The 144,179-nt window shown below is 39.0% G+C and overlaps 6 protein-coding genes across 11 annotated transcripts; 3 read left to right on the top strand and 3 right to left on the bottom strand.

Annotated features, from left to right (window-relative positions):
• Positions 1-70,443: 70,443 nt before the first annotated feature.
• On the bottom strand, positions 70,444-83,244 carry ccdc125 (coiled-coil domain containing 125). 2 transcript variants are annotated; one of them, XM_067522081.1, is made up of 12 exons: positions 83,189-83,244; positions 81,684-81,931; positions 80,865-80,923; positions 80,696-80,782; positions 79,287-79,364; positions 77,408-77,493; positions 77,239-77,321; positions 76,893-77,005; positions 75,978-76,082; positions 75,259-75,409; positions 72,485-72,603; positions 70,444-71,506 (listed from the first exon to the last, which is right to left on the bottom strand). In XM_067522081.1, coding segments are annotated over exons 1-12 (1,614 nt in total). In that variant the 5' UTR covers positions 83,191-83,244; the 3' UTR covers positions 70,444-71,023. The 2 variants fall into 2 exon arrangements, with proteins under 2 accessions (XP_067378182.1, XP_067378183.1); XM_067522082.1 differs by having other exon boundaries at positions 83,050-83,242.
• A 256-nt stretch (positions 83,245-83,500) lies between these two features.
• Positions 83,501-92,227, bottom strand: rad17 (RAD17 checkpoint clamp loader component). Of its 3 annotated transcripts, none has more exons than XM_067520199.1 (17): positions 92,067-92,227; positions 91,635-91,760; positions 90,950-91,180; positions 90,696-90,770; positions 90,397-90,535; positions 89,996-90,135; positions 88,908-88,960; positions 88,673-88,798; positions 87,007-87,076; positions 86,810-86,921; positions 86,456-86,650; positions 85,873-85,973; positions 85,634-85,780; positions 85,363-85,491; positions 84,862-84,982; positions 84,578-84,635; positions 83,501-84,426 (listed from the first exon to the last, which is right to left on the bottom strand). In XM_067520199.1, the coding sequence occupies exons 2-17, from the start codon at positions 91,674-91,676 to the stop codon at positions 84,234-84,236; spliced, it is 1,932 nt and encodes a 643-aa protein (XP_067376300.1). In that variant the 5' UTR covers positions 91,677-91,760; positions 92,067-92,227; the 3' UTR covers positions 83,501-84,233. The 3 variants fall into 3 exon arrangements, with proteins under 3 accessions (XP_067376300.1, XP_067376303.1, XP_067376302.1); XM_067520202.1 differs by having other exon boundaries at positions 91,635-91,730; positions 92,067-92,226; XM_067520201.1 differs by having other exon boundaries at positions 91,635-91,707; positions 92,067-92,226.
• A 2-nt stretch (positions 92,228-92,229) lies between these two features.
• On the top strand, positions 92,230-95,788 carry ak6 (adenylate kinase 6). Its single transcript, XM_067520205.1, has 6 exons — positions 92,230-92,365; positions 92,453-92,527; positions 93,155-93,247; positions 93,460-93,518; positions 93,832-93,977; positions 94,854-95,788. Exons 2-6 carry the CDS (start codon positions 92,491-92,493, stop codon positions 95,041-95,043), a joined length of 525 nt encoding a protein of 174 aa, XP_067376306.1. The 5' UTR covers positions 92,230-92,365; positions 92,453-92,490; the 3' UTR covers positions 95,044-95,788.
• Positions 95,789-96,801: 1,013 nt separating this feature from the next.
• Positions 96,802-111,296, top strand: ydjc (YdjC chitooligosaccharide deacetylase homolog). 2 transcript variants are annotated; one of them, XM_067520204.1, is made up of 6 exons: positions 96,802-96,908; positions 98,626-98,801; positions 101,880-102,039; positions 103,089-103,188; positions 107,742-107,919; positions 109,543-111,296. In XM_067520204.1, exons 2-6 carry the CDS (start codon positions 98,638-98,640, stop codon positions 109,871-109,873), a joined length of 933 nt encoding a protein of 310 aa, XP_067376305.1. In that variant the 5' UTR covers positions 96,802-96,908; positions 98,626-98,637; the 3' UTR covers positions 109,874-111,296. The 2 variants fall into 2 exon arrangements, with proteins under 2 accessions (XP_067376305.1, XP_067376304.1); XM_067520203.1 differs by lacking the exon at positions 96,802-96,908 and adding an exon at positions 97,317-97,478.
• Positions 111,297-112,022: 726 nt separating this feature from the next.
• Positions 112,023-117,976, bottom strand: LOC137135723 (ubiquitin-conjugating enzyme E2 L3). Its single transcript, XM_067520206.1, has 4 exons — positions 117,868-117,976; positions 115,499-115,594; positions 115,240-115,426; positions 112,023-113,540 (listed from the first exon to the last, which is right to left on the bottom strand). The coding sequence occupies exons 1-4, from the start codon at positions 117,892-117,894 to the stop codon at positions 113,386-113,388; spliced, it is 465 nt and encodes a 154-aa protein (XP_067376307.1). The 5' UTR covers positions 117,895-117,976; the 3' UTR covers positions 112,023-113,385.
• Positions 117,977-122,524: 4,548 nt separating this feature from the next.
• pias2 (protein inhibitor of activated STAT, 2) lies at positions 122,525-138,520 on the top strand. Of its 2 annotated transcripts, none has more exons than XM_067521454.1 (14): positions 122,525-122,679; positions 124,304-124,491; positions 125,314-125,401; positions 125,499-125,549; positions 126,812-126,902; positions 127,001-127,135; positions 127,260-127,365; positions 127,614-127,687; positions 131,091-131,251; positions 132,827-132,960; positions 133,317-133,497; positions 133,664-133,797; positions 133,887-133,924; positions 135,412-138,520. In XM_067521454.1, the coding sequence occupies exons 1-14, from the start codon at positions 122,639-122,641 to the stop codon at positions 135,628-135,630; spliced, it is 1,641 nt and encodes a 546-aa protein (XP_067377555.1). In that variant the 5' UTR covers positions 122,525-122,638; the 3' UTR covers positions 135,631-138,520. The 2 variants fall into 2 exon arrangements, with proteins under 2 accessions (XP_067377555.1, XP_067377556.1); XM_067521455.1 differs by having other exon boundaries at positions 122,528-122,679; positions 124,307-124,491.
• The last annotated feature ends 5,659 nt before the right edge of the window (positions 138,521-144,179 follow it).

Raw genomic sequence — 144,179 nt, 5'->3', positions numbered from 1 at the left:
TCTGGCTTTGACATTTGCTGAGGTCAGCAGAGCGCATTTCCGTAGCTGTGTCCATTTTTTTGGAAATATTCTTTAAACTTGTTGAAATCCTAAAAGCCGAGGGCAGCCAGACAGGGGCTGTATAAGTGTGTATATATGTGGCCTTCTATGTTTTTCTGGGTTAATTTTAGTTCAAATGCACTGTTGTGTAAGGATGAACCACAACTTTGTGTAAGGTTAACACCTAGGTTTAGGTTAAGCTGATGCATTATGTCAATGAGTGTCCTCACAAATCAATGTATGTGTGTGTGTGTGTGTGTGAGTGTGTGTGAGTGTTTGGGGCTGTTATCAGTAAAACTGAGAGTAGCCAGAGGTGACTTATGCAAGTTCAAGGACTTTATTGATCGGTGAGGTGGTCTTAATCAAAGCTGGTTTTCCCCAGCACTCCTGGTGATTAAATAAAAAGGAGATAGCTGAGACAAGTACGGGGCCTTTTTTCAATCGGCTTTGTCCAGCCTGTCGTGTTCTGTAGAAAATTCAAAGGGGTTTTTGTTTTAAGACAAAAATGTGCATATTTAATTGTAAATTATAAACCGGAAATAGCTTGTCTAATAAAATATGTCTAATGAACAGACTTGAAAGCTGATCCTAATGGCTTTTTTTGTGTTGATACATGAAAGCAGCTTAGAACCACCAAGCTTGTATTTGTCTGGCTCACTTTGAATGTGCCTGTTTGGGGTTTTTTTGGGGTGATTCACCACAGGCCCCAGTCAGAGATGAGATGTGACCGCCTTTGCCAATCCAGCTGCATACTGCAACCTTGGTGCAGTGTATAAATGTGGGATCAGATGATCAGTTGCTCTGTGCAGGTCAGCTCATTTTGATCCCTGCATTTGGTGAAGGAAGACACACATACAATTCTCTAAAGATTTGAGATTTCTTTTATCCACTTTTACAAAGAGCCCCTCTGTCCTTCGGCACCAGTTTAAGAAATTATTAACATAGAATTTGCAGTATTCATGGCTCTCTAATCTGTAGGCTGTGGGCCTCTATGTTTATCCCCAGCCAATAGGAACATGACCTAAATGGTAAATAGTCTGCTTATATAGCACTTTTATCCAAAGGCCTTTACAATGTTACTCCTCATTTACCCTTGCTTCTCATGTCGTGCCCAAGGACACTTCGACACGTAGCCGGGACTAGGGATCAAGCGAATGACCCTGTGGTCCGTGGACAATCCTTTACCAACTGAGCTGCAGCCGCACTATAATTGTGGCTTATTGATGCATAATGTGTTATGTTGACTCCAGTTAAGTTATGATGGTGACATAAACTAGAAAACTAGTAAACTATTAAACTAGTGTCTGATTCTGAATGTTAGTGGGGAAGAACCTGCAGCTGCTAGAATGACATTTCAGCAGGATTTTTCAGAACCTATAATCACTGAGTGTGAAATCACAACAGGTGCTGTTCCAATACTGCTTGGAACTCACTGCAGAGACAGGCATTAGCTCTTTAAAATAAAATTACACCTGGAGAGAATGAAAAAGTTACCTTAATACTACAACTTAACATATCAAGACATGGATTGTATTAGGATTTGATGTTTTTTAATCTAGTGCCAAGAATTATGTTATATGCTCACCTACATCAGAGATTGGGAATTTATTCTGTGTCTTAGACTCAAGTCGCACTCAGCGTGCATCCAGAAATTATTCCCAGTGCTTAACTTTTTCCACATCTTGTTATCTTACTGCCCTATTTCAAAATTGATTAAATTCTTTTTTTTTTTCTCAAAGTTGTTCTGGAAGGTTCTCCTCTCTCCACAGAGAAACGCTGTAGCTCATTCAGAGTGACCATCGGGTTCTGAAATAATGAAAATAATTACAAGTTACAGTTAGATTTTTAAAAAAAAGGGAGCTGCACTTTAGACAACTATCACAGTAAAATCCTGTTTTCACATGAATGGACAAGTAATAACAATGTAATAATTTGTGTAATGTGCACTGCAGGTGTACTGAGTACTTTTTATTTTTGTGTGTGTATTTATTTTTAAATTTAATAGCAATTCAGAACATTCAGATTCATTCTATTTTAAAAACAACTAATAATTATAACAACATAATCATAACAACGTAAGAGATTTAAGCCTTGACTTGGGCTCGCAAAAAGCGACTTGTGAACATCTCCGTTCTACTCTAGTGAACCTTAAATATCTCTTCCCTGCTTTTGCTTCCTTTTTTTTAACTTGGCGAATGCTGATCACCTGATCGAGAGCTGGAAGAATGGAAGAATGGAGGAGGGGAACACAAAGTAAATAGGTATCTTGCAGCTTTTGACTGACTGAACACACCTGATCTGGATGATAAACAGTGGATGGGGAAGGGAAAGTGGCTCACACAAGCAGAGCAGGGGACCAGGATTAACAGCTAGTGTTCATCATAACTATGCTTAAGGTTTGGATCACAGTTGTGAGCTATACAGTAATACTTTTATTGATGTATGGTTAAGTTAAGGCAAGTTAAGTTTTATCATTGCAGCATTCCCAAAATAGGTTATCACATCAATTTGAATAAATCTTTCAGTTTTCTGAAAATGATTTACATGTGCTGTATACATACTGTATTACCTCACACCTTAAATACTGTATCTACATTTAGTAAGTCACTACAGAACACACCCACCCACACACACAAGCACGCATGTCTCTAGCCTCAGTCTCCCTGTCTCTCCTTCTCCTCTTTGTTCTGGCGGTGAATCCAATCTCAACGCAATCAGCACAAGTGCTGGTGTTCCCTTCTCCCCGCTGCACTCTGTGCACAGATGTTAAGCAAGAAATAAAGGTCATGCAAGCATTCAAGTGTTACTGATCTGTTTCTCCTTTTCATGCAGTTATGGAGGCTGATTGAGGAAGGAGTTATCAGATAATTTGAGAGCTGATAACGCGGGGCCTGAGGTGTGGGCCACAGCATGGTTGGATCTGATTAGATGGCCAACAGGTGAAACATTGGGGGGGTATTTTCACAACACCACCATCAGGTCTGCTTTGAAACTTGAGCAGTGATCTCTGAAGCAAGGGAGTGGCATGCCAGCTCTCCAGATCTGAATCTGTGACAGTGTCCTCCTGTCAGATAGTCATCACAGATTTTTAACATTTGTAAAGACACACTGCCCTGATAGAAGGATCAAGCAGAGAAAAGTTGATATGTGTGAAGTGTGTATCGATGTCAGTTTCATGAGGGTACACACTACCCCCATGTTTATATAGAAGATTCACACCATGCTGATAGGAATGTTGTTGTAGGACTCATGCAGACTTTCCCAATCGAATCTGGGTCTTAAACGTTCATTTAGGTTCCCAGAATCTTCATGACCCCCATGTTCAGGAAGTGCAGTCTTCAGGTTTCTGTGGTATTATGATGGAAGCTCAGAACTGACAATCTTGCGATTGTACATTTACTTTTACATTTAGTCATTTAGCAGATGCTTTTATCCAAAGCGACTTACAAGTGAGGTACAAGGCAGCAAGAATCTAAGTCAAGGAGAAAACATCAAAGCAAACAACCCATCAGAAAAGCATAAGAATGCATAAGAAGATGCAGAAGAATTAAACAGAACCTTCTCAGCACTGCATCTGATAGACTGGAAAAATCAGCATAGCAGAAGGAAATATTGATTTGTGCTGTCATAATCTTAACTTAGAAAGGCTGCATTATCAGGTCGCTTTATTATTGATGTACCAGACTTTGCAGATATTTGTTCTCAGTATTAGTTCCCTCCCACCAGTAATGAATACTTTGTAATTTGTGTATCCTGTACTGATACCTAGAACAATATTCATATAAAAAGATGATTCAGATGTTATTGTTTTACAATTGTTAAATGTTGTCGTGCTTAACACTTGCAAAACAAGTCTAAGACCAAAACAAGTCATAGTGCAACCCCATTTACAGGAAAGCGGAGATATTGTGGAAAATGAAAATATGCTCTTCCTCTTGCACCAAAAATACAACAGTGTTTACTGACAATGGTTTTCAGAGGCGTTTCTGAGCCACGCAGAGATTTCCACCACTGAAATCACGTCTGTTTTTAATGCAGTGCTGACTGACAACCAGTAGATCATGACCATTCTGTATTGGCCCTGTCCTCTGCAAACATCCACTTCTCCAGATTCTCTAAATGCTTTAATGATGTCTTTGCAATTTTACATGTGTTTTTTGTTAAGCAACACAAACCTTTTCCACTCTTTTGTTCTCCTCGTTCCAGCATTTTAAATGTGTTGCTGTTAGCAAATTCAAAATTGATTTTTCAAATGACAAAAACAGCAATACAATGACTCAACCAAATTATTTAGCTGTGTATATTTGACGAACAACAGATTACATCTGAAGGCTGGTGTCTGATCCAATCATCAGCTACTTGTTGCTTGCATGGGTGTCTTTGTACACGCTGGAGCACATTCACCGACTGCTTCTGCCCAGCAACTATCAGACTGGTTACAGAGGAAATTAAGGCGGCTGTGAAGTACTGCTACCCCCTCTCTCTGTAACAGACTGATATCTATCAATCACACTCCATCTACAACACAGACAAACTATAGCTGGACTGCTACAACATACAATGACAATCTAATCTAATGTAATGTTACCTAATTTGTATTCCTGTGCAATAACCTACACTGTGAAATTAGATACTGTATAGTAGTAGTTCCTAGGGCCCAATAAAGTCGGCACCACAAAACCAAAATTCTGCTCTTATTTAAAACACACAATGACAAGCAGTAAGTTGTGAAATAAATACCCTGCAGGGTCCAAACAGGAAAATACATATCACTGTTACATTGCTGCGTAACTGTAAAGGACCAAAGGAAAAGTTTTGTGTCCATGTGGGAAATTAAACAATCTTACCAGAGAGCAAACAGGAGAAGGCTGGCGTTCTCAGATGATTTTAGACGTCAGAGTTGATAACGCGGCTTCAAAATATGCCGCATTGAACAAGCACTATCTTTTCTGCTTCATAAGTAAGTATTTGTGCTTCTGATAGGTGTGTAAATGCTATCTTTTGGATACAGTGTATATGCGGCTTTGCAAACACTATAATCACTGCAGCGTCTAAAGAAATTCTCCTGATAAGGCTTTCCATTGTTTGTGATAGCTACATTATGACCCAACTATCCAGTGGGATGCTGATATGGAACGAAAAAAAACAAAGAGCTGTTTTCAGTTGTTAATCGGGCAGCTCTTCTTTTTTGGATTTCCAATGCAGTGAAAGACAAGCTGAGCAAAGATGTACGTGTGATCTGTACGTGCTTTCCTTATAATGGCTGCAAGGTCAGCCTTAGCATGACAAAGAGCCGGGATCTAATGAGGTAATACAAAGAGAGAGAAGATGCAGCACAAAATAAGATAAAGTGCGTTTGAGAGATGGTCCAGCCTATCTCAGATCACTTAACAGCGATATATGAACTACTCAAGGTCTACCACCTAAACAACATATTACTGGATTCTGTTGCATCGTCCGCTCTATTACTGGATTGCTTTTCCAGAGCAAGAATCTACTTTACAAGTTGCATCCAACATTGTGATATCTATCTGAAGTAAGACAAGCATAGGTGGACGGTAAAACAGATTAGATAGTTTCATTATTGATTCACCACAATATTCTTAAGTTACTTTTAGTGCTCCTTAGCTGCGTCTGCTAGGCTAAATGATTGCACAATGTCATTATGCTCTGATTTCACCGGCCTTTTTAGGTCCATCTGTATTATTTCTGAGAATGTGCTGGAAAATAGATCAAAATAATGCATTCATGACTGCAAAGTGGATCGGGAGACGGATACATTTGTCAGCATCAATGCCATGTATGGCCTCCGCACACGTTATTGAACATAAACAATGCGAGGGGCACCAAAAACCTTTCGGTGTACTAATCTGTGTGTGATGGCTGTGGTAAATGCAAGGCATGCAGCATTTAGCTTGGTGATAGCCTGGTTGTAGGATGTTAAGTAACGTCGTGCCAATGCAGACCAGCAACTGTCATTGAACCATGTCCTCCAACACCTGGTCTCTAATTCACTAGTAGTAACTGCTGCAGGTATTAGTTCTGACATGCTTTGTTTCAGTTACCATTGCTAGTAGGGGCGACTGTGGTGCAAGAGGTAGAGCAGTCGTTCACGCATCCCACAGTTGTTGGTTCGATCCCCGGCTTCTCCTGTCACATGTCAAAGTGTCCTTGAGCAAGACATCGAACCCTTACTTAGTTGCTCCTGGTGAGTGTTGGCCAGCTGCATAGCAGCTCCCCCATCGGTGTGTGAGTGAGTGTGTGATTGTGACTGCGAATGGGTGAAAGAGAAGCAGTAAAAAGCAAGGTACATATCAGAACTGCATACTTACCCACTGGGAGCAACTGGCAATTCAGTGTCTTGCACAAGGACACTTTGTCTTCTGCAGGAGGAGACAGAGATCAAACCACCGTCCTACGATTAGTCGATAACCAGCATTGCAAAGGTGCACACTGTCAAAGCGTGAGAAACTGTGCAAAAACATCAGATAGTTGGAATAATTACAGTTTCTGTTGTAAATCACAAATAAAAGACATAAAACTCCCCCTCTACATAAACTCACTGTGGACCATCAGCTCTTACTTTTCTATCCCCAGTAGCAGGAACATCCACATATCATTTTACCAAGTAGAATACAAGTGGTAGGCTACAGCCAGTCATTACATTACAGTCACAGTATGAAGATTAAACCCTTTTATTCGCAGGTTAAAATGTAAGATTTTTAAATGTGACTTGTTACGTATGCATACACATATACACATATAAACTGAAAAAGAATCATAACTGAAATTGTTCCAGACATCCAGATGGTGTGTGCGGCTTCTTGTAAGTTTATAAAAATATGGCGCTACGTTTTTGTCCTAAACAGTCAAAAATGCTGGATTACAATTTTGCTAATGTAGTGGCTTGTTTGGGTTTAGCCACTAAATAAACAGGCTAAAATTTTGTTAAAATGTCTCGTATTTGTTTAAATTCATTATTTTATCACCTGATGTTCATCAGATGACCATATGTCATGTAACTAGTTACAATAGGCAATAAATAGCTGTTTCACATTAGACTTAAACTCAGTGAAACTCAAACGATCTTCTGTGGGAAAATCCTCTGTGTTGTTTTTGTGTCGAGGAAGCAGTGTTGTGTTCGCTACAGCCACTACACGTAATACATTTATGTTTGTTATGTTTGCCTAACCAAGCAAACTACAGAGTTGTTTATTACTGATTTTTTTATTTTATTTTGACGGACAGCTGACAGATGAATGTATGAAATGCAACTGTCCACGCTGGATGTATAATCATAACATCGCAGATGGGAGGCTGACCACGAAAATAGCAAACCTTCATTTTGGTCATGGTCCTGTCATGTCATGTCATTCCACAAAAACTATATATCTAAATCTTCCAAATGGTGAGTTCTGATTCTTTGTTGTTGTCCAATGGCCATTTGGTTCCTGTAGATCATTCAGCCTAAAGAAGCAAGTTATTTTAGGTTACAATAGAAACATACATATATGCATCTAAAATAGTCTTTTGCATGATATAGTTGATTACTGGATAGCAGTGGAGTTACTATCCTGCTTAATGTGTCAGCACCAATTTGTGTCATTTGGATCAGTTTAATGACATGGAAGCATGTGTGTGTTTGGGTGTGGTAGAGTAGACTTTTAGCGATGTTGACAAAGACTCTAACCTTGATATTGTGTTCATAAGGCCTCATTCGTAGGCCATGCAGGCCCAGTTTGTGGTAGATGGCTTGTATTGTCAGACCCATCTACTCTCACTGTTCTGGAGATAAAGCTATTCCTCCTTTAATGGATTCTGCTGGTTTTTGTGTTGCTATTCAACCCGAGTGAAAAGCCAGTGCCTGCTGAGGAACAATTCAGAGAAGAATGTGACATATCCAAATACCAGTTGCTTTTTGAGTGGCCAAACAACATGTGCTTTACACGCTCAGTATTCAGCTGCCCCATTTACAAAGCTTTCACCAGCAGTGAGATACAGTAGATTCGCACGTGTACTTTTTTCACCCACTACTCGCCAGTTTCGACTGTCGGATGCAGCATGTGCATGTGCCTTTCCTCAGAGCGAGATGAAAATTTGCAGAATTACTGACATATTGCTCACAAATCTTGCAACATGAAACGCTGTACATTATCTTACAGTGTATTTTTGTGTAGGTGCATAATATCTGATGGGGACGCATAGTGGAAGTGGTTGTTATCTCTAGAATTCAACAATGCTGTCCACATTTCAATGCCTTTGTTGGAGTGGATGTCTTCTCTTTCTGCTTGATCCATTGCAGGTACTGTTACTAAAATAGCTAGCTACCATCATCAAAATATCCACAAGCTGAGGCACAATGGTCAGAATACAGCTTGAATACTTAAGTTGGGGGTGGAGGGGCAGGAAAGGGAGGAGAGGATGCACTTCAGTATCCATTCAAGCCCATCTCTGACATATTCCATGGCCTTGAAGTCTCTGTAGAGCGTGGCGGTGCTCTCTGGGCTTTGTTTACGGATCACGGCTTGTTTACTATGAAGCCCAGGACCAACCCTGAAGAGATGTGGGCCCAAGATGTTTTATCTCTTGTCAGGGCTTGCTTCAATTAAATTAATGGAATCCATTCAGCTCTCCTCTTTCCCTTTCCCAAAGGGAAAGAGGAGAAGAATACATTAAAAAGATCTTAGAGCTTTAAGATGGTACATCATGGTATAAGCCTCAGTCCGACATTTTCCTCGCAGATTTAAGGCTTTTTCTTTCCCTTGCCAGATGAAATAATCAATTCAGCTCCCCCGGTGGATGTAGTCTGTATTTTTTTATCTTGGAAGTAACATTGTGAAGATATTTAAATTCTGTCAAAAAATATGTTTTCTTTTATATAAGGCTTATCTTAGCTACCAGTAGCTTTAATACGTGTCTTAAAAAGTCGTTCCATTCAAAGTAAAAAGCACAATGTGAGGATCAAAGCAATAGCTGTGTGTGCCCCATAGCTTTAAGGGGGATGGAGGTGGGCTATGTGAAAGTTAGACCACGTGGCAGAGATTATTGTTGGTAACAAGGTGATCTAAAGACGTTTGTCACTAAAGAAGATTTGGAAATGAACTTGCCTGTGATAACCATCATTATATTTATCATTCTTTATAGAAACAGTCTTTGAGACTGAGTTGAATCTTTAATTAGTCATTAAATACATTGCATTTGCAAATAAAGACAAACTGTCCTGTCCAGAGATTTTTCACAGCGCGCCAACCCAAATATTTGTTCTCAAACTGGAATAGGTGTTATTGTGTAATGAAGCCATTCTTACAACGTATAATACTTTATCATACATAACTTAAACTTGTGACACAAAAATAATAATATAGCAAAATTCCATTCAGTGTTTCATAAGGAAAAACAGGCTCAATGAGGACAAGTAGAATTGTTGTTTGGACTGGGCTTTAATAGTTTCACAAGCGTTTGCTGAGTAATGCTACTTTTTTTTTTTTTTTTGCCTGTGCAAACAGCAGGTTGTCTGGGTACAAATGCCCTTATCTCAGCTCCTATCATGCATATGTTTGCTGGAATGTTATCACTAAGAGCTGAATAAAGGCCTGTCTTGTTGGTTTATACCATTTATAATCACCTTACATTTCAATTCTCACGTTAATGGGAATCAAATCACAGGTATAACCACTAAGAATGTGAAAAACACCACACATTGATTGGCGTGAAAAGATAAGAACAGTTTTGTTTTGCTTTCCCTCCATTGCTAGAGTGTGAAAATGAAAAGGGGATCTCAACTCGCTGAAGTGTGTGTGACATCCTGTTGCTGTTGGTTAATCATTAGACATGGTTTCCTTTCTTGTTTAACTCTCCTTGCAGACAGTACTTTCATCAAATATCCTGTATTAACACACAGCCCAACAGTTGAATGCAAAATAGAGGAGGTGATGAATAAAGCCATAAGAATTCCATAAACATGTGGAATAATCTTTCAGCTATCAGCAGTCAAATGTGTACTTACAGGAAGTTTTACATTTTGCTGAAACAATGCATGAAAAATACGCCCTGACTGCCTGAATGTCATTCAGTGGCCTTGACGCTGTTTTGTTTTCCAATTTCCTTCTCAAATTTTTGACTCATTTGGATTTTTAAATTATACTTATTTTAGTACAGACCAAAAAGAAAAAACAAAAAAACAATGAAAGTTTAGTTTTTGGACTGGAATTCTCAACTAAAGATTGATACTACATTGCAGTTAATTTGCCAAAGCAAATACTATATCAATATACTCTCATAAACCCCAGTACAACTACTTTAGCACCCCAGTGGTAGGTGTCAACCATCTCTTGGTGTTGGGTGTTGGTGTTGGGAAACCCCTGTACCTCTGTAGAAGCAGGCATCTCTTGAAATACTAAATTCATTGTAGCTGGAATACTGGAGCTTTCGAGTCAGAGAAACCATCCTAACACCCCTGTACATTTGTGGAACCATCAATGTTTGGATTCACTGAAGAACCGAAACACTTTTGTTGCATATCTAATTAGGATTAAGCCCAAAGTGAAGTTCACGATAAAGTTTCTCTGGTGTCGGCCTCTGCTCTCTGTCCCTGGCTGGTGGCAGGCTAAAGCTCTTCCACACACAAACACACACACACACACACAGATTTGTAGTGTAGTGTAGTTAAAGCTGAACTTACTGTATGTATAGCATGTATTGGACATTTAGAGACAAGCATAGATACCGTCAGTGCCTCATCTCACTTGTATACCCTTTCTTGTCCTAGAGCTGTCTGGTCTCTTTGGAGGAGCTGAGCCCCGCCCTCAGCCACACAGACACATAGCAGAGAGAAAGAGAGAACAGACCACAATAACCCCACAGTTAGCCTATAGGTCTGCTAATCTCACTCACAGCTTTCTTTAGGTCCAAATAAAATGCTGAGAATCAGTCAGTGAACCCAAACTGTTTTTGTTTTGTTTGTTTTTTTGTTTTTTTTACAATTGCAGGTTTTCATTTTTAATTACGTATGTGAAAGGCTCTCTCACTGTCATCACAAGCTTAGGTAGTGAAACTTTGTACAAGGCATTTTACAATACTTCATAGGTGTCGAAGCAATTTGTCAGTATCAAAGTTCAGTACTCAGCTTTATTCCTTTAATATTAAGTTGTTATATTTTCATCCTTAAAGCTACTAAACAGTTGTGGCTAAAAAACAAGAAAGGTGAGGTGCTTTACTTTTCATTGTTCACTCAATTTCAATCACATTTTTAGATTAGTTTTCGCCATTTTTCATGTTTATTTCAATACAATATTAAACAGTAGCCTTTTCTAACTGCTCTGAGGAATAAAGGACAAGGTTCTATATGTTTTGCACGTATGCAAACAGATGTGAGAACCTACATTAAAGTGTCTACCATATGTACAGTGTCTGCTGTACAAAAAGTAAAGATAATAATTTGGTGCTGACTCAGCAAATAGAAGCATGATGTCAAAATAATTGTATTTATATCTTAGAACAGTAATAAAATCTTACTGTATAACATAATTAGAAAAGCCATATTTCTTTAGGGTGCCTCTGTGACAGTCAGTGGTTAAAGACAAGCAAATGGATTTGAGGACTGAGGACAGAAAAGCAGGTATTACCATAGTCCTTATCCTTCACTGTCCTAATCGTAGCTCTGTTCCACCTCTGAATGGACATGAAAATTACTTCTCAGCTGTCAGGGGGAAATTACTGGTGAAGAATGCATTACAGCTCTCGTATTCTTCTCGCCTACAACCATGTTGATATTACACCCTTCTGCTGAGTAAATGCCCACAACAAGCCAAGATGCTGCACACATTGAAATTAGGGATTATTATGCTGGAGGGAAAGTGAGGCAGGATTGGGAAGTGGTTTTCCGTTGAAACATGACAACATAAATACTTTGATAGTTCTGACTGAGCCTAGTATCGGCACAAACAACTGACATGCGATATACTTGGGTGCCTGATAAGACTGTCAGACATGTAATTCCTCTGTCATCATTATCAGAGTCATCTCTGATTCAACAGCATCAATTTGACTTACAGGGTGCTGGAGGGATTAATAAATACTAAACAAACATCAAATCCCCATATTTGTGGATATCATATTCAGTGTGTCAGAGTCTGACAGCTCAGTGCAGCCTCTTCATGTTTTACAGACTGGTGAATCCATGCATCACTGATGATTAAAATACATACTGCACTTCATTAAAAACAAGCTACTCACCTGGATATTTCACAGTGAATGACAGTCGTGTTAGAACATACCATGCTTCTATATCTTGTATATCGTTTTCAGCCGGAACCTAAGGTTTTTAATACACTAAGCATGACTAAATTTTGGCTAACAAATTTTGTACGGTTTTGTACAAATACACTAGTACACTTTTGGAAGCTTATCGGGATTCGATGATAAGAACAAGGAAGGTCCTGCCTCTGCTCCATCATTTCTTCCAATCACTGCTTAAAATTAGACATTTTATTGAGACTCTTCTCATTTATAAACATTCCTTCTTGCTTGTCTCGCATGAACCCAATACAACTCCACCTACAACCATAGGGCTTAAAAGTCCTCACTGGGGCACATGCCTTCGTATACTATGAACACAGTCACATGTGGTTCAGGGGTATGGTCCTCATGGAGCACCAGACCAGCTGATTTGACTGGTATCAAGCCTTTGAATAGGTGTTATCAGTCATCATCATGCCCACAATCATGGTTCAGTAGGGTGACTACTACCTACTAGTAGGCCTGTAGATAAAATATGAAAGAGTGTGGTAATTTGGTGACATGAGCAGCTGTAGTAGAGTAAATATACTGTAACAGGTGCAAGAGTGACAATTAGTGATGAAATTTAAAAGAGACAGGCCGAATAGACAGGAGGAGGCCAGGAATACGTAAAAATTCACATGTTTGTTTTCACTTTCAAACTTCTAGTCAGTATAACTTTATTTTTAGTAAAGCCACAATCTTTTTCCTCCTAACTCCTAACTCTGTAACTTTTTTCTGGCTAAACAAGTGGCAGATGATATTGCATTATAATAAGCTATTACTAGTTATTAACTGGTGGGGACAACAAGGGATAGCAGCCACTGAATGGAGTGGTAAAAAGCAGATGACCAAAATTGTTGAAGGTCCTAACATTGTTTACATTATGCAGGCTGTGTACTTCAAGTACTCATAGTCTTGACAAATTAAAAAAAAAATAAAAATCAATATTTCAGCATGAACGTGGAATTTATTTCTCAATAACAGGGAAAAAAAAAACGTTTTGAACTTTTTTACATTAACCATAATATTGGTAACATGAATTCATTGGACAACTATAATGCACAGCAAGGCATAAGGTGCAGTCTGTGGTACTTGTACATTAAATGATCTATACTAAAACCTATCGATGATACAGATTGTACCACTCGTTGCTGTTGTGAGCAGATATATTTATGGACCCGAAGCCAAACCAAGCTTGTGCCAGCTCTGCAATCAACCTAAAAATGTGTGGGAAGCGGGATGAGAATCACAGTGTCTAGTGTGTTTCAACCAACATTATTACATATGTGGGAGAAAAAACTGTATTTCTGATTACATGGTACAGCTGAAACTGTAAAAAAAAAAAAAAAAGTTGGCTTCAAGTAAAATTACGCAAAATGAAAAGAAGAACTTTACAAATAGGTTTCTATCTGATATTTAAGGGTTTTACTGTTCTACTGTGTTTTTGGTTCATTTGTTTTACAGTGTAAAAGTTACTATTTGCATAAAAAGCAGAAATATGAATGGGGAAAAGACATAAAGCAGTGGAAGCTGGAGGAAAGCTAAACCTGGACAAAGAGCTAAAATTACTAATTGGTTTACTGATCAGTTGTACTTTGTTCGATTGATTTGCAATTAATTCTGGTTTGCGGTGCATAAAAGACAGAGGCTGGCGCCAACCTTGGAGCTTGTGGATACCTTATACTCACTTAGAGGGTGAAGGGGGGGAGAACATCAATACGTTGTTGTGAGTCTGGCTCGGGACTCACACTGATACTGTCTTTTTCATTTGTTGAGGCTATGAGGCAGAGTGTATGGAACAATACATTTTCTGTCCATTTTAAAAGGGAAGTGATGGATGATTTATCCTCTTAAGTGCAGGTAGGTGGTGTGTAACCCTGATCTGCCAGTGCCATTAGTGTGATCTTATGCTTTGGGATACGCATCACAGAATTAATGTTTTATACTCCGTAGGGATGCATTATACAGAGCTGTGCAGTAAATATAGCTGCTCTTCCAATAATATGGCATATCACTGTATAAATTTGTTGGTAGCCAATAAAGATCCTCTCTAGTGAGCACAAGGTGATTTTAGAAAGTTCCCAGATATTTTATTATGCTACAGCTGAATACAATTTTATATTTGCACAACCACACAAATAAACAATTTAAACTAGTTGCTTTATTATTGTTGTTGCTCTTTTAAGTTCAGGTACTCGTTTCAGTTTGGTGGCTTTTTTCTATATATGAAAAGTTGGATTATGCTAAAATGAAAAATCTCTAGAACAGAAAACCCGTTGACATTCTTAGTGTGCTTACGTGAACTTAAATAACTAGGTTACAGTCGGCTTTGTCGGGAAAACTTGTAAGTCTTGTATCACGTAAACGGGAGAGCTGGTTTCTGAAATCGGGGTGGAGGATTAGTGATACCTGGTTTCCCCATGTAGATCTCTGTCAGTGAACGCTGATTTCTTTGCCATGTATATGTGTAACCAGGTTTCTCCAACTGTGAGTGCGTAACAAAAGGCTGCGGGCAGGAACACACAGCTGGGTGAAAGAATGAATGAAAGGAGAGAGCATTCATGGGCCTAATTTTTCAAACGAAGTCTGTCAGTAGTTAAGCAGAAAGTTTAACTAACACCAAGTGACTTGTAAGAGTAGAAATAAGTCACTTTCCCCTTTCAGATTGTTTAAATTTGGACAGTTCCCAACAATGGTGCCCCAGAAAAATTACTGCCCACCCTAATGGCCCCCTGGAGAAGCTTCCCCCTTTATTACATCATATTCAGTTCATACAAACTATACAGTCATCTTCAATCAAGACATACATGCAAAACCAATAATCGCTAAATAAACATGAGTAAAAAATAAATCATGAGTAAAATCAGTATACACCACTACTGTGCACTGATTTCAACTGACTGAGACACTGGCTCCATGAGGATCGGCAATTCCGACCTCCACCTGTAAGAGTGTTAATGTGCCGAAAGGTGTGCGGTTTTCAGAAAAGCCAGACGAAGAAGCAGAAGATTAGCTATTTGGCTGAACCGAATCTGAGTTGAGGACCAATTTGGTCCTAAGATTTTCACTGGCCCTATTTTGGCCACCCCGATGGAAATGTTCTGGAGGTGCACTCTGCTGCCACATGAACACACACAAAAAGAGAAGAAGTGAGAAAGCAGCATTTTATGTCACTAAAATGTGTGAGCCAGGCTTCTAATCAAGTTCATCCAGCAACCAGGTTACAGCATATAAACACTGTTTACATCAGAAAGCTGATTAATACACTCAATGTTACGATATTACTAGTGTGTACCAATGCACAACAAAATATTTTATTCCTAGAGAGATATATTTTCATTATTATAATTTTTTTTTTTCTAGGACAATTTTATTGTTGTGACTTTTAGTTTAAAATGATTTTGCGTGGTAGAAACCAGCTTTGTGACCTTTGCGACCTTTGAGTCAGTTGACATTGAATGGCATCTATAATGGATGAACAGGGTTATGCTGTGTTCTTCTTTTTTTTTTTTCTACAGCCTCTTGCATTTAATCTGACCACACCTAACATTCTGTTTTTCATTCTAATCTTTGGATCTTTACTGAAGTTAATTAAAGTCATTAGTGAAATTGACGACATAACACTGATCGATGTTCCCTGAAAGATGTATCACCGCTGCTATTCATTTTGTTAAAAAAGACATCAAACACATCATGTTTCCTGCTTCTTTTGTTTTATTGTTTCCTACAGTGCAACGGTTTCAATGAAAAGACAACCATTATAACACATCTAACAAGTTTTCACTCTCTACCTACACACAACTGTTTTATATAAGCCCTGCGCAGAAGTAGTCATGTGTTGCGCACTGGGCTAAAAGGACTTTACTTTTTTAAAGCAAGTGACTATTAAACAGTGAATAAATGTTTCTGAATAAGGATAAGTTTTCATTACTAGTGCAACTGATCAAGCTACGGAGTTGTGTTTTCATAGGATATCCATTTCTCATAATACATCATTTCTTACCTTTTAAAAAAGCTATATCGTGGCACTAAAAATCCTAAAAAAGTCTTACATTTCTATACAATTAAACTCCAACAAACACAATTACATTTCCAGAGAAATTTCAGCCACATTACATTTCCTGTGTAATATAATAAGAATAAGTTGATATTAAACTTAACAAAATGTTACCAGACAACATATTTCTCTATGTCAATAGATCCAATTTTGCAGCAAAATATTATTATAAATGAATATTATTATATAATAAGAAGTTTTGTTTTCTGCCTTAATATGCAATACTGCAGTACAATTTCCACTGAATACAGTTTTATTAAAGCATCTTATGGTTGTGATCAGCCAGGTACAGGAGCCAGTTAGGGTCAGAGGAAGATCGAGGGCTGATGTTAATACAGAAAACTATAACAGTCATTTTACACAAAATGTGTTTTATCACTTTTAAACACTTTCACAATCTTTCTCTAACCCTAAAGTCAGTGGTCTTCTTGACTGAACCTAACCAGACTTTGCATGGTACATCCATCACCCTCCTCAACCACCTCGTGTAAGCTCCCTTTCTTTTAATAAAGGTCGTCTTTCATTCATTCAAAAAATATGCTGTGTTGAAACATAATGATTGAGTCAGATGTTCACTACAAAAACCTAATTCTGTTTGCAGCTTAGGTGCTTAGGAACGTAATTTTTAGGAGACAGCGTTGCTCTGTGAGACACTGGTGACTTGTCCAAGGTGTTTCCCCCTATTAGCCTAATAAAAGCTGAGATCAGCTGTAGTATCCCAGTGAACCCTAGATGATGCCTTCACTGAATTTGAACTTTCTTTTGATTCTAGTGTGGTTAGTACATTATATCTCTCTACTTCTAGCTAAAAAAGAAGGGGGGTGGGGGTGGGGGGGGGGTAAATTCAATAAAAGCACTAATTCCATCCTCATAACAGCCACACTACACTGCTGCTCCCTTTTTCTTAACATAAATACTGTTTCTGATATTGTATAAATATTCACATCAATGATGTTAATGTAACATTATTTTAAAGCACCTAAAAATATGTTGAATATACTGAGCATTTTGAACAAGCAGACATTGCAAATTATTAATGTATGTATGTTATTTTTGACAATTGCTTTACTCTATAAATAGAGATGGACAAGATGAACCTACTAGAAAAGTTCCTGATCATGTTATATCCTAACATGGAGACTGGTTACCTGAAGGTGTGGATGTAAAGTAACCTCGAGATGAGAACAAGCATTTTCTTTAATCATTTAGTTTTTTTTTTTTCCTTCTCCCTGCTCTGCTCATCCTAATACCCTCGTACCAGAGGAAGCAGAGATAAGGAAGTGAAAGAAAGGGAAGAGAGAAAGTCTTGACCACAGATGCTTTCTGAGTGCAGACTGTTAGCTTTTTAGCGCTGGGTGTGTAGTGATCTGGTTACCCAATGTGCCAGCACCACGTTCACAGACACACTAGAAGCTTCCCTGGAGACGGTGGAGAGCAGCTCCTCTGTCTCCAGCATGGCTGCGAGAAAGATCTGTCTTGGACGTCACTGTGTCTGACACCCCCTCCCCCCCTCCACCGCACACACATGGCATAAAAGGTTCTGCTGTTTCGACCACAGCTGACAACTCACACACACCAGCATACCTGCTCATGAAGGCAGCGAGTGACAAAGGTGCAAGTGCATCACAGCCTGTGTGTGAAAACACATGGTGCGCAAAGCAGCTCTAAAGGAGACCTGGGTGTCCTGTCATATCTAGACCAGCTATTTGTGAGTTCAAAAGCTGATTTGGTGAATTAAAGGTTTAACAGTGCTGCAAGAAGGCTGCCTCTGAGGTTTTACAATGTCTTGGTGATATCGTTCATAAAGTTTTTAATCGTCCTCTGACTTGTCCACAGACGGTGAAAAAACACTCTTACAAAGTGACCAGTGTCTTGCTCAAAGATACTTCCAGGAGGAAGTGAAGGAACTGAACCACTAACCCTGCGGTTCTTGGTAAACTGCTTTAGCAACTTAGCCACAGCCATCCTGTCCTCATCACAGGGCCCCACACACAACCCTCATCGTCACAGTTGCAATAATAAACTTGTGGTCAGCATTGTGGAGTGCTCATTAAAACACACTATCCATCCCTTACCTCATGTCAGAACTCTATGTTCTATACATCCATTACCCGTAACCACTTTTTATTTTATTTTTTTTCAGGTCACACCAGGGGGCTGGAGCCTGTCCCATCTGTCATTGGGCAAAAAGTTGCCAGTCTCAGGGCCAACACAGAGCATCATACACAGACAGAAAACCATCCGCACTCACAATTTAGAGTCACCAATTAACATAACATGCATGTCTTTGGACTGTTGGAAGAAACCAGAGCACCTGGAGGAAACCCACACAAGAACAGGCAAACTTCACACAGAAAGGCTGCAGCCAGCTGGTGGATTAAACTGGGAACCTTCTAGCGCTGAGGCAGCAGCACTAACTACTCCACCACTATATGTATGGGCAGTTCCTCAATAATGTATGAACTTGCTGGAAAAAAATAACATAACGAACTCACTTGGTATAAACTACAATCTGAAACTGAATTCTGGCGTATAATTTGGTCTGTGTAGGGTTCTTCTAGAAAACTCTTGAATATGTTTTATGAACGATGGGACATTAGCATACACTGGCTCCCATGGGCGAAAAATTCGACTGTGATGTCAGAGCATTTTCAATTAGACAAAACAAAATCCATGGCAGCATTATTGTGACATTTACTGTTTATAGCCTGTGTGACCCGTCCTCTGACCCCTGTCATGGAAGTCAAATACTTTTCTGTCTTTTTCAATGCGTTTCTTAAATAAAGCCTGTTCCACCTGCTATTGATAGTTGTATTGATTTGTGTGTGTCAAATGACTCCAAAGCTGAAGAGGCTAATCTAAAATCCACAACTGACAGGATACGCTCATCAGCCAAGCAAATCTACTGAGCCTTTATGTGAAGCTTTTTAGTCTGTACTTGGCTGTTAAGGCAGTTTATCCACAGTGATGTTGCTACACATCTGCAATCCTTACCAATGTAACAGCAACTTGGGAGGGAATTCAAAGGTGTTGATTTGATTTGAGAAAGAACGTGTGTTTATGCATGTTGTCCAGTCCATATATTAAGGTGTATAGTGTGAGTTTGGTCTCACTGGAAGGTTTGCATTGTCTAACAGAGAGTCTATTTCCCCCTGTCCAAGGGAAACGTCATTTTTGTTTTCTTTTCTGAACATTGTCAAAACGGAGGATGTGTATTTGCAAATTCATGCTGGTTTAAGCCCACATAGCTATAAATTGTGACACAGATTCCAGAGACATACCACTGATTCTGTACATGATGAGAGACTTTCAAGTCATTAAAAACAAAAGTCAGCAGTAAACCCACAAGAGATTTGGTTAATTTTCTTTTCCTTTTTATGCATCAGTCCTGGCAGACACCAGCTTATTACAACTGATTTATCTGCTTTTGTGAAAGCCATTATGAAATGCTGCTCTATAAATAACAAAGCAGCAATCCATAGGCAGCTTTCACATGGCCTCAGAGTGTATGTAGCCCATACAAAAGAGCGGCTGGTTGCTAGGAGCACAAAAGCACCACAGCCATTAGGGGACTGATAGAGTTTTGCCTCCTGCCATCAGGACAAAACTATAATTAGACATTAATTGGGAACTCTATTAAGGCCCTTCAGTTTGCGTGTGTGTGTTTGCGTGCGTGCACACACGCAGGCTCGAGCGTGTGTTGCGGCCCACATTATTGAGGAACTACCTAATACTATCTCAATTTGAATGCGTGCAGTTTGTGTGTATTCACAAAATGAAGGCTGTCTTTGAATTTTACTTAAGATAAACCAATATTGTCTGATAATTTGGCCTAAGAAGGAAAAGTGCTTCAGTTTTTAGTGTATGTAGCTGCAGATCAAAGCTAAAGTAATGCTGTTGCTTGTCCTCACTGCTAGATGACCATTGTTGCACAATTGTCTGACCTGGACTTATAAATGCTAGACTCTCCTTCAAATGCAGAATATGGAAAAGAAACGCAGAAAAAAAAGATCAGATTTTTCATTCGGGGGCTGTGTCAGAAAAATATGTCTTTGTTGGTAAAATGGCATTATTTTGTGCCAATGCACCTCATCCAATGGCATCTTGTATCCCTTTGAAGGAACACGAGCTTCAGATGCAGGAAAATGGAAAAATTGCAATACTTTTCTGTCATTTTGTCTGGCTATTTTGAGTCAAATTAGATCAAGGGGTGTTGCATCTGTCTTGTGTAACACAATGAGAGACATTGGTTTGTTGGGAATAGCGGAGGCACCTCTCTAGAAGATCAAAAAGCCTTGCGATAAAGCCGTGTTCTGCTGTCATTTATCAAGACATATCAGTATTTCTGATGAAATTATGCCAAGCTAAAGCAGCCTCTCAAAATGGAATGAATATGAGAGATACAGGTTCAGTTTATTTCATTTAGCTGCTAGTTCGCTAGTTAGGTAGTTTTGGGTTTTACTGTGTATTATTGTTCAGTTCTCTACAAATACTATGCACAGTGGTTTGTACATTACAAGAGTAATACTAAGTGTTTGTTATCTACATAACAAGCAGATGTATAAAGAACAATTCTCTCATCCAGAGGGAAAATCTTGACTGTTTTATTGCTGTATAATCAAATCTTTATTTCATCAAACTGGTGTTTTTTCCGAAGGGCCTGACCCTAAGGAACAAATTTGATGAATGTGAAGCATGGATCACACAAAACGCATTGTTGCTTGTGTCATTCTGGTGGTCCCAGATAGCATAGGTAAGAATCTGCATTTTGACAACTGCATTATGCAGAAAGACTGCCATCCTAAATAGATCAGCAATGTGAGCAGGTCGTTGCTCAACTAAACCATGTGATAGTAAATGGTCTGCACTTATGTAGCACTTTTCTACTTTATTAGTACCCAAAGCACATTACACTGCTTCTCACTCGGACGCCAATGGGGGAGCTACTATCCAGCTTGCCTACACTCACTAAACTAAGCTCAACGACACGTTGGCATGTGACCGGAGAACCCGGGGATCAAACCAACAACCCTGGAGCTGGACGACGGCTGCTTTACCTCCGGAGACATAGTCTAGTAGGAAGAAAAGATGTTGATTGGTGTTACTAGATGAACACACAGGAAATTAAAATCTTCATACGTTAGAAACAATGGATGTTCAACATCTTCTTGCAATCTTTCCGACAGTAGCTAAGACACTTTTAGTCTCAACAACTCCAGGAGAGATGTTCAGTAGTCAGCCAGAAAATTTATCCAAAATTAAGCAAAATTGTAAAAGCAAGTTGACCTTTAGATGTAACACCTAACCTCTCTTCCATCCCTCAATAGAAGCAGAATTTTAAGTCTGCAGATTGCACAGCACCTTTCTTTTCACATAAACAGTAGAACCTTGAATCTTGTGATTGTTATTTTTATTCTATTTCTAATTCTTTGTACTGATTATTCAGCGGTGAGTTCCTTGACCAGCAATGTGTTGAAACTGTTCTAACAAATAACATCTAAAATTCCATCCTAAATTTAGATCCATCAGATACTCGGTATTGAAGGTGTTCTCCCAGTCATTACACACATAACAATGTTGTTTGGCTAATAAAGTTGCTGTTCAGGTCAAGAGGTAAGTCACTGAGATAAGAATAATACAAATTTATTACTTAGGTAACGTGCATCTCTATGCAGATGATATGCAACTCTATTTATAAAGACACTTAAATTATGGGTCATCTCAACTATAATTATAATTATAGTACTATACTATACTTAATACTTATTATATATATATATATATATATATATATACACACTATAATTATAGTCAACTCAACCCAAATTTGTGACTTGCTCAATAACCTTCACTCTTTTATTGACAGGAACTTTTAAATTGAAATTTCACTGACAACATTTTCTTTTCATAGCCATCTTTAATACAATACTCTAAAAAATCCAAGGCTGTATATCATGATAATTTTGTATCTAATAAGTGTTACTAAAGTGGGAGGCATCCACCCATCCTCCTCTCTTGTGACCGGGTAAAGCGATGCTCTATATACTTTTATTTAACTGATTTTTTTCTGTTTTGTTAAGGTTTGACATACACAATGCATGGTGTGTTGCTGAATCAATCTGCTGCCTAATGCGTATTTTAGCATTTAATACTTTAAATCTATTTCTGGGGATAATAACTCATACTCTTATTTTAAGATTTAATTTACCTCTGCATTTACCTCTGACTTGATTTGGAAAATAGTTTGCTGATACTTTGGGAGGAATTTCAGTCCAATATTTTCTGTGTATATAAATCTGGTCTAATTAGTTCCTAAATGTTGTTGTCCTATAAAAATGTCATATCTGTTCTTCTTCTGCTTTTGGACACTGCTAATGTCATTTTGTCAAACCACATATTCATGTCTCAACATAAATATGTGTTATACAGCATGATAGAAAACACTTTTTCTCAGGGCCATTTTCTTTTAGTCATCCCCATATTATCATCACACTAGTAAAATATTCTCTCCAGTGCCAGCAGCAGTAACTGCTCCGTCATAAAAGCCTGATAGTGAGCTGTACATGCTGCAGGACTGATATGGTTCTCTGTAATGGTAACAAACAGGCTTTGTTTAAACAATGGGATCTTAAAAAATATGAAGTTATCTACATTCTATATCAGTAGTACTGTAGTTTCACTAAAGAGTCCAGTGGAGCATTTCTTAACCATTAGATGTAACAACTGCAACAACAGCAACCTTCAAAAACACTTTTAACATCCAACTGATTTATCTTTATAAACCACCAGATTACAAACATTTTTTTCAGTCCTCATGTCAAATCAAAGTTTTCTCTGATAATCCTTCAGAAAACACTCCAACCAATTTGAATGAACCACAAACTGTGGTTCACAAGACAATGGAGACAGGCCTGTACGACTCAGTCAGGGCTAGACTACAAACACCAGGTGAGAGGCAGCTGCTGGGTAAAGTTGGCGTAAGACTGCCCTCTGCTGTAGCCAAACCATCTGACTGACACTGACACGCAGGATGGGGGGAAACGTTGGTGGCGAGTGAACATCATGTCTTAGAACATGCAGCACCTGCATTTATTTATGAGCACTGATGGGTAAAACTCACTGATGAAGATCATCATTTAAAAAACTAAATACTCTAAGCTATATATAAAATACCCCTAAGTTAATTGTAACTTACTAAAACACACCTTAGGTCCATTAACTCATCAGTGGGGCATTTATACCTGTTAACCACTTATTTCAACTATACACAGATAAGAAATAAAGTTTGAAGATACATTTAGTAACACTCCTCTCACACTTTTAAAAACAATAAGCGTACATAAGTAGGTAAATATGGTACGATTTGATGCAGTAATGTCTGGTTTTATTTAAATGATACAATGTGGAGGTAATGAATATTGTAAAATTGACACAAGACATTAATTTCAATAGGCATAAGTAAATCAGTTCAATTTCAGTGACATTAGTACAGTTAGTATAAGTAACACAAGATTCAATTTGGAGGTTTGCTTTGTCAGGCTGTTGTAAATCATGTAAATGTAAATAATGCAAATGCTTTATTGCTAAAATATATATCTCTTTGGTCAAAGAGACGGATAATTGACCAACCAGCTAATTGATATTCAGCACAGAAGCCTCATAGGCAGTGACTGACATTCAGTCTCTGCTGCCTAAGAACCAGCACAGAGCCAACAAAGCCACTGTGAGGAAGCTATATTGCTGACAAGGTGGGTGAATAGTCCTGTGTCCCGTACACTCTGATTTTCTTTTTCTTTTTTTCCCTACAAAGAAGATCCGAGAGAGCACCTGCATTTGATTTCTGGGCCCACAATTTCCCTCATTAGCTGTATATTCAATTAGGCTGCACGTCCCCTGTATTGTATGGCTAAGATGCGGGTCAAACACTCAGGTCACTTTGAAGAGCTTGAGTACTCTATCCCCAGCCTCATGTTTGATACCAGACAACTGGCTCAAGATTACCATCAAACACTTGTGACTGATCTTGAGCTAAATGAGTGACAATGACTTTCTGATTAAATGTTCCTCATCCTACAGTCTACTGACCTCAACAACTCACCCACATTATACAAGTCTGACAAGCATGACATACAGAGTACACAGAATGATCCTGCTTGTGTGCTTGATCATTGTTGCTCAAGATATAAGCAATATAAGTGGTAAAAGGAGGAACATCAAACTGAGGAGATCAGGGAGTTCAAGATATCTTCATTAGAATCTAAAGGCTGAAGAGTCTTTGCAGAATAGGAACAAAATCAAAAGAATGAGCAAGGAAAGCTTGATGAAAGCAGGTCAGAAGATTACAGAGAGATCAAAAGAGACTATGTTTCTTTAACCGGGAATGTCCTTACTTTTTATGCTGGCGCAAAATGAATATGGACAATGGGTGTAAAGTACCCTTCTGCAGCAAGACATACAGTATCTCATTTTTATATATATACTACTCTTGTGACTTAGTAGAGTGTGTTCAAACCATTTCTTTTTACTTTCTTATAATTCGAGTACATAATAAAGAAAGTGAAATATATGAATTGTTTTGATAAAGTGTCTCTTGAAAGTTATTACATCAACATTTGCAAATGAGGTGCACAATTTTATAGTTTTTTAAAAGCCACATAAGCAAGGGTCTTTCTTTCAATAGTAGGTTTGACCACCTACTATTATTTGTTTTTATCAGCAATGTAGGACAGTAAGTCCCTGGTCCACATGCCAGTAGGCTCAGTAGGTTGTTATCATGCACCAGACTTTCGTTTTCATGGTTGTAATAAAAAAAAAAAATGTGCCAGAACACCAATAAACAAGATCATTATTTGGGTTCCAAATAAACACTGACTAAGAGTTTATCACAGAAAATATGTTCTCATGTCTCAAGTGTTTAGTCTCCCACTCGAACCTTCTCTCTACGCTGACTTTATGGCTCTTTAAAGGAAATTATTTCTTTCTTTAATCTGCTTTATTTCACCTAAAACTGCATATGGTAACTCTATAGCCGGGGCTAATTATGCTATTAATGCCTTCAATATACAGATGTAGGGAAACCATTTCTAACATTTCCAGCCCAATATACATCCTGGGCAACCTGAGCTGACCTGATCACTCAGTCATATCCTTCTGCCATAATTTCTATATCTTGTCAGGGCCAGAAATGTAGCAGTTATTATAGTGGGAATTCACATTTATAGCAATTCTTAACAATGTCAGCACATTTTACACACTTTCTCACCATCTATCTACAAGGCTAAAGTGCCTGTGCTCTTACAGTGTCAATCTCTAACATATGCAGTTAGGTTACAATGATTTGAAAAAAAAAAAACTTACAAAGGTTTTAGCGCAAAGAGCAGTGATAGTGATGCAAACATTAACAACGTTACTACTCAAGATCCTACTTTAGCTGTAAATAAAGTGATGCCACCTGGTGATGCAGTTCAGCTAAAAAGGAGGAGGATTCTTCTTTCTCATCCACAGATGAAAAGACAAGTTTCGGCCTGTGTGTGAGTTTGCATCACACAGTGCTAATTGATCAGAATCACATCAGGTCAGACCGACTGTTGCTAATTAACAATAATTCCATGAGTGAGTCTTTGTGTAGCTGCAGCTCAATCAAGTGAGACATCTTATCTTATGAACCCATCAGCTGGTATCACATCTGTTTTACCACTTAAAGTTTCATTCTTATAATTTCCATGAATCAAACAGAATTAAAAAAAACAAATTTAAATCAAATGCTAAGACTCTTTTAGGATACACTGACACCCTGTCGACTATTAGAGAAACCTACAATGCATCACCATAATTTGTACTTTGCAACTGAATGTAGTAAAAAAATAGAGCCTCATGATTTCTAAGTAGATTTCTAAATATCCGAGTAGTGCTGAGATTACTGTTAAAAGAAACCTTCACTGATTTTGAACCTGCTTCTTTTGGTTGTAGTTTGGGTAGTATAGGTACATAAATGCCATTAAACCTCCCTCTGAATTCTCTGTATCAAAATATTCCTCTGCTTCTAACTGAAAAATGCCTCCAGATTACATCGCTCATACCATGGAGATTATAATCATGGTCAACCTGCTTTTCCAGAGCTTGACCAGATGACATCATCGGAACTCCTAATGATGAAAAACTCCTCCAGGTGATGTCAACTGAAAGATTGATTTAGCCAGAAGCAGTGGAATATGTTAAAATATTAAAGTCAGAGGAAAGCAAGTTAAAACTTGTTGAAATCCCCATTTATAAGCTGATATTACGTTTTAATGACGGGACAAAAATTATTTGTAGAACCTGTATTTAGAGTGGTGGAGAGACTGCATGGATTCAGATGTATGTATCGGGGGTGAGACTCATTATCCAATTGTTTTTTGTTGTTTGTTTTTTTATTCTAGGCCTTGATACAGTCCATCTGTCTCAAACTGAAGCATTAAAAATATTTTGACCATATTCTCTGTTTTACTCGACGCTCCTTGATACTCTGCACAACCTTTCAGATATGAGTACTTGTGAAAAAAAAAAAGTTTTACTTTAATTTAATGTACATAAGAAGCTGCGAAACTAAATAATTAACCAGATATAATGGATGTCTCTGCACTGCTGCCAGTACTGCTCAAAGAGTCTGACTTCATGTGAAGAGGTGCTGTGGTTAAGCTGTGAAACATATTTCTAGTAAAACCTATTCAAAAAATGTTTCAACTGCCACTCTTGCTACTGTCATATTTGCTATACAGTAGCTGCTAGATCACCATAATGTCAATGATAACCACCTACTGGTAAGTAATAGGTGGCCAACCAAACCATAAATAATAATCACCGTTCAGTAGCATTCTAACACTCAGATCAGTGGATTTCTCATACTGAATCTTCAGAATGGAAACAGCAACTTGTCCTGATGGTATAGTGTTGTTTCTCATACTTTTTTAATAAGTCAGTTTGAGTAAAACATACATGGTTGTTCAAAATTAGCCCACATCAGAATTTAGACCCGTAATAATAATATGACGATTTCCAGTTATCCTTCATTATTACAAGTGTAAATTAGAACAGCAATACTTGAAAGGGAGAAAGTGACGGAGACAGAGAAGGAGAAAGACAACTACGGGAGAAAGAACACACAAAGTTAATGTCATATGACAATTACGGGGTGAGAGGTGAGGAGAAAGGGACGAGAAAAGGACAGCAGCTCAGTGCATCGGGGGGTGGGTCCCCCAGCAGTCTAACCCTATAGCATCTTAACTATAACTAACTATAAGCTTTATCAAAGAGGAAGGTTTTAAGAATAGACTTAAAAGCAGAGAGGGTGTCTGCTTCCATAATCTGAACTGGGAGCTGGTTCCACAGGAGAGGAGCTTGATAGCTAAAGGCGCTGCCTCCAATTCTACCTTAGCCAGGAGCACTGACCCTGTGGTACATGGTCAACTGCCTTACCGACTGAGCTACAGCCACCCATACTATGTTACAAGTATACAAGTTATGCCATCCAGAGTAATGATATGGTTGGACAGCATATTTCTGGGCCCAAATACTATGACTTCAGTTTAGAAGTAAGAAATTGTGGGACATCCAGGCCTTTATGTCTTGTAGGCTTGAAGCTTGATCAACTGATTTTTATCATCTCGTTCCATAGATAGATATAGCGGGGTAACTTCAGCATAGTAATGGAAATTTATAGTGTTTTCTAATAATGTTGCCTGAAGGAGACATATATAAAGTAAAAAGTATTGGTCCTAACACGGAGCCTTGTGGAACTCCATAGCTAACATTTGTGTGCATGGAGGATTCATCATTAACATGAACAAATTGAAGTCTATCAGACAGATAGGATTTAAACCAACCTAGTGCAGTTCCTTTAATCCAAATTTCATGTTCCAGTCTGGAAACAAATGCAGGACTAAGATCTAACAGTATAGAGACTAGCCCATTATCTGCGGCCAAGAGCAGATCGTTGGTGACTTTTGCCAGTGCTCTTTCTGTACAATGATGAGCTCTAAATCAAAAACAACAATAGTAACAGCTAAAAAAAATAGCAACCAAGCACTACATGCTTTCATTTGTGGTAAATACAATATAAACTGTTCCCTGGGACCATGTAAGCCTCAGCCATGATATATTGTCACAGCCGTTTACAGAAGAAAATGAGGAAAGAAAGAAACAGAATTTAAAAAAGAATATAGCCATGTGTGTATGGAATGGTGCATGTGAGTACATACACATGGTTGGAGTGTATAGATGTGGCGTTGTCCGATATGTCACACAGGAGACCAGGGGTCTGACCTGGAACCCTCGCTCTTTGTTGTTCTGTCTTGACCTGTCATCTTGTCCTCTTTGTGTTGGTGTTTAAGTGAATTTATTCTATCATTGGTCATCTACATGTTCATATGTATGTCCGTTCTGCAATGTAACTGTTTTGCAATATTACGTATAAGTTACATCATATTTGTCTTGCAGTTTGTGTAAATAAAAAAGAATAATAATAAAAGAATAATAACATAAATAAAATAATTTGATAAGCAAATAATACACATGTGCAAAGACAGTTAAATTAGTTCAGTATCATTCAGGGCCAATTCTACTTGGTAGATATATATAAATATACAGAGAAAAACAACAAGAAACCTAATTTTTGGATCAAAAACTTTAGGACCCCAAAAATGGTTTGGGTAAACATAAATTTAAAGATAATTATGAAATTGGTTGTACCAGTTCAGGACTGTTATATTATTTTGAGATATTAGATTCTTCTTTTTTTTTTTTCTTCAGAAATCAAGGATTATTAACAACATTGGAAAAAAAGTGCATGCCAAGCTCCCTGGCAGCCTTCATACACCCACTTAAAGAAAATCAGATTTAAAAATATAAAAAAAAAAAAAACACTTGTTGATAGCTGGTACCCTTTTATGGTTTTTAAAAAGCTGTAGTTAATACATTACAAAATATCATTTGTTAGAATAAACTTTTGTAAGTTTTTTTTCAATATAATTTAGTCTTAATAGCAAGCATTAGGGGGAAATTGTGAAAAACACACTATGTAAAAAAAAATTCAAATATTTCAAAGAGTACATAACAAGACAGTGGTCTGTACTCCCCAACAACGTGTGCATAATTTGTGCAACCTCTGTGTTCACACAAGAGAATAAAGCCAAGCTCATGTGGAGATACACTTATTTGCAACACTATATTGGTGAAATGAACCTTTATTAAATAGCAATATTCTCCATATACCACCTGCTAGTCTCATAATGAGAAAGGATTCAAATTAGGGAGAGGCGCTCTTTTCTTCAATGGCAGCCTGTTTCTTTTCATCAGTGAGCGCTTCATTAGAATAAAATGATGGAGCTGAGAAAGAGTGAAGAAAAGAGGGGAAAAAATGTAAGACACAAAGCAGTCATTATTCCCAGTGTCAGGTCTTAACAAGGTGGAATTTTCTAAAGCAATAACCATATTAAATACAAGAAGAGGTCTGTTTTGAAAAGAAAACTGAGGGACACAGGTAGACCAGGGGACAAAGTCAAAGGCTATTTAAGGCGGCAAAAGGATTGGATGGACCTGACACAGACTGCTCAATATGCTGCATCTAGGCTGGTTTGTCTGTGTGGGGTAGCTGTTTGAAACAGTAATGGCACATTAATGCTCAAGTAACGCTTATGAAAAATGAGGAAAAGGTAAAAATGTGTCATAATATAACTGAAATGTGCGAAGAAGAAAGCTCCACCCTAGCGCTGAAGTCAGGGAGATTTAATAGCAACGTAGCGAAAGAGCCTGCCGAGCTCAGCGAAACCAATTCCTGAAGTGAAAGCCATCTTCATATTAACAAACTGCAGGAAGTGAAATCCAGCATTCTTTTCTCTTTTTTTGATTTTAGGTGGTGGGGGTCCTATAATACCTACTGTACAAGCAAGGTATATGGTAAGTGGTCACAATCATTTTAATCAAGTGCATGATGAAAGCTTTTAGTATATGAAACAGCAATCTGACAGAGTGAAGCGCCTCCCAATACCCCAAATCATTAAGATACGAGCAAACAATCTCTGCTCAGTTCAGGAAGGCCTTTAATTTTGAAGGATTCTCTCACTCCGTGTGTCATTTATGGACTGCAGTGCAATAATAAATGTTTACGTCAACCTGTCCAGAACTAGCTGCATGGAAAATGAATCTGCCGTGCAAACAGGCAGCGACTCTTAAAGTAACAATAACACATTTGTTCTCTGCATATTCTTCTCAAACAGCAGAATAATCCACATCCTCCACAAACCATGTGGACACAACGCATTCCAGCGGGGCAGGAAGTCTCCAGACCCAATATGGACTTGTTAGAGGAGCTGCCATTGCATTAGCTCCTGGTCAAGTCAGGTAACAGTAGCAGCAGCAGATAGAAAATAATAGGAATTAAAATGTATTTATTGTGCAACAGAAGTGTGACAACGGTTTACACACCAACACACATACACACTAAACATGTGCACACTCACTACGTGTTTCTTACATAGTGCTACAGAATGCAGTTTTTTATCATTATTATTTTAGCATGCACTATTGCCATGACGTTTCATTTCTAAGTAATTGTTATTCCCTTTTACACACCCTTTCCTTATGCAGCTTCTCCCCTCCCCCAACCTCTTTCCACTGGCATCCCTCCATCTCACTAATCCTTCCATTCCTGTCATGTCAGATCTTAGTGGACGCCACGGGTCAGTGCCTCACTTTCTTGAAGAGACTCCAGCATTCGTAGGGGAGCAGAGTGGGAATTTACATCTCGTGGCAGAGTTTCCCCTCCATTTGTTCTAATGTCAGGTCACTGCACTGCTCGGCTAGCAGAGAGGGAAAGATAATGGCTTCAGCACACTCCCTCCCGATTTATTACACACTCACTGGCTCTGACCTTGTCTGCAGCTTGGGATTAATTCAGATTTTTTGTCAGCCCGCACTACTTTAACTTGCCAGTTAGCTGGCTGGCTAACTGTGATGCAGATCCTGGCTGGTTTCTAGAGTCGAGGATGTCTTCATCATCCTGTGGCACTGCCCTGATTTGAATTTAACTTTGTCAGTATTATTCCAGGTGGGCGTAATAGTAGTGGATGTTATGGTTATTATACACATCACCTTTAGTTTAGAGAGGGTCCCTGCAGATCTGTTTTGGTTTAGTAAATTTAAACAAAGTTTTTTCGGTTCCGTTTAGATCAAATCCGGATTCACACTGGGGTACGCTAACCATCTGTTGGGGCTCTATTCTGCATACAATGCAGATCAGTGTTAAACTTATAAACGCCTTACTTTTTAATCCACCCTACAATAATTTGCTCTGCTGCCCTGGTTTAAAACCGGAGATTGAGTCATTGTAAAAGATTCAGTATCATCCCACGAAATTCAAACGTTTGAAATAGAGCCTTTTTTTAAAACTCCATTAAAGCTCCTTCAAAGCTTCCTGACATTAGCAGACAGATGTTGCAAACTAAATAACATACATGCAGTGAACCTTTCTATTTCGAATGAATGAGGAGGCCAAAACATCCGATCAACCTCTTCACTCCAGTACAATGCCAACCCCCACTATGATCTCAATTTTAAACAGAGAGTAAAATTATTACCTTTCTGAGGGTTTCAATTTAAAAACAGAGAAATTATATCATTGTAAAAGTAGAACCCATAGCAGAGTCTCTGTATTGAATTTTATTATATTGTACAGTGGCCCGTAAATGTAAATCTGAAACTAGTTCCCTTTCATTCTACCTGCTAGTAGGCAGAGTAGATGGTTATCAATACTAAATGTGGAACTGCAATTATGTTACATTTGGAAACAAAAACTACAAGGTTAAAGTTTGGAAACAAAACGATTTAGTTAGGTTTTGCGAAAAGGTTGTGGCTTAAGATAACACTAGAGTAACATTGTCTGTAACAGGAAGCAGCAGATAGTTTCTGTGCATTTTGTTAATGACCTATTCCCATTTCAGACTTTCTATAAACTATGTTCGCTAGATGTCACCAAGAAATAACCACATGTTTCTGAAATAATAAACCTACTGGCCTACTAGTAGGTAGTAGATTACTATAGGTATGATAGATGACCATTTAATAACCTGATAATAGTTGATAGTAGTAGTCTGCTAACAACTACAAGACACTAAAGGGAAAAAATGTTTTAGTGGCTAATGGGGAAAAAAATCCAACCAGAGGCTCTATGAGTATCTTACAGGTTCTCCCGTGAAGACAGGGTGTTTGATTCCATTAGGGAAAGCAGCGGCTAAATGATTCAGTCTCTTTGAATGCAGTCTATCCCCTATGTCTGCTTTCTTTCTCCTAAATGATGTGCAAGTGCTGTGCGGAGGTAGACAGGCCTCCCTCTGAGAGGGTCCGTGTGATTAATGACCTGTAAATGCCTTATCTTTTCATCTGATTAAATAAAATTGAATGGATTTTTACATTCTATAATAAAGTGACTCCACAGGGCTAAGATGACATTGTGACTGCTCAAGAAGCTCTGGTGCGTGTGGGTGTGTGTGTGTGTGTGTGGGTGGGTGGGTGTGTGTGCATTTTCGTGTGATTGTCCATGCATAGTATACCCATGTGTGCATGAATGACTGCCTGTATTCTCATGTCTGTGTGAAGCGTGTGCACATGTGTGTGTTTGTGTGTGTTTGCTATTTGATAAAAGTCTGAAAGTGCTCCAGGCTGCTGGTGTTGTGAAGCAGAAAACAACAGTTTGTCACCATCCAGTGACACTACCTGCCACAAACATGTGAAAGCCAAACAAGGCCTGCTGGCAAAGTTTCTTTTCAATTTCCTCAGCGTCTAATTGGGCACTGGAGCATTCGTGTGTGACACTCCATCTTCGCATTGTGTGTGTGTGTGTGTGTGTGTGTGTGTGTGTGTGATTACATAAGGGTGTCCGATCATTGTGTTTATTATATACTATGCCCGATGAGGTGACAAACACAGTGCTTTTGTTCACACAGTAGTAAAATAAAAAATCTGACTTCTCTCAAAGTTCATTATAGCAAAGTCTTTGTCTTGTTCAGAACTGTGCTGAGGGCATCACTGAAAGGACGGCGAGAGCTGCAGTGTGTGTCTTTGCAACTATGGCTACAAAGTGGCAACACAATTTAAAGAATTTAATTATCAAAACCTGTGTCATCACATGAACCTCAGAGTGCAGATAGTTACTTTTCCCATCATTATGAAGAAAAGATAACGTAATGGTTGTTTGAAATAGATGGTAAATTACTGGTGTTGCAGTTAGAAAAGTATTTCTGTTCAAAAAGCATTTATTTCATCCTATATAATTAATTCTCTAAAACTATTGCAATGAGGCATTAATAAAGTGACATAAGTGACCAGGATACAAGGAACAGTGTTTACATGCACATAAGTAACCAGGTTAGTCAGAGAAATCCGCTTTCTCCATTAATCAGGGAACAGCGTTTACATGCACTTCAAAACCTGGTTACTGGAAAACCACATGCAGCAGCAGAGAAGCCCAATTTCTCCTCCACCTGTGACTTATTTTGGAAGCCTGGCGCACACATTTCATAATTGTACAGTGACAAAAATTGCTGCTTTCTGACTTCTTTGTGACTGTGTGTGTGTGTGTGTGTGTGTGTGTGTGTTCGTGTTGAAGCAGAGTGACAGCACAGGGGGAGTTAAGGAAACACAAGCGTAGACACATTCAGCTGATCCACAACTGGAACTATCTGAATTAAACTTGATTGAAATTTAGACTTCTACGAGGCACTTTTTACATTTTCTGTTGGTCTTCAGCACAGCCAAACATTTACAGCTCTAATATCTTTTGATTTACAGTCAGAGCGGTTGAATAATGAATCAAAATGAGAAGTTTAATGTGTACATGAGCATCAACATGTGATCAATAGAGCTGCTGTGTGTACTTGTGCATCACACCTGGATGGATGGAACCATCCAGGAACCATCCAGGTTCAGATGTGGACCACAGCACTGAAGAGATCAGAACTGCAGCAATTGTTGCAATGTAAAGAGTAAAACTCACAACAATGAGCCTTTAAATAAAGTGGATATTAGGCAACCCGCCACACATTTATTGTAAATGAAATTCGTTATTGGTATTAAAACAATAACCACAATGCCATAGCAGTTCCTAACAAAACTGCAAAAATCTTTGCCTTCATCTTCTTTCCATAGGCTTCATCTCTCTTGCTGCTTTCCATGTTTATTTTCACCTGGGATCAGAAAAGTGACATTACTAATTATGATTTCATCCACTGGAGAGCAATGAGCAAGCAGGAGATGAGATATGAAGCACGCGTAGGACCACGTACAGAAGCAGATGACATAGAATATAAAAGAATCTTGGTTTATTAATGAGAACATTTGGTAGTAAGTAATTTGGAGAATAAAACAAGTGACTCAGGAAAACTCAGGAAAGCACAAGAACATTTCACCACTGAGCGATGTGCACTACAATAGTAAAGTAAATCTTTTTTATTATTTTTTAATCACATAAATTCTTGGTTTCATATTGCATATAAACTCCATACTTCTTAAATCCAACAAGTGTTTTTCCTGTGAATAAAGTTTAGGACTAGAAAATTCTAAGTACAAGCGAACTGTTACATTCCACAAAATCTCCTAAATCTCTTGTATTTGTTACTTAGTGTGTGCTCAGTGACAATAAAGATTGTTGTTGTTCTTCTTCTCCCTAAGATGAATCAGTTCATTCAGCTGCTTCTCACATGAGGTCCATTGTGAGTTGGTACAACATAACATGCTGCTGAACAGTAGTCACTCTATTGATTTACCCAATTTACCTGATTTCTCCGAATCTTCCATATTTGCAGCCTTAGAATTTAGTTTTAAAGTAGCAAATCAAAGCTGATATGTTCTAGAACCAAAGGTCCAGCACGTGTATCCCTGCCTACAGCTTTCACGTATTGATTATCTGCTGCACTAGCTGCTGGAGTGGAAAAATGGAGCACAGAAGACAACTTAGTTTTCTGTCTTTGTGGAAGAGGAGGATTCCACCTTTTCCACCTCTTCCAGTGTTGGAGTAACTACTAACCTTCCTGGCAGCATCGATCAAACACTGTGCATCACTGCACTTTGTAAAGAAAGTCTCTCTTCATCAACATCAAACCCATTTGAGCAGAAAAACTGCAGTCTCCAAATGATGTTTACACTTCTGCTCTGATGTCCCTACTTAGTGATATAGCTGCTCTAGCCGCCGTATTTCCCTCAGCCAGCATGCACAGGAAAGATTAATGATCCTGTGCTGCCAGAGCCCAATAACATTATGTGACATTTACAGAAGGCTAAAAAGCAAAGGCTTAAACACAGCAATTTTCAAAGGTCAGCCATTTGTGAATTTAGAGGGAATACAGCTCAGTGAGAAATAGGAAAAAAAAAGTCCATTTTCAGAGAGCTTAGCATTGTCTCCATTTTTCAGTGGTGTGATAAAGAAACAAGCTCTACGTCCTGTGATAGGCATTTCAGTCAGCTCATATTTGTTAGTCACTGGGTGCTGTAGTTAATTCTGATCTTATACTGACTGCATCTCGTGCCAAAACTAATGCTATATTTAAGGGGAATCAAAGGGTACTTTATAGCGGCATGTGTGACCCTTGGCAGAAGCGGACTGCAGTATGCAGTATGGTCTCATCGCAGAATCATTTGATTTCTAGAGATATTTGGTTAATTAAAGAGAAATTAGCAGATTTTTTTTTAGCCAAAGTCTGTAGTGGCAAATTTGGGGATTACTGTCTTGCCCAGGGGCACGTCAACATGTAGATAGGTGGACCAGAGTTGAACCAGTGACCCTGATGTTTGTGGATAACTGCTGTGCTAACTGAGCTCTAGCCACCTAACACTGAGTTATTATTTTATATCACTGTATACTTTATACTTTTGTAAACAGAAATATAATAACTGCTAGAAAACAAACTAAAATGAAATCAAATCTAGTTGTTATTGCTCTGTTTATTGTTCCATTCTCTGCCCTCACCACAGCTGTGGAAGGTTCTGTGTAGCTTTTACCGATTTGCTTAGAGCTTGATGGGGACATAGCGCTACAGGATCGGGGAGACAACATGGGACACCTGTGTGGGAATATTTCCAATCATCTGTGAAAATCAGATGGCCACAAACCACAGGGTCAGCGGCTTGTCTCCTGGTTCCTCCTGGCTACAGATCAAAATTTTCTTTGGGGAAGTCATAGAACCTCAGTGGGTCAGACAAACCCTTGTTTTATTGGTATTTGAGTGTGTTTAAATAGAGAAAAGTTGATTGTTATGGTCAAAGGGCCTCAAAGGGAACGTTGTTTATGAGAAAAGACACAGAGAAAGAGTAGTGAGGGAAAAGTCAGCAGCAAACATCAGCGATGAGCAGCTTCATCGATACTGGGAAACACATCATCAATATGACTGTTGAGACTGGTGAGATGAGCCAACTAGGTTATGTGACACAGACGAATGGCACTGAAATATACAGAGAGCAAGACAGAGTGTTAGTTCATTTTTTAAATTTTTTGTTTGCTTGATTATTTTTTGTCCTTTTGGCTTATCCTGTGAGTTCAGGGTCGCCACAGTGGATCAGTTGTCCGCACGTAGATTTGGCACAGTTTTTATGCCCTTGTTGAGTCAACCCTCCCCAAGTTCTACTGGTCTTGGGACCGGCACTGCACGGCTGGGGATGGGGACGGGCTGTTGGGGGTTAAGTGTGTTGCCCAGGGACACTTCAACATGTGGGCGGAAAGAGTGGGGCCCAAACCTCCTATGGTCGATAGGCGGCCACTCTACCAACTGAGCCACTGCCTGTTATTGATGCTTTTAGTAAAACACACAGAAAACGTCATATTACAGATGCCATTTCATAACGTGGCCTAAATTGTTCAAATATTCCATCACTGAGTTTTAAGATTTAAGATTTGAGATTTTTCAGTCTCAAACTAATGTATGGGAGCTTTTATGTTAATGAACTGTGGTGTTAAAATTTAGAATCTTCCTGATCGGTAGATAATTGTTTACAAATTTTTTCAGCCAAAATTTATTTCTTTTAACTGAAACAAAAATATTCTAAAACACTAGAATCTCAAAGAAAATAGGAACGAGTCCACGAAATAAAAACTAATCAAGCCGCTGGTGAAACTAACAAGAAAGTCACACATCACGACTGTGGCGCAGGAAGGTAAAGCAGTTGTCCACCAATCTCACAGTTGTTGGTTCAATCCCTGGCTCCTCCAGTCCCCCTTATTAACCATTATGAAGTTTGAACCAAAACTGTATCAAACCAGTGCTAGACCTGGTTTAGAGCTGGTTCAACATGCAAACTTATTAGGAACAGATTTGATCAATGCCATTGAATAGGTCATCGCTGCCACAGCTTTGCACAACAACATGTACATTACTACAATGCCTCTTTGTAAATGTTGCCCAGGCTTTGTGAGACTACAACTTGTGAGACTTTGTGTAATGATCATCAGAGAGTCGAACCCTGGTCTTCTATGGAAAAGTCCTGTGTCTTGTTGTACCATCCACCACCCAGTTCACCTCCCTATGATACTTTTTCACTTCATACTCATCATCATTGCTTTTTGTCAACAAGTGTCAAATATTGAAGAATCGTCGCTTTCTACTTAACTAAACTGAAGCGTCAGCATGTAACGCAGAAGGGACTGGACAAAGGGAATAGGACTGTGCTAACAATTATGTTCGATATTCAAGGCCTTTGTTAGGATTAAACTTTAGGTATCTACCATCAACTACATTTATCATTTATCAACTACATCAACTACATTTATCGTATCATTTACGATGCTGTATACAAATCTAATAAATGTAATGCAGGATACATCGATACATCTTTACAACCAAGCTTTAGTTGGTCTTGTCAGTCACAAAAACAAAAGCAGTTCTTGGTTCTAGACCATCAAAGAGTTGGTGCTATATAATATTATGTAGACACTGGCTCTGAACCAGCTCTGAAACTGGTTCATAGAAAAAACTGTATTTGTGTGGAGCCAGCATTTACCAGTCCATTCCCAGTTATAACGTTATTAGTGATGAGGCGAACAGCAGCAGAGCAGCAGAGCAGCAGCTTTGGTTCTCTGTGTTTGTCTAAACTGGAGACAGTCGGGCAAAATACTGAGTACCGTCAGAACTCAGTGCACAATCACGATGTGAACAAACTTTTCAAATTAGCACGGCTGCAATCACAATAATAAATTCGGAATTATGGAAACATTGCAACATGTATCATAATTTGTTTAGAAAATCTGCCACAAAATCAGGCATTTAAAGGCCCAACAATCAGAAAAGTGAGCAGAATGCTGGAGGGACTGGTTAGAATACCACCAACAAAAGTGTTTGCTGTGGAAAAATCCCCACATCGTGCGTTTTACACATTAGGTAATGTCACATGCTACTTGGTGGCCACAACAACAAGAGAAAGTTCTGACTATTTTCTGTGAGAACAAGTCCTCGGCCTTTAAAGCAAAGTTGTTGTTGGTCGTTTTTACTAGCTGGCGGGGGGGGGGGGGGGTGGTCAGATGGTCACCTTAAAAAAAACACACCGTCAGTGTAGACATGGTGAGACCGACTATCTGTGCACACAGGGTCCTATTGGCCAGGGTCCTGTGGGCTTTGTAGTGTTCAGCATGCTGTTTGCTGACACTCTGCTTTTGGATGCCACTGGTGCATATCTCTTGACATGTTTTATACATTTTTGTCATATTTGCACAAGTAATGGCTGAGCTGTGGTGCAAAGTGAAGCATTTAGTCAAAGGTGCTATGCAACCTGCTGGCTTAATGGCATCCTGACAAACAGCTGCTCGTCCTCTGTCAAATATTTGCTCACTCTCGCTATCTGTCCCCATGTCCCCGTATCATTATTCAAACAGCTTATATAAACACCTTTAGCATGACCCACATGGTGGCCAGGCCACTGAGAATGAGCTTAATGGGGCCAGGAGATTGAACTCCATGTGTGCAGGTCAGGTAGCGCCATGACTCCACAACTGCTGCACATGTCGCCCTCAATGAGCTCTAATTAATTTACGCCTAGAGGGAGAATGGAAAGAAAAGGATCTGTGAACTCTCTAATTGTAATGAGATAAACAATATGCAGTGTATAATTATTTCGATAATTAATTGTTTCTCTAATTTTAAAATTGTGTGTCTTTCAATATTTAAAGACACATTGATGACAATTTGTCTTTTTTTGTCTCTTCATATGACCAACTATCCCGCCGATGAATTGGAAAACATCCACGGTGAGCTGGGAGGACATTTCCTTGCACGTTTCACCAAATATGAACAAATAACAAACTATACAGTAACAAACATGCAGATAGTTTGAAATGGCAAAGTGATAAAAGCAAAAAAGACTTTTTTCATTACCATATTTAATGCTCATTTAACTAACACAAATGTTTCCCTATCAGAAATTATTATGCAGGTAATTTTTAAATAATTTATCAAGGGGGATGCAAACTTTTGCACTAAAATCTTCATTTTTTTACTTTTTTTTTTTTCATAAACTCCTTGAGCATTTTTTATACTTCTGATGATGTTGTTTTAGCTGAAGGTGCATTATTATTATTTTAGGCATAGGGTTAAGTTTACCTATATACCTTTATTTTATTTATTTGGCAATAATAAACCAAGGGGATGCAAACTTTTGCACCCAACTGTCAGTCCGGATGCATCAGGTCATGTTCAATGACTGAATCATCTAAATGCATCTGTTTTTCTGTCAGTTCAACACTTTAGTCCACAGCAATTGTTCTAGACACCCGCTGGGTAGATTGACATGTAATATGGACTGGATATTCATGGTCTTTAGATATTCATGGTGCAGCATACCAAGGACACTGGACACATTACATTATACCACAGGGTTAGGACCAGCTCAGTGTCCCTCAAGATGTGTATGTACTGTAGCTAGGGGCGGGGGAACCTAGTACTTTGCATAGCTCTCTGGATGGCTAGATGGATGGATGACTGGCTGGCTGGATATGGATGGATGGATCAATGGATGAATTAGTTAAACCTCTTTCCTCTAATAAACAAATAAACAATAAACAAATATTCTTCACAGACAAACTACCATTCACACTCACATTCACGCCTACGGGGTATTAACTCTGTTTTAGGTCTAAAAAAGTACTTGTAGACATTTATGTTATTCTTGTCTTTGTCGCCAGTGAGTCAGAAGACATTCTAGGTAATTTCTCATACCCTTTGGCAGTCTGCATGTGGAAAACCCTCAGTTTGAAGGGCTACACTATGTAGACTTTGGAGACTGTCCTCCTATAAACTACAGCCGAACAAAATAACCAACAGAAACATGTCACTTTTAAGGGAAGTTTAATGGCTACACTCTCAGAAAACAATTGTACCTTTAGGGGTAACATGGCCATAAATGGTAAATAGTCTGCACTTATATTGCGCTTTTCAACCTATTGGCACTCAAAGCACTTTACACTGCTTGTTATTCACCCATTCACACTCACAATCACACACACACTCATACTAATTTGGGGTTCAGTGTCTTGCTCAAGGACACTTCGACATGTGATCAGAGGAGCCAGGGATTGAACCAACAACTGCGAGATTGGGGGACAACCGCCACTTCATTGCATATATGAAATCACTTTTCATGTAACTTAGTCAAAGATAATTGCATTATTGACTTGATATGTATCACAAATCTACTTAAAAAAACAGACTGTCCCCTGAAATTGTATCCTAACTGAATAAATGATACATATACTGTATGTACCTTTTACTGCTTAGTAATACATGTGTCCTTTTTTTTTTGGTCCTCTAAAAGTACACATGGTAATCTTGATGCCTAGTAATTAGCCCTAGGGGGTAATGGACTCCTACTGTCCACCTGTTTCTGAGAGTGTATGCTGAACATGTCATAGTCAGGTAGGACATACAAAACAGAGGACTTTTGCACAGAGAGACTGGAGATCATGTCCGAGGTGAAACAACTTCTCAATTAATGTGAAACAGGGATATGGCATTTGTGGCGCTACATACACAACACTACAGACGTTGCAAAAAAATTAAAAAGTGGTGATTTTATACCGAAAACAGAACGTTTTCCCGTTACCCAACCATGTGCCCAAATCCAACCGACTCACTCGCTTGGCACAGTTGTAATCCAGCATTGTTGTGCAGGAGAATTATGTTACACAAGTCACTATTATGATGTCACCGGAAAAGATGACAAGCACCATTCAGGGGGGCAATTTCAAGAGATGCCTGCTGCTGCCATGGAGGCACTTTTCGGTGGGTCATATGAGATGGCTAGGACAAACCATGTATATTAGTGCTTAGGTTGAAGGACTTGGATTCTGTCAAGCAGAATTAGGACCCATAGGTCTAAATATGCCTTATAGGAGCAAGAAGGAGAATTGGGAGTGGATCAAAGAGAGACAAATGCTGAGGGGAGAAAATTCTTTGTTCCTCCCTTTATGCCCAGAATATAATGAAGACATCCTCAAGTCAAACATCTTTAACTCCTCTGAGGCTCAGAGACTAAACACTATATATAATATGTACAATCTGTATCAGCAGTAGTGATTTTGTCTCATTTTGTGGGGCAGTGGATCTTTTGTCCTGACCTTTTTACACCAAACGTGCACTATGAAAAAGTTCACCTCGTTAAAATCAGTTTAGCTTTAATCCTGTATCATTTACACTGCAGAGCTCTGCATTTAGGAGAGCAGCCATCTGTTCCAAAGAAATCTGACCTGAACAAGCTGACCTGCTACCCTAGTCCCCGAGGTCATGGCTCAAAGCTTTCTCTATATGCTAAGGCTAATTTATAAAAACAATGAAACTGTTGCCCTGCTAATATGTTGAGGAACCACTAGAATGAAAAGTATATTAGTTTGACATGCAGTAATTGTCAAAAAATATTGATTTATCCCTCACATTAAAATACAGACTGAAAGCTATATATATATATATATATATATATATATATTACTGAGAGTGACTTCATTGTTTTAAGGAGAAGCATAATAACAAGAGACTTAAAGCCATATGTTCCAAATTTAAACTTAGTGTTAATTGAAGTTCAGCTTTTAACAAGCATCAGCAGACAGTACCCTCTCTTCCAAGACAGTTGTCTTTCTCCTTCTCTGTCTCCCTCTCGCTGTCCCTTTCTGCAGGTGTCCCCGGCTTTGAAGCCGTGCGTCTTCCATGCTACTGGTTTGTTGCTCGTTTTCTTTTCTCTCTTCACTTTCCACTCACCCCAACCGGTCAAGGCAGATGGCCGTCCACCCCGAGCCTGGTTCTGCTGGAGGTTTTCTACCGTTTAAGGGGGTTTTCCGTCCCCACCATTGCCTGGGGCTTGCTCAAGGGGGATTTGTTGGGTTTTCTCTTTACATCTTCATAGTCTTGACTTTATTCTGTAAAGTGCCTTGAGATGACTTTTTTGTGAGTGGGGGCTATATAAATAAAATTGAATTGAATAGAAAAAAAGTTCAGCTGATTATGTAACATGACAATGGTGGATAATTTACATTTGTTTTTGCAAAAACCAATGTAGCACCACTGTCAGGTTAAGCATTTAGCAGGTCATTTCAATGATGACTAGATGATGGCATACAGTAAATTATAATTTTTATTATAAGATCTCATTTATTGAGCTTAGGGTACCCTAACTCTGTTCTCATATAATCAGTTGTTTTGTTCCCTACCAATAAATACTGCAGATCTTCCAGTGTAAACCTTAAAACCAAGCTTTGCTGTGCTCCTGATCTCTCCCACTGTAACCTGCACATCTTCCATCCATCAGCAACAGATGTTGCTCCACTGTCAAATGGCCTACAAAGCAAACTGCACTACTTTAATCCTATGTGTAGCCAGCATTAAAAATTGGATTGAGACAGATAAGATTAGATTATGCCTGCAGGATTTAAAAAAAAAATGTAAAAGCCTCATTTAGGCTTTAACATAATCTCCTTTCACTCCCGGCGAGCATCAAGCCTCCCAGCAGATGCCAGATACACTTGTATAGATGTTGTCTTGTTTTATCTCCTGTTCTTTTTGGATTTGGTCCTTTTTTATTATGTATATTGTAAGTTTTCCTTTTATAGAGATTGTGTGCAGTCTCATATTGGGAAAAGCTTTGGGGTGCAAACATTTCCAGATATTTGACCTCTACAGAGCAGGTTCATTGGCTGAAGCTGGTAGCTTTTACACTGATTTCTGTTTCTTCACAACTAGAAATCTGACTCATAGCCTGGTTACATCAAGTGCTTTTAGGAAATTGCCTTTTTCTCCATCAGAAATCAGTCCACACTGTTGGGTACTATGTCTTACTATATCATTATCTTCATTTTCAAGTAGGTCTGCTAAGATCCACATTGTTTTAAAGCATATACGTAAATCATTGAACTTAATTTTCATTAATTAAATAAATATGTAAAGGATGAAAAGGTTAAAGATCTGAAATTGATATGTTTGTCTGTTTATAAGTCAGTTTAGTCTGGTTAATAAAATGTATACATAATTCTTACATTCAATTTATAAAATTCTGATATTGAATAAGTAGTAATAAAAATATTATTAGATCAGTTTGAAAAAACTGATGAAGATATGCCATCTTACAGAGCTTTTCTTTAGGTGTGTAATTAATTAATTTATATATTTATTTTATGATTTAATTTTATATTGCATATTTATAATATTTTCCACATCTTGTTAAAATAAGATTTGCATTATTGATAAATCCTTACTGTGATTGGCTATGGGTAAACGTGGAGACCACACCTCCAGCCAATCAGACCCAGTGACCTAATGAATAAGGCATATCCATTGTATATTGAAGAGTTTCTTTGCAGTAACAGCTTTTTTGCAAACATGGATGGAGGCAGCTAGCATAGCTTTAGCACAAAGATTCTTTATTTGTTCAAGAAGTACTCGCAGTACTTGCCTCAAGTCACACCCCTAATCCTCAGATCATGCCTTAAATCAAAATGGGCTAATCAAAGACCATGAAGTTGCTACTGGATACAGAAAAAACACCACAGGAGACATTACCCAAACTGAGATAGTTAAATTGTTTTTTGGTTAGTTAGATGTTTTTAAAGTGGAATTAGATCAAATACTTAATAATGGATGACTGACGGTAGTAGATGGTACTCAGCACACCTAAGTTATAAAATCACTTAATTTGTAGGCTTATTTAGAACCTTGCACCCCTTCATCTTGCCATGGGAAACCACTTTTCAATGAGGAAGTGAAATCATTAGACTCCTTTGCTAAAACTGGGTATTGTGTGTGCAGAGTTGGTACAAGTACACATACATGTTACAATGAAACAGGCAGTCCCCAGGGAGCTAGTACTGAGTGTGAGGTTTAAAGAGTACTGGAGAACAGGTATGGAAATAAAACCACAATTGCTATGGAAATAGCAGAAGAACTGGAAATCAACCCAGGAAGGTAATCGATCTAATCCAGACTGTGAAGAAGGCTCTGACAGACCTCGTAGATCTTTGAAACATTAGTGTCATCACAAATACACCGGTAAACAAATCCTTAGAGATACTTGACTTTATTTTGTAAAGTGCTTTGAGATGACTTTGTTGTGAATTGGCGCTAAATCTAAATCAGATGCAGCAGACAGACGAGAAAAGGAACACACAAAACACAACACAAAATGTGCTTCCACCAGAGCCACAAATTAAGACAACAGGGATCACATGTGCATTGCATGCGGAGATGACAAGCACGAAGACAGGATTTTCTTCTGTAAGAAATTCAGAGGGCCACCACTTTCTGGCAAGGAATCTGCTGTTAAGCAACTGGGTGCATGCAGGCAATGTCTTGGATGTCACAAAGGTAGAGATGAGTGTAAAAATAACTACTTGTGCAAGAATAAAGACTGCAAGAAGGCAGGATGCCTGAACCATCATTTCTTTCTCTGACCAAGAAGAGAATACAAGAAAGGCTATAGTGAGAGACTACAGAGAGGTGGTAGACAGTGAAACAACTTAACTGATGAGCGGGTTAAGTTCTTAAGTGAGCTGTCTGCAAAGCTGGCAGAAAGTTGCCGTCCCCAATAATACTACAGTGGTAAAAGGCAGTGCTGGTGACCAGTTAGGACTCATGGAGGAGAATGACATTTCTGAGCCTTCTGTTATTATGATGCTAATGGAGGACTATGCTAATGCAGGGCAGCAAATTGGAAAATTGGAAATTGGTGGAATGACAACTAGAGTATGCACAAGAACATCTGTGCACCTGTGGCGCAGGAAGGTAGAGCAGTTGTCCTCCAATGCATCACAGTTGTTGGTTCAATCCCCACTTCCTCCAGTCACATGTTGAAGTGTCCTTGAGCAAGACACTGAATCCCAACTTAGCGCTATATAAGTGCCATGAACTTGTTTGCTATGGTCTTAAAGAGATAGCTAAAATACGTTGTGTAGTCAGACCTGAACAGCTAAAGAGATTCTTCCCAGAGGTTAACTGGAGGAATTAAGGTGACCATAAGAAATTGATCTTCTCATCAGTCATTGAGAAAGAAGGCTTGCTCCTCAGAGAGTGAAAGCTGTTGGAGAGCCCTGTTGGTCCTATGGGAGAGCCCTGTTGGTAAGACTGTGGGTTGTGCACATCCTGACTTTTTTGAACAGGTACATGTGAGAGTGCATGTGGACCCTTAAGGGTACTTAATTGCATCAGAGCTTTGCTCCTTGGGTTCAGGAGAAGAGTACATGCAGCCCTTGGAGATATAAGGAAAATGTAAGACCTCGTATGGTTGGAGGAACAACAAGTGCACCTCCACAGGTGTTTATACTCCCAAAGCAAATAAAAGATGAAAACAGCAAGGCCTTGGGTATTGGGTATCTGGTTGAGGAAGATAAGCTCTATATAATGACCTCAATAAACTCTGAAAGATGTGGACAGGCCAAGACCTGCGACGAAAAGAGGTAAGACCAAAGACATCAAACCCGCTGACCAGAGTTCCTGAGGTGGCCAGTTGAGAAGTGGCCAATGAAGTCTACAAGTGAGGTTGATGCCGGGGAAAATGTCAAGAGGTTCCAAAGGAAGGCATTTTCAGCAGTGGTGACAAGAGCTTAGGCGGAGAAGGACTTGGAGTTTACTCTGGAAAAATAATTCCAAAGAAGAGAACTCTGAGGTACTGAGCAGAGTTGACACTAAACTAATACCCATTACAGAGTGCTCTGAATCTGAGCTAGAAAGTCCAGAGAAAGCCAGCTGGCTATGCAGTCAATTCTTCATAGAGATGGCAGGCGACTGGTTCTTTTCATTCCTGTAGAAGAGCAATAAAAGGGTGCGATCTCCTTGGGCTAAATGTAATATTGTGTAAACTACTGGTTAAACCTGTAACATTGGTGTGGGATGATTAAAGGGCCCATAATGTTGGTGGCTCTAATATAATGTTAAATTGTTTTGTTTTTTTTTACTTTCAATCAACCTGTTTCGACTGCTTTGAGACTGTTTCGTGCTTTGATCTTCTTTTGAGCCCATTTTGTTACTGAGAAAAGCTTCATTAAACAAGGAAGAAAGTGACTTATTCCTGCATCTCCTGTGTTTGGCTTATGCCATTTTCAAGTTTGGGCAGTTGTTAAAGGAGAAATCCCAGAAAACTTGACACTGAGTGTCTTGCTCAGGGACACGCATAACGCATGGGCTGATGCTTTACCCACTGAGCCACCAGGCCGGACAAAAACCATTGCATGTTCTACTTGTTGAGCTATTCAGCTGCCAACCAACAACTACAACCAATCCCTTGTAAATTTTCCGTTACATAGCAATTTAAAACGTAAAAAACACATCACAGCTTTTTAAGAAAAGCTGTTGCAGAATCAAGCATTTTAGGAAGCAACAATCACATAAAGGTCAGTTAAATCTGGGAGGGACTGATTTCAGTAATTAAACAGCACAGCAAGGCCCTGCCATCATCTTAGTTCACACCAAAACTTAGTTTATTTCGAGTCTCAGACGGCTACCTGTAGCTTAATTCCCAGAGTTTCATATGGTGATGGGCCTAAAGACCAATTGGTCTCATTGGTCTATGGTCTCAAATAAACATTTTGTCACCATCCCGGTCTGTGAGCGTCTATAAACACTGTCTATAGACATAAACCAAAAATTTGTGCCTGTCCCCCAACTGCACATATTCAAGAAAGGTAAACTAGATGCTCATTTCATATGTAACCTTTAGTTAAATATCCTTGATATGTGCAGTAGTTACAAATACAGTTTTTTTCTTTTACTTTCTCAGGTTGTTCAGTTGAATACAATAAATGAATGACCTCTTCTTCTGATTGCTGCTTCTGTCTAAAATCACGTTTTGTATAGGGTATGAGTGGGAGGAAATTGTCTGCGTATATACCCACAGTCTGTAAGGTGGGTACAAATCACTTTGAGGGTAAACAAATTCTATGAATTGGCCTTAGGTCTACACAAAAGAAGATAAATTGAGTTTCCAGTGTGGAGGCAGCTGCTATGCTAAAAAGGTCGTAGGTTTACTTGAGGCACCTGAGATTTAACGTGTGATCATCGGCAGTGAAGTAAGCTTATTAGTAAGTAAGTTGTTTTTCTTTTCCTTTTTTTTTTTTTTTTTGGCTATAGTTATTATGGGAGAAACATTTTGTAGAAATGTGCAATATTCCTTTTAATGTGAGGTTTTTAAAATGTAGTGCAATATTGAATGCTTGTTTCTTTCGCTTCTGGAACATTGTAATTTCCCCATTATCTTTTGACTCGGGAAAATGTCCAACTATGTATAAAGTACATTTAGACCAAAATCTGAAGCCTGAAGGCTAAGCTGAGGGACAGTGCCAATGAATTTCACTATGAGATTCTAAATGACCTGGACATTGTTGGGCTGTCTTGGGATAAGGGTTGTTACGCGTCATTAGATTCTAATATGAATGCAGTTATGATTTTGTTACTGTACAGAAAGTCAGAGGGCCAAGCCAGAGAGGGAGATCTCCAGAGGGAGATCCCCTATCCTGCTGAGAAGAGAGCCCACGGAGCCTGACAAGGATTCAAATATTTGGCAAAGCGGAGGTACTCCAGATTCATGTGGTTCATAAGGAACAAGAAGAGCTGTGTCGCCACTCTTTCAAGGCTGGCTTCACTGCCAGACGTTCTCTGTTGTCAACATCATAGGTCCTCTCTGCTGTCAAAAGACGACAGGAAAAGAAAGCCCATGGATGTACCTTATTGTCCTCTTTGGAACACTGTGAAAGGACAGCTCTGACCCCTGTGTCGGAGGCATCAACCTCCACAATGAATTGAAGCTTGGGATTGGGCAAGGTGAGAATAGGGGCTGTGGAAAAACCTGACTTCAGTTCTTTGAAGGCTCTCGATGCTTAGGTGGACTATGTGAACTTGACCTTTGAGAATGTGAGTTGATGAAGAGGTGCTACAATATTACTTTAGGAAGCGGATGTAAAAGTTGGCAAATTGCAAGAATCTTTGGAGTTGTCGTCTTGAGCCGGGAGTTGACCATTCCTTCAATGCCTTTTCTTTGCTGGATCCATTGTGATCTTGCCTGGTGAGAGGATGTAACAGAGCAATGTAACAGTGGTGGCATGTGATTGAGGCCTTGGTAATCAATACATGGTCTTAGACCACCATCCTTCTTGCCCACAAAGAAAAATCCTGCACCAGCTGGTTAGGATGACAGTGGCTAACAATGGGTTTATGTATTTCTGCATGGCTGGATGTTCAGGACATGACAATGAAAATAGGCGACCTGTAAGGGGCATAAACATGAACTCCAATCCAGAATCTTGCCAGTTCGCCAGTCTATATGTGGGTTATGTCATTCTAGGCATTAAAGCACCAGAGTATGAAGAGGTGACTCAATGTCATGGAACGCAAGGTTTTCTAAATAAATATCAATGGTGAGGGGAACTGGCTTGATCTGTACTCTATGGAGAAGCTTGTTGTTAAGTGACCAGACCTGGAGTGAGCTAATTCTTGGTCTTTGATGTGGGTATCTGCCCTAGAGTCTATAAGAGCAGCTATGGGAACTTCACAGGAAGAAGTACCAATCAAAACTTGGGTTACGGAGCATGAGTCAGAAGACAGAAGAGAGAGGCAAGATCAGCCAGGTTGCACAAGCTCTGGTGAATGGCTACGACGGGGTCTTGACACCAGAATGGAAGCGTAAGGAGGTGAGGACTTAGATGGCTGAGAGGTATAAGGAGCATGGCCGTGAGCATGGGCTTTCTCCAGAAGGCGTTCTCTATTGCAGTTGTCAAAGTGGGTAGCTAACCCAATAATGCACCAGACCCAACAGCTCAGTTTTAAGACATTTTATTAAAGGAAGATAGTTGGCAAAAGCAGGATGGAGATGTAGTAGACCATCCATCTCACTAGATGGTGCTGTGCTCAGGTCTTCGGAGTATGAAGAAGACTTACTAGAGTGAATGGGGGGAGTCTGGAAGCAAGGCAGGTGGTTATGGAGTAGAGTGGAGTATGGTCTTGGCAGTAGAAGTAGATCCTTTGATGCTGCAGTGATGACCGACTTGACAAGTGGATATGAAACAATGGTGGAGAATTCCCTGGGAAGGTGCAGTGGTCTGGATTGGTGGAACAGAAACAGGGCTGGTAGTGAGTACCTGAATAACAGCAGAGGTAGGTGTCAAATCCCTGACGTGAAGAAACTCCAAAAACCTCTTTTAATCACACTGTTAGCAAGAAAGCTCCACTACTTTTGGAGAAATTGGTCCTCCAGCTCTGGGCCCCTCATAAAACACTCCTGCGACATAAACATGAGCATACATGAGCATACAACAGAAATCCTTCTGGTGAATGCTCGTCTGAGCTCCATATAAACAAGTAGGCAGGGACTTACAGGTTGGTTAAACGTCTGCATGGCGTGATCCAAAATTTACATAGTCAGGTTAACGTCCTCCTTAAAGAACATGGGGCAATACTCATTATCCTCGACATCATTCATATAGTCAGCAACATATAGTCGTAAACTTGGCATGGTCTCAGCCATCGATAGACGAACGGTGACATGAACCGGATGAGGGCTGAAATGTTGCGGTGGGAATGCGGTCAATGTGGCAGCTAGGTAAGAGAACTGGTGATTAGTGAAGCGGCATGAACGTGAAGGGCCCAAACAGGAAAAGACTGCAAAATGAAAGCCTGGAGGTGGAATTAAAGTTCACAATCCTGACACTATTCTCCAAGCAATTATCAGTAGCCTAAATTCGTTTTTTCGAATCAAACAATCTTTTGGCCAAACCTTAAACACCGTTCAGGGGGCACAATGTAGAGAAACATACAGAGAGGCAGAGGAGGAAGAGTTTGTGTGAGAAGTGGTGGACAAGGACGAAGTGAAATGAATGAATGAAGTGAAATGAAGTGAATGAAATTCGGGTAACTTTAGTTCATGGGATGACAATGAGGGAAGCAGATGCATGGCAAGGGAAAATATATCCAGGGATGTGGATGAAGTCCTCTGGTCCAACTCCACACAAAGGACATGATGTTGCAGAATGAATCACAGTTATAGTAATTATGCAGTAATGTGCTTTTCTTTGTTTTGTTTTTGCCTGGATGCTGTGTCCTAAATTATTCTATGTAGTGTCTAATAGATGTTCTGTGGTGAATATATTTTTACTTTGTTTGTGTATGATCTGAACACACTGTTTGGTTTTGAACGCAGAATATTTGGTTTTGAGGTGATAGCCGTGTTGGTGTTGATAGAAAAGTCTGGAGTTTCGTGAATGTTGTTTGCTTTTTTGGATTTGTCTTTTAATGTTTTGAGAGAAGGGCTGGAGGTTTCAAGAAATGTCTTTTTGCAACTGGGAAAAACTGTAACTGTTATCAAACTAAAAATGGACAATTTAATACATTTGTGGCATTGTGAGAAAATAAATAAATAGGTGAAATAAGTGTAATCCTCCTTTACCATTATTATTATTATTATTATTATTTTTATTATTATTATACCGTTGAACATTATAAATGTGTCCATTATCAGGCCTTCAGGGAAAGAGGTCTGAAAAAGCTATACTCTCTGAATCCGGCTTTAAGCGCACAAACAAATGCTGCATCGGCTATAAATGGGTTAAAGAGACAGGAGCTGAAGCAAACTGTTTCTCACTGAGCTGAAGAAAAAGTCCTGTATGAAGATTATAATATATTGCAATCATAATGATTCCAGTAGAGCCCCAGCATAAAAATATAAACCAGAAATGATTATTCTTATTATTCTTCTTTAAGGTGTGATACTTAACGTAACAACGTTAAGGTAAGTGTCCAGGAAATGAATGATAGTAAGTTAATTCAAAAACCTTTCTGTCTGTCTACTTCTGTACCGTGGTCACTGAGTGGCAGATTACAGAGCTGCTTCCATTCCCATGGCAGATCTTAAGCAGTTCTAAGAGGCCCCAGCAGCTCTAAGTAGGACCCTGTTAAAGTGGCCTGCTGGTAATGCAGTCCGTGTACAGTAGGACAAAATCTCTCTATCCAGCTCCGTCTTTTACACACACTCACACACACCAGGCAGCCATTTGTTGTTTAGGCTGTAGCCGGTGCTCTTGGGTAACATCTTTATCCTTTCAGCTCAATCTGGCCTGCATCTGCCAGGGAGGAATTACACTGATCTGCTGTCACACAGTCCCCGCTCCTTCCACCCTCTCCCCCCACCCTTTCCCCCTGCTATTAGAGCCACAGAAATGCACTTGTTAGAGGAGATAGCACTATCACTAACATGGGAAATCACAACACATGTACATTTCAAATATGTATTACGTGAAGTTTTAGGGAAAATAGTCAACTCTGGACAAAAAAAGCAGAAAAAGGTTAATTTTTATGAAAATTAGATTGTTACCACTCAGACCAGAAATAAATGTCTTTTAGACACTAAGCACAATTTTATTTTACATTTTTTTTTCATTTATTATGATTTAATTGTTCAACAATGTCCAAGCCATTCAGCATCTCATAGTGAAATTCATTGGCACTGTCCCTTCAGCTTAGCCTTATAGCTGTGGTGCTGATTTGAAAGAAATGTCATCAAATAGCCTAAGAAAAACGTTGAAAGTGTTTTTGATTGTGACAGAATGTATCATGATGACAGTCATCTGAGATCTGAAGGATTGGGGTTAGTTTTGAGGAGCTTTCCTTGCAGCTCGCTATGAGCTGGGGATAAACACATCCACACTTTCTCTCTTCATCTCAAGCTGCTAATCCACCAGCGGCTCAGCCATTTAGCAGCAGCACAGGACCTCTCAACCTGAAGAGCAGCATGCTGCGAAGCAAACAGTGGGGTGGGCTGGGGTGGGGGGTGGGGGGGGGGGGGGGGGGGGGGGTTATGGTTGAACAGCTGCTTGTGGAACAAGACTCGGCACACACACACACACATACACATATACACACCAACCCCCATATGGCAAGGGGCCAGATGACAAAACCTCAGCCAGGGTCACAGTGGGTACTGACTGATCTGCTTTCAGGGGTCCACTCACCAAAGGATTAAGACCACACTGTTTATGTTTTTGTACAACAGTGTTTTATACAGTTTTTGTCTGTTTGTCATTGGGTGTGAACTGAAGGGAAAGTCTTCTTGAAGTTCATGTAAAATATACAAAATAGTTTTGTAACCGTACAGTTTTATACAGTTACAAGTGTATGATGTGGATAGAACGGACCACCGCTCACTAGGTTATCAGGATATGTGAGTTTTTATCCTAAACAATCAAAAATGCAGGATAACAACTGTGCAACCAGAGCAGAGTAGTTGGGTTTAGACACAAAGAAACATTGGTTGGGGTTAGGAACAAAATACACAACGTTTGGCTGAAAATCACTTAAATTAACATTAACATTTACGTTTCATCGTGTAAGTAACATCCTCGTGGTTACGATACAGTAAGTGAAAGATGTTCCACACTGGAACAACTGAGCCAAATCTAGACCCCAACCTCCTCCCTTGTGTCCCTTGAATGTAATATGTATTTTTTTATTTTTTGCTGCTGGTATAAAATAACCTAAAGCCACAGTCTCAGCGACACATTGAACCTATGACATTTGCCCGATTCTTGTTATTATGCCACGATTCTTTTTTAAAGTTCTTCATGATTTTACAGTGGGAATAACCGTAGACTTTTTGTGTGACACACTGTGTGATCCCTCCCTGTTTTACCCAGTGTAAGCCTAGGTGTTATCCACAGAGCTTTCAAACCAGCTACTCAGATTAATAACAACCTGTCAGTGTGACCAGATTCGGGATTTATGGGATGGAGGTAGACCAGAGATGCTGCCTGTGGGCAGCGGTGCATTACTTTGAAGTCGATCTTGCATAGAGATTAGTCCTGGACAAAGACCAGCAACCAATGGCAATGTGTCCCACCGCTGCCTCAGTTGTGACAGGCAGATTTCTCCTGCGATTAATCACTGCCTGTTAGCTGCTTGAATGGCCTGACAGACAGGCCCTCTGTGTCTCTGAGCAGGATACTCTATACAGATTGTATCTGTAATAATGACAGCTACACACCGTCCCTCAGAGACACTGGGCTGCTACTCATATTTTACAACGGAGTATTTTGACTACGTTTTGTAGCAAGATACAGTATTAATAAGTGTACTTATTGCCATGGACTTCTCACCACACCTGTCCATGTGACTCTGCACGCAGTCTGCAGCTGAGTCACCCTCCTCTTTCTACAGACTGGGGAGAAAGCAGCAAAGTTGACCTGCTCAGTGACAATGAATGATTCCAGCTTCATATTCATTCAGAAAACCCCTCCTTACATACCCAGACTTTTTGCATTGGTGCCGTGATTTGGCACCTTGCAGATGCCCTGCGTTCAGCGAGCATCAAAAAGTTAGTCCGTCGTGCCTCTTATGATGCTCGAGACAAAGTCTTAGAAGTCTTGTGCCACTAGTAGATTGAACACATGAGCAATCCTCTTTCTACGTTCATCCAATATACTCATGAAAAATGTCATGGCAGCTTGGGGCTATTGCTTTTATTTTTATTATAGATTAACATGGAGGAGTGTGACTTCACAGAGCCACAAAAACAAAAGTGAGTTTTTAAGCTGGTTTTAAAACAATACTGAGAGGATTTTATGGATGTGACTATTGGTTTTTGGCTGCTACAACTGTGTCTGTTCGGATGGTGTCGCATTTCACCTGAAACACATCTACGCTCCAAATTTCATCTCATAAGACTCATATGAAACTTCGTCAGTTTTATTAGGTTAAATCACGTTAGTGTCTTTTAAAATCCAGGCTTTTCACTTTAGCTCAAATTTGCCTCTTTATTTTCTACCTGATTGCCTACCTGAAAATTACTTACGAAGAAGAAATATAAATTATTAAATGCATAAATTATATGGTCAAAAAAAATCCGCACTTCAACGGCGAGTGTGGTCAGACAGGAGCAGCCATCTCATCAGAATGAATAACTTGACTGGCCAACATGCAACATTTAACAAAAGCCCAACTTCTAAATGAGCACGGTGCTGGAAGTGTCTGCCGGTCAGATCGATAATCACATCCACCCAGACGGAAAATTCACTCATGTCATATTCAGAGAGGGCTTCAGACAACCTTGACTAACTTGTCATTTCAATTTAATCTGATTCGGGAATTCACAGACAATTATCCTAATGGTGAATGGTAGATGTCACATATGCGTTCACTCTGTTTCTGTTCTCTACAAATGTGGACAAAACCATACAAACAGCTGGATAATTCAGGAGTGTGACAGAAAAACAATATCTGTATCAAACCTTTAAGAGCTGTAATCAATCGACAACTTAACACAAGTGGATGTTGAAGTTCAATAAATGAATTTCTGAGTGCTCATCGAACTAAGGTGACAGAGAAACAAAACCAGCAAATTAGCAGACATCATCTTTTATTTCAGTTTTTTTAAGAGTTAAAACTCACATGTTTAGTAGTTTTAGGAAAACATTCGTGGTGGAAACTTGGTTTGTCCCGTTCAAATTAAATTGTTGTGTTCAATAAATTAACAAATGTAATAAAAAAAATTAACCTGAGCAGTTTAGTTAATTTGATTAAAGAGTTTACATATGGTGTGATGTTTCTTCAAAATAACAGTTAGCTGTGAAAAATAACAGCCCTTTAAATTTACATTTGTAATTAAAACGATTTTACAGTGCAAACAATTCTGTAAAATGACACACAAGCTGCGTGTGCGTGTGTGTGTGTGTGCATGCATGTGTGTTAGGTGGCAAATTTCCAATGGAATCTCCATTTTGGCTTTTACCTAAACAAAGAACTTTAGCTTTTTTGTTTCTGAAGCTTTGCGGGTTTAAATTGCACCGCGTTAAAATGTACGTATCCGACATTTCAAGGACAAAACATTGTGTTCAACCGTAGCTTTGCAGAGGAACTGCTTTAATTTCCCCATCTTTCCATCATACATACAGTTTACTAGTTGTCTGTATGAGCGGTGATTCTGGAAAGAACCTTGATGTATGTTGTCAAAGTGACATCCAGTAAAATCGTGGCTGACCTTTGTGTTTTCCTGTGTTTTAGCTGAAGCTTTTAGTAAAGTAGTAAAGACCAAGAAGTAGAGGCTTGATTGATGCCATTACTGAAACAGTCAGTGCTAAGACGTTCAGAGAGCTCTTCTGGAACACCATGCTGGAAGCTTCTGGACACTGTCCAACCAACCAGCTTATAGAAAAATGAAAGCTTAATTGCTCTTCAACTTGCCTCGCCTGTACTTGTTTCTCCATACTCATAGTTTTTTTTCCATCTTCCAGGCAACCTTTTGATTTGAATAAAAAAATAAGGAAAAATAAATCATCTTCAATAACTACACTGTCTGTTATTTCCTGGTACTGTACATACTGTATACTGTACTGTACAACATATATAACATTTTACCCAGACAAATTTCAAACTGTGATCAATCTGCTGTGTAAATTAATTTTTTTAAGCCAGTGTGCTGCTTTTTCTTGAATGTGAGCCTGTGTGTGTGTGTGTGTCTACAGTTCCCCTTCATTACCCCAGAAGCTGCTGCAGGGAGAGGAATCATCACATCCTTTTTTTTCCCCACATGGAGGAGGACATTCAAAAGAGAGATGCCTCCAAGGGAAATGTTTGAAATCCACTCAAACATACTACGATACATTAGACGATAAACATGTGGCAACCATCTCCGTTCCTTCACCTCAGTGCACGGGCTCTGTGGGACACAAGCCTCAGTGAGCAGTGGGCTGCTACTGCCCCCTGTTGGTCAAAGGTGGGACCGAGACGCGTCCTGCTAAGGTGAGCAATTTGTTGATGAACAAAACAGCATGATCACACATTGTGGCCTTGCTAATATGTGTGACACTTGGTTTCTCTAATTACTTTTTTTTTTTTTATTAGTTTTCTCGCTAGAGCTCATCTGAAAGCTTCATCAGCAGCAGGACATGTCAAGGAAGGTGCAGCAGAATTGTAAACCATCAACTCCATTAAACGAATAACCAGTGGAGCATCCAGGCTAAGTAATGAGGGACACAGGTAGATGCAGGGGGGACTGTGTTTGTGTGTTGGACTTACAGGTCCGGTCCTGTTGAGAATAAGTTTATTTTAGGTTTTAATGGTTTATCAGTGTATTTAACCACAGTTTTTTTATATATTATTACATGAATTGAACTTGTCCTTAAATATATGTACCATAAAATAGCAAGTTACTACAAAGACAAAACTGCTATTTGAATGTGAAAGGATCTGGTTCTTTAGTTGTTGTTGTAATGTGTTTCAACATGAGGTGAACACAATTTTTAACATAAAAAAAAATCACATTACATAATAAAATAAAAAATATAACATATTTTACAAACTATTTTTACAACACACTCAAACATTCTAACCCTGAAACAAACATTTAAAATAATGTTTAGTTCACAGTGAATGCATTGTTTATTCAGGATAACAGCAAATGCCCTTGTGACAAATTAAAGTTGTTCTAACATAAATTTATGTTTTTTTTTCCACAAACCAAAACCTTTGAATGATATTCAGTATGTCATAGTTAGTTTTATTTCATTAAAGCAAAAGGTTTAGTGCTTTGTATATTGAACAAGTATCAAATGAATTGTTTTTGCAAAGTGAACAAATGATTAAATTTACTACATTAGCATTGTTTAAATATTTTACAGTGTACAACATATGTGCTTATTGAGCTTCCATGAATTAAGCTAAATCAAGTCTATAAGTTAGAGCAAAATTAACTAAAAAATATCATTAACTTGCAGCAACAAAATAAATGTCAAGCCCACAGGGGATCGGTGTTTGTGTCAAATAAACATAAGATTTTGTCTCTTTATGATGCAACACCAACCCCGTGTGTCCTGTGTTTCATAGACAAACTGGTACCGTTTGCAGTGCTGTACATATTAGTGTGGTGCTGCTGTGGCTTTGTGAATAAAGAGCCAGTTGTGAGTAAACTTGTCAAAGTTTTTTGTGCCAATGACTGATCCTGAGGAATATTCACAAGACTACATGCATTTTAAAATCCACTTTCTGTAATTTTCTGTCAGAAGCAGCTGATCACAAAGTGGCATTAGAATTTGTTGCCTACTTAGGTGTTTTTTACATGTTTATAAGTCCAATCAGTCATTGTTTCCAGATTTAAATACTGTAATACACTTGAAGAATTTCCATTATAGATGAAGAAGCATTGTGTGTGTATGTGTTTCTAAAGCATTTTGTCTAGTGTTGTTCCCATATTAAACATCTTTATTTGAGATAAAAGTGAAAGCAAGTTCAGAACCAGCAAAGCCAGTATCAGTTCTGGGGTGTTTTTTGTGGTCACAAGTAACTAAATCAAACTCCAGCCTAAAGTTCCAAGTCAGCTTCATGCACAGTAAATGTATTTTATTATTGCCGTTGCTCTGGGATTTCAAGTTGTTGTTGTTTTTTTTTTTTTTTACTTTACTGGTTTGATCAGGTGCCACAAATTAATCAGGATTGGAAACTTTTTATACTGTATCTTAGTGTGAAAAATAAGAACATGACCAGAACATGTGCGGATGACACACATTCTGTGAAGGCGAGTGCGGGCTGTCCGTGCCACAGTTTGATTCAATGGGCGTCTCTTCAGCTATTATTGATTCATTAATCACTCCACCAATGAACTGACAGTTACTGACCTGCTCACAGTCCCTGAGCAACCCCCTCCCAAACCAGTTGAATCGATCGTTTAATGGAACATCAAGGCCACACAGATTATATGTCAGCATTTTGTTGTGCATGCCCCCCATATGCAGGGAGGTCAATACATTGACCTTCCTTAAGAAGTGTGTAAACAACAACAGATAAGGGAGAATGCCATCATTAACCTCCGTCATCATATTTAACAGCTATTTAGACTGTAAGCTGGGAGGGTCGCTGCTCCTTTGGACAGTCACTGGTGTAATGCCTGAAAAAGCTCATGTTTCTGTGTGTTTTGGTTTGTTTTGAAACACACAATGGTTCAATTTTTAATCGGGTAAACGCACACACTCATTGGCCACTTTATTAAGTACACCTGTACAATCTAATACAGCAACTTTAACAGGGTTATAATTTCTCAGCTTTTTATTTGAAACTGTCAGAAAGGTGATAATTCTACTCTCTGTTTTTTTTATTGAGGTCGTCGTGGGTAGTCGAGTCACACTGGAGAGCATTAGAGGTGACTCTAATGTTTTAGCCCCCACCCCCCCCCCCATTCAAAATGAATGAGGGTTAGCTTAAAAACTGAGAAATATTAGCTCATTCAGAATTTTAAGCCAGCGACACACTTTTAAGAAGTTGGTATAGGGGCAACAAATAACTACAAAAACGTGTGTAATTCTAAAAAAGACTCCTGGTGGAACATCGCACAACTAATAAGGTTAATCAGCGATATGAAGACTAGGTAAAATAGGAGTATGGGGTGAAATTATATAAAACAATTTATGTTCAACACATTAGGAATAACGTTTCTATGCGTGAAATTGTAAATAATTTAGGGATTTCATCATCTACCATTTAAAATATTACAACATTATAAACAACATTTAGAGAATTGGAAGAAATCTCTGTACACAAGGTCTCCTTAGGTCCTTAAACAGCACTGCATTAAAACAGATATGATTCTCTAAGGAACAGCTCTGCATCAACAATTGCAAGTTAAAGCTGCAAAGAAACATACATATATAAACAAGATCCAAAAACACAGCCACCTTCTCTGAGGCTGAGCTCATTTAAAATGGACTGAAGGTAAAGTGGAAAACTGCCCTGTGGTCTGACAAGTCAAAATCTGAAATTCTTTTTTGGAAATCGTGGACACTTGTCCTCCATACTAAAGAGGAGACAAGGGAGATATCTTATTTGCTGTGGGATTTTGGTAAAATGATAACAGGAAATGATTAATGCTTAACAATTTAGACTTACATTAACATTTAGTCATTTAGCAGACGCTTTTATCCAAAGCGACTTACAAGTGAGGTACAAGGCAGCAAAAATCCAAGTCAAGGAGAAAACATCAAAGTAGAGTCCTATCAGAAAAGTGTTGACATTTCATGAGATGCAAGTGCAAGAAAGAGCAGAGAGGAAGGTGTTTTTCATACATAACGTACAGGTTATTTCTGCACATTACAACAGCATGGCTCTGAAATAAAACAGTCCGAGTGCTAAATGGACCCGTGCGAAGTCCAGACCTGTGACTTACTGAAAAGATTTGGTGCATTATGAGGGGACGCAACACACTGGTAAACATGCTCCTGTCCCAACATTTTTGAGACATGGTGCAGGCATTTAAATCAAAATAAGCAAATCATTTAAAAATAATGCATTTCTTAGTTTGAACATTTGATCTGTTGTCGTTGTGCTATTTACAATCAAAATTTGATTTAAAGTGATTTTCAATTCATTGCATTCTCTTTTTATTTACATTCCACACAGTGTCCAAACTTTTTGGGAAATTGCGTTTATATATATATATAGATGGAAGCACATGAGTATGTAAATAAACTGCCTCTTTCTGTCATATGTATATTTTTACGTGTATAACTACACATGGCTCATATTACACTCTACACATGACACAAACATTGTAAAATAAAACCTTCTCATGGCAGTAACCCAAGTCTATAGTGCCCTAAAAACAGAAAATGGAAACAGGCCAGCTGGAGCTTACTGTAGAGCACAATGGCTGCTGTGAGGGCTTGGAGGTTGCAGTATTGTCCCCTGATTACTGCAGGCATGAACTCAACTGGATGCACAAGAAAAAGAGAAGGGGGGGCCTGGAAACAAAACAACAATGTGGCTACACCCTGGTCCAAGCATGCCACACTGGCCATATCAGCCGGCCAGTGTCAGAGAGCATTGGCTTTCTCAATGGATGTCAGTCACTGCTCCACTAATAGCGGATGACATGGAACATAATGCACCAACTAGATCCTGGGGCCGGCAGGAGTAATGGCTCATAAATTCAGCAGCCCTGGAGCAGGGACCTGTCAAAACTCAGCAGTGCATTGTGGGTTAATGTTTTTCATACACCTCCCCTCACCCCGCAGTCACTGCAGTGTGCCAGTTGGCTTATGTATGTGTGTGTGATTGTGTGTGTGTGTGTGTGTGTGTGCGTATGAAGCCCCTCCCCCTCTGTCTCACTGCTGCTGCCACTCTCTAAGCAGCCAGCCATACTAAAAACCATTTTCTTTTTAATTAATCACGCCAATACTTTGGAGCAGCTTTGGGTAGGATTCTGCCACGAAGCTTAAGTTCTAATCAATGGCACAGGGTTGAGAGCTCAAAGAATGTCAATATTTTCCAAAGTGCAAAAAATAGTCCTGGAGGCTCAGGCTGCCCCAAATAAAGTGCCCTGGGGATGCGGGCGGCCCAAAAAGCCCCTCGCTACAGCCCGTGTCTTCGCCGTGCTACTCTGGTCTTTTGTTCCTGCTAGCTGGGTGTAGAGGAGGACACAGAGGCTGTGACCCACAGAGCCGCCTTTCAGCAAGTACTCATGGCATATTTCATTGGACACAAACAACAATAAAACACAGTTACTTTCATTTGATTTGATCTGTGATCATTTTAACATTTCACTCAAACCAGATGTTAATGTTGCCAGTAAACATGTACAGTGTGAGCATCATTCTTATAGGTTTTGTAGCAGTTTAGTTTTAATCACATGCTACATTCCATAAAAGCTATCATTTTATTTATTATTTCATTTTTATTGCTTCATGACTTAACGGCATCAGATCATACTTTGCAGCCACTAACAACCACTTTCACACCCCAAGGCCAGACTTGCTTTTGACTATAAGTTTGTGTGTGCATCAGGCTTCCTGGCACATTCTGTGTACTGACTGTGTACATCCTCTGAACACTACTCACACCTGAGATGTAATCCGATGTATGACCAGTGGGGCGAGTGGGGCAGTCTGCCCCCTAGAGGATAACGTTTTAAATCCACCAGACAAAAACAAGAAAGTAACAGAACAACAAAGCGGACACCAAACACATACACTGCTTAATTGGAAGAGTTTAGCAATTCCTAAGATATTATTTACACTGAGTTGTGTTGAATTAAGCACTGAATTAAGAACTTATGTGATGCTGTCAGTGTGTTTGTTTTAGATCCAGGAATAAGGATGTTACCACGTAGTGAAGTGATTTGTGAAACACAACTGATGAAATATTTTCCTGGTGAAGGGAATCAAACAGTAAGTTGGTACTTCTCATAAAATAGTTTTTTTTTTTAAATTTCACTAAATTGCCACACACTTATATTGCTGAGCATAAATTGCCATTTTCAAATATATTTGGTCACTGGCATTCGCTGCCGTCGATTCACTGGCTGTTAGTCCAGTTCCCAAAATGTCTGCAATCAGTGGAGCTTACGCTTCAAGGCCTAAAGATGCAAATCGCTCAGATGGTTCATGGACCATCCCAAGTGTGAAACGCTTTACCATTATCTAAAGCTAATGGGGCAGCTGTGGGCAATGAAAGTGATACAGTGACTGCCGTTGATATTCTGTGTATCAGTCAGGGAACTGTGCGGCCACAAGCTGATTAAAGGAATCCAGTCACAGTTGTGGGGACTGAGATTTGTCTTATTGAATTCACTTGCTATAGGAATAACTATGACAGTGGAGAGATCCATAAAGTTAAGGCATCACTACTGGTGTTCAGCAATGTGGGTTCATTCGCTCATTTGTTTGTGTGGTGGCTCGTTACAATGCGTTTGAATCTTGACCAGTTGAAAACTTTGGAAGCATATGACCTTGACTTTTAAATGGACCGGGGGGGCCCATGGGCCAGAGCCTCCGTTACTGTTCATAGTTTTTGTGGAAAAAGATTAATTACACTACTCAGAATCTCCACAAAGACATGGACACCAACCACAAAGAGATGCAACACAACTTAAAAAGAATCAATAAATATCAAAAAGAGGCACAGAATGTCCAAAAAAAGACTGAAAATTATTTAAAAAATTGTTTCCAAAATGACCAAATATGCGTCTATGGTCATTATACTTCAAATTAGGGCTCAGTCATAAATCCTATTTAAATTCTGTTTTTTTAAAAATAAAACTATGACAAATTGGTAATTGTTCATCAATAAATGTTTTATATCTGTCTCAGTCAAAAGGAAAAATCCACTCCCCACCCTTACATGCCTGGTCCCTTCGTACAATATTCCTTTGTTCTACTTTGCCTTATTTCTACCTGGCCTGCCCCATTTACTCACCTGCCCTGCATAGCCTCAATCACCAGTCTGGATCCAAGCCTTCATCCAGCATTCACTCTGCCAGATTGTTCACATGGCCGTACCCACCACTGAGGTCCCTGAGGTGCAGACATCTGTATTTTTTTCTGAGGTACATATAAAACCAGCTGAAAATAACTCTGCATGGATACCCAGGTGTCTCATATGATCATACAGTATTATCACCTTTGTTGCTTTACCATGGATGGAGTGAATGATCTTGTCCTTAAACAAAATCTTTGATCAACATGGTGGCTCTGTGATTAACAACATAATAATAATAAATCTACCCAAGCTGATCCAGGTACCTAAAGAGTTTTACCAACAGACTGCTTGTATTTCAGGGCCATTCATAACCATGAATGTATTATCATCATCATCATATGACATTTAGCTCATGTGTGGTCACATTACAATACTCAGTGGCTGTTCATCAACATTAGAGTATGTGCCTGTGCTGTTCACCACAAATAGAAACTCACTAACCTGATCACATAACAGACTGTATTAACACAGAAAGACGAAAGCACACAATGCAACAATACAACAATACAAACCCAACATAATCTTAGTGTCCTAACAATATCGGACTATTGTATAAATATTATTGTATGAAATATATTTAGCTTACTTTTATGTGCTGTGAAATTATGCAAAAAAGATGACATAAAGACGGTGTATATACATCTTACTGAATATTTTTGGCAGGGGAAATAAGGGAGGAGTCATAAGAAAAGGGGCCGGTAGTGAAAACAGAGGAGAAGAGACATGAACAGAATGTAATGATGCAGACAGAGACACAAGAGGAGTAGAGACAGAGAGCAGGTTATGCGTGGATTATTAATTGCAAAATTTAACCTGACTATTTTATGTACGTATATATATATATATATACGTATGTGTGTGTGTGTGTGTGTGTGTGTGTGTGTGTGTGTGTATATATATATATATATATATATATATATATATATATATATATATATATATATATATATAGTACAGTCACCTACTCATAAAGCCAGCGAGAAAGTGAGTCTGCTTAGATTTAAAAATAGACAGTAAGGAACTGCCATTCTAAGATGGACAGGCAGCCAGTGCAGCGATGCTAAAACTGGGGTTACGTGCTCTCTCTTCCGTGTTCCAGTTAACATGCGCGCAGCTGCATTTTGTACCAGCTGAAAATGGGACAGGGACAAGTGAGACACACCAAAACACAGAGAATTACAGGATTCCAGCCGAGTTGTGACAAAAGCATGGATTACTGTCTCAAAGTGCTTTTTTGAGAAATGTGATTTTTTTTTTTTCAAACTTTTGTCAATTGTCTGAAATGAAAGAGCAAAAACCACTGTCCACCTTAACACCCAAATTTGTGACAGTAGGTTTAACAAGGGTCCAGCTCTACAAGAGTGGGCCCACTGCTGGTACTTAGATCAAAGACAATAACCTCTGATTTTTCATTGAAATGGAGGAAATTAAGAGCCATCCAGGCTCATAATTCCTCAAGACACTCCATCAGTGAGCCTATGGAATAGCCATCCTTTTGTCTCAGTGGCACATACGGTATATCTGGGTGTCATCTGCATAACAGTGGAAAGGAAAATTTTGCTTTCTAAGAATGGAGCCAAGGGGGAGCAGATAGTGGGAAAAAAGCAGAGGGCCAAGAATTGAGCCCTGCAGAACCCCATATAACAGAGGAACAGAAGAGGACTGGACATTATCAATTTTTACGCAAAAAGTTCTCTCTGCCAAGTCTGACCTAAATCATTTCAGAGCAGTTCCACTGATGCCTATCCACTGGTCTAAACGAGAAACCAAAATGCTATGATCTACTGTTTCAAAGGCAGCAGTAAGATCCAGTAGCACCAAGACCACAGAGTCCCCGACGTCTGTAGCTAAGAGGATGTTGTTAAAACCCCTCAGCAGTGCCGATTCAGTGCTGTGAAGCGATTTAAAGCCAGACTGGAAAACCTCAAGAATGCTGTTTTCCTCTAAAAACTCCTTCAATTGGACATTTTTCAGAATTTTTGAGTTTAGAAATGGGCCTAAAATTGGACAACACAGAGGGATCCAGGCCTGGGCTTTTTAATCGGCGGCTGCGCTGTAGCATGTTTGCTGATGATCAGAAAACACTGCATCACAAATCCTCAAGTTAGAAACAGGTAGACCATAAGTTAAAACCAGGTCTAGAGTATGTCCACGCTCTATCGTGGGTTTCAAAATATGCTAAAGAAAATTAAAAGAGTCAATAAGGCTTAAAAAGTCCTTGGACATTGTGTTGTTTGGACAGCACACATGCGCATTAAAATCTTCAACAATAAAGACTCAATCATATGATTCCACCCCGTTTGCCATGTCTCAGTCAGACAAAGAAAATCCAAACCTTGTGAGGTGAAGAAATCGTTAAGGATAAAAGTTTTGTTCAGTAGAGACCTAGCGTTTACCAGGCCGAACCTGACAAGAGCTGGTGGCGCCAGAGTGCTGATGGTCTGGGGGGCCCGGCAGAGAGGTTCTCCAGGTTTACCCCGCGGTGCCTGGGGTGAGGAGAACAGGGACGCCGGGGTTGGAACAGGTCCTCCGGGCCAACGACAGGTACCATTTAGGCATCTACAGGCTCCAATGAGCGCCAGGAGGGGAAAAGGCGACGGACCACTCCAAACTCATCCAACGAGTCCACCGGAAAGCACGCCAGACATGTCTTCAGCTTCACCAGCCTGCCGGGAGTATTTTGATCATCATGCTCAAACTCAACAAACTTTCTCACCAAAAATCGAAGCACCGGGAGCGTATGGCGATCCTACACCAGTAGAGCGTTGATATTTTGAGTGACGGTTGTCAAAAGCACAAACACAAAGAAAATTACCAGAGACAGATGGCAAGCTGTATACACTGGCGCCATCTTGGATTGAAAGTAAGTCTCTTTAGACTTATTTGCTACTGAATAGCTGCTATTCAGACAGTCATCATGGACACTGACTCAATTTTAGCCTGATGCCTCTGAATCATCTGCCCGATTGCTTGTTGTTGTCATGGAGCTTGCCTGCCACTGTGCCACATAGTTATTCCACTTTATCCAGCATTACATTTTCCTCTGCTGTCCACCACAACAGAAACAGGTTCTATTAATGCTTTGGCTGACTGAGTTAGATTCACATGTTTGGGAATTGAGCAGCCTCCTTCACTTGCTTTGTTGCTCTTCTTCACTGTGAGGAAGAGGCCGCAAACTAGATTTGACCTCAGTCACCTTCATGGACAAGAATTCAAGTTCCTGCCAGAGTTTATAAAAGCTGGGCTGCTTTCTAAGCCTATTGTTTAGAAGCCTCCGTGTGTTTGCTGCATACGATTCTGGCCTTGTTGTTTATGTGTTGTTTTGTTTTTTTGTTATTTGGGTCCTAAAACCTCTCTACCCTCATTAATTTTTTCTGAATGGTTCTGAACAATATTAACATTAGTAATGTACTGTTTGCTTTTCAATAAAGCCACCAACAATACTAATATTGGCATCTTTTGACTACATTTCCTATTCTCTGTCATTTATGCATCACCGCATAAAAAGGCATGTTTTCTTTCGTTCTTTTTTATTGTTTTATATTCAGTGTTCCCTGACACGTTGAGCTATTGATCAGCTACTGTCTGAGCAGCTGACCCAGATCGATTTTAGCTCGGTTTTCTTTTCAAACAAGGGTACCACTGGCCACTACGGGACATGAGAGCCTAAACATGCTCATCAATGGTCATCTAAGATCAAGAGGTCAAGAGAAACAAGATGACGGAGGGAATCTTTGGAGCGGCTGAACTCCAGAAAACCCAGATTTCTCACTTTACTTGAGAGGATGGTCTAAAGACTGTGTCTATTCACATTACCAATCTATTAAAATTTTGTTATTATTTTATCTTTTATCATTCTTATCAGGAATACTTTAATGACTAAAATAGATAAGTAGTCAAACCATCAGACACATTAGAAACCAACCTCCCATGGGCCGACAGAACACGGGCCACAGGTTCACTGTTCTAGCTCCAGTCCAAGAGTTTTTTTGGATCCCTCTTAGTTCTACAATATGTACACTGTCATTTTTAAAATATATCATACAAATGATGGCGGTTGGTTCTATTACAAGAATTAGTACAAAACAATGATGTTTTCATGAATTTATTCAGCTCATCAGAGCACGAGAAGATAAATGAGGCTGGATGGTTTACTAATTATTAATACTGACAAAAAATAAAATTATTTGAAAGCCAGACTTAATTTCACTTTGACCAAGTGAGAGTGCATTGAAATAATAAACCAATATTATAGCCTGTCATGGTTAACTTGAACACATCACTGATCATTTAGACATCATACAGCAACAGCACAGGAATCCCAGCATGAAGTCAAAGAGGATGTATGCAGAGCGCATTTTATAACCCTATAGAACGTTGAAATGAACCTGAAAGACAGGCGAAACTCAAATTAGAACAAGTGTAGCCTCAGGACGCCGTCAGCAACTTGTTTGCTTCCTCTAGTACGTAAGGGCCAAATTATTATTGTGGCCCTCAGGCGGACAACAGAATAACAATGTACAAACACCAGTAACAAAGCAGGACACACTTAGAGTTTCCTAAAACGCTGCAACATTGCAAAAAACTCATCGGGCAGCAACAGTTCTTTTTGTGATCACAAAGAGTACAAATCTATTAAGCAAGATTAAACTTACGGTGCTGACTCCCTGAAGACAGGTCATGAGAAATGAGTCATCATTTAAAACTTTTAAGAGGGAGAGGCTATTCTGGGCAACATGAAGTACTCCACACTACAGCATCTGGACCTTTCCAGGGATACATAAACCACACTCAGAACCTGTACGTTGTACTTGCAAGATCAAAACAGACATATGTCATTAGGCAACATTTATTGCGACTTATCATTTACATTCATTCTTACCATATCCCCATTGTGTAAATGGTCAACATAATGTGGTTGCCATGGTTGTTCCCTAAAAACTAAATCGCATTCACAAGAAACTGAATAGAAAAATCACTGACTGGGTACATCTCTGCCACATCTGTCCAGTCACAGAGCATCACGTGCCACTATCAGAGGGCCAGGTGTTCAGATTATGCTACTGACACACGGAAGGCAAGTTAAGTTACTTTATCTAAATGTCTTAATAAGTGACTGTATCAACTGCACACAGAAGAATATACTGCTACAGTTTGACATTGAGCTTCAGACCTGGCTAGTAGGATTATACCACAGAGGTCATAAATCTTCAGTCAATATAGGCTGTGCAGTAATGTGTACCAGTTAAATCATGTCTGCATTAAGATTAGAGTCCATATGGGTAAAATATCATTGAAATAACACATTTATAGTACTCAGGTATGAAAGTAATGCATTACCCAGGGCAGGATTACATACTGCAGTTTATAAAAACACGGGACATTTTTTCACCGATTAGTGATACTGTCCTTCTTGCACCACGCTGCACAAAATCCTCCCACCCGAGGTGTCCTCTGGCTCCTGGCATCTGGCAGATGTGCATCTTTTTCTTCCTCAGCAGTTTTTTATCTTTGCTTGTGGATTTTTACATCCTGTTGTGTATTTCAGACCCTGTAGACACCTAATGAAAGAATTCAGTATTTCCACATCCAAATGTTATTTCTGCATTATAATGAACTCTTTGTAACAGCATTAAGACTGGTCTCTTAAAATAAAAAATACTTCGAGCCAGTGGCATTGCCAAAGTCTGTCTGGGGTTAGCACTAAATTTATTATTATGTTTTTAATCCAATTATGTTACTGCTCTGACATTCATAATTCTACTATGCAGAATAAATTTGCACCAAATAAATAATAAATTACCAGTACTTAAAATAAAAAAATTATAATTGATTGTACTGAAATGTAAATATTTAGACAAGAATAAACCAGTATTATTAGCAAAATACACAATGAAGAGACTACTCTTACAAGATATCATATACATTTGAGCCTCTGAAAATCAGAAGTAATATCAATAAAATGCCTCCATGTAGGAGCCTCGAATAAACCTCTCAGAGACTGGAGGATACATACTGTTCCTTTACATCTATATGGAAATTTTCTTCCTATTGGTTATTAAATATGATCTTATCTTGACTTGGAATCAACTCCATCTCAGTCTTATTTCAGTGATGCTGGAAGACAAATACCACAAAGCTCCATGAATGCACAGTGAAGGTCGTACTGTTGGTGCATTGAAAAGACAAACACTGCCCTCAGCTGGTCCCTCCCTGTGTAGCAATGCCGTCATTTAACTTTAAGTAAATCCGCCAACAAAAAGAAATAAATCTATATTTTCACACTCACCCCTAGTCAATACTGGATAAATAAACACTCTTAATGGATCCAGACCCATGGGGCCAAAGTGATAAGAAGTCTGTGTTAGGTCCCGTGTTTGCAGTTTTGTGACTTTAGTGGCATCTTTCCACATGGGTCATTTGGTTTCTTGGTTTCGTATGTCAGAGACACACTTTTCGGTTCGGAGGAATCCCGACACAATGAAGGTCTGTGCTGCTCAACTCACAGCAAACATGACAGATTTTCCACCTCTTTCCAGAAACAGTTCACCTGTTACTGTGAACAGCCAGAAGTAAGTAGCTTTGATTAAAGCTGTCATTGGGTAAGAAGCTGTGTACACCCTGGATGGGTCTCCAGTTTATGCCAGGGCCAACACAGACAGACAAAAATTGACACCTATGGACAACTCAGAGTCACCAAATTCCCAGAAGTGCAGTCTTTGGGCTGTGGGAGGAAACTGATGCAAGCACAAGGAGAAAATGGAAATGGGTGCACAGAGATGCCACAGCTGTCAGGTAGATTAGAATCAAGACCTTCCAGCTGTGAGGCTGTAAGTTTTTTGTATTATTTCTACATTAGATTTATACCATTGTGTGTGTTTGAGGGTAGTCAGTTTTTATTAATCGATGTCTATTGTGGATGCATTGTATCTAATATTGGTAGTTTTGTGTTTTGTGGTCATTTGGTGTTTGCTTTTGACAACAGCGTGTCCTCGTGGAGGTTTGCTGTCTGATCGTTTTCTAGACTCTTTAAGAAAGTTTTAGTTTGTGGTCCTTCATTTGGAGTTGTTCATCTGTTTGTGATTGTTGCAGATCTGGTCATTTAACATCTTTCAACTGTGCTCTTTCAAAAGTTTAAACAGTAACTTGAGAGGGTCTGGAGCATTTTCTTTTAGTTTAAGACATATACAGGTTCAAGGAGAAAACCTCTTAAAACCCCAATTTTTTTAAAACTTGTTTTGAAAATAAACTATTTACTTTTAAAAATCCTCAATGTTATTCTTCTAATCAAAAAATGTACTACACAGCACAGAAACTCTATTATTTATCAAAAGATATTTAGTTTACATCTCATACACCCAGAATGCATGTAATGGCCCTTCTCATACACAATTTTAAACTGATTTTAATAACTGACTAAATAATGAATTTAAATTATTAATTAGCTAGGTATACTGGGCAGTATGGATGCATATCTCTCACTAGTATTCAACCAAACCATAGTATAAATAGTAACTTACATTTCAAAATAAATAAATGTAAATCTGGAGGAGTCCGTCTGATTAAGCCTGATGCAGCTGACAAAATTGCTATATAACATTAACAGCTGCTGTACTTAAGTTTGTCAAAGAAGATGCTGATCCATATCAAAACTCAACCAGTACTAACAGCAACAGAATGTGTATTATAACCGAATGGCTCGGGGGTAAAACAATGTGGGTGCTAAACTGACCTGCCTGCAGTCCAAACCTGCCACCCACTGAAAACATTGTGAGGCAAATATTACAACAAAGGAGGCCCTAAACTAATGAGCTGCTGAAACACACTGGTAAACATGTTGCTGGCATAAATTTCAAAGTGAGCACTGAGTGGTCAGTCCCAGTCCCCATCATTATGCTAGGTCCAACTCCTCTGTGAAACACGCATCTTCCATCATTCTTTTCTGGTGTTTTGTGTTACAGGATAAGGACCCTGATTGGTCTGATTGTTTTACTTCACACCTCTGGCTTTTGTGGTTAGATAGGCACTCGGTGTTAGTCTGTGATGGATCTGGCAGCTTGTGTGCTTCAGTTTTAGACTCTGACAGATGAAGTGATTGTCCTGGCTGAAGCTCGGAATCTGTTGGCTCTTGTTGCACTTGAATGTTGGACTCTGATGAAGCTTGTGGTTGGATCTTAGACTCTGATAAATCAGTTGTCTGTTGTGACTGGATTTGAAGCTCTGATGGATCTTGAGGTTGCTTGCTGGACTCTGATGGACCTGATGGCAGGCAGTGTGAATCTCGATGCAGCTGTTTCTGCAGCTCCTCAGCGCTATGAGCTAACATGATGCTCACCTTCCTCTGGTGGGCCAGGGCCTCCTCCTTGTCATTCAGCTACAGAAAGAAACAAATCATTGTTCACTAAAGACGCAAAAAAAAAGTCACATTCACAACGTGTTTGTTAACTGCAGAAAGCGTTCATACCTTTGTTCTCATGATGATACTGTTGTCTATAGCAGATTCTAACTGTTCCCATTTAGCATAGGTAAACACCCGGCCAGTACCAACAGTCTGAGCATGAGACTGCATGGCCATGTACTTATACAGGACCCTTGCTCCTGCTTATTCATTAAACACTGTATCTATAGATTTGCACGACTGATGTCAAATCTGTGGAAATACACTGCTCTGGCACAACATCTACACCTGTGCAATTTAATACAATTCAGTGGCTCTTCCATAAATTCTACTTTTACACGGTTATATTTTCTCATTTTTTTAGGTTTAAACTGTCAGATATGTGATAATTCGACTATGAGTTTATTATTGAAGTTAAAGTGGGTAGTAGGCTTGTACTGGAATGCATTAAGAGAAGAGGTGGTTCTAATGTACAGTACTATTTGTCCACTTGCAGATAGATGAGCATGAATGCTATGTAAGTTAATTCTAAATCTTTTTTTCTGATATGGTTTTTCAAAATTATTTTCTTCTTTGTCTATGATAAATTCCTTTCACTTGAACAAAAAGCACCAGAAGAGGCTGTCAACTTAGACCTGAATAACATAAGTTTTAAACTACATAAAGTGACCCCAAAAAAACAAACAAAACACAGGAGACAAAAGTAGAAATAGCTGTGTGTGGCAAAAGTATGTGAACCTTTAGTTTCTAAGTCATCTCGCAAAGGGGGGTGGGCAGGTTAGGAGCTAATGCTATTTGTGGGGCCTTGGCATGGAAAATCTCTGGTATAGATAATAGTTTGATTTTGAACAGTTATGGACGATTCCAATTTGCTACTGTTCTACGTTGGGGAGCAGCAGAAGTAACTACAGTATAGTGTGGCAGATATGTTTAACTAGTGTGGTTCTTACTAACCAAGTCCAGCAGTCTGTCTAGAGTGACTAAAAGATCATCAGACATATTCACGTCCAAACTGGAAGGCAGCAATCCTCTCAACTTCTGGCTCACACTGATTAAAGGACTCCTGTTAGCACCTGAAAGATAGAGATGTAGAAATGTATTACACGGCTGGCCATACTGGGATACATGATCAAGTCTTTTGGAAATAAACTGTATATTAACGACTAAAAGTGTGTTTATTGTGTTATTGTCAGAAATGTCAGATACGCAACTTATCTACAATTTTTAACTCCAAAAAGTCATAAACAAATAACTAAGTCAATAAACAGTTAGGGAGAGGTAACAATTCTTATCCTTTGCAGGGATGATCTGCCCAATTGCAACTGCAACACAATTCTATCGTGTAAAAATATATAAAACCAACTTACATTTACATAATAATAAAAATCAATTGATTTATATACCTATATATAATACCTATTATTCTGATTTGCTCAGTTCTTCATGTGCTGATAGTTCTATAACAGGTAGCCATCACCTTGCCAAAATATTAGGTCATAATACATGTGATGGCAGCAACACATCTCAAAAAAGGTGTAAGAGGGAGTATTTCAGAGAGGCGCCTCTCGAATGTAAAGATGGGCAGATGTTCACCTTTCTAAATAATGTTCCTCGACGTAAAATTGCAAAGACTTTGAAGATCCCAACATCTACAGTATATAATATCATTACAAGATTCAGAGAATCAGTAGAAATTTCTTTCAAGGCAGATAGACAATCCAGCTTGTTATCAGCAGACAGGTCTGGAGATGCTTAGTGCCTATGGTGTGGGCAGCTTACACATCTGGACAGGATCCATCAATGCTACATACATAGAGGTTTTAGAGCAACATATGCTCACTTCCTGACAATGTCTATTTGAGGGGAAGACCTTGCATATTTCAGCAAGACAATTATAAACCACATACTGCATCCATGACAACTGCATGGCTTCATAGGAGAAGAGTCCGGGTGTCAAAATGGCCTCCCTGCAGTCCTGACCTTTCACCACTAGTAAACATTTGGCACATCTTTAAAAAATATCTATCTACAAAGGCCATGAAATGGTAAAATATCTGAGTTTCAACATCCGATATGTTGTTAATTCAATTCAATTCAACTCAACTTTATTTATATAGCACCATTCACAACAAAGTCATCTCAAGGCACTTTACAGAATAAAGTCGAGACTATAAATATGTATAGACATTGGGGTGAGTGGAAAATTGAGAGAGAAAAGAAAAAAGAAACAAAATCAATAACAAAACATTGGGCAGGATAGTAGGACCAGTAGCTACACACTGGAAAACATACAGCCGGGGACACCTGCAGAAAGGGACGGAGACAGAACGAAGAACACAATTACGGGAGAAAGAACAAACAAAGTTAATGAGATACAGATGTGATAATTGTGGGGTGAAAGGAGAGGAGAGAGGGACGAGAAGAGGACAGCAGCTCAGTGCATCGGGGGGGGGTCCCCTAGCAGTCTAAGTCTACAGCACCATGACTATAAATAACTATAAGCTTTATCAAAGAGGAAGGTTTTAAGCCTAGACTTAAAAGTAGAGAGGGTGTCTGCTTCCTGCTTTCCAACTAGGAGCTGGTTCCACAGGAGAGGAGCTTGATAGCTAAAGGCTCTGCCTCCCATTCTAACTTTGGAAATTCTGGGAACCACAAGTAGGCCTGCATTCTGAGATCGAAGTGGTCTACTGGGATTATGAGGTGTTCTATATACTGTATGATGGAGCCTGACCATTCAGAGCTTTATATGTAAGAAGCAGGGATTAAAATTCTATTCTAGATTTTATGGGAAGCCAATGGAGAGAAGTTAGTGAAGGTGAAATATGTGCTATCATAAATATCTCTCTAATTCCAGTCAGCACTCTCGCTGCAGCATTTTGGATTAATTGCAGGTTCTTTAGGGAGTTACTGGGGCATCCTGAAAGTAGGTAATTACAGAAGTCCAACCTAGAGGTAACAAATGCATGGGCCAGTTTTTCGGCATCACTTTGAGACAGGATGCTCGTAATTTTGCCAATGTTCTGTAGGTGGAAGGAGGCTGTTCTAGAGACTTTTTTTAAATTGGGATTGTAAAATTGTTTGTGATGATCTTGGAATCTGCAGCTTTTGTAGAAATGTCTCTAACAGACATCTCTGACATGTGTAAATCTAAAATGACCATTTTACTGTGAGTTGGCCAATCCAATGAAACCTGTCAAACAAACTTTTATTGTTGGCACGGACACAGTACTAGCTGCACCCAGTCATCATCATTAAGGAGAAGTTAAGAAGCCTTGAGCTTGCCAAACTAAAAGACAGTTCAGCACACTGAAGTAATAATCTTTGTGGTTAAATGTGTATTTTTGACCCTGTATCTATAATTTTGACCCTGTGTCAATGTCAGGAAACCCCAAATAAAGTAAACTTTGGGGGTTTTGTTTTTTAAAGATGTATGTCTGGGCCTAGTGGTTCAGTGGTAGTGGATTGAGTTGGGATGCAGAAGGGTGCGGGTTTGAATCCCAGCCCACCAGGTGCAACCACCGGTTCCAAGCCCAGATAAAATAGGAGGGTTGCGGAAGGGCATCTGCCATAAAATCAAATCAACGTATGGAACATGTTCTGCTGTGGCGACCCCTAAAGGGACAAGCTGAAAGATGTTGACTTTGTGTTACAGCATGTAAATAGTTCAAAGAAATAATTCCAATATTGTTATGACAGCCAACTTTAAAATTAAACTATATTTTACTTGCCGTCAGCCTTGTAGTGATGAGATTTCAGGATGTTGGCCTCAGCCAGCAGCAGGAAGTGTTCGCTTCGTTTCCTCAGCTGTTGTTCAAAGGCAATGCGAAAAGCATCTGCAACCATCAAGGCCTCCTCTCTCCTCAAACGTTGTGCATCAAGCTGAATAACAGAAACAGACACACGTACTTTATGGTGGCGTAGCATAAAGAAACATTGGGGGAAAAAAGGACATCATTAATAATGTGAGTAAGGATACGGTATAGGAAGATTTTTAATATTGAAGAACTTAAACTCCATCTAACCTTACACAGTCACATTCTGTATTAAATCAATTTATAATCAATCTGCAGGTTATCTAGAATCTACATTTGCTCCAGTTCAACCTTTTTTTAGGTTTAGAATAAGAAATGAAAACTTAAATCTAAATAGAAAATTCTGTCTTTATCAACATAAAACAACATTTCAAAATTTGTGTGCCCTTTGAAATTGTCTCACAGGCCAAATGTGTACTTTGGATTAAGAGTCAGGGTAATGACATGCAGTTGAGAAGGTTAGAGAAGTTATTGGTCCGGAAATTAGTTTTAAATCTTGTAGGGACAAAATAGTTTTATTACACCAAACAAAACCAAGATAAAGAAGATAAGAATAAAATGTTATTCTGACAGATGTTACATTTTGTGAGGAACAGTGTCTGGAGAGCAGGAGAAGGTCTGGTCAGCTAGTTTACCTCCTGTTGCAGCTGGACAAGTTGTTTCCTGCTATTAGCTGCAGTACGACTGCATGGACAAGCTTCAGCAGTACCAGGACACCGGCAGGCCCCTAACACTGCCAGCTAGAAAACACACAGAGACTGTCAGGACCATGACTACACCTGTCAGGTATACGTTTTGCAACAATGTCAGCAGATCTTCCTTAAACCCTGTAAAATGAGCAATTACACAGATTTACTGCCTGGAAAAATTCACTGATATGACAATCGGCTACTTTAATATTTTTTGTGAGATCAAAACACTGTAAACTGAAGATCTAGTTGTTCTGACCCCAGTACCTGTCCAAAAACTGTAGTATCGGTCAATAGTGATCTCTAGTATCTACTTAATAAAATAGAACATGTCGCTTTAAAACTGAGTGAAGCCGTATCAATTCATTAAATACTGGAACAATGTTTTCTACACTGACCTGACTGTCTCACTGACTCTTTGTCAAATAGTAATTGTTGTTCCATCAAACCTGCACATCTTGCTGCAAGTGCTTCAGTGGCAATTTAAAATAAAAAGTCTGAATGTCTCAATAGTAGCATAGGCTTGGATTGGATTTATTTTGGTCAATATCAATTCTTTAAAATATGCCCAGATCAGCACAGATCCTGGTACTTGGATAAAGGCATCTCAACTAAGAATACAAAATACTAAGTAATTACATACATACACAACACACAAGGTAGATGATATGGGGGGCAGACTTACATTTCAAACCACAATAGAATGTAATTTTAGCAGATAATATTATATAAAGATGTAGCTGACCATACTGGTGTTCTGAGAGGAATTGTGTGAAATTAATGTAATCAATTTAAAGCCTCTGTCTTAATTCTTGACCTCACTCAAAGCCCCCACTCTCGGAGTGATTGGTGCTCTCTCACCTCCAGAACACTTGCTTCTCTATCTGGGCTGTGCTGAGGTTTGGTTCCTTGGTAAACTCTCTGCTCCTTCACATTCAACATGGAAAGGAGCTCCAAGCACTGCTGACTCAGAGCTGCACACACACAAACACACAGACCATTTCCTTTTAAGTTATTAAATCATTTCCATTTGTAAACAATCAAAAATTATGGTTGAAAGGTCTGGAGAAATACTCGGCGAGCATAGGGTTTGGTCACTTAATTACTTACACTCCAGTCCACATTGATTGACACTTCACAAGTGAAGATGATATGTGCAGACATGTCTAGGTCCACTCAGAATTACTCTACATTATTCATCATTTACCAGAGTTTTCTGCCCGGAGCTGCAGGATCTCGCTCCCTTTCTGCTCCAGGTTATCAGTCAGGGTCTTGTTCTCACTCAGAATTCTAATTACAGCAGCAACAACAATAGTTACTATATAAACCAGTGAAAAAAAACATAAGACATGAGACGTGTGGGGAGTAAATGCGACCTGTTGTATTTCTCCTCCCAGGACTGCTCAGACTTCTTCATCTGGACCTGGTTGAAGCTGAGCTCCCACTGCAGACTATTCACCTCCTGAAAGACATGGAAGGAGCAGAACATGACTGGCATATTTTAATTAGTTTATTATTATCGTATTTGTATTTTTTAATTTAAATTTTTTGTCCTTTTGGCTTATCCCGTGAGTTCATAGTCGCCACAGCGGATTTTTTTTAACCGCATGCTGATTTGGCACAGTTTTTACGCCGGATGCCCTTCACGACACACTGCACAACCCGGGATGGGAATGGGCTGTTGGGGGGGTTCAGTGTCTTTCCCAGAGACACTTCGACATATAGCCTGGGACCGGGGCTCGAACGACGACCAACTGAGCTACAGCCACCCCATATCTTATTATCATCAACCCACATGGATATAGCCCATGGTTATACACAAGTCCTGATGTACACAGATCAACCATGTAGCATTAAAACTACTGACAGGTGACATGAATTACATTATGATCATCTTGTTAGAATGGCATCAATTTTACGGTTGGATTTATTAGGGAACAAGTGAGCCGCCACTTTTTGAAGCTGATGTGTTGGAAACTGGAAAAAAAGGCAAGATTGGAGGATTTTAGCGACTTTGAGAACAATCAAATTGTCCCTGCTAGTCAAAGCTTTCTGGGAGAGTGACAGAGGAAAGAAATGTCACGTTAATTGGCTAGACTTTGCAATATGACATGTGGGAGACTCTGAAGTCAAATGAACCAAGGTTCTTTGCAAAAATGTCATTGTTTGGTCATCAGACAGACACTGTGTTTGCCTGTAGGAATGCTTTTCTACAGCAAGTTCTGGAAGGCTTGTAAATGTAAAGGGTAAAATGAATGCAGAAAAATATCACAATAACTTGCAAGAAAATTTGGTGAAGATTTGTGTTTCAGCAAGACAATGACCCCAAGCAAACAGACAAAGCTACACAGAGATGGTTTAGATAAGACAAGGTTAATGTTCAGGCACAAACAAGCCTCAGACCTCAATCCAACTTGACTTGAAAAGGCCTGTTCATTCTTGATCCCTTGCTTGAGCAGTTTTACAAAAGAAAATGGGGAAAAATAACAGTGTCAAGATGTTCAAAGGTGATTGAAACCTATCATATGCAGGTTCGAGGTTGTAATGTTGTTATGCAATCATTCATTGCTTTATGTTTTTAATTCACTTTGATTACTTTGGTAAATATTTGTTTTCAATTTGACATTAGTCATCTATCCATCCATCCATTATCTGTAACTGCTTATTCTTTGTAAGGTAATTACACAGAATAAGCAGCTGGAGCAGCTGGAGCCTATCCCAGCTGTCAATGGGTGAGAGGCCAGGGTCCACATGAACAGGTCTCCAGTCTATCTCAAGGCCAGAGAGACATACACACACAGAGAACCATTCGCACTCACATTCATACCTACAGGCAATTCAGAACCACCAAATAACCTAACATACACGTCTTTGGACTGTGGGAGGAAACCTCACATGCAGAGGGAGAACATGCAAACTCCGCACAGAAAGGCGGCAGATGGCTGGGGATGCAAACCTGTGACCTTCTTTGACATTATTTATTTTTCTGTTAATTTCAAAAAAGCCTTATTTTAATTAATCATGATTTAATGTTTTAAATAATAAAAGGTGGAATACTTTCATATTCAATCAGTATGGAACTGTCAACAGAGAATTCTGTCTTTATGCCATCATTATTTGTAGTATTGCAGCTGTGTTTCTTCGGTAAACAGAAAAGGAGCAGTTAGTTCCTAAAGAATGTTAAAGCAAACAGACCAAGCCTTTATTTGAGCAGCTTGCAATTTTATGAACCAGAGGCCAAAGAACAGCAATTACCTTCTCCAGAGCTTTGGCCCGTTCCTCACTTTTCTGCACCAGACATTTAGTGTGAGTTGTGGCTTTGTCAAGAATGGCCTGTATAAAAAAAAAAAAAAAAACAGCAGTTTTTAGTCATCAGCTGAAGAAAGGCGAGACTTTGCAGGTTTTTATCTCAGCCTATCACTACAGAGGCTGATTTCTTCCTCCTCAGTGACTGAAGGAAACTGCTCCAAGATTTCAGAGTCAAAGGTGATTCAAAGTGAAAGACTGCTCCTCAGAAGTCTTTTGTTAACGCTATATAATGCTCACGTCAGCCAGACTACAAGCTGTGAACACTTTGTCCGTCAACTGTTTAAGACTGACTATTTTACAGTCTCAGAAATGCTCATAAATTGGGAATTTGGTGATGGGAATTTAAACACCTACATTGATAACTGGACAACCATGTGTTACGGTTGATCGTAAAATTTGCTTACTTTTAGCAACTTTTACTGCATTGTACATTTATTTTAAAATTGAATGTTCTGTATGTGTTGCCCATCAATTACACACTCTATAACCCATAATGGAAAATGTTTTACTTAAATTCATAAATTCGTGAAAAATGTAAAAGAACTTTTTTCTCTTTTTCAAGTATCCTGACCCTAATTACAGCAAACATTAAAGATTCTCACATTCAGGCAGTTTATCCCATTCTTCCTGACAGATTATCCCACATTCCATCTGATTGGATGGAAGGTGTCTGTGAACTATCATCTTCAACTCTCTCCACAGATTTGTTTGACCACTCATGAACAGTGAGTCCAGTTTCATCTTGGCACTTTGCTTTAGATCATGGTCATACCAAACGGTCAATTGTGACTCCAGTCTTAAGCACTCTGAATCAGGATTTCCTTAAGAACCTATTGGGCTGCGTACATCCTTCTTGAAGTTCTAACCAGTCTCCCTGTCCCTGCTGCTGAGAAGCCCACCCATAGCATGATGTTCCCACCACCACACTTCATAGTAGGGATGGTAATCACCAGATGATGATCTGCACCTGGTGTCAAAAGTCTCGTAAGGTGGAAAAGCAGTAAGTGCAGACCATTAAAGGAACTCTGGGTTCCTGGTCAACTCCCTGACCATGGACCTTCTTGTCTAGTTACTTAGTTTGGTCTAATGGTGGTTCCAAACTTTTTTTTACTGGAACGTTTTTATTACTGGAATTTTTTACAATTATTAAGACCACTGTGCTGCTGGCAACCTTCAGAGCTTTACAAATGGTTTTAGATTGCTCCGTGCATCAACAGAAATTATTATTATGGATGTCTACAAGGAGTTTTTGTCCTGTAATACAGTATCATATGTGGGATAGATGTGTACCTCTCTAGGTTATGAACTACAGAACAGTGAGATGCAGTATTTTACTATGTTTGTGTTTTTTTTACCTTTCCCTGTAAGATCTTCAAAGCTTCATATTTGCCTTCAAGGTAACGATGTGCCACTTCTAGCTCACAACAAAGCATCTCTATAACCTGTCACAGACATAGTACAGAAAAAGCAAAAGTTACAGTTTGCCAGTTGTATAACTTTTTCTGTTTTTCGTTACTTTTCTACCTCATTTGCTTCTTGTAGTCTGTCTTTCAATTCGTCTTTGGACAGGTCAACAAGAGAGCCTACAAATCACAAAGAGTATACTCATACATTAGAGGTCACAGTAAATGTTTATGCATTTTCTCATAGATTTGTGTTCATGAATTGGCTTGTATTGGCATGTGTTTTCTCTATTACTCCTGATATTTATTCTGTTCTTGTTGTAAGTTAACTTTCGATTTTCCTTCGTGGGCGTTACTGTATGTTGGCAAACTGTCATCATCAACTCTGGTGCAGCTTACACGTGAGGCATTAAGACACAGTACAGGGTGTTAAGATTAGGTCACATTTGCGAAAAAGCAGAAATCATGGGCATAGACTTTGCATAAGTGGTTAGCACTGGTGCCTTACAGGTAGAAGGTTGCAGGTGTGCGCCCCAGCTGGCAGCTTGCATGTTCATTGTTAAGTTCATTGGTGAATATAAAATTGCCTGTAGGTGTGAATGCTTGTCTGTCTGTGTATGTCACTCTGTGGTCCTGAGGTAGACTAGTGACCTGCCTCTTGCCTGATGACAGCTGGGATAGGCTCCAGCCCCCCTGTGACCCCAATAGAATAACAATGGCAGATAATAAATGGATGTTTACCACAAGAGAGACTGCAAACATTTTGTACTTGGAATTACACGTGTTCATTAAGAGTTTTAAATGATTGCAATATTACAGAAATGGCAAATAACCAATAGTTCTCCTAACCACCTTCACAAATTCACAAATTTATTCTGTAACCCTTTATTATCAAGAAGTACGTCTGTTATTTTAATAAAAAGTTCACAGATTGTCCTACTACAGCGTGGCAGCTTCCAGCGGGCTCTCTGCTCGGGCTCTGCAGTCTTCAGTCCAGGGATCCAGGCTGCCTCTCCTGCTCCATGCAGTGGTGCCTCTGAGACACTGGCAAAGCTTTGGCTCTTCTTCTTAGTTGAGCTAGGCGCTGCTCTGACTCTCATCCCGTCACCCAGATCTCCATCCACCATGTCGTCATCCCGGCCGCAGACCTCACTGACCTCCTGCATCTGCAATAGATTAAACCTAAACCTGCAAAGCCACAGACACAAACGTTATTTCCAAAACCCTCACAAAACACATCAGAGGTGGTTCTGAAGGTCTGGCCCTCTCATTCATTTTAAATATTAAGGCCAAAACTTTCGAACCACCTCTTCTTATAATTCCCTCCACTATGACTCCACCACCCACTATGACTGCAATAATAAACTGAGAGTATAGTTATGGATTGCATTAGATTGTACAGATGTACCTGTGGCCAGTGAGTGTATATATTTATCATTAACTTATTTGGATCTTCATTAACCACCACCTGGGATCCCCAAAAGACCTAATTCCCTAATGTTATATTAAGTGGTGTAAAGAGTACTGACATCATTCACCTAAGTAAAAGTATCATTACAGTGTATAAATACTCTGTTAATTGCCATTCAAAAGCACAGACCTTTTAGCTCAAAAACATCATTAAAGTACCAAATGTAAAAGTAGTCACAATGGATATATGACTGACTTATTAATAATTATTGCATTAATTTATTGATCACATTAATGTTGCAGCTGGTATAGATGGAGCTATCATATACATTGTTGCAATGATCATATGATTTGAATATGAGTATTTGAATTACTTTACATTTTGCTGGATAGTTTGTGAATTTTACAACAGGGCTCAATAAACTCTTATTATTGTTTTATTAACCAGTATTTGAAAAGTAACTATTTAGTTATCACATATATATGGTGGAGTAAAAGCTCACTATTTGGCTTGCTACATGTGTAAAGTAACAGAAAATAAAAATTTAAAGCAGTAAGTAAAGTAGAATTGCCTCAAAGTTGCATTTCACTACAGTGCACAGTTACTTTACATAAGTACAAAGGTATTATTTTGTAGCATATCCCAGACTGTGTCTTACCGGACCAATTGATGCTTGTAAACATCTGTCATATCCTATATTAAGTACAGTAACATCTGGTGTGTGCAGCAGAATTTTTACAAAAAACATAACGAACTGAAGCTCACATTTAATATCTGAACTAACGTTATGCAATATTTATTACAGAAGTAACAGGTGGGTTCTAACATACGTGGTGCTGCTTTCATGCTAACCTCGGTCATTATTATTGGTTTTCATAGATTAGCTTCCTCTTACCTGCAACTTTGAAGCAATTAACTTTATATTCGCAGCTGCTTCACAGTCTCGGAACACACACAGTCAGACACACACACACAAGACAAAGTTAACTAGTGACTAAGTTACAAAGTGAAAGCACTTTGAAAGCAAGTATTACATATGGTTCCATTGGGAGCAATAATACAACGTAGCCCTTCGCGTCCGCCAGCCGTACTTCTCTCGGTCAAGCTAAACGGTAACACTCACTATTTCCGCTAATGACTGTCAAAATAAAAGTTGTTTTTAATATATATATATATATATATATATATATATATATATATATATATATATATATAAATAAAAAAAAACAAATAACCTACAATGTAAAAATACCTTAACATTTCTGAAATACCACATTTAACCTAGGGCAAAAACAGAAGATACTGTTAAATGTTGGATATGCTAATAATAAGATCTCCAGTCAGAATCTTTTGCATAAGAATCTTTATTTACTGAAATATGAAATGCATTTTTGGGGCAGCATTGAATAAACAGGTGTTGAAGCAATTTCATGAACTTAAGTTGAAAATACTTTAATGAGTTCCTGGTGCAGATCCTGAGTTACCACCAATAGAGGGAATATTCAAATGAGCTTCCTGTGAAACTGTTGAGTAAATATTGGTCGAAGGGGTGTGTGAGGGAAAGAACACCATAATGTTCCAAAGCCCCATGATCAACTTTCCAAACTCTTTATTTACCTGCATATTCACATTTAATCAAGTTCGTATTCTTCACCAGTAGGAAAGGTGTCAGTTAGAGGCTGGGCTCATTTCTGGACAGGCACAAAAGTAAGCAAATCAACAAAACAAAAGCAAAATGTAAAGTACAGAAACAAGTGCTTAACAGGCACTAAAAACAATAAATACTTATTATTTAACTCAGGTTCTACAAGACGACAAGCTTGTTTGAAAATGTATTAAATCTTTTACACATTACGCCTCAAATGAGGCACAAATACTGGTATTACCTGAACTACTATCACAGTCATAAAGATACGATTGATGAAGGTTAAGGTAACAGCAGTAACAACATCTTTCAGATGGTGATCATCTTCCTTCATACTGAACAATATCTCAATTTTTTAAAACTCCATACAACACAAATGAAAAGAGAAAAATTGTCACAGTATAAACAGTGTGTGTATGGCAGAGCTGTGTGTTTTAGTCACTGTTGTATTCCTCTATGATCAGGTCCTCCTCCTCCAAAAGGACTTGGCTTGCTGTAGGCTGAGGCTGACTGGCTGGCAGATCCCCCTCAGCTCCACCCTGACCCTCATCTTTCTCCTTCCCCTCCTCATCCTCCTCCAGCTGCAGCTGGCCCGTTTCTTTGTCTGTCAGAGCCTCCAAATGTAATCTGCACAGAAAAATAAAGATGTGAAATATTTCTTCAACTCTTCTCTTCTGTCAACATGGCAGTTCAGACTGTTGTAAAGGCTGATTGGATCTGTTTGACTGCAGATTCTGGGATTAATTGCATTATGGGAAGTTAAAAGTGAATGCTGTACCTGCCAGGAAACTGCCTCAGTGACAACTGACCAACATCCTGGATAAAAGCTATCTGAGCTGGGAGACACATTGCAACACAGATCACTAATTAACAAATCATTAACTTAATCAACATACACACGAGTTTACGATGTTCTACTGATTATGCTGACAGACTGTCACAGCAAGAATGTTTAAATATTCATAAAACACAACCATGAATGTTGTTCACAGTCAAAAATTCCAGAAGCAAAATCAAAAACGAACAAAGCAACACAGGTTTGTGTATCTTTGTGTGTGTTACCTTGGTTCCTCATAGGGTTGGTGAGTTTGGCCAGGTATGGTAGCAGCTCAGTCTGTAGGCTAACAGGTGTCAGACAGAAGCTCCTGAACAAGGTCTGGGCAGCGAGGCAGTTCTCCCGGTACTGAGAGGAACAACATCAGAGAGAAGAGTGACAGTTAAAGTCTACTTCTACAGGACAGCGACTAAACCACAACACTATCCTGGTATTTCAGTGATACATTCATCCTCACACTCTGTAATCAGGAAAAATCTCAGTATATTTAGTAAAATTACCCTATATTCAAGTGTATCAACCCTTTGATAACAGTCTTAGTTGTTTATTATTGAATCTTTCTCACAAATCTCAAAGTAATTTTAGTTTGGTCAGCGCTATCAATCCCTTTTCAACTCCTATGTTGAAAATACCACGTGTATTTGTTCAAACAACACAGGCACAAACCAGTCTACAACTTCAATCCACATCTAAAGTAATGACAGAGCAACAGCACCAGTGTGTCTGACCTTCTTGTTGACTAGTAACCAGCTGGGTTTGTGCAGCGGTCTAAAGCCAACAGACACTTGTTGATTGTTGGAGTGAAGGAGCCCTCTGGTGGCTACTGAAGACCCATAATCCACCATGATGCTGCGGCTCTGAAAAAAAGGACAGCACAGACCTTAATATCTGCTAAGATACAAAGATCTTAAAATCTTTGTCAGCCAAGATGTTTGCATATGGAGTACGGAACTAGTCGTATGCTACATTAATCTCTTTAGCCTTCAGCAGTAGACTGACCGTCCAATCAGCAGTTAGGTGGTCAGCATCAGACATATATTCGCTGGCTCGTTCCACATCCTCAACCTCAGTAAAAAAGTCCAGGTAATTTTGGTGGAGGTACAAGTTGAAGAATTCTCCAGGCATGTGCGACCGCTCAATGACCAACTGAACAAAGAAACAAAAACAGGCAAATCATGAGTATTCTGAAAGCCTGAAAGGATGTTTTTGGAAGCTGTTTGTTACATGCATTTCTGTACCTCGGGGTCTACTAACAGTGCTTCTCTGTGATGATGAGACAAGTGAGGTGGGAGACCAGGATGAGCAACTTCAGCTGCTTCAGCGCCTTCGTGGTTCCCTCCTGTTGGTGAGTTACAAACAAGCTAACAAACTCTTTGCCTCCGCATTTGTTAGCAAACCTAATGTCAGATCGACCAAAGCCACTGTTCAGCAGTGTTCTTCATGGAAATCCTAAGTAAATCAGCAGCTGTATGTTTTAATGAAATTGTACTCAAACAGAAAATAGTAACTTTTGCTTGGGACTACTTTTAGCAGTGGCATAATCCACATTTGGTGCTCTACTGAGTATTTGCGCAGCAGGGTAGTGTATGTGGAACTGGGTCAAAATGAGTGATTTCTTTCTAAAGTGTGGGTCACTGATGAAATTTCAATAGCTTTTTGGCTGAATGAAGCTCTGTGGCACAGAGAATTAAGATACATTTCGCTTAGATACTCACACATACTTAGAATGACACATTAATTGTTGGCTTTGATATTTTCTTTGTAAAAAATCCTAAAAAGAACAATAACAGAAGAAAGATTTTTGTGGAAATTTGGACTGACGTTTGCAGTGCAAGATCTTTCCCAGCGCTCTGAACAGGAAAAGGGAAGCGTCTTTCCCTCCAATAGCCTGCTCTTTTTCCTGTTCCTTTGAGTGTTTGGACTTCTTCTTCTGGTTTGTTCTGGAAACAACTTTGCCAAGTGAAGAAGCAGGTCTCTCCTTATTCATCCTCCAAAGCCCCTTTTCCAATGATGTGTCTGGAAAGTTACAACGAAGAGGAAGTAGTTCTTCTTAGAGGTCAGACCATGAGAGTGGGCAACAATATTTGTACTGAGTAAAGACACTGAGGGGTTCAATACAGTCAAAAGTGATGGGGTTTGGTCTGGTGCGGTGTGGTATGTGAACACAATACTGACCCGGAAGGGAGGAAAACTGGAGGCTATTGATGGCACTGCGAATATCCCCTGAGCTTCCTGTACACAGCGTCTCCAACATTGATTGGTCTGGGACACACATCCTTCCACAGCTCTGCTTACAAGGATGAGAAAATATATTGTAGGAAACATTTTGTACCAAAATGTACTGTATAATTAAACGCAAGGCTTCCTCTCACCTTTCCTGCCTCCATGGTAGAAATGCGGGTCAGGACCTTCATCATTGTTGTTGGAGCAACTGGATTAAAACTGGAAACAAAGAACATACAAAATAATCATCTGTAAAGCACTTTGGATTGGGTTAATCTGTACAGAAGGTGCTATATAAATAAAGTTCTGATTAATTGATTGAAAACATGTTAAGGGAAATCTAGTGGTCCCCCTGAATGGACTCTGTAAGACGTACAGAGGTTAGCAGTATGAAGAACAATTGTAGTCAATGCCCTGTCAATCCAAGTTTGAGGGCCTCTTTTCTAGTGCATAGATTGACAGGTTAGCTGGATAATATTATTGATGATGTGACATTATAAAAAATCATGATAAATCTATTAGTTCTTTCATAGTCATATTGAGCTTGTTGTCCTGGCAACATATCTGCAATTGCAAAACTATAAACATTGTATTCTCAGATTTAGTCAGTGGAACAAGAGACCCTCTCAAATATAAATGGCCTTATTCTTTCATGAGTGATCCACTGAAATTATTAGGTTATTTCAATGGAGGCAAAATGCAGCAATGCATAGGTTATTATGCATGTTCTGAATATTGTGGCAAGAATATGCTAATGTCACACTTAGGCATGTGGCCACAGTACGGATACACACTATTGTTTTTGCATAGTTACATTTTTAAATTCCTCACAGCCTCAAGCAGAATCTTTCATCTCGCATATGCCCTCGCTCTTTCTCTCTCTGTCATTTCTTTCATCATTAGGACATAGTCAGCACATTGTTCGGTCATCCGTTTACATTTCCACAGCACTAATTTCACTGGACTGCCCTGAGTTTCTCTTTCTTACGTGAATTAGGTTTTATTTTCCTGATTAATGTTTGTTACTCCTACATTGCAGTTATTGTTCATTAGCTACTGTTAATGAAAGTCAAGGTTCTGTTCTTCCTGACTTTCAGTGGCAGTGCAGTACATAAAGTGGAAATGTCTACTTGTGCTGTGTGAAGGCCAAGGTCTCAAATATAAACAAGGTATCCTTATGTTATATTTTGTTTGCCATTGTCCTTTTATGTTTCACCATCATATTAAGTTTCTTAAAGTACAAAACGAGTTTCCAGAAAGTATGGGATATTGTGTAAAATGCTCCCTCTCCAAAAGGTTGTGACATGACATCTCTTGGAAAAACCTTCAGTTCAAATTATGTCATCTCGTTGCTTACACTATGGAGGTTGTAATCGTGGTCAACCTCCTATTCCAGTGCTCCGCCAGATGATATTATCTGAACTCCTAATAATGTAAAAATCCTGGGGGCATTTTTCAGCCAGAGGAAGAGACATATTTTTAAATAGGTACGTGAGAGAGAATTTTAAAAGCATTATTGTATATTTACACCATGCGAGCAAGTTGAAAATGAGTGAAATTTCCTTTTAACTTTAAACACAGTTTCCCAACTTTTGTGGAAACGGGGATGGTACTTGTACTGTAGTCATTAGCCCCCCTCTTAGTAAATCAAGTCCTGAATACACAGACACTGAAAACCATAGTACACATTTGTCCACCACCACAAACTTATAAAACATGGTCACAGGTATGCTGGATTATTTGTGCCTTATCAGTTTACAGCTGATAAGTGAAACAACATCCCTGTCACAAGCAGCAGTGGGCATAATTTAGAACCTGATGTTGCTGATGTCCAGCTCCTCCTGAATGTCTCTGGGGAAAAGAATGCGTGAGCTGCTGTCTCCACTCAGACTGTCTGACACGATGAACACCAGAGGACATCGACTAGTCTTCACAAAGCGCCTAAAGGAGATTAGAACACAAATCAGTGCAGGCCACATTGCATCAGTCATTTATTTTATAATGTGAAAGTATCAAAGGAAATGTAGTGAGAAACTCAATCGACTCCCACCTCAGGTTATCATGGAGGCTGCCAGGCTGCCTGTAGAATTGGTTTGGAAAATCCTGAGGAAAAACAAACCAAATTAGTGTACAAAAACCACTTCCGATCAATGACTCAGCTTTGCAACGTTATAAAATCTAGGAGAGAAGCTAATAAGCAATATTAAAATTATATTATCAATTATGATAAGCTAGTGCAAGGATGAGACACACCCAGTCTTCCATCTCACTGCTCTGCTACCCTGCTATGGTCTGCCCAGCACGTCATGTACTTGTTATTATGAAATTACAACTAAAATAGTATGCTGCAAAAATCGGTAATAAAATTTTTTAAAGCCTTTTGAAGTGAAGATCTCTGTGCTCCTGCCATTGCTGTTTGATGAGTCTGACTTACAGGAGGTATCAACAGCACCTCTCTCCAGTGAGCTACGTTTTGGAGAATATTTCTAATTAAATTTAAAAATGGATGAATAAATAAAAATAAGCTGCATGTAAATGCACTGAAAACTGAAAAATGTTAATACATACATACAGTAAAGACAGCAGCATTTCAGTTTGATGTTTCCTTTAAAAAGTAAAAACTCCTAATTTGTTTTTAAGATATTTCTTGCCATCGATCAGTTTATAGACCGACTCGTTCATTATTTCATTATTTTCTAGACATAGCCCTGTTAAAGCTATGTTTTAATAATCTGCTTTACTAAACCTGCAAATTTCTGCATACAACTTTGTAGATTTTGAATATTCAAATGCTAATTTTATTGACATGGTTTTAATTTTTTTTTTAAATGTATGCACCTGAAACTACAACAACTGATCACTCCATTAACTTTTAAAAGATGGGTTACAGTTACTTTGATAGGTCAAGACATGTTGAATATACTCTTTTTTTTTAGTTTACTACTGGACAGGGTAAATAATTTTTTATTTATTGATAAACAATGTTGAGTTAATGTGATAAATTGTAATACAGATTTTAAGCTATGAGCTAAATTACACTCAAGGGGAAAAAAAACAAAGTAATTTATATTGTGACTATATTCTATGATTATCAGGTAAAATATAGACACAGACTGCAGCTGAAGATGTTCTACATACCTCCACCAATATGAGCTTCTTGTCTGTGTCTTGTCCCCCATCGCCTGCCATCCTCAGGCAGTTGTACTTGTTGGCTCTGAGGAAAAACTCATGGAACTGGGCTAACTGGGAGCTGTAGGAAAAGTCATTCATCCTCCAGTCTGACAAGTGACAGAGAATTAGAGCCACATCAGAAACACAAACTGGGGAAACCTGTGGAGGTACCTGTGATAATTTATTATTTTGCAACGGCCCTGCATTCATGCCCATTTGCAAAAAATATGTCAAAATAAATCAATGAAATTCATCAGCTGCAATTTCCATCAGATGGCCAATTTCCATTTATATTAATGTCGATAACTTCATCTTTTTTGTTTGTTTTTTTGTTTTACATTGATAGAACAGTATGAGAAATTCCTCACCATGTTGACTGCTACTGTATGGCTCCAGGTTGATGGGGTTGGTCCACTCCTGAATCCTGAAGCCCAGTTCCCGAGATAGAACCTGGACTGTAGCCGTTTTCCCACAGCCTGATGGTCCTGTCAGAAGCAGGATCCCACCCTGTGGAGGACAGTGGGCCAGATAAACCTGAACCTTTATTTCACTCAAGACCTCTACAGACAATCTTTTACTGTATGATCACACCAAGTAGAGACATGTCTAGCGGCAAAGGTTTAATTATTAAAATAACTATTAGAATGAAAAATAAACCTTTTAATACCTTTGTTGAGTTTATGTAAGCCTTCAGCCAGTTCTCCACTTCCTCTATCTTCTTCTTGTGGACAGCTAGCTCAGCCTATGAAAATAAATATTGTAAACCTTACTAGAGATTTAAAACTTACATCAAATAAAATTAAACCACCGATCCCCTACTGCCATGGTGTGATGACAGAGAACTTTAGACACATCGAGGTACATATGACCTAAAAGTCATTTGGCCCAGTTATTGGCTGAATCCAAATGTATGATGCTGACCTGTGAACGGGGCGAGTATCTGTCCACCCAGGGCTCATCGTGGTCCTTCTGGACCGAGTCTTTCAGTACGTAGGAAGTGCGTAGGTCTGAAGTGCTGGCATCTGCTTTCCTCTTCCTCTGCCTCTTGGGCTCAGCCTTAGAGCACGACACCTGACTCCCCTTTCTCCTTCCAGGGAGTGAAAAGCTTTCCCCAGGAAAATCAGTGAAAGAGGGATCCACCCATTGATTCACCTATGGTACAGTTCAACTAAATGTATTAGAGGGCTGGTTCAGAACTTTTACACGCCAACTTTTAAGTAGAACATATGTAAAAACACAATTAACCATGGGGAAATGTGGCACATACATTATACATATGTGATAAATGTGTATTATCTCTACAAAAAGAGTATATTAAAGCTATAGTATGAAACTTTTAAGAATCAACCTAGCAATCACTGTGGTCAGCACTCATTCTCCGTGCTCTGCTATGCTCCACAGTCTGCCCAGCACCACAGGTATTAGTCATTTTCAAATAAAATAAAGAAAAACCTACAAAAGGTCTTAAAGCAAGTCTTTTGATTTGGGCATTTAGTCGTGATTGTTAAGGTTTGGGGAAGGGGAAAAGGGGGAATCCATTATGTTAATACTACCCTCACAACCAAAGAAAGGTGTGTGTAATGTAACATGTAGGCCTTTAACTTACTTTGCTTGACGCAGCTTTATCTCCCAGAGAAAGCTTGTTCATCCTTCACCGTGCTGCTTCACATGGATGGAGGCTGTTCAACGCAGAAATGGGAAACTATCAAAGCCAGGGAGCCGTTGTTGGTGGCTAATACAACACAAGGCAACGCATAAAATGAAAGTTCTCGCTCTTAAAGAATGAATGCCTTTAATTTTAGCTGCACTTCTTTTAACTTGTCTCTTTGCTGCCTTAAGTGCATTCAGAAATCAGCACACGTAAGACACAATGCTATACCCAAATATTTGACGTGTTATATAAGTGCTACCTGATAAAAAAAAAAAGTACATTTTTACGTCTTTTAACAATTTACATTTTTAAGGCGGAATAGTAGAATTGGTTAACCACTTTATGAAAAGCTACGTTAACTTTAAGTTAAGCTCTGTTTTAACTTACCTAGTTCGATCATTTAGAGTATCTCCGTCACTTTTAACTCGGGGGTCATGAGAACTAAATTGGGAATCTAAATAGGGCTCAACAGTAAAGTTACTGAAGGGTTAAGGGAGCTGTGGAGCATAGTGAAGTTTACATATTTAAACTCCGGGAACTCGATGTGCCGGAAACTGGCTGTTAATTGACGCAAAACTGACGTGAAGCCTCGGTTTACTGCAGTGTTTGGTGCTCAGATGGTTGCGTTAGCGAAAAAGGAGCGATTCATGCGAGTCTTTAATGTTGTGAACCACTTCATTTTTCATGTTTGTTCCTACAAATTTATCGCAGAGCTTTAAGAGTGTTTCTGAAATGGTATGACGTGACATAACAGGACTATTCTGCCTTTCAAGGGACCATCATCGAGACACGTGTTGACTGCTAGCAGGCTATGAAAATGAAGAAGCGACCAAATATTCTACTTACTGGTGATTTATAATCGCTTTAATTTGTGTGTTTTTTACATTACTGAATTATTGTGGGTTTAAGTTTATTTAACTGCACATTTTGAGAGATATGTTGTACTTTTACTCCACTTTATTCATCTAACATTTTTAATTCATTTACAGATACAGATTAAAAAATATATTCATTAATACGTGTTGATATATTACTATGCATTAGCCAACTGTCAGCAAATAAAGTGGTTAAAACAACTGCTTTTAAAGGGTCACTTTTTAAATAGAATGAATAAGATTTGATGATTTTTTAAAGCTAATTTTCAAAGCAGTGATGGCATCAAATCATTTAATTGACATTATAGTTATCAATTTTTAGATAAAAACATAGATAAATCTAAGATTGCATTTTTACAATATTTTACTTTATAGACCAAACAATATATAGATTAGTTTGTAAAATAAATAGCAACTTAACCAACAAGGAAATAATCGGTCCTTGTAACACTGTCATCACCTTTTGGCCAAATCTGGCACCAGACCTATAACCAGCAAGAAGTCTATGTGATCCTAGTTTTTTGGATAGGCCAAGGGAAAATTCAGCGTCTTTATGACGAATGGTGTCATCCAATTTGATGTTAATTCTTTCTGCTACAGGAACCCCAGGTGTTGGAAAGACCACTTTAGGAAAGGAACTAGCCCAGCAGACAGGGCTGACTTATATAAACATTGGAGACCTGGCCCAAGAAGGTAAAAACATTCCCAAATAACAAAAATACAGCCAGAAAACAAATGTCTGATGCTGACAGAAATTATTACAGGATGTAGCTTCCTTTATCCTTCTGTTGAATCACAAGTTAAACCTGTCAGTAGTCTTGTGCTGTTGTAGCTGACCCTAGATGCCAGTTAAAAGCTAAACATATCGTGAGGATTTTCTAATTATCCATGTTCTCTTTTCCCAGGTCAGCTTTATGAAGGCTATGATGAAGAGTACCAGTGTCCAATTTTGGATGAGGATAGGGTGAGTTAGATTTCACATGGAAGCTTTGAACCTGGTTCTGATTGACTTATCTGTACTGCATAAACATGGAGACACAGATTTGGGGGTGCATCCAATGTTTCTGTAAAACATAAAACCATTGGTGCACTTCCCATCTTGGAGAGAAGTGAAGGAGGAGGTGCTCTTTTCCTCTAAATACTGTATGCAGACAAATGATAACTTTAAGTGAGGAGAGTCCTTCTGTGAGCTGAAGCGTGAAAAATCAGTGTAAAATACTACAAACTGAATGAGGTTGGGGGGATTTGAAATACCGTGACTTGTTGTGATCCTGCAGGTGGTGGACGAGCTGGATGAAAAGATGGTGGAAGGTGGTGTGATTGTTGACTACCATGGCTGTGATTTGTTTCCTGAACGCTGGTTCCACATCGTCTTTGTCCTCCGCACAGACAACACACAGCTGTACACACGATTAGAGAGCAGGTAAGTGCTTTATTTATCTTATGTGCAGAACCTTAATGAATGGCTCAGATGGAACTTGAGGCCTGTGAATAAACCACCTAATTCCAGTGTGACTTTAGGTTTTCAATTCAAACGGTACAAACGTATTTCAATGGCTAAGATCAACAACAATTCTTAATTTATTGCATGAGGTCTCAGATCTTGTACTAATGACTAAAAATTACCATCACCTTGTGCATGATGTCACTTGTGTTTCTCTTGCACACGAAACTAAACACATATCTAAATCTTACTGGCACATAACTGGGGAATATGGTTTGGCACAGCTGCATGCCACTTTAAAACAGCAGGAGCCAATTACACTAGTCTTTTATTTTTCTTTCTTTGGATCCCACCTCATGCTGCCTTTTCCACATTTATTTCTCGTTGCTGAATGGTATATGATACTCAAACAACACACATCACAGGTATTCTACTGTATCACCTCTTTAAAAAAAAAAGGCATTAGTCTAATGACATTAATTGATATGTGAATCATTGTGTATGTTTACTATTGCAACTTGTTACTTTCCAACTACAGTTTTTGTAAAGTGATATATTTGTTAAAGGGACAGTAGACCCTGTATTAGATTAAACCTTTTTTTCATTAGTATGATTTTAATTGAGCTCACTTTTATTTGGGCATCTTTACATAAAGTACAGCAGTTGTTTCTAACTTGGTCAGTCTAAACACTCTGTTGCCCAACGTTTATGATAAGGTTACCGAAAGTATTGAACTTACTTGCCCAATTAAACTGATTCTGATTTGCTTCAGAATGTTAGGGAAAGAAAAACCCTTTATTAGCAGAGTTGTTTCTGCTGCTTGTCTGAGGTTGATTCTGTCTCTATGACTGCCAGGGGATACACAGGGAAGAAGCTGCAGGACAACGTGCAGTGTGAGATCTTCCAGACCATCTACGAGGAGGCCATGGAGGCCTACAGTGAGGAGATTGTCCACCAGCTGCCCAGCAACACTCCTGAGGACCTGGAGCGTAACTTGGAGCAAATAGTTAACTGGACTGAGCAGTGGATGAAGGATCATAATTAGCTTCAGAACTCTGTCTGCTGGCTTCTGGTGGCAAATAACAAAGTTTTTGGGACAGTTAATCATGATTTGTAGTTATTTTTGTATCAGCACAGCTTATATTTCTACAAACACACACTCCTTTGAGGTCCTGACATTCTGACTTTTCAGTTTTTGAATCAAAATAGAATGTGTAAGGGTGCTTCAGACTTCGGTTGGAAGCAAACCAGAATTTCCTTCGACTAAAACAGGTGGTCTCGTCTGGATCAAACTGAACCACGGTTCTGTTCCTGTCTAGTGTAAAAACATCTTTTGGATTGTTTTGACCTTCAAATCAATTACAGGTAGTTGAAGCATGCTTTTGTCACCCCTGAAACATTAGAAGGGAAAGAACTTAAATAGACTTAATGAGCTGCAGAAGCACCTGGGGAGAAGAGGACACATGTTTTTGTTAGTTTTTTTCTGAGAGTGAAAGTGGGGTGGTATGAGAGGGTGGGGGTGTGATGCCACTGTAAAATAAAACAAATTAAGGCAGCAGTACTTCAAAGTAAAGGATAATATAAGAAAAGGTCTGCATAAGCAATAAAGTAAGAATGTCATGCAAAGTCCTTTAGTGCACTTGCAAAATTGGAAAAACATAAAATGTGGTTTGGATGCCAAGCTTTCTGATTTCCATTTGGACTATTTTTAGAATAGTGCCAGGTTTCAAGCCAACCACTCTCATAGTGCTGAAATCTTATCTCTTTTTTTAATAAATTATTGACTAGTGGGGAAACAGTGTTCTATGTCAAAGTTGTAATTACAAAGTAGTTCCGGTGAAACAAAAAATTTTCTATTGACATATCAGATACCAGTCATGATAAAGCACTTATTGTATGTTGTGTGACATGAAAGAGGATGAAAACTCAGGAGATCAGATTCGACAATTTCGAGGCTCTGACAGAAAAGATTATATTCTTAACCAATCTTTCACATTGTGACGCTGATTATCACTGTCTAAGCATCTTCACTGTGTACTTGTTCGTGTGATTAACATATAGACAGAGAGCAAGATAAAGGACAAACTTATATAAATGAGTGGTGCCCTACAAATAATATTGCTTTGATTCATCAGGACCTAAATGTTTTGAGATTTTATATGATGTGAATCATATGCTATTGCCTTCATAATCACTCCATTGAACACCACCTGGAAATTTTGGACCAGTGTGTTAGACAATGCTCTCCACCACTATAACCAAATTGGGGAATAGCTTTGCTTAGAATGGTGTTCCATCCATTTGTACAAGGGATAGTATTCTCATTTTGTTGAAAAGCAGAAGACTGCCAAAGTGGTTAATTGCAAATTCATTCGGGATTGACATTGCACCATCAAAGCTAATCAACATAATCAGTGGAAAAAGTGATTACTACCAGTCTTAATACATCCATGGTAAAGTTGTTGCGTCACGTACTAGGTTAATCCCTTTATGTGGTAACCCTGTCTTTGTTTTAGTTGAGACAGTATAGTATGCCAGACTGAAACTTGGGTGCAGAAAATGTATCTTTCTGGTACACTTTTCATTTGAAATCTAATTTATTCTGAGTCACTACACTGGGAGGCTCCCTTTTTTCACCCTGATCGCCACTGGAGTAGTTGGGATTAAAGGTCTTACTCAACGGCATCACAGTTATGTTGATGAGGTACGAGCAAATTCTTCTTCCTCACTTTTCCCAACCACATATAATCCTGTCGGTCCCGGGGATTGAACCCGCGACATTCCGGTCACAGGCTGTACAGGTGCGACACCTGAGGGAAGTCACACCTGTACACGTGTAATGACAGTCAATTCAGAGACGTCACCCGTGGAAGATGTGTTCAGATAAGCTGTTCTCCCGGAAAGAGGTTGGTAAGTGGTCAATTTGCTCATTGTGATCTTTCGTAAAGTATCTACACAGTACGACAAAGTAGTGATGGTTTGTTGTTTTCAAACATATTTACGCACAGTACGCAGATTTTACGGAAGAGCTCCGATGACCAGTTCTGCGATTACCCGGGATTGGATTTAACGGGTTTTCTACCTTCAGTCGGAAACAAACTTTCCGAGAATAAACTGCACATAATGAAATGTGACACCGAGCGGATGTGTAGGTTTTGTCCGTTCCAAAATAATACGCTTCACGTTAATATTGTTAGAAAAAGAGTGAGTCATAGCCAAATTATTAAAACCAAACATAAGTCCATAATTTATGGTTACCCAATACTTGATATTACACATGTAACGAGAGACTTGCGAGCGTCTTATTTTGAAGTTTCCCAACGGAGCCGCCATGTTGCCACCAGCAGAGGGCGGCGTGTTTCAGGAACGTCCACTCCAACCTAACTACACCGATGCAGTTTGCTAGTCGGAAGTACAGCTTATTTTCACCTCGCCCGGGCGGCTTCCGACTTAAATGGATAAGCGTGTGTAATACAATGGGTAAGACGGAGTATTTTGTGATTTTGGAACAGTATCGCGTTCTTGTAATTAGTTTGAGCCACCAGGGGCCAATCTGTCTGTGGGCCGCTAGCGAGTCTCGCGACTGTGACAGTGAAAGGCAGCGGCTAGTGTCGTCTTAACATGTTCCCTTTGGTTTAAATTGTAAGAGATGAATTGTTGAGACAATAGTTTTGTGGAAAGACATTTGTCCCCAATGTACTGTAAATAGCGGTAAAGGACAAACAAGTTGAAACAGACGGACAGTAACGTTACCGCACCACAGACAGCAGCGTCTAACGTTAAATCGCTACCGGACCGGAACCGGTCTACTACTGTTTCATTAACGTTATACAATCGCTCCGTGTAATGGAACTGGTTGATGTCTTTATAGTTTTTAAAACCAAAACCTTCAGAGCCATTACTCTCAAATATCGGATATGACTCTTATTACTGTGTGATGAAACTGATGAAGTCACACGCATGTGTGTGACACGAGCTACACTGTCTATGCATGATTTATATGTGTGACGCAAATGTTCAGCTAAATTGGTCTTTTTTTTTATCATCACAGCCTACTTTATATTATTATTATGTCATAAAGATTGATTAAAAGTACTGTATTTGGCAACAACAGGTGTTTATGTGAAAGTCATAGCGTCAAGTGGACCTTCATTCTTTAAAGTAGTACCACAGTAATTGCTACATATTGTGAGGTTACTTTTTATATCCTGACAATAAACAGCTACTTGAAATTACTGCTAAGATGTTAAGTATTTTTCTAGTATTTTCCACTTAAACATTTAAGGGTTCATTGTATCAAACCTCATCTTATTTTTGCACCAATTTAGATGATAGTGTGACATTTTATGTGCAAGTAAGAAACGTTCTATAAATCTGCATCATATAATCAAATTTAGAGGCATGGCCAATAAAAAAAAAAAAGAGTAAGTTATTGACTAGCTATTAAATATTGATTGTTTAACATGTGTGACTGTATTTATATAGCGCTTTTATTTAAAGCACTTTACAATTTGCGTCCCATTTAACCCAATACTGATAGCATTAAGGTACAATAGTAGGCACTAGACCACTAGGAGCATTTGTGCATGAGGGGGAGCCAGTCTCCTACTCTATGTGTCCCCCACAGAGACCAGCAATAATGCCCCAGCCCAGAATGATGCTGGTGGTGACGGGAGATGACTTCGGCTATTGTCCCAAGAGGAACCAAGGCATTGTGGAGTGCTTCCAGGCTGGAGGGATTTCCAATGTGTCATTGCTGGTTAATGCCTGCGCTGCCAAAGAGGCAGCAGATCTGGCTAAAAGGTTTGTTATGTGTAAAGTCGTGATATATAGTGGCGAGAAAAACAAAACTGTCCTGTGTAAAAAATCCTGTGTTCTGCATAAACTGGTTACGAAATGTGACCTGATCTTCACCAAAGTCAGGCGTATTAAAAAACACAGTATTTAATGAGTCATGATCTTTCATGTCTCTATTGAACACAACCTTTGGCAGCAGTTATTTCAAGCCAGCACTTCTGTACCTGTGGATTAAGGCTGAACAGCATTCAGGACTAATTTTGAACCATTCTTCTTTAAAGAACTGTTTCAAATCAACCCTATTCTCAGGACATTTGGTGTGAACGGTTTGCTTGAGGTCATTCCACAGCATCTTTATTGGGTTGAGGTCCTAAGCCACTCCAAAGGTGGATTTTGTGCCAGTGAAGCCATTGTGAAGTACAACCCCAATTAAAAAAAAAAGTTAAGAGACAATGTAAAACATAAATAAAAAGAGAATGCCACAATTTGGAAATCTCATCAAACCACATTTTTTTCACAATAGAACATAAACTACATATCAGATGTTTAAAACTGAGACATTTTACGATTTTCATGGAAAATATTAGCTAATTTGTAATTTGATGTCAGGAACACAAATCAAATAAGTTGGAACAGGGTGGTGATTACCACTGTGTAGCATTCTTCCTCTTCCTTTAACAATGGTCTATAAACATCTGGGAAGTGCAGTTTGAGAGGTACTGGTCCCTCAGTGGTACAGCATAGGGCTGGGATGCAGAAGGCAGCGGGTTCAAATTGCACACCACTACGTGTGGCCCCACCAAGGGCGACCACGGGCCCAGTCCCGAGCCCGGATAAAATGGGATGAAGGGCATCCAGCGTAAAAACACATTCAAAATAAACGTGCGGAACATGATCAAGTCGAAAGCCGTTGAACTTTTGGGAACATCTGGGAATTGATGAGACCAGTTGCTGGAGTTTAGGAAGGGAATTTTGTCCCATTCTTGTCTGATACAGGATTCTTGTTCCTAAACAGCTCAGATGTTTCAATTAATAATGTACCAAATATTTACTATTGGTGAAGGGTCAAGACTGCAGGCGGGCCAGTTCAGCACCTGGACTCTTCTCCTGCGAAGCCATGCTGTTGTAATGGATGCAGTATGTGGTTTAGTATTGTCATCTGAGATGGATGGGAGCATATGTTGCTCTAAAACCTCTATGTACTTTTCAGCATTGATGGAGCCTTTCCAGATGTGTAAGCTGCCCACACCATAGGGACTAACGAACCCCTATACCATCAGAGATGCAGGCTTATGAACCGTCCACTGATAACAAGCTGGATGGTCTGCCTTCTTTTTACTCCACTGTACCCGGCATGGTTTCCAAATAATTTTAAATTCTGATTTTAAATTTTGGTTAATCTGACCACAGCACAGTTTTGGCTTTTTTTTGGCTCAGACCATTTTAAATGAGATTTGGCCCAGAGAATACGGCAGCATATCTGGATCGTGATCACATATGGCTTCTTCTTTGAATTATATTGCTTGTTTGTTTGCAGACAGTGAATTCTGCTTGCTTCTTTTTACTGCAGTGCCACCTCCGAGGGCATGAAGATCACGCGCATCAAATATCGACCTTCGGCCTTGTCCCTTGCGCACAGATATTCATTTGATGATATTATATACTGTCGATGGTGGGATCCTCAGTCTTCACAGTTCTACATTGACATTTTTCTGAAATTGTAACAGTTTTTTGGACGCAGTTTGTCACAGATTGGTGAACCTCTGCCCATCTTTACATTCGCCAGGCTCTGCCTCTCTCAAACTCTTCAACTCTTCATACCCAATAATGTTTCAGACATTTTGCCAGCTAACCTAATTAGTTGTTAGGAGATTAGTTAGTTAGGAGAGCAATGGCTTCTTCCATGGTGTCCTGCCATAGACACTATGCCTGTTCAATGTTTTACATATGATTGACTAATAAATAGACAGATCCCAATGAATCATTTAAGTCTTTAGCTGTTACTTCAAAGGTTCTTTGTATTTTAATTTTTTTACCGCATTGCGCATTTTCCGTCGTACCTTTAGAGTGACCTTGGCTGGATGTCCATTTCCATAGAGGCTAGCCACAGTACCAAATTGTCTCTATTTCTAGACAGTATGTCTAACTGTGGACTGATGGCTGTCTAAAGCTTTTGAGATTACTCTGTAACCCTTTCCAGCTGCATGCAAATCAACAACTCTTTATTATAGGTCTTTGCAGATCTCTTTTGTACGAGGAATGGCTCAAATCAGCTGATGCTGCTTATGCTGCTTACACACTGACACTGTTTAAGTGTTTTTAAAAGTCAAAGTAGTTCTTAACCACACATTCATTCTTGTTTCATTTCTGTTTCTGTGTTTTTTAAAGGCTTAACTTCAGTTGATGTTTAGTAACATCATAAGCCTAGTGTTGCCGGTACTTTTCCACCATCACTTTGTATGTTTAGTGGCCAGGTTAAATAAAGACTTGAAAGACGTGTTTGTGATCTGTCAAGACAGAAGAGTCATCATCTTTCAGGTCGCATTTCGTAAGCAATTTGTGCAGGAAACTACTTTTCCTTGTGACAGTACATCAGATAGTAGGTGTTGTTATATTTACTCCCACACATAATAATGTGTATAGCGTAATGTCACTCTTAATACCTCCAGCTTGACTCTTATGCTGTTAAAGGCATGCACTTGAACGATGGAAGGGCCATTACGGAAAACAAGTAAAAAATGAATCACTGTGCAAATGGAAATGCCAAACACCAAAAGGAAAATTCAAATGAATATGCATGTCCACATGCTATTATGTGCACATTAGTCATTAGGAGTAATGTAATTAAAACAGTGGCAGCTACACCTCTAACAAGTTAAAGTGTGTATATTTGGGCAGTGACACAGTTTTGATAACTGTCACTGGACTGCGCAGTGAACTATACTTACAACCAATTCCTGGTTCCAAACACTGTACATTTTATAATTTAAAATTTAATCATTTGAATAGGATTTGAGTTTTTCTATAGCACAGTCAAAGAGTTTTTAACTGGTCAGACAATTTCCGTTTTTCTTCTCTTGTTAGAAACAACATCCCCATCGGCCTACATGCCAACCTGTCAGAGGGCACTCCAGTGTGTCAGAGCCTCCAGCAGGCCTCTACACTGGTAAACCAGTATGGATTCTTTCATGGGAAGATGGGCTTCCGTCAGGCCCTGGAGAGAGGCCAGCTCAGCATGAAACAGGTGTGCAAAGGCCAGTCTGTGACCGACTTAGACTCTCATTGTGATGTTACATAAATCTTTTTATGACCGTTTTATAAAGTTTTTTATTTATGTCTGTCCAGCTGTTAATCTCGACCTTATTTTATACAACTTCACCATTTGAATTTACTGCACCTAGTGCTCCTGCATCAAGCTAAATTATTACCTCGTCTGAAAGCTCTGACCAAAACATTCAGTCTTCAGTGGATTTGAATGAACTCGAGTCTCTATTCTCTATAGTTAAAAGCCTTTATAGGAGGTGTGTCCTGTTCAGTCCTAATGCCACTATCACTATAGGTTTTTACTCTGCGGCGTTGAAGGCAAAAGTTTACAGCTTGTACTGGTCTTGATTTTATTAGTAATTTTGGTAAGTTTGAGTCCTAACAGAAAAGAAGCTGTATAAATGCTTATACATTTCTTTCTTTTTATTGATGCTAGCCGAAAAGCAATGGTTTTCCCAGCAAGACTCTGCTCAGCATCCTGGCAGTGCACTTCCTCGGTTTAATTCTATTCACTAACTTCATTTATTCATTCCATGAACTGTCTATGAAGGGCTGATAAAGCCAAATAAATAAGATTAAAACTCATGCATACTCAAGACGTCAGAGTTGCAGTGTCAAGTGTATTGGTTAGGGGGGAGGTGTCGGTCTTACTGGAAGGTCATTGAAAATGAAGCATTGAGCTGTTTGAATGCAATTTTTAAAGGGTGAAATACATTAAGACAGTGTTTTCCACTTCACTGAGGCCTAATAAATGAGCTCAGTATGCTCTGACCAGAAATGCAAAAATTCTAAACTTTCACCGCACCACTAAATCTGCATAGCCACATTTTTATGGAGCCACAGAATTACTAAGTTACAGTCAATTAACATGTTACAGTCAGTTAAGTGGAATAACAGACTGCCTTAAGCCAGTTGGCTTTCTACTCTATTATATTTTATTTGATACATTATTACGCACATTTAGCATAGAATCCATGTTAATTTGCAGAGGAAGCCATGTTTTTCCAGTTGTGCTTTCTACATTCCCAGGTGGAGCTCGAGTTGAGGGCCCAGGTCAGGCTGTTCCGAGAGCTGACAGGTCACCTCCCCCACCACATGGACGGACATCAACACGTCCATGTACTGCCAGGTATTGTAAAATGCGTCATAGAAAACAAATCAAGTTATACCTTATATTGTATATGACTCAACATGGTACGCATTTCTCCGTGAGAAACCCAAATAATAGGAGTGTGGGAGCAAATAGGAGTGTTTCTAGATAATAAACATGATTAGTGCCTTCATAGTCTGGGAGGTTATAATACTAATTACACTTGATAGTAAAATATGGGACCAAATGAAGTCAAAGTACTCACAGAAGTCAGTATGCAGAATAAATTTGCCTCAGAAACGTTTAATGCTGTTGATGAACACTGATGGGGTGATTCTTATTATATCAGAGGCCTGTTTTTCAATTTAAATTTGGTTTAAAACCTCTCCAAAATTTCTGTATTTGCATTCAGAGCTACTCTGTTTGCTCTCAGGTTTCCTGTGCTCCACTTAAGCCCCTCCTCCTCACTCTCAGGCACCGCTGTGCGCTTGCAAAACATTTGCTCTTAAAGCTCCGCACTTATATTTTTTGGCAAGTGAACTAAGTTGACTCTATCAACAGTCACCAACTAATAGGATTCATGATGCGTTGACTAATTGTTTAACAGAGGGCGTGCGGGACACTGGCCAGAAAAGGTGTATTCTGTATGAGGTTACCATGTAGCAATATTTGGTGATGATTGTATATGGATGCAGGAGGAGCGGATGGCTCATGTTTTGTGAGTGCGCAGCAGCACGTAAGAGCGAGGAGGGTTTGAGGTGGAGCACTAGAAATCTTAGACCACACAGACAGTTTTGAGTGGGAGCAGAGTAAGTCTGAGTGCAAATATAGTATCTGCCCTCTTGAGCTGATACTTATTATACGTATTTTTTTTCTACTGTACCACTCTTCACATTTTACGCATGTACTATGAGTCTTGACCACCATGTAAATTCCCTGGATCCTTCCTATTTTTTCAAGTCAAGGAAAATTGCCAAGCCCAGGACCATTGAATCCCAAACAGAAATGGAGATGATTATTCATGCCTTTATTTCATGACTTTTATTTCCTGTCTTGCCTGTTGTAATTTCCTTTTCACATGCCTCAGCAATATATCACTCGACTCCTTACAAGTTCTTAAAATGTGTTAAAAAAGCAGCTAAGGTCTCCTTTTAACCCCATATTGATTCTTTATGCTGTAGCTCAGTTGGTAAGGCAGTCTACAGGCCACAGGGTCAGTGGTTCGATCCCCGGTCCTATGTCAAAGTGTCTCTGGGCAAGACACTGAGCCCCCAACAGCCCCTGCCCAGCTGTGCAGTGTCGGTCCAAGTGCGGTAGAAATTGGGAAGGGTTGCGTCAGGAAGGGCATCCGGTGTAAAAACTGTGCCAAACAAACATGCGGACAATGATCCGCTGTGGCGACCGTGAACTCATGGGATAAGTAAAAGGAAAAAAAATTGTTGTGACTATATTTCAAGCTCCACTCTACATGACAGAGCTACTGCAGCCGTATATTTTTAGTAGGAACCTTGTGTCCTCTGATCAAGGCTTGATATTTATCTCCCACTCTGGATAAAACAAGATTGTGCTTTTGAGGTTGTAGCTTCTTATCTCTGAAACACTCTCCCATTAGATCCAAGATCTGTGGACACTGTGGACCCTTTTGAAAATAAGCTTAAAGCTTAAGACCCACTTGTTTAACTGTGCCTTTGCTTGGCTTTCACTTTCCTATGCTTTATTATTGTATTTTATATTTTATTGTATAGCTTTCCTCATGGTTTCATTGTAAAGAGCTTTGTTACATCTGCTCTTGAAAAGTCGTATGATCTCAAATTGAAAATACATGTAGTAAGATCCCTTCATCGCACAAAGCACGTAGCTCAGCGTTGAGCAGCTCACAGAAAAACAGTACAGCAAATAGCATCTGTGGAACTTATTTGGAGAAACATCGCTTTTTGTTATTTGCATTTTGAGTGTTGATATCTGTCAATGCTTGCTTTGAGAGCTTTGTACTGAGGAAAACGATACCCAACAAAAGGAATTAATTATTCATGTCTCAAAGAGGAGTCTCTCGTCCCTGACATTAGTAACGGGGTCAATAAGTAACCAATCCCGTAGGTCTGTGCCTAACAACACTCAATGTATCATTTCAAAAATGCCAAAACTGGGCATGGTGTGTGTGATATTCCCCTTGCTATAGTAAAATGGAGTGTTGCAGATCATATAGCATCTATGACACAAAGGATGATTTGAGGTGGAGGATGCTGAAGCAGGCAGTGTGGTGTAGGACATGAGTGGTCCCCACTATTAATTCCAGCTGTTGGCTCAAGCTCCAGCAATACCCAAAGGTGTTTTTGGAGATGAGGCAGTGCAAGAGGGGTAATCTAATGTTAGCTAGAAGGCTCATGTTGGCAAATGTTCAAATACACTGCAGAGCTAATCCTAAGAATGAGACACTGAATCCTTCCCTATCATTAATGAAATCCTGTAATAACAGCTTATCTGGTACTGTTGCAGAACATGGCTGATGTTGCACAGTAAAAGTGTTTTTGCTTTTTGCTTTCACATTGGCAGGTCTAATGACCAATGGAGGGAGTACAAGCCTTGAGGTTTAGGGGTTTCTGCATCCATTCATGGTAAATTGTGGGAATGAAAATGAGGCTTGTGCTCTTATTTCTACAATGTCTGAGATTTATAAAACAGAACAAAGCATACATTCAATTCAATTCAACTTTTATTTATATAGCGCCAATTCACAACAGAGTTATTTCAAGGCACTTTACAGAATAAAGTCAGGACTATAAAGATGTATAGAGGGAACCCATCAATTCCCCCTTGAGCAAGCACTAGGCAACAGTGGAGAGGAAAAACTCCCTTTAACAGAATGGGCAGCCATCTGCCTTGACCAGTTGGGGTGAGTGGAACGTGGAGAGAGAACAGAACAGAGCAACAAAAGTAACAACAAAACATCGGGCAGGTTGGTAGGACCAGTAGCTGCACACTGGAAAACACACAGCTCCAAAGCCCGGGGACACCTGCAGAAAGGGACAGAGAGAGGGAGACATAGAAGGAGAAAGACAACTACGGGAGAAAACAGACAGAGTTAATGTCATACAGTGGTGACAATTGTTGGGTGAGAGGAGAGGAGAGAGGGACAAGAAGAGGAAACAACCTCAGTGCATCAGGGGGTGGTTCCCCCAGCAGTCTAAGCCTATAACAGCATAACTATAACTAACTATAAGCTTTATCAAAGAGGAAAGTTTTAAGCCTAGACTTAAAAGTAGAGAGGGTGTCTGCTTCCCGAATCAGAACTGGGAGCTGGTTCCACAGAAGAGCTTGATAGCTAAAGACACCCCCTCCCATTCTACCTTTGGAAATTCTGGGACCCACAAGTAGGCCTGGATTCTGAGATCGAAGTGGTCTACTGGGATGATATGGTGCTATGAGGTCTTCTCTATATGATGGAGCCTGACCGTTCAGAGCTTTATATATAAGAAGCAGGGTTTTAAATTCTATTCTAAATTTAATGGGAAGCCAATGGAGAGAAGCTAGTGAAGGTGAAATATGATCTCTCTTGCTAGTTCCAGTCAGCACTCTTGCTGCAGCATTTTGGATTAATTGCAGGCTCTTTAGGGAGTTAGTGGGGCATCCAAAAAGTAGGGAATTACAGTAGTCCAACCTAGAAGTAACAAATGCATGGACTAGTTTTTCAGCATCACTTTGAGACAGGATGCTCCTGATTTTGGCAATGTTCTGTAGGTGGAAGAAGGCTGTTCTAGAGATTTGTTTTATATGTGAGGTAAAGGACAAATCCTGGTCAAAAATAACTCCAAGGTTCCTTGCAGTAGTACTGGAGGCCAGACTTATGCCATCTAGAGTAACAATATGGGTGGACATCATATTTCTGAGATTTTTGGGCCCAAATATTATGACTTCAGTTTTGTCTGAGTTTAGAAGTAAAAAATTATGGGACATCCAGGCCTTTATGTCTTATAGGCTTGAACCTTGATCAACTGTTTTTTTTATCTGGTTCCATAGATAAATATAGATGTGTATCCTCAGCATAGTAATGGAAATGGAATATTAGTGTTTTCTAATAATGTTGCCTAAAGGAGACATATATAAAGTAAAAAGTATTGGTCCTAACACAGAGCCTTGTGGAACTCCATAGCTAATATTTGTGTGCATGGAGGATTCATCATTAACATGAACAAATTGAAGTCTATCGATAGATAAGATTTAAACCAACCTTGTGCTGTTCCTTTAATCCCAATTTCATGTTCCAGTCTCTGTAATAAAATGTTGTGCTCAATGGTATCGAATGCAGCACTAAGATCTAACAGAACAAGTATAGAGACTAGCCCTTTAGCCATACATGTGGCTTTATAAAACTGTTCAAAAGAATGAGTATTCATATTGATTATAGATAAAGTTTCAATCACAATTCTACACAGTTTATGCATCTGACCCCCTTATTCATGGCTGTGACCATTTCCCGCTTCCATTTGGAGGCTAGTTTTAGCACTAGCTGCATGTTGTACCCTGTTCACCAATACAACCATTGGACACAAGTGCAAGGGGAGAGTAAAAAATAATTGTACTGTGTGTTGCAGAGGTGCGGGAGGTGTTTGCTCAGGTCCTGTCAGATCTCAGGATTCCATACACTCGTGTTCCAGTGGAGCTAGGTTTACATAGCTGCACATGGCTGCCAGCACACCTCCAGAGGTTCTACATGCAAGTGGAGAAGGACGCTCTGGACTCCATCCCTGTCTTCAAACGCTATGGAATCAGGTCTGGGTAAAAATTTGTGTAACACCATGTTCACACAAATGTGTCTTTGTTTTTATTTTCCTGTTCATTTTATTACCATGTTAATGTTCTTTTGAGTTTGTCTTTTATTCTGAAACACATTACTCAGATATCACAGTAGTGAGGATAATGATGAGGATGAGGATGATGATGATGATTTCCCTGCTGATAGTATAGCTCCTGTTCACTACATGCCTAAAACGTGCACAGATCTTGTGTGGATTTGTGGACACAGAATTAGAATGTGGCACACAGCTGCATGGATATATAAATATTTCTAAATCCCATTAGAGTAGATCAGATTAGGCTACTTTATTAATCCCCAGAGACAAACCCTACTAAAAGGACAATTCCATGACATAGTGCAGACACAGTAACACAGTACTGCGTAACTACATGTCTTTTTTAATCAAATAATAATTAAACATTTAATTTGAATTACTTAAATTATCACTGTGTAGAAATTGAGGACACACTGATGATGGATTTCAGGTGTTGGAGCAACCTGAGGTTCAGTATCTTGCCCAGGGACACAGGGACGTAAACAGGGGGAACCAGGGAAGTGTGTTTTTTAGCTAGCTTTCCTATCATTATAGACCCAGAGACCTGTTTCAGAATCTCAGCATGTTAGAGATGCTGCCCTTAATGTTTTTAAGTGGTCAGTAACTACCCCATTCGTATTTTATTTTATTTACAGAAATGAACAAATCACTAAAATGAGCCTCATATTCCTCATATACACAATAAACCACGAATACAAAATGCACTGCTCATGAATCCTAATATACATATTGTTACCAGGGAGACTTGGGTTGCTGTTAAAAATCAGACCAACTCTGAGAGGCTGACGGCTGCAGAAGTCGTTAATATAACAAACAGGACATATATATGTTGTAAGCAAGTTGAAATCTTCACCGTTTTTAAAACAATCGACAAACAATATTTAAATCTACTGCAGCATAGGGATTCTTCTCTCATTTTTACAGTTAAAGCAAATGGTGGACAGGTGACAGAGTAGATGACTGTTCATTGAAGAAATTATATGAGAAAGAATAAAAGTCGCACTTGGCCAAATCAAGACAGGTCTAGCAGCATCTCCTGTTCTATTCATGATCATTTCATCATTTGAGAGGATTTCCAGACTTTATTAGCCACATTCTGGTATTAACCTCTGGATTTCAGACACACAGTGATCCCCTCCAAACTCAACCGGGACTGCCCCACCCCCTCCTCTGAGCTCTGAAGGCCTGGCAATGTGGCAAGACCCGGTGCCAGGGTTTAATAATCGTTAACAATAATCGCATAAGTTGTTACAGATATCTTTTCCAATAGAAAGATGCTAATTGAATAAGCACAGGCACCATATAACACAGGCCTCCCCCTTAGTTTGTTTCTATAAATCTCAGATTTTCTGCAACACATTTCAAGCCTGTTATACAAGCCATGTTTCAAAACTGTTATAAATAAGGCCTCTAGTCTCTGTAGTTTGTTTCTCACCATGTAAAGAATTTTAGTGTAAATAGAATCTGAAAGGCCTGTGAGGGCCAATCCTGGTGTTTGGCTAATAAATATGAATGAGGATTTAAAAGTTTTGTATGTGCATAGGTGGCCAGATGTGTACTTGGGACTGACTACCATGGGCCAGAACATGTCCATCCACAACCTGCAGAAGGCCCTTAGCCATGCCTTTGCTGCAGGGCCCTCAGACACTACCTTCAACAGTGCATCAGGCTCTAATCAGCCTGTGGTCACAGCAGAGCTCATGGTTCACCCAGGTTACCCCAGTCACCCCCAGGAAGGAGGCTGTGGAGAGGGCCCCGATGACTTCTCCCAATCAGCTGACAGGCAGCATGAGTTGAGCGTGCTCAGAGACCCATCCCTACTGGCCCTCTACAGCCAGGAGGGAGTTCAGCTCTGTGCCTTCAGAGACCTCTGACCACTGCTATCCAAAAATGACCCAAAAAAAATGGCAAATTACTACAAACCCACCCTGCAACACAACAGTTCATGATAACTCTTTACTGTACAGCTATTTTTGAAGCAGTGGAACTGTAACCTTGTTTTACTTTTTTACTAACAGAAAGAGATTGGCTGTAACAAAAACACGTCTCGTCTTCGTAAAAGGCCGTTCCAAACCACGGGAACATTTCCTTTGTTGAAGTGATGTATTTGTGAGTTTGAAAGATGATGATATATTATGATAAAGAGCTGGTATCGTGGACGAATGTCTTTGGCTTCCATTAAGTGGATAACATAGCTGCAGCCACAGCCTAATGAAATATGTATCCTTCATTAGGTTGTGTTCCAGGTGGCTGTGGGTGAACATGGAGGGCACATATCCATGCAGTCACAGTAGGGAGTCTGTTTAGAGTAATGTTTGGCTCAATGAAATACCACAGATATGTTTAAAATACAATTATTATATTTTAGGCAAAGTTTGTTTTTTAATGTACTGTAAGCCATAACGGGTGCTGTTGTACAGTAGTCAAACACAGACAAGTATTGCACTACCCACATGCCTTTGATTGCACATCTTTGTTACAACTGGGGTTTTTATACTGTAAATCTGCTGAGATCAGTTGAGAATCTTCATTCTGTAAACTGTAAATACTACTAGCTGAGATCTGAAAATATGGTGACATCACTATATACAGAAACACAACAACAATAAAGTGATCAATTCGATGTCCATCACAGTTTACAGATCTATTTTGTGCTTCATCTTACACCTGGTTGGTTTTTTTTTTCTTCAATTGAGGATATTTCTCACCTTGACTTTTAGAAAAACTCCACATCATCTGGATCACTGCCATGTTTCCAGATCTCAGCTTTAACTTGCTGAGTACAGTGTGATAGATTAAACTACAAAAATAAGACCAAAGTGATAATGAACCATAGTTTTGTTTTAAGGCGAGTACTTATTCAATCTGAGGTCCTGTCTTTATTATTTATTATTAGAATGTATTATTTCAGTGTTGTGCAAAATTCCCACACAGAAACCTATCATCAGTTATTATTCGAGGAAACGCACTCATACACAACACACAAATTCTACATGGGAGATTAGTGAAGTAAATAACACAACAGTTTTAAAAGAGGCAGGATAATCTCAGGGCTGTGTAGCACAACTGTAGCATTGAACTTCTAAACACAGTGTCTCTAAATGTTAAGTCTTGATTTTTTAACAATTACCTGTGTGGGTAGTTTCTACTATTTAATTGTCTACTTATTACAAAGTTGTATATTTATGATTTTTGCATAAATGTTTTTATGTATTGCTTCATTTGAAGTCAAAGATTTTAACTGAAAAACCTGCAAATCCAACAGTAAATAAATATCCTGTTTTTGTCTTTCTGTGATCTGAATGCTACATGATTTGAAAATCACCCTTTTTATTAATAAGCACAATGTCTTCTTGAACTGGGCTTATTCGATCTCAATAGTGATCATCTGAGTCAAAGAGCAAGTTTGGACCAACAATCAAAAAAGTCACTATTTTGCTATTAGACAATGCAACTAAGTAATTAGTAAGTTTATTTATTCAGGACCTTTCAAGAGCAGACTTCAAAGTGCTTTCGAATAAAATGAGGAAAGCTATACAGTATACTTGAAAATAAAACAATAAAGCATTAAAAAAGGAAAGTAAAAACTTAACGCACACCTAAACAAGTGGGTGTTAAACTGCTGCAACCTCAAAAGCACAATCTCCTTTTGTCTTGAATCTAGGATCTAAGATTTCTACTCAGCCTCCAAGTCAGCAGTATCCCAGTGATTTTTTTTTTTTTCAAATAAATGTTAATGAAGAAAGTTTTGGATGTTATCTCAGAATAACTTTTTCTGCCCTGGCAGATCAGTGACAACTCTTACATCTGCGTGTCTATGCTGAATACTAGTCCTGTGCTTTGAGGCATTTACTGTTATAAATCACCTTTGTTCTCAGGTGTTTATCTGTTTCAACTGATGTGGTTTTAACTTTTAGCTGTATGTAATTTAATATTGTTTACAATAGTTTATAAGCTGGGTACTTGTACTGTTGTACGAACCAAACCGTCCACATTCACTTCACCACCAAGCAGACAGCGAGGCCAAATGGTTAGCCATCTTTATTATGAAACAATATTGGGAGCAGATCAAACAGCTGTTACATGTTGGATTTTCTTAGGCCATTGCAGTCCCTTTCCATGTCCTGACACATCCGTGGACAGCCAGCCCTCTCCCAGCTGCCTTCAAGATGCTTGTTTCACGGACCCGCTTTTTGGAGTTGAGCTCCGTTCCAGCCAAGCACATCCTTCTCCAGCTTCTCCGTCCCCCCTCCCAAAGATGTGGGTTCCTTTCAGCTGGGCAGTTGACGGTCAATATGCCACTGGATTATGCCTCAGTGTGGCAAAGGGCTTTGTTTCTAAGTGATAGGTGATTATATTGAGGTGTCCAATATTGGGAGAGGAGACATGCGTGGAAGGTTAAATTAACTCGACACGTTCTTTCCACAATCCCACAAATTTAATGTGCCAATTAAAACAATGTAAGCAAAGCAAATTATTATCAATATGAAAAAAGAAATGCAGCAATTTGTGATGCAGAAATCAGGTTTAACAGCACGGTCTGACTGTATGTGAGAGTGATGTTCAATTAGTCTTTAAGGGCTTCTTGATGATGACTGCACATTTTTTAAAAATCCATTACTTAAACACTCTGTTGCTTTTTCATCAGTAAAAACTCAACATATGGCCTGCTGTTTTTTTTTTTTTTTCCCCTTCTGCTCATTGGGTTCCAAAATGCAGTGGAGGAGGTTTAACAGGGATTGTTCCAGAGTATAGTGCAAGTCTAGAAGCAGTGGAGTTGAGTAAGGGAAATGATCAGTCAGAACACACCTCCAGATCATAGCTACAGCTTCTCTTCATTCTGTCGTGATTTTTGAAATCGGGGCAAAAGAAAAAAGTAATCCACCACTTTTCCTGGTCTGCAAAAGATAAAATACTACAGAAAATGGTGTCTAGTTGATATTTAACACACAAGTTGTTTATATAGAGGAAAATTAACATTACTCTGAGAATTTCCATCTAACTCCTTATCTGAATATCATGTTCCCTTAGCATTTGTTTTCCCCCATTTTACACTTTAAGAAATAAGTAGAAAGTTAGAAATGGTCTGGATATTTGTGGGCAAAGAGAGGGAGGAAGAGGAAGCTGTCTGATCCACAGAGAGTCCTTGGAGGGGAGGAAGGCTGAGGCTGCCGCTGCCTGGCTTCAGTTGGGCAGCTCCTGAGCTGCAGGGAGGGTCAGTGGGGGTGGGGGGGTTGGGGGGGTGAGTGAATGAGTGACAAAGATAATAAGGTGTCAGGGAGGGCAGAGAAGCGAGGGGAAGAATCTTCTGTATTTGGTCGGGCGGGCGTGATGGGAGGAGAGGGGGAGAAAGAGAGAGAGAGAGGGCTACACGCTCATCAGCTGATCAGTCCATTGGCCGCTTTTCGCTGTGTTTCTTTGTAAACTCTTCAGCATTCTTCAAGAATTTTTTACGGTCCTTTGAGTATTCTTCTGCTAGGTCTGCCCTCAGTGGGTGCTCTGGCTGGGGGTCGTTCACCAGTGCAATAAGTGACTGAATTACTGCAAGACACAGTCAGATAAGGAAAGCAAGATCAACGGGTGTCAATAAGAGACCACAAACTCTAGTTTCAGATGCATAAACAAGTATGCAAAGTAATCAGTCCACCACCACCTTTCAGCCTACAGCAGTGCATGCTGAGACCTGCTAGAGGACAGTGAGTGCTGCTGAGAACTACAGTAATTACCCACAATCAAACGCTAGATATAGTTAGGTTTCTTTACCGCTCACTGTACCTACTGATGCCTTGTAGAGGAAATTGTTACCTGATTATTTTATTTTTCAGACACATAACAGAATAGCAGAGGTCAGGGAATAGGAGAAAATTGTTGGTGGTTCTCTATAAATTCATGCACTGATGTAGAGAAAGTAGTTACTATTGGCTCAGCCTTCTGCCGCAACTTCCTATGTTTGGAGGCTCATGTGAGACACCAACATTGTGGCACAAGTGCAAACACATCATAGCTAAATATTAAATATAGCAAAATTTAGCATATGACAAAATTTTTTATCACGGGGAGAAATCAACATGATCTATCTTGAAGCATCTGTTGGAAAGATGTGTTCCATCCCTCCAGCAGAGACTGACACTGTTCTGGCAGCACGTGGTGATCCAGCAGCTTACTTATACACATAATGTTGGTTTTTTCCTTTTTCACCTGCATGGAGCAATAAGTCTCAAAATATTTATATGTGTACAGTACAAATATTTCATTAGTGTAGTTGCTCTTTAAAAATTTAAGCTCTATGCGATTAGGAAACAAGTGTGAAAAAAATAAATAAAATGGGGGATGGGGGACGGGGGGGGGGAGAGAAAATTCAAGATAACTACATGCACTGCATTTTCTAATTGAATGATCTAATAATACAACTATGACAATTCGACATCTTGGCATTTGCTCTCAATCTGAGCCGTTTCTCCTGCACCAGCGTTCTGCTTTTCTCCTTTAGCAGACAGCTGGTTGATGCCTGAAAATATTTTTAATATACCGCAAAGCTGAATCCCACTGGTCAGACTGCTCAGCCTTTCCCATATGTGTTTTCTTGGGTTTATGAATTTGCATCACTAATGTCTCTTGTCCAAACAGTCTTTGAATCTATGCTGGGCAAGCCCCCTCCCCCCCCCCATCAATATTTACTTGGATTGAGGAACAAATATTGAGCATTAGACCTGAAGAATTCTTCACACTAGCAAATAGGTCATGTATGAACCTGAACAATACAGCTGTTTCAGATATGAACTGTGGACGATGCCAGGAGAAATCAACCCTAAACAATGTCGGGAGTTGTGTTTCAAACATGTAACACACAGTGGGAGATCGCCCAAGTCAGAAGCGTCCTAACGAATTCAACTCCGCTTGATTACAGAGCAGAGTCAGCGTGCACAGGTAGCACAACATGGTAGAACATCTAAATACATCTTTAAAAAATATATATATATATATATATCAGCACTGAGAAGCTTGCTGCATGCACGGGCTCACGCACATAGTACAGACTTAGTACTAGGGGGCCTGCAAGATAAAGTACGGATAATGTCAGGAGTGTCTCACTCTGACATTTGCACTCTCACATACACCCACTCCAGACAAAGTCAGAAGAACGTCAGGATTCCTTTAGCTATACGACTTACAGAACTTTTCTTGTCTTCAACCAAAGTCCAGATGAACCAAAAGCCCTCTGTAACACCAACACACTCACCTTGGTCAGTTTTGGTGGCAGGCTTCCAGTTCTCTGCACTGATCACAGGCAAGCACACTTGGCCCTTCTCATCAATGTTGGGGTGATAGATCTTTGTCTTGAATGTGATCTTGGGAGGTTTGAAGGGATATTCGGTGGGGAAAATGATTTCAATCCTGAATGCACCTTTGTCATAAGGAGGGTTGTCCTAAAAGTGAGGAAACAAGGTCAGTAAAGAAAAGTGTGAGCCTACAGGTCAAACACAGGAATGGCTACTTACAGGAACAATGAGCCCTTGCCATGACAAAAGGTTTGATTCCTCAACTTGAATGTTTCTGAAGTTTTTCATTCCAGATGTGCGAATCTCTTCAAGTTCCTGAGAAAACAAGCAGTAAAATAAAATTGTCAGAATCATATTTTGAGCAGGTAGCAGAAGTAAAACGGGTAACATTTTTGCTACTGTAATATTGATTTCTGTCAGTATCCTTAGTTGGTACAGAAACCTAATTTACCTAGTTAGTTTTCTCTAAGAGAATGTCAGTTTCTTTACAATGTATACATGGAAACGAGTTTCTAATTATCTTTGTACAAGTTAGCATTGCAGCGAAAGAGGATTTGAGTATGTTAAATTCACGCAGTTCAGGCTGTGCAAAGGAACTCTTTGCCCATCTATCTACATTCACTTTGAATTCTACTCTGCCACAGACAGGGGGAAATAATGTGGAAGTAAAAATATCCGAGTCATGCTTCTAAAACAAATGCAGGCTAGTAGTGTAGTATGTCTATGCAGATTTTCAGTAACCAGGTTACTACAGTGTATGTAAACAAATTCCCTAATTACCGGTGTAACCTGATTTAACACAGTAACCAGTCAATGTAGCATGATTCCTGCCTATGACCTCGGAGATACATGAAGCTACTTCAAGCTTGAATTTGCAGGCAGGAAGCTGTCAGAGTTTCCATCATTGTTGAAGCCTTAGTCACTAAAGTAATACTGACAGGTTAAACACAGGTAGCACATTTCATCCTACACAAGTGACACTAGAAGCAATACTCCAAAAATGTGGCTTTCCAGTTGGAGAAAGAATAGCATAAAAGACATGTGGCAAAACAACAAATATGAGCAAAATAGGGCAATATGTTTTTCTGTTAAATAACACGCCCACTATTCAGAGCCACATTTCACACTATTCAACGGCCAACCCTAGGCTTCACTTAGTTTCCTTATATGATATATATAATTTTATTTACAGAAGGTCATCAAATGTATGTAGTAAAGAGTTGTGCAAAAAGTTTGAGTTTCTTGAATAGAATCATATACAATACGCTTAATTTTATTGTTAAGGTAACTAAGAGCCTTAGATTATTAATTTCACTTATGATTACATTCTGAAAATACTGTTCCTATAAATGAAATTAACAGTCGTCGTCACCAGTTTCGGTAACTAATTTAGCAGTCGACAGTCAATATCAACATCATTTTGCCATGTGAAACACTGCTGTTAACCAAGGCAATGCTTTAATGGTTCTTGTTTTTTTGTTTTTTTTAAGGGCGGATTTCCTTATTCTCTTAGGCTAAACTGCTTTTGAAAGCAAAAAATTGTCTATCTTGTCAGGTTTAAACCAACTGCTGTGCAGAGTTTCACTGGCATGTCATGTGGAAAAAAGCACATCCTGTGTCATCATCACAGCCACATCAATACACACATTAAGTACATGATTCAATAATTATGCCCATTAAAACAGTGCTAACGATAGTTAATAAGTAACAAAGCCTTTTTACTGCTCGGCTAACATGGGGTCACACTTCCAAGTTCCACTGACTTTCACACAAACGCTTCCTTATGAATGGCAGCTTGTGACTGTAGTCTACAATTCTATAAGGTCATACACAGAGTATCAGGTAACTATGTAATTTACTACTATGATACAGTGGAAAATACAGGGGGTTCGAAGAGCTGGACAAAACATGACGTTAGCCATAATCACATGCAAAAGGATAACGTTAGGTTAACACAGACCTTGCGTAACATACAATCACCACATTTCAAAAAGACACAAAGCGTTTACTGGCACGCTCACGTAGCGATAATGGGCTTGTGGTCTGAGAATTTAAAACTAAGTTTATTTCCCCACCCATTCTATACTGATCGACCCAGAAACCTGTGTAACTGTTGGGAGTTTAGCTGAAGCTCGCCGACTAGCTAACGTTAGCTTGAAACGCAGCTAAGATCTGAGGTTAGCAAGTTAGCGTTAGCCGATTAGCAGCCGCCGCTGTAACCGCTAATGCCGTGAAAATGACGGTCCTGTGTTAGCTAACTTACTGTCTCGGTCATAAAACCCATGGTTGTCTGAAAACCATCGTCACCTAGTAAACTCAACAGGAGTTTCTCGTTCATGTTAGGAAGGCGTCTCTCGACTTTCTGGCCCGAATTGCCGGTGCGTTGCTGCCTAACGTTAATGTTTGGCCGGGTTGGTGGTCAGAAGTGACCTCTTCTTTTATTAAGTTTACAGCTAAAACAGATATTTGCTGTACCGTTGTACAAAAGCCTTATGTTATGTTTAGACAAATACGGAATGCGTCCACTAGCCGCTAGTGCGTCTTTACACGTTAGAAACAATATAAAATAATGGGATCGGGAGATTTACCTTGGCCAGCCTCCTGCTCGCCGCCATCTTGAAACTCCTGTATTCCCAGCGTACACCGCGCTGAGAATATGGTTATGATCTGGTGCTGGGGAGGTTCACTGTGTTTGCGGGAACATTCTGGGAAGTCCCAAAGTTTCTATCAAAGAAAAGCCCCCAAAGAAGGTTTTACATACAGCTTGGCTGTTACTAATATGTCAGAATGGGACATTTTATTTAAACAGTCCGTATAGGTACGATTTTGTGGTATTTTAGTTGCATTAGGCCTGGACTTGCCCTTGAGTTAATACAAATATTTTCTGACCAGTGTTAGGGCCACACTTATGCCTAGTGGGCTACTCTCACAAAGGCCCTAAATAATGTTTAAAAATACAAACGTACACAATTTTGCAAACTTTATTGGAATAGCAAATTAAAGGGACAGCCAACAAAAGGGTGCATGCATTAGCTCATTTCACATATTGTGAATTCTGAGTTTGTGTGCTAAACCCCTACAAGGCAGGAATGTGCACTTCAAGATCAGCGCGGTTACGTTTCGGGTTTTAGCCCTAATGCTAACAGTTTATTGACCAGCCAGTTGCTAATAGGTCTGTTGTTTTTAAGTTTCACAGTCATAATAACCACTTGTAGTTTATGTTAAATAACTTATACGAACTAATTATGTGGCATTATTTGTACGAAATACGTAGCATGAAACAAATAGTCACATAGATGCACCCGGTTAGCCAAAAGTTAATGCTAGTGTATTTTACTAGTTTAGTTAATCAGTTTTATTAAGGTTAGGTAACTGGTTAAGTGGCACATATTTAAAATGCAATTATAAATATGAGCGAATCAATATGCCTCACTGTACGTTGCTATTTATCACTCTGATAACACGTTAAAAGCACGGTGTTAACGTTAGTGAGGGGATGTGTAGATATTAGAAATGTAGTTTTTAGTTGTGATAAAATGTCCAACTTGTCACTGAAGTGAGCCAGACAGCTAAACTGATCGTAACCTACTAACTGAATGCTCATAACATTGGCTATATCTTTATAAGCAATACTCTAATATTGTAATAATAAGTGACCTGTCCCAGTTTGGTTCATGCATGCATCAGCTCATTTCACATATTGTCTTCCCAAAATCCCTGCTGGTACTTTAATTGCAGTTCAACTTTTTCATAACCACTACATACAGGTTTATTTTTGTTATTTTGTGCCCACCTAGTTGGTGGACCAATCTAAGTCCTGTCCCAAGTTCCCACCTCTGCCTTCTTACAGGATTAATAAAGGCATTTGTTTAAAAGTCCTGCCTATACATCACCACCAAGTGCAGCACAGCTCTGTGTTAGGGTATTGGGGTCTGTGTTCGGTATTGGAGGTGGTAAATGGCCCCTTATACAAAGCACTTGTGAATGGTGAGTGGCAGTGGCTGCCATGCAAGGTGCTCACCTGACCCACCAGGAGCAACTTGGGGTTCAATGTCCTGCCCAAGGACACTTCAACACGTAACCCGGACCGGGGATCGAACCACTGACTGAACAACTGGTTTTGGTCTGTGTTGGGTTGCATTGTATAGACCTCTGTGACCCTTGATGTTTTGACACTGAAGCCAAGACGGCAACACTACTTTGGGGACCCTGAAGACCAACCAGGCCGCTTACTTATCCTAAGCAAGTGTATAATGTAGTGCAGATACACACAAATAATACGGTTACCTGTTGATTGTTGGGTAGTATGGGAATTCTAAGCATTTGTTTCACACAGGAACTAATAGCAGTGGAGTTAGGTCACAATGTTCAGTCAGCCTCTAACAAGCAAAAGCTGTCTCCTAACAAGTGTCATTTGTTAGAAGGACATGTAATATTACTGTGATACCAAGCCTCAATGCTCAAATGTTAGGAAAAAAACATATGGTTTGAAGAATCACCAATCCTCAATAATCAATTTTGTCTGGTCTGCAGGACTATATGCACTATATTGTACTAACTGGATTTACTAATTTTGTTTAATAAATGAGTTTAACCCACCGCACTTGCAACAGATTTGTAGCATGTGCAAAACCTACACATTTGTTAGGGCATGTAGATGAGTTATAAAATTAGATTTAAAAAACTTTACAGCGTCACATTGCCTAATGTCAGTAGCGAGGTTAATTCAGGGGAAAGGGGCACGATGAAAGGACCCTGTAGCTAGCTGACTTCTTTTCAACTCTGGGGAAGGACGGCCCTGCACTTAGTCTGTCTTCAGAAGCACTTTTTCAAGTCTGATTTGATTTCAACAGGAAGCCAAAGAAAGAAATCTAAAAACTTATCTTGTGGAGAGGCAGCAGAGCAGGTGAGGGAACATGGAGTTGTTGAACACATCTAAAATTTCTGAATTTTCAGATGTTAAATTAATACCAATTTAGAAAAATAACTTAAAACTTGGCTCTTTTAACAGGAGTGATTAACAGCACATCTGAAGTTTTAAATGACTTAATACTTACTGCTGAGCGCTCTATTCAACTTAAGTTGAGCTCTGCATTTGACAACTCAATAAAGAGAGTCTGCTGGACTGCTGATATTCACTATTACGTTGAATATTTCACAAGTAAAATTATTATTTTATCTGCAAAAATAAAGGACATTTGTTGTAACTTAGGGGTTACAGTTGGTGGCTGTATTGTCCATCCATTGTTTGATAAGGGTAGGACTCATATTATGGCTGGACAGGTCTGAATAAGATTCTAGAATGGAGGTTATTTTTGGTTATTCTGATGTTTGAAAAACTTTTAGTCCTATTAACAAAATTAAAAAGTGTGAGCAGCAGAAGACTTGATCAAACACAGTGTCACTTTATTGTAACATACTCAATAAAATAAAAGCAGGGCTGCAATTTTAAAACAGCCCCCATTTTGGATTTTAGGAACATTTTTGGACCTCTGTTATTATGGGCTTCAATGGGAGTTTCAGACGGCACCCTCTCTACTTCTGAAACAAGTACTGAAAGAACCGTAAGTCCCGTCACTATGAGAGTTATTTATTTATTTATTTATTTTTACTTATCCCGTGAGTTCACGGTCGCCAGAGCGGCGGATCAGTCCGCATGTTGATTTGGCACAGTTTTTACACCGGATGCCCTTCCTGACGCAACCCTTCCCAATTTAAGACATTTTAAGAACTTGTAAGGAATCGAGTGTGATGTATTGCTGAGGCATGTGAAAAGGAAATTACAACAGGCAAGACAGGAAATAAAAGTCATGAAATAAAGGCATGAATAATCATCTCCATTTCTGTTTGGGATTCAATGGTCCTGGGCTTAGCAATTTTCCTTGACTGGAAAAAATAGGAAGGATCCAGGGAATTTACATGGTGGTCAAGACTCATAGTACATGCGTAAAATGTGAAGAGTAGTAGAGTAGAAAAAAAATATGTATAATAAGTATCAGCTCAAGAGGGCAGATAGTATATTTGCACTCAGACTTACTCTGCTCCAACTCAAAACTCTCTGTGTGGTCTAAGATTTCTAGTGCTCCACCTCAAACCCTCCTCGCTCTTACGTGCTGCTGCGCACTCACAAAACATGAGCCATCCGCTCCTCCTGCATCCATATACAATGAAAAAATGTACAATGAAAGATGAATGAAGAAAAGAAGAAAAAGACCAAAGTTAATAAAAGTTCAATCTAGAACTAAAACAGGGCTGATAGCTGAAAGTCTTGTGCCCAACTAGTAAAAGCTGAAAATGAAGAGTAGCTGAAAAGTCTCTCCATTCATTTGTATGAGAGAAGATTGCTGAAATAAGCTGAATATTACTTAAAAAGTTAAAAAGTATAAAAGATATTTAAAAGCCATATACAGGCAATAATGTAGCTGAACATTTTAGGTTTGAGCGGCGGTTCTAGCTGAAAGTATCACAAAGCAGTTAGGCGCCAAATACGTGCGGAAGACCGAGATCAGAATATTATTAATAACTAGAAAAATCATTTGCAAAAAGAAAATGCTTAAGTGAAAAAAAAGAAACAGTTTTTACTAAAAGGGCTGAAATGTTTGCTTTTGCTGAAAGCTGAAGCTGAACAGTTTAAAAACAGCTGAACGTTTAGCTCTTTCTAAAATAGCTGTAATGTTTACAATTAAAATGTAAAAAAATTCTTAAAAAGTAGAAAATAAGAAGAATTGAAATTGAACTGTTTCGCCTCAAGTAGATGTAACATGAAAGAGTAGCATAACAATCCTCGAAACTGTAGAAATGTAATAACTGAGTGCAAAGTTGAAATCTCACTAGTAAATCTCAAAGTATCAAATATACGCTGAAAAAAAAAAGAATTGTTTTTGCTGAAATAGCTGAAATGAAATGTCGCTTCCCAATATACTGGTTTGGCAAACTTCAAAGCCAGTTAGCCCTAAAACTTAAAATACAAAAAGTTCAAAGGCAATTATGTGATGTCAGTGATGATGTAATGAAATCAATAATTTTATTTTATACTTGATAAATGAGTATCAAGTATAAAAGATGAGGAGCATTCACAGTAGATAATGAATGATCACAGTAGATAAATAAACAAAGTAGTTTTTGTTGAGTAAATTATTTTTTATCTTCTGACTGAACGCTGCTGCACTTTGCATAAATGGCCGTGGTGGAAAAGAACAGCATCACTTATGTTTACTTCCGTTCTGGCGAAGAAGTGACGTGTACGATGGCGATTACGTCAGGAGAGGCAATCTAGGAAATGAGCCCATTTTTGCGAAAAACACCTGACCTCCACTGCCCAGCTGTGGCGTCACCTGGAAGTAGTCATGCTGGGGCGGGATGACCGGAAGAACAAGATGGCGGAGAATGAAGAGTTTCGGGTAGGAGAAGAGAGAAACAATGGTTATGCGTTACACCTAGCAACATCACAACATGTAGTTATAGCTTTTAATGAATAAGGTAGCCGATATATGCGTATTCTGAGTTTGTGTGCTAAACCCCTACAAGGCAGGAATGTGCACTTCAAGATCAGCGCGGTTACGTTTCGGGTTTTAGCCCTAATGCTAACAGTTTATTGACCAGCCAGTTGCTAATAGGTCTGTTGTTTTTAAGTTTCACAGTCATAATAACCACTTGTAGTTTATGTTAAATAACTTATACGAACTAATTATGTGGCATTATTTGTACGAAATACGTAGCATGAAACAAATAGTCACATAGATGCACCCGGTTAGCCAAAAGTTAATGCTAGTGTATTTTACTAGTTTAGTTAATCAGTTTTATTAAGGTTAGGTAACTGGTTAAGTGGCACATATTTAAAATGCGATTATAAATATGAGCGAATCAATATGCCTCACTGTACGTTGCTATTTATCACTCTGATAACACGTTAAAAGCACGGTGTTAACGTTAGTGAGGGGATGTGTAGATATTAGAAATGTAGTTTTTAGTTGTGATAAAATGTCCAACTTGTCACTGAAGTGAGCCAGACAGCTAAACTGATCGTAACCTACTAACTGAATGCTCATAACATTGGCTATATCTTTATAAGCAATACTCTAATATTGTAATAATAAGTGACCTGTCCCAGTTTGGTTCATGCACAGAAATATCATGCTGTTGTCAATGGAGGAATGTGACAGCAATACGTGTTGTGTTAAAGAAGGTACTAAATAATAAGAATGAAATACGAAATGTTAACAGTCCTAAATGTGTCAGTCATATTTGATGATAGCAGCTGTGCTGTAATAAAAATAAAGTGGGAATGGCTTAGGTTGCATGTAGTTAGACACTAATTATTACTAATTATTTATTACAGACAGGATTATATTGGACCCTGAGGCAGCAAGATGAGACCACTCAAGTCAAACGAGTTATGACATGTATAGCAAGTCTGGATCTCTATAAAAATGTTGTACATCACAAATTTTGTTAATATCTTGTGCATGTTCGCTGAAGTGCCTGGACTGCAGCCTTGTGTGACTCTGTTGAGGATGAATGGAAACAGATTATGAGAAATTATTATGAGTGAGGGAAAAAAAATCAAGACACCTCTGACTCTGATCAGTGAAGATTCTCATTCATCCAGCTTTAGTTATTAGAAGATTAAATCATGTCAGCTGAACTTCTTTCGTCTTCATTAGAAATGCTTCACTACTTATCCAAGCAGCTTCTTTAGCCTGAATAAAGAGTCATCAAGATGTAACTATTACGACCCTAACTCCTTAACTCAGGGGTTTAAGGAGTTAGGGTCGTAATCGTTACATCTTGATGACTCCACCCTGTTCCTACCTCCCACCGTAACAAGACTATTCAGGCCAGGGTGGAACAAGGCCTACTCTTGAGGATATAACTGAGCCACTTTATTCAGACTGAAGAAGCTGCTTGGATAAGTAGTGAAAACTTTCTAAATAAGGAGAAAGAGAGAGATTCAATCTGCTCTGACGTTGACACCATAAAGTACCTTTTACTCTCCGCTGTAGTAAACATTGATATTTCTATTAGCAGGAGTCAGTTCTGTAACACAGACTTCAGCCTGTTAACTGGTGAAGCAGCTGTGTGGCACAACACGAAAACCAGCATGAATCTCCAGCAGCCAGCACCTCTCATCCCTCCGGTCCACCCGGATGTGCAGATGAAGCCACTGCCCTTCTATGATGTCCTGGACGTCTTAATCAAGCCTTCAAGTCTAGGTCTGTGTTGTTCTTTTGATTTAAAGGATAACACTCTTAATCGTGTAATTCTAAGCTTAACATACCCTGTCTCATGATGTAGTTTGGGATCATAAGTATATTAAAGTTCTGTTGGAAATATCTGAGGTGTAGTCTGGTAGTTAAAATATTTGTATATTTTTTGTGATATGTAACCGTAGCTTCCCGTTGTTGCCTTTGTCCAAGAGCTTGCACTTAAATATTGTTCTTTGTGTGTCTTAGTCTTTCTTCTCCAGAGAACCATTATGTCTTACCCCTTAAACATGTTGCCTGATTGAATAGAAACCATAATGAATGAGATGCTGTTGTTTAAGTTTTTTAAACTTTTATTTTTCTCTATTTCTGCAATATGACCTAAAATGTGATCAGATTTTCACAATGGTCCTAAAAGTAGATAAAGAGAATCAAATTAGACAAGAGGGATTGAAAAATGTTACTGTGGAAAATGATCCAATGATCCCCTTTCAAATGAAATTTGACGTTCACATGCTTTGGACACAGATATGTAATGATTGGATCATTTTCCTTCCACGGATCACTGTATGGTACTGTATGTATCACCAATGTGGCTACAGTCCCAGTGCATTTTTAAGCTGAAATCACGAGTTCAAAGTTTGGCAAATGTATAAATAATGTTTGGAGTAATATAGTGGAATCTGTTCGTATTTTTGCAATCTGGAAATGTACTGGAATGTGGACTCTATGTTCTATATACATTTTTAAATTAAACTGTTTGTTACTATGGCGGCGTACTTGTCTAAAGAGCAGCACTTTATAACTAACATGTATTATTTCTGTTTTCAGGGGCAAGTACTGCACAAAGGTACCACCAAGAAAAATATTTCATCTTCGCACTGACGCCACAACAGGTTCGAGAAGTATGCATATCCAGGTATGACTTCATAACTCAGTTATTCAACTGTTATTGAGAAAGACATTCCCACATCTGTGATGTAAATGATAAATGAAGTAGCCTTGTTTGTTTGCAGGGACTTTCTACCAGGTGGTAGACGAGACTATATGGTTCAAATTCAACTGAGGTGAGGATGTTTAGAGTTTATTTATCTACTACTAACCATAGTCCGGTAACTGTATCCAAGTGTAAGCAAAACTTTGACAGTCTTATCTTTCAATCTTTGAAACTAAAAAGCATGGCAAATATACAATATTTAAATTACAGTGTGCAGCATTTTCACATATTTTTAATAGACATATCCTCCATCACTCATCTCTCCATATTTGTGTTGAAGCTACAGTGTGCAACTTAAGCCAATCCAAGTTTGAAACTCTAAATAAGTCCTCCCTGCTCAGCTCAGCTCTCACTCTTTCTGCTCCGCCAAGCTCTGCACAGACCTGCTCGGATGCATTTAGAAACAAATCTCTCCACACTGCTGTCACTGCTGTTGAATGAGTGTGTGTCACAGAAAGCTTCCACCTCTCCACATAAAGATGGCTGATGAAGGATATTTCTATTAAAAATACGTGAAAATGCTGCACACTGTAACTTTAAAATTGTAGATTTGCCGTGCTTTTTAGTGGCCAACAGAGGAGCTTTGAAAAGTTTGAAAGATGGACTGTCAAAGTTGTGCTTGAACTTGGATAGAGTTACCAGACTACGGTTTCCGACTGAGGAAAGGGGGAGTGCATTTTTCTGATGTTAAGACATTCGAAGTTAACATGAGGATTCATATTTAGAAACAAGTAGATTTCATGTTCTTGTCTTTTAGAAATGGGTCTCACATATGCACTGTTGTCAGAAATACTGTTTCCCCTTCAAAGTGTATTTTCCTTTAATATGTCAAGCTCAGCCCAGGGGATCAGTTGGTAGAGGGGCCACCCACCGACCATAGGGTCGGAAGTTTGCGTCCCGCTTTTCCTGTGTTCCTGGGCAAGATACAGAACCCCCAACAGCCCATCCCCAGCCGCACAGTGCCAGTCCCAAGCCCAGTACAAATTGGGCTTTATTTTATTGGAGGTCTGTGAGTCACTATATGGAGAAAATGAGTGCAAGGACATTTTTGGGCCTTTTACTTGGGCATATTTCATTTCACTTATACTCCCTTAGAATTCAGAACAGAAATTTCAGAATATTTGCATTAGATGTGTTTTGTGTTTTATTTTTGTTTTTATTTTTTGCATATTCAATATGCAAAAAGTATTAAACTGTTAGTACAGGCAGCATTATCTTCGCCTTTATGCTTTACTTTCAGTCCAATGTACTGTGTACTTGAAACACACACACACAAATTCAAAACACGTCACATGTATAGTCAGGTTGTTAAAAGTTTCTTTTTTTTGATAGGTTTTGCTTGTCAGAGACAAGTTGCCCTCAAGAGGATAATTACCCAAACAGTCTTTGTATAAAGGTCAATGGAAAACTTTTTCCTTTGCCAGTAAGTGCTCGTTTTAGAGACCAGTTTTAATAAAAAGCCAATCTGACTTAAGGATTCTTACTCAAAAATACTTATCATAATTTTATTTTTTTTTGTAGGGTTATGCACCACCACCAAAAAATGGCGTAGAACAGAAGAGACCGGGAAGACCTCTAAACATTACATCCCTTGTTCGACTCTCATCTGCAGTACCCAATCAGATTTCAGTGACATGGGCACCTGAAATAGGAAAAGTGAGAACAAAAACAATATTTGTAACGTTTCAGTCTTTTTATATTTTCATCTTTTCCCTTGAGTTCATGTTGTTTGCGGACGCTAACTTCTCTGTTAAGCTTGTTTGATCATATTGTTTTTCAGACTTATTCTATGTCTGTGTACCTGGTGAGGCAGCTGACCTCACCACTGCTCCTGCAGAGGCTGAGGATGAAGGGCATCAGAAACCCAGACCACTCCAGAGCATTAAGTAACTACTGTTCCACTGTTTCCCACTAGAGGTTATACAACAATAAATATATTCAGGTTTTTTTTTTTTATCATTTTTAACACAATCAATTAATCAAGATAATGATCAGGTTGTCGAATTGTTTCCATTACAGTGACGGGTCACTGGAGAACAATTAATTTCATAAAATGCTGTGACCACAAAGTTTTCCACATTTGCAGTAACATTTTTGAAAACTTTCCTCTGTATTCTTTCCCTCTGTGTTCTAGTCAAAGAGAAGTTGACTGCAGATCCAGACAGTGAGGTTGCTACGACAAGCCTTCGAGTATCACTTATGTGCCCGGTAAATGTCTTTGTAGAATATTTATATCATTATAACAACTTTCATTGACTGGCAATTATAGTTTGTAAAGTAAAGTTTAAAATCACATTTGGGTCCAAGGACCGGATTAAGATATGAGCATGTATTACTTTATGCCAGAAGTTTAGTTTTCATCAAAAACTTTAGAAAGTATTCAGATTTCTTCACCTTTTCCTTTTCACTTGATTGTGTTATAGATTTTATTATAAATTAATAAAATAGCACTTTATGCCCATAATTCTACAAAAACTGGATGGGTGACTCCAGCACAGGCTAAGAGTGTGTAGCTGTCTAAAAATGCAGGCCTAAAGCTAAAAGTCTACATTGTTGGATTAAATTGCCGTTGATCATTTTCGCTCATAGACGTTGTTTTGCTTTAAAAAGATGGATGTTGCTCAAAAGACAGCAACCTGCAAAATGTGTTGGATGTCACTTGTCATTAAAGAAAGTATGACAACTCGTTTAATATCTATGAACTAACTGTTGTACAGACTTTGAAGAATGTGAAAAGCATCTAGAGTCAGCTGTACATAATAGGTCTAAATAAGTGAAGATACCAGCACATAAACACACTTGGTAAACACTCACTGATTTGTTTCTAAGCACATTAAACATGATATTAAAATTGTTGGTAAAGACGTGAAAACTCTGTGAACCACGTAGAACTGCATTGTGGAGTTAGTTAAACAGTTAACAATTTTACATAAGTTCTGTAGTCTGTATGTTTTGAGGGGGACGGAAATTAACAGTGGCCCATTGTCCTGAGGACAGTAAAAATTGCACGTGGGACACAAAGATTCAGGATCTGGGGCAATTTTGTGACAATAAAGAAAATGAGTTTACAGTGCGTGCAGTTGTCATAATTACGAGATCTGGATCTCGTATTTATGACTTAGGGATCTCATAAATATAAGAACCTTTCAGTGTCTGCTTTAGAATAATCAGTACCACAGTAGTTCAGTGACAGCTTTCAATACTTCTAAAAGTCTAACGGAAAACTGAAATGTAGATAGATAATTTGGTGGGCATAACATTCCGAAATGTCAACTAAAAATTGAAGTTCAATTTGCAGCATATAATAAAACTGTGTAGGTTTCTTCTGAGGCAGGAATTTGAAGGCTAAAAACGTATGTTTTCAAGTTTCCTTCATTGATACAAGGAAATCAGTGAGAAATTAACTGTTAATAGCTAATTTAGCATATTTAATGTTTCAAAATGTTAATATATAGGCTAAAAATGATGCCAAGTTGAAGCCCACAGTACCACTTTAATAATCTATGGTAACACAATACCTGCTGTTTGTCTTCTCATTAGTGAACACTTTTAACATCCATCCATCCATTATCTGTCACCGCTTATCCTATTTGGGCCGTGGGGTGGCTGGAGCCTATCCCAGCTGTCAGCGGGCGGGAGACAGGGTACACCCTGGACAGGTTGGCAGTCTTATCTCAGGGCCACAGCGAGACATACACAGGCAGACAGTTATTCACACCTCCGGGTAATTTTTAGATTCAACACTTAACATTTAATGTTTACTAATTTTTCAAGATCCGGAGATCAAGAAGTTATAGTGGTAATTAATTAAGTGTTATTTGAAACAGCAGTTACATCATGGTTAAGGATAACCTAATCGGATTCTTAATTCTCAATTTTATATAGGCACTTTACCGACTTACTGAATGCGATCTTAAATATCCATTTATGTGTTTCATTTTTTGACATAGCATTTTAGAAAATGTCATATTAAATGTTAAAGACTTCACCCTTGTGGCTTCTACAAGAAACAGGATGTATTGTGTTGCGATAGATGTTTAATTAATTTAAAACATTTAAAAAAATGTAAAACATTTCTGTTTTAAATTAGACTTTTGGATGTATTGAAAACTGTCACCGAACTACCATGATACTAAAGACATCTTAAAAACCTGATTATTCTAAGGCAGTTCTCTTATTTATGAGATCATATTTATAAGTCATAATAAATAGGAGATCTGAGATTTTTTTTTCCTTTTTTAAGTGAATGCACAGCTGTAGAGAGGGAGCAGACAGCTCAGGTAAAGTCAGAGTTACTCCTTAACTTGACCATACAACGTCCGTGCTCTTGTTCATGAACTTTGTTCGTGTAGAAAAAAAACACTCGGCAAATTAATGATCTATTAAAGCGAATTACCAAAACACTCGTTAAAACCAGGCAGGAGCCTGTAGAAGCTGTAGCTGTCAGCAAAGAGTCCCCATCATCAGCAGATAGAGGAGGACAGGGATCAGTGAGAGGGACTGATTTCTTGTTCATTCTTCTTAAACTTCACCCTGTTTCAATCTGATTAAGGAGATATTATTGAGTCTATGTGGTGACTTTGCTGTTGTAGGTATAAAAATGAATTAATTACTAGTTTATTAGGCTATAACTAAGTCTGATCCAACAGTCATGCAGTAAGTCTTCCTGCATGAAGGTGATGATGTTCAGTTTGTGGTCAAACTTGGAGCAGTTGATTCAGTTTTGGAGCCTGTTTACTGTACTGCTGTTGACAGCAGATTTGATACAAATTGATATTTTAACAGTTTTGTTTTGTTTTTTGCTATTTTAGCCGATTGATTTTTAAACTTCCATAACGGTATGTCAATTAAAATTGACAGAATTGAATTAAGAGTGTAAAAGTGATAATAACGTTGAAAATTTCTTAATCACACAAGCACAGAGAATAACTAGCAGAACTTTGATAGCGAGTTACTGAATATTTCAGCTACTGAAACAACATATTAGACTATTTGTAATGTAAAAAAACGAAGGCACTTAATTTGGGACCATGGCTTTGGTGATTTGGTGTTTATGCAACGGTTTAACATAAACTACAAATCCAAATAAAATTGATGTTTCACAGCGAGTTCAGAGAAATCTTGAAAAACAATTGGAAGGAGAATTCTCTAATATTGGCTGGAGAAGTGAGCATTGATGAGTTTGATACAGTATTTGCAATGGCATGAATACTCGCTTAGAGTACTGCTTATATTTCCATGATTTTACTAAAACTAGCCTGGATGATTAATAACAATTTACTGTAGTGTGACTAACTCTGAACCTTTTTGGTTTTACACAACAAAAAAGGTGCTTTGTGACAAGACAAAAACTATTTGAGTGAAACATCTGCAAAAAACATTGCATGATTCATGACATTTTGCCAATATCATCAAATGGCCATATCCTAGAAAAACATCCAATTTAATTTGTAGTCAATATTGTAAACCCTCACCAAGAAGACACGGAAAGGGAGACTGGTCAGAAGTGAGTAGAAGATCCCTGCAGCCAAATACAGACAGCTCTTTTAAGAAAACTTGCTCCAGGGTGTATGTAGCATTTTATCTGATCCCACTGTGTTCTGTCATTCAGCTTGGCAAGATGAGGCTGACGGTGCCGTGCCGGGCAGTGACCTGCTCTCACCTGCAGTGCTTTGACGCAGCCCTCTACCTACAGATGAACGAGAAGAAACCCACATGGATATGTCCTGTGTGCGACAAGAAAGCTGCATATGAGAGTCTCATCATTGATGGGTTCGTCCTTTACTCATAACTTCACACACAACGTGACCCAGCAGTGGCTGTACACAGGGCCTCCGTACATAAATAAAACCTTTTTCTAGTTTATATTTTTTCAGCTACCCTGCCAAAGATTCTTTATAAGGTAAAAGAACTTTCACTCTGTAATGCCTTTGTACCACCCTGTAGAGTGATGCACTCATTGAGTGCTTCACTTTAGGTAGCGTGTGAAAAATGATTAGCGAATAGATTTTCATATTAAAAGATAACTTTAGTTTGTTCTTAAGAAATCATCATTTTCTAAATTAATCGTCATTATTTTCAATAATCCCTGACCCATCCTAATGCAGGCACAACGATGTCTAGTCAGTGTGCAGGTTTGTTTTATTTTTTAATCTGTGCCATAGATGTCAGTTTTGTGAAAACATGTTTTGTATGGGTGTCATGTTTTGTTTAGGGCTGTGTGATATGACTAAAAATGTACAGTATATCCCAGAATTTTTTATTTCATATCCAAATAACAATATATGTCACTATAAAGCCTTTTTCCTACAAAATGACTACATGGGTAGGTCAATTTTTTCATTATGATTTTAATTCTAAAGTTGACAAAAAAGTATTCATATTTAAATTTTCTCCTTAGAATCAAATTTTCAAATAACCATTTCACAAAATGTACAGTCTACTTTTGTGGCTCTCATCTCAATATTATCTCAGTACTCTTTCTAGGTGGGATTAGTGAACTTGCGTTGCCAATTAATGTGTTGATTAATGGGTAAGAAAAGATTCCACCTTGAAAGTTGCCTGTAGCTCGTGGATGAGCATAATGTCTGCACTCAAACTTTTTTTGCAGGATGTTTAATGCTGCTTCTTTTGTTTGGTACAATTTATTCAGAACAAAATAATTTGGAAACCTCGTCTAGAAGAAAGCTAAGCCTCGTACTGCCAAAAAGAGTGTGATGCACGAAAATAAAAGAGAGATCGTAATATAAAACGATAGATCTTCTTCTCTCCTCGTACCACATATGTCATTATATCTTACAGCCCTAGTTTCTTTATTCGGAAATGCTTGGAAATTACAGTGATTAAGAGCATTTGAAACGACATTTATAAAAAAAAACTCAACCAAGCCTTATAATAAAGAAACATATCTCCCAGTGGAGCGCTGTTCCTCATAGTTTTTAGACAACAATAGAGACCAACAGAACAGACCTATAAGCTAATCTAGACTGACAAAGACTGAAAGTGAATGGAAACATAAATTAAAGCCTCCAAAGCTTCGTTATTTTCAGTGTGGGTATTATTTAAAGTAGGCACTAATAAGGAAAGTGGCTAAAGTTATCCTTTAAAGCACTGAGATTATTATTGAGGCCAGAAAATACTGTAACATGATTTGGACATAGCTATTATAACTTGTTATTTGGCTAACCAACCAACTTTGATATGCCTCAGGCTCATGCATATTAAAATTCACATAGGAATGTCGGCCATGGCTGGGGTCATTGCAGCCGTCAACTTTGCGAAGAGATTCTTTCTTTATATATTTATATTTTTTTATTATTGTATATAAGTAGTGTATTCTCTGTCCAGGCTGTTCTTGGAAATCCTGAATGACTGCTCAGATGTGGACGAAATTAAGTTTCAAGAGGATGGAACGTGGTGTCCCATGAGACCAAAGAAAGAGTCTGTCAAGGTCCCCTCTCAGTCAGTACTAAAAATTGAAAGTAAGTAAATCCTACGGATGTCTAGACATTGGTACAAATAGTATTCTACTGTAGTACAGTGTGTGTATTGAAAACTGAATTAATCCGTCAGCCAAACGTCAGCACTCGATGACGTTTCTTCGCGTACGTTATTTTGACTCAGTACCACATACAAACACAGACCTTTTACTTTTAATAATCATTATAGAATAAATGTGGACTAATCTGCTGCTAATGCAAACATTGTTCATTTGAGGAACATTATTTTGGCCAGCAATCAAATGCATTTGGAAATATTTTGAAGATGTTCTTAGTAGAAACGGGGCTGACATGTTGGCGATTTCACATTTTTCATTAATGTTTAACCTCTTTCTCAGCTCCTTCACGCCAGCCAGCTGTCATCCCTCATTCTACTGAGTCCAGCTCCGTCAAGAAAGCGGATGTGATTGATCTTACTCTAGAAAGCTCCTCATCTTCTGATGAGGAGGAGGAGACAGACCGTCCACTAAAGAAACGCTGTGTTTACATTTCTAAGAGCGAGGAGATGCATGCGAAAGGGTAGGAAAACATTTCGTTATAGCTCTGTGTACAATATCAATCAAAATAATGACATTGGTCAACAGTGTCCACAATATTTCTCTGTATTTTTTATTATTGGTGCCATACACAACAACTTGACACCAAACTTTTATTTTAGAGTTAAATCTTTGCTCTTACGGTTTAGTGTGCTGACCTACCAGCCCACTGTGCGTGTGCCAAACGTCCAGATGGACCCATCATACCTGACCTCCACGCTAGCTGAATATGCAGTCCCTTTCCACCCATCGACCCTGGCCACCATCCCCACAGACATGCAGAGTAAGTCAGCTGTACATAACCACTGTATGCACTATGACTAACGCTTTGCAGCATTGTTACTGACCTTCTTTTGTTTCTCTTACCTTTAGGTCTGGATTTGTTTTCCTTAATTCAAGCAGATCCTCAGGTTTGTTTGTTACGTATTTCTAATGTAAAATCATTTTAAGTCTAAACCAGAAATTGTGGCAGCCAAGAAACCAGCCTTCAATTGCTACTCAATTGGCTTTTAGTTCTACTCTAAAACAATTCTTACTTTTAATCCAAAAATATTTTTTTTGTTGTTGTTTTTTTTTTTGAGAGTATGTGAAGTTGAGGTAACATTATGTTAGACTCTGGGTAAGACGTAACATTAACGTGTTATAGAATGTATAGTATTATTTGTATTACATAGTAACTTGATAATATAATGCATATAATGCATTACCTCATTAAATTAGTAATTGTATTACAATTACATTATGCAGGGGTGCGTCAGCATGTTCATGTTCATGCAGGAAGGTGCAAAAGAGTAAAAGTAGAGTTACTGTAAATGCCCATTGCCATGAAAAACTGTATTTGAAGGAGCTAAGGCAGCTTGTAGTGGAGTATGTGTGGACAGCATCAACAGTAAAATCCTAGTGTTTGCTCATTAGCCACATTCTGACCAAGTGGATTCAGGCACAGCATGAAAAGTTGAGTATTTAATTCAATTCAACTTTCAATTCAACTTTATTTATATAGTGCTAATTCACAACAAAGTCATCTCAAGGCACTTTACAGAATAAAGTCAAGACTATATAAAGATGTATAGAATGAACCCAACAATTTCCCCTTGAGCAACAGTGGAGAGGAAAAACTCTATTTAACGGAAGAAACCTCCAGCAGAACCAGGCTCAGGGTGGGCGGCCATCTGCCTTGGTCGGTTGGGTTGAGTGGAAAGTGGAGAGAGAAAAGAAAAGAAAAGAGCAACAAAAGCAACAACAAAACATCGGGCAGGTTTGTTGGACCAGTAGCTGCACACTGGAAAACACACAGCTCCAAAGCCCGGGGACACCTGCAGAAAGAGACGGAGAGAGGGGGACGAAGAAGGACAAAGACAACTCAGGGAGAAAACACACAGAGTTAATGACATTATTTAGCTGTTAGCTGCTCAGGTGAAGCCAATTTATTTATACTGCAATCTCCAGAACTTTGGAACTTATTGAGTGTATGCACTTGGTTCAAAAACCAAATATTTGATGATGTCTGGATATGTGAGTGAAGGTTGGTAATCCAGTAATCTAGTCAAATCATATGGATCTACAAGATGTATTATTGCTAATTTTTCCAAACAGTGCTGCATTGGCAAGTCAGTTTAATTTATCCATATAGTCTCTTTTCTTTCTCTCCCCTTCTCTACCTTTTCCATTCTCATCAAATTAGAACGAGATTGAATCACTTTATGGTAAAACAGAACAAAAAGAAGGTATGATGTTCACTACTATAGTGGGCACAAGTAAACAGACCCCATAAATACCAAGATAATACCCCTCATCCCAACCGTTAACACAGAGTTATGTAACTTCCCATTCTTTATTCTGACTTTAAACTTAGAATTTCTATGTGGATACTGATCGTGCATGTTTTTCTGCTCAGCATTACCGGCCTCAGATGTTCCTGGATAACCTGACAAGTACCATACAAAGTGCAGCTGCAGCCAGCACCAGCTCAGCCCTTGTTTCCTCCAGCAGCCATTACGACACCAGCACCCACACTGCCAGCGCCCTCCATGAAACTAGGGTGATCACAGGTAGTGGGGGAGGCTCTACAGCAGGAACTGACGGTGGCATATCAGATATCATTTCACTAGACTGAGCCACGCCCCAGTGGACCTTCTTTTTTCAAAGGCCTTTTCTGTGGACTTTCTAGTCTGGACTACACGTACATGACATGTTGAGTTTTATGGAAGCACCCAAATTGGTATGCATGAGCACTTTAATGGTCTAAACATTTTTTAACCATGTTCAAAATGTTTCCTTTTTGCCCTTGGGTTTTTCAAGTGCATCCGCAATGAAAAAGATATGATGATGAGGTTACGGTTTGATGGTCAAGAACATTTGCCAAATGGATGCAGTTGCTGTCGGCAGCACCATTTCAGAAATATTCTTGCCCGTGATACCTTTGCCAGACCCACAGTGATTTCCTGTCCCATATTCCCTGGAATTTTGGCTTTGCTTTAGTCCCCAATTGGCATTTTAAACCTTGTTTTTTCCACATACCCTGCTTTTTAAGCCTTGCTTTAGTCCAATGATCTCTGGTGTTTACCTAACAGTCTTTTGGCCATCTGTACATAGCTACAGAGACACTTTAATAACCCCTATATATTTAAGACAAATGTCTATAAAATGTTTTTTTTTTTCCTCCGGAGTTGGAAATATTTCAAACATTGAACTCTTCATTTGTACCAATTTGTTTGCTTACTCGTACATGTAAACCTGATGTCGGTGGTTTACCTGGACTGTGTGCCTCTTTAGCATGGAACCATGTCCAGATGAGTACAAGAATGAAAAAGCTTACTGCTCTCAGTAAGATCTTGCATGTGAATCAATGGTTGCAGGTAGGACACCTCTCTGTGAAAAAGACTTGTGTGAACTGATTGCGGAGGTGTCCGGCGTGCTCACATACACAGTGGACAGGTCTGCGTCTGTCTGTTGTACTGTATCTGCTGGCTTTGTAAAGCCTTGTTTTGCCTTTCATTCTCACTAATTGAACCATAGAACCCAATTCAGTAATTCAGATGGTTTCCCTGGTTCTGTCAGTACTTTGATGAGGTTTGCTACTGGGCAGCTTTTACATCACGCCAAACTAAAATATTACTTTGTCCCATTGTAATTTAGCCAGAGCAATAATGATCGAATTAGACTTAGGTTAAATAAAAGTTGCAAATGTAGTTCAAATAGTCAGTAAATGATTCATACCAGTCTGACTCCCAAACCAAATCTCATTCCTCTGTTTATGGTCAGTTTATTGTTCAATGATATCAGTTATAAACATGATTAATTTTGTTTTTTTTATTTTGTTATTTGGGGTGGGGGGGGGCACCTAAAGGAATAGTTTATAATTTAAACAAAATTAAATTAGGAAATGCAAGTATTTTAACAAAACAACCTCTTTTTTTTCTATTTTCTCACAAAATTGTATGTCAGCTTGGACAAGTACAACATTGCTAAATGTCATTTGAGATCAAGTTTATTTGGCAAATTTCTGATACCAATACTCATCCTGTTCCTTCATTTTAAAAGTCTACTTTGTTTTAGTAACTCTGACCGCTGTGTTTGGATTTTGTTGTACCTTAATGCTTTTTGATGCTATGGCATGGATGGACATGACATCAACATTTGCTTAGTGAATAAGCCCACATTCTTACAGTTGGCAGCAGGCAGCAAGCAGCAACACTAAGAAAGCTATATCTGGCAGCTACTTTATCATAACTACATTATTTGAATGGTTTGCTGTTTGTGTGGACTCAGGGACCTACACTCCACTGTTCTGGGCTTGAGCAACACTGTCAGCATCAGTAACTAAAATCCAGATGGTGATGTTAAAGGGTAATATTGTATTATTTTACGATCATTGGATGTCTATCTTTTGAACGTTATGTTGACACTTGCAACTTAATTTGTATGTGAATTAATGAAGATAGAATGCACTTAAATGTGGTGCTCTCCAGTTATGGGAATTGTTTTGCTCTAATGTAAACAGGATTTGACAAATGTCTTTCTCAACAGACTTTAGTTTAAAGAAGACACGAACATCAGCATGTTTTTCTCACCTTCTTCAGATGCTGTGGCCATTATCTGTTGTTAGTAGCTACTTGCTCCACATGTAGGCTCAGTAGGTGATGTGAATGAAAACACTGACCAGCGATTTAAAATGGGACACAAACTTGGTGTCTCACCTCAGAGGCCTTTCACCCACACATCTGCCTTGGTTGACTTTTAAACACATGTCACCAAATGCCACTCTGGCAGTTGTAATATTTGCAATAGCAGCTAGACAGCACCAATATTACACACGCGTATCACTTGTAACAATAATTTATATAGGTGATAGGTGACCTGCCAGGCTGTAACTATGGGCAGTTGATGGCGCATAACATGCCGTTGGAATTGGCTCCTTTTTTTTTTCCTGTTACTCTGGATAATCCTGATTGCACCTAGTAAAAACACAAGCAAGACTGTTAAAGGCTAAATCCCAATAACATTCATTGTAATGGGATGGAGGCAGACATTTTAGAGACACATGTCAAAATCTTGCCAAATAAAACCCAATAATATCCTGCATAAAGACATGCCATGAGTGGTTGGTAAGATGGTTTTTGCTTTAAATATATAGTGGCAGCAGCTTTACTTACACAGGGAAATAAGTGGAGTGTTTGCATAGAGTTCATTGTGAAATTACTACGCAGAGTTGGTCTCTGTTTGCCTGCGGGCAGATGTTGATGAAGTGGGTCCATGTCATTTTCATTTTGTACTTGTCATACTTCACAGAGTATAAAACGTAATTCAGACCACTTAGAGCTTTCTCAAGTGGTTTGTTGTTAAAACAATGTTAGCATTTGTTTTTTTTTTGTTTTTTTTGCTTCACATTCACTTGGTTGAATATAAAATGGTAATTGGTTTCCTGTTTCTGTGAACTTGCAGGATTTTGAATTGTGGTACCACATGTGGGTATTTTTTAATTAAATGTTTTCTTTTTATTGAAACCTGTTACTTATGGAAATTCTTTATCTTTTATTATTCCAATATAACAGCTCATTCTCAAATAAACTTTTAGGAACCAATTTAGTTTTAAAAAAAAAAATAAAAAATTCACTTTAATTGAAAAATGTTTACGGGGTTACTGTGGCGCAGGAAGGTAGAGCGGTTGTCCACCAATCTTGCAGTTGTTGGTTCAATCCCTCCTTGAGCAAGACATAGCAGCTCCCCCATCGGTGTATGAGTGTGTGTGTGATTGTGAATAAGAAGCAGTGTAAAGCGCTTTGAGTGCCGATAGGTAGAAAAGCACTATAATATAAGTTTAGACCATTTACATAACAGCTTATTCTTACGTTGACATGTTATCGCTTTCAATTGAACTCAAATACCCAATCAGCTTTTACCCTTTATGTCTTTCATTCTTAAAAACATTTTAAAAAAATTTTAAAAAATGTGTTAAATGGTATTCTGAGAAAAATTCGACTAAAGTTGGCAATGAACGGAAGAACAAGTGAGTAGAGAATCTGTTGTTTCACCTGAAATTGATGACACATTGCTAAAGTGAACGGCATGAGAAGTGATGGTGGGGGACTTATTAAAGAGGCAGCAGTACCTTTACTTTGAAGATCTATTTTGTTTTTAAATATTTGTTATAGTTCCACAATTGTGATTCCCATACTTGATTATATTTAAATTTGAGGGTGACTGGACATTCATGGGAAAGCAGTTCATCTCCACAGGGGGGCAGTACAAACCCAGTCAGTGACACACGCACCACTGCTGACAAACACATATACAGATAAAATATGTATTAGAGCCATCGCAGACTATTAACTAAACTACACATATAAAATACTGGGAGTGACATTTTCGGCTTGTGATGGTGTTTTCTCATTTCCTTTTTCCTTTTTACCTTCCTCTCATGTTGGGTCATTTCATCTCACTGTTCAGTGAGTAACCTGGTTAGAGAAGCTCTCTGCAGCCACTCTAGAGGATCCTGTCACGTCAGTTTCAGAATTTGCATCCTCGTAGTTAGGTACTGTTATCATTCATATGAATATTCTAATAGTTTTTCAACCAGGACCACAATTGGTAGTCCAGGTTTTCCATGGTTCCCCCTGGCGTAAATGCAGCTACTAACAATCGGTTTCCTCATTTTAAATGGACGTAAACTATTTGTTTGCGAGAAAAAAAATGAAATTTTATGTTTTTCCAAAGGGCTGAAGATGACTACTACACATGGCCTGGTGGATTAATCACTAGTGATACATGCTGATTCATTAGTTATATTTTTATGAAGGATTTAGGAAAAGGATCTGAAAAGGTCCTAGTAACTTAAACTGAAAAATAAATGCAGTGAAGTTAAAAAATAGAATTTACACTTTGAATTGTAGTGGAGTAAAAGTCACATTAAATGGAAGTACAAGTACCTCAAACTTGTGCAGAAGTACAGTTTTTGAGCTTAGTTACTCAGAGTACCACCTCTTATAAATTTTATAATAATAACTTAGAACCTTTGAACAGCAGCTCAGCTCTACACTCCATCTGAGAGAAAGTGTTACACTGTAATGTCCTCGCAGTGACCCCTGTCAACTGGGGAAAAAAAAAAACCCGGGACCTAAATGTTTCTAATCTTTGGTCAGGGGCCACAAGGCCCAATTAATCATTGTACACTCAACACGTCAGGTCAGGGGACAACCAGAGAGCTGACATGGGACAGCAGGGGAGGAAAGCCGAGGTAAAATGGGGGGAAAAGTCAGCTTGGGAAATCACATTGGATTATCAGGCATGGACTCGGTGAAGGTTGAGGGTAAGTTAAGGTCAGTGCCATCCTCAGGTGTTTGTTTGCACCTGTCAAACAGGAGGCAGTCAAGAAAAAGAGTCCAGTTTGACAAACAAACCTTTAGTAGGTGAATTTCTAACATGTAGATGTGATACTGTCCTGTCATGGCCAGCTTAAATGTTCGGGATCTCAGGGGAAGAAACTCTCTATATCGCACCCAAAGCACTTTACACAGCTTCTCATTCCATCATTTGCACTCACAATCACACACACACACACTCACACACTGATGGGGGAGCTGCTATGCACCTGGCCAAAACTCACCGTGAGCAACTAATTTGGGGTTCGGTGTCTTGCTCAAGGACACTTTGACATGTGACCAGAGAAGCCAGGGAGCAAATCAGCAACCGGGGGATTGATGGATGGCCTTTTTATCAACCGCGCCACAGTTTCCTCTTTCTATAAAACATATACCCTGTTTAACACTTTCCTTTTTCACACACTGTCGGTGGCGAGTTACCACGCAAGATGGTGGCTTGACTACAGTCAAGCTTCTGCTGTCAGATTGTGATCACAGGTGGGAGAAGCTAGAGATGAGGTCTCTAGAATCCGAGCTGGAAAACTGGAAAACATGTTATACATGGTGTCAGTGTACTTAGACTAAGAATTTATCAGTAACTTAATGTAAAATGCAAGTTATGTTGATTTCAAGTTGATACAAACCGAACAGTTTATGTTCATAAAACCTGTAAACGAGTTATTCTGAGTTGAGATTTAATTTGAAATGAGTTGAATGAGTAAAGTGCTGGGAGCCACATGACAGCCAGCACAAACAAAGACAAACTCTTTTCAAAAATTATTTTTTATTTTTTTTGTCCGTGACTGTGGACATTTTTAATTTGACAACTGAACTTTTGTACAAAATTTTAACAGCTTTAACAGCTGGCACAGCTTATCGACACGAGAAGCTTAGAATTGAAAACCAATGCAACAATTGTCCATGGGATCCAACATTAATGTGTAGATGTGTGGATTATGATGGTGTCGTCAGCGTCATTGTTCACATACGTTACTTAGCTATGTGTGTGTCTAAAGGAGGTCAAAGGTTGTCCACTAGGTGGAAGACTTGCACCTAATCATTGTGATTGTATTCATGACAATTCAAAGGTGACTCAATTGGGTTCTTTCTTCCTTCTGCCGAGATGATGCAGCCCCTCTGCTCATACTAATCATCATTTCTGATGATGGGTACAACCATCACAGATAGGAAGTAATGTACAAATACCTTGTTACTTGTGTTTATAGCGAGATCCGTTTCTCTGTGGTGTCGGGACCATCAGACGCCGTTCCTAGGTGGAGCAGAGTGAGAAAAAACAAAGTGGTTAAGTTGAAGAAATGATTATGGTCATGGGTAAAACAAACCAGCGTTGAGGGTTTGACTGTTTGGTGTGGGGGGGGGGGAAACAGCGGTCTCCTTTGTTAAAGGTCCAGGCTGTGTTGACATAAAACTCCACTCTGATCTCTACCCTGCAGGGTTTTCAGCACTGTACCGATGTCACACTACTTCTGCTTTTGTTTCTGATGGCCGTGACTGCTGGCTAGTTGCCAATATGCAGGGTCCACAATTTATAGTTTTTTGTTTTTTTATTTAAATCTGAGGTTAGACAAGTAAGAATATTCTAACCGTGAGAACTAGGACGTTAGATATTTCACATTTACCATTTCAATATGTTAGATACACCATCACAATAATGATACCGTCCTCAAGTCTTGACTGCTTCACAAATGACACATGCAACACAAATGCAGTTACTTCAGCATTAAGTGTACAACACCCACATACATGTGCTTTATTCCGGAGGACATCTTCATTGCCTTTCATTTTGACCTTAACCTCCAGCCAAGTCCAAATCCAACGACAGCCTGTTGGAGAGGAGACGATCAACTAAAAATGCCCTTAATTTGGACAACAACAACAACAACAGCAACAACAGCAACACACACCTGCACAAAAGCATCTCTTCACATCTCTAATAGGCTCACTCAAAGACAGGAGTGGAGGACATTACACACCTCCACAGGGCAGAACAGCCCGAGCCTTTATTAACGGTGGCGTGCTTCTGACTGGCAGACAGAGACATGATCCCAATTATTGGTGGAATGAAGCAGCAGCTGTTGCTGTCGGTGAGGTGGATGAAAGGCTTGTTAGGTCCTCACCTATTGGAGGATTCCTTCCTCTGGGAGTTTTCCAATCACATCTTTCTGGAAACCTTCGTACATCTTCAGCTTCTGCCCAGCACACACAGTTGTAGCCCTGCTTAAATGAATAGTCAGATGAAACTTAGTGCATCACTTTTTCAGACAGTTCGTAAACCACTGTGCGTTGGAAAAATCCAGTCACACTGTGGTTGTGATTGTGAGAAGCCACTCGTAGCTGCACACAAACAAGAGAAATATTTTATAAAGGAACTGCATAGTAATTACGAAACACTGGGGACTTGAAATGTTGTTGGAGTATTTGGCACTTTATTTGAAAGAAGTAGCTCGACAAACACAGTTAAATCAGAGGCTTAGTTTAATCTCAGTGTACACAAATGCTTAGCACATCGTGTTCTGTTAGTTACAGTGAGTACTGCACTTGTACGAAGCTTTGGACTGAATCAAATCAACTAATGATTATTATGACATTTTATTTGTAAGGGACATTAAGTTAATTAAACATTAATAAGACTTAGTAATAATCCCAGTCAGTTGAGCTTTGACACATTTTAGACATAACAGGAACTGTTTAGTTTCACTTTAAGTCATCCAGGTTGGGCTCTGTTTATAAGTAGGATGTGCAGAATAACTTCTGAGGAAACTGTCCCATTTCAGACATGCAAAACACTCACGCAGTCAGTTCCGGTTTCTTATGTAATGCAATGCCACACAGACATAAGAGATTGTGTGCTAATCATCTGTTTACTTGTCTAGTTGCTGTCAGTTATTGTCAATTATGGAATGATAAATAGATATAATAAAATTGCGCTAGCTTAAGAAAACGTGCTTCTATTTTAACTTCGATTTATTTGCCTGCTGCCATTTCTCTTGTGCAATTACGAAAAGGCATGTCAGAAGCAAGAAGTAAAGTGATTGTCTGGCTGATTTGCTTTTAACACATTTTGGACAACAACGGAGGTCCATAGCATGGACAAGTGGCTTAAAGTTTATTCGCTATTTCTACAATTAAAAAAAAAAAGTAGTTGCAAAGAACTTGCTGCAAGGAATAACTAGTGATAACTAGTACAACAACAGCACTGGTGAAATTCACTAACAATCTTCTCTTGGCTTCAGATAATGGACTTATCTCTATACTTGTCCTGGTTGATCTTAGATCTTAGGTCACAACATTTTTACAGGGACGGAAACATGTGAGATGTGTGGGAACCAAACTCTGCCTGTTTAAATCTTGTGTATCAGATAGATTCCACTTTCTTCATGTCAGAGAGAGACAAAAAAGTGACGGTTCCCTTTCAAGGGATGTCATCTGGAGGCATTTTTCAGCTAGAAGTAGATAGATATTTTAATCTAGGGAAAGGTTCAAAAGGAGGTTTAATGGCATTTATGTACATGTACTACCCAAAAAGAAGCAAGTTCAAAATCAGTGAAGGTGTCCTTTAACGCTCTGTAAGAGGGTGTCTGCTTCCCGAATCTGAACTGGGAGCTGGTTCCACAGGAGAGGAGCTTGATAGCTAAAGGCTCTGCCTCCCATTCTACCTTTGGGAATTCTGGGAACCACAAGTAGGCCTGCATTCTGAGATCAAAGTGGTCTACTGGGATGATATGGTGTTATGAGGTCTTCTATATATGATGGAGCCTGACAATTCAGAGCTTTATATGTAAGA

The sequence above is a fragment of the Channa argus genome, chromosome 11 (assembly GCF_033026475.1).
Source record: "Channa argus isolate prfri chromosome 11, Channa argus male v1.0, whole genome shotgun sequence".
In the NCBI taxonomy this organism is placed as follows: domain Eukaryota; kingdom Metazoa; phylum Chordata; class Actinopteri; order Anabantiformes; family Channidae; genus Channa; species Channa argus.
This window is presented reverse-complemented; position numbering and strand designations above follow the sequence as displayed.

What these genes read in the sequence shown, in the direction of transcription:
- ccdc125 (XM_067522081.1), bottom strand. An exon ending in TGGGAGGAGAAATACAACAG is followed by an intron (nt 77,322 to 77,407) that starts GTCGCATTTACT and finishes TGCTGTAATTAG; the next exon opens with AATTCTGAGTGAGAACAAGA. An exon ending in TTGTCCAGCTGCAACAGGAG is followed by an intron (nt 75,410 to 75,977) that starts GTAAACTAGCTG and finishes TCTGTTATTCAG; the next exon opens with CTTGATGCACAACGTTTGAG.
- rad17 (XM_067520199.1), bottom strand. Translation starts at nt 91,676, where the DNA reads ATGAACAAGCTTTCTCTGGGAGATAAAGCTGCGTCAAGCAAA. An exon ending in ATACAGTAGCAGTCAACATG is followed by an intron (nt 90,136 to 90,396) that starts GTGAGGAATTTC and finishes GTCACTTGTCAG; the next exon opens with ACTGGAGGATGAATGACTTT. An exon ending in CTGGACATCAGCAACATCAG is followed by an intron (nt 87,077 to 88,672) that starts GTTCTAAATTAT and finishes CTTTGTTTCCAG; the next exon opens with TTTTAATCCAGTTGCTCCAA.
- ak6 (XM_067520205.1), top strand. Translation starts at nt 92,491, where the DNA reads ATGAAAATGAAGAAGCGACCAAATATTCTACTTACTG. An exon ending in TGGAGACCTGGCCCAAGAAG is followed by an intron (nt 93,248 to 93,459) that starts GTAAAAACATTC and finishes CTCTTTTCCCAG; the next exon opens with GTCAGCTTTATGAAGGCTAT. An exon ending in TACACACGATTAGAGAGCAG is followed by an intron (nt 93,978 to 94,853) that starts GTAAGTGCTTTA and finishes TATGACTGCCAG; the next exon opens with GGGATACACAGGGAAGAAGC.
- ydjc (XM_067520204.1), top strand. Translation starts at nt 98,638, where the DNA reads ATGCCCCAGCCCAGAATGATGCTGGTGGTGACGGGAGATGACTTCGGC. An exon ending in GCAGCAGATCTGGCTAAAAG is followed by an intron (nt 98,802 to 101,879) that starts GTTTGTTATGTG and finishes TTCTCTTGTTAG; the next exon opens with AAACAACATCCCCATCGGCC. An exon ending in TTCAAACGCTATGGAATCAG is followed by an intron (nt 107,920 to 109,542) that starts GTCTGGGTAAAA and finishes GTATGTGCATAG; the next exon opens with GTGGCCAGATGTGTACTTGG.
- LOC137135723 (XM_067520206.1), bottom strand. Translation starts at nt 117,894, where the DNA reads ATGGCGGCGAGCAGGAGGCTGGCCAAG. An exon ending in CGAGCAGGAGGCTGGCCAAG is followed by an intron (nt 115,595 to 117,867) that starts GTAAATCTCCCG and finishes TTGTTTTCTCAG; the next exon opens with GAACTTGAAGAGATTCGCAC. An exon ending in TGCCACCAAAACTGACCAAG is followed by an intron (nt 113,541 to 115,239) that starts GTGAGTGTGTTG and finishes TGTGTCTTGCAG; the next exon opens with TAATTCAGTCACTTATTGCA.
- pias2 (XM_067521454.1), top strand. Translation starts at nt 122,639, where the DNA reads ATGACCGGAAGAACAAGATGGCGGAGAATGAAGAGTTTCGG. An exon ending in CGAGAAGTATGCATATCCAG is followed by an intron (nt 125,402 to 125,498) that starts GTATGACTTCAT and finishes GTTTGTTTGCAG; the next exon opens with GGACTTTCTACCAGGTGGTA. An exon ending in GAGAGTCTCATCATTGATGG is followed by an intron (nt 131,252 to 132,826) that starts GTTCGTCCTTTA and finishes TTCTCTGTCCAG; the next exon opens with GCTGTTCTTGGAAATCCTGA.